The 144,179-nt window shown below is 43.3% G+C and overlaps 3 protein-coding genes and 1 long non-coding RNA gene across 6 annotated transcripts in view; 1 reads left to right on the top strand and 3 right to left on the bottom strand.

Moving 5' to 3' along the window:
• Positions 1-6,151: 6,151 nt before the first annotated feature.
• On the bottom strand, positions 6,152-26,499 carry STRIP1 (striatin interacting protein 1). Of its 2 annotated transcripts, XM_066625468.1 has the most exons (21): positions 26,310-26,498; positions 25,135-25,204; positions 23,529-23,603; positions 22,469-22,603; positions 21,537-21,657; positions 19,162-19,230; positions 18,317-18,423; positions 17,678-17,805; positions 15,847-16,029; positions 15,515-15,732; positions 15,097-15,162; positions 14,676-14,739; positions 14,450-14,521; positions 14,021-14,095; positions 13,415-13,512; positions 11,828-11,954; positions 11,616-11,716; positions 10,916-10,982; positions 10,663-10,767; positions 10,307-10,511; positions 6,152-7,950 (listed from the first exon to the last, which is right to left on the bottom strand). In XM_066625468.1, exons 1-21 carry the CDS (start codon positions 26,442-26,444, stop codon positions 7,703-7,705), a joined length of 2,469 nt encoding a protein of 822 aa, XP_066481565.1. In that variant the 5' UTR covers positions 26,445-26,498; the 3' UTR covers positions 6,152-7,702. The 2 variants fall into 2 exon arrangements, with proteins under 2 accessions (XP_066481565.1, XP_066481566.1); XM_066625469.1 differs by lacking the exon at positions 6,152-7,950 and having other exon boundaries at positions 10,466-10,551; positions 26,310-26,499.
• Positions 26,500-29,967: 3,468 nt separating this feature from the next.
• AHCYL1 (adenosylhomocysteinase like 1) lies at positions 29,968-113,179 on the bottom strand. Of its 2 annotated transcripts, XM_066625051.1 has the most exons (17): positions 112,932-113,179; positions 63,190-63,301; positions 61,446-61,589; positions 60,805-60,905; positions 58,253-58,355; positions 55,056-55,150; positions 47,568-47,674; positions 44,004-44,120; positions 43,712-43,775; positions 41,074-41,162; positions 39,552-39,622; positions 38,880-38,974; positions 38,694-38,792; positions 38,088-38,156; positions 35,049-35,127; positions 33,772-33,892; positions 29,968-33,375 (listed from the first exon to the last, which is right to left on the bottom strand). In XM_066625051.1, exons 1-17 carry the CDS (start codon positions 113,040-113,042, stop codon positions 33,369-33,371), a joined length of 1,584 nt encoding a protein of 527 aa, XP_066481148.1. In that variant the 5' UTR covers positions 113,043-113,179; the 3' UTR covers positions 29,968-33,368. The 2 variants fall into 2 exon arrangements, with proteins under 2 accessions (XP_066481148.1, XP_066481149.1); XM_066625052.1 differs by lacking the exon at positions 29,968-33,375 and having other exon boundaries at positions 33,768-33,892.
• Positions 113,180-113,277: 98 nt separating this feature from the next.
• LOC136649587 (uncharacterized) lies at positions 113,278-117,264 on the top strand. The gene is made up of 3 exons (XR_010794409.1): positions 113,278-113,542; positions 115,111-115,293; positions 117,031-117,264. It is a non-coding gene; the product is annotated as an uncharacterized lncRNA (long non-coding RNA).
• Positions 117,265-138,282: 21,018 nt separating this feature from the next.
• The window catches only part of CSF1 (colony stimulating factor 1), a 26,882-nt gene continuing 20,985 nt past the window's right edge, over positions 138,283-144,179 (bottom strand). The window contains exons 8-9 of the mRNA XM_066625169.1: positions 142,654-142,709; positions 138,283-140,942 (exon numbers count right to left, since the gene is read on the bottom strand). Of these exons, the coding sequence (XP_066481266.1) occupies positions 142,655-142,709 (55 nt within the window). The 3' untranslated portion in view covers positions 138,283-140,942; position 142,654. The remainder of the gene's footprint in view (positions 140,943-142,653; positions 142,710-144,179) is intronic.

A 144,179-nucleotide genomic window follows, 5' to 3' on the forward strand; every position in this document is an offset into this window, starting at 1 on the left:
GCAAAATATAGGCCATAATATTACATTAGAATAATGGGAAAGATTTGGAAATATAATACAAAATTTACTAGAGCAACAAATTTTAAAGAAAATGTATATAAAATATTTTATAGATGGTATATGACACCAGTAAAACTGGTAAAAATGAATCAGAACATATCAAAAAATTGTTGGAAGTGTAAATGTGAAAAAGGGACGATTTATCATATGTGGTGGACATGTAAAAAAATGCAAGTATACTGCAAAATGGTAAGGAATCTAATTCAAGAGATTGTTGGAATTACGATACCGCTGAAACCAGAGTTATTTCTGCTTAATATCACCTTAGATATTATAAAGAAAATGATGTGTATTTAGTTATTATGATATTAACTGCTGCAAGGATTTTATATGCTAGATACTGGAAAGATATTAAAATTCAAATGAAAGATGAATTAATAGAGAAAATAATGAATGTGGCAGAAATGGATAGGCTTACAGAGATTTTGGATCAATAGCGTAAACCGACACAGATGGAGCAATGGAGACCATTTTATGCTTAGTTGAAAATGAAGTTGTAGATGAATAAAATAGGGCATTTAGATGACTATATTGTATACATGATATATTATGCAGGATATGATATGATAGATAAATGATATTAAGAGGTTAAACTAGAAGAGGAACAAGATTAGAAGATATGTATTGATTGACTGGATCATATGTATATGATTGCCTGAACCCTTCAACGGGGTGTGTGTGTGTGTGTGTGTGTGTGTGTGTGTGGTGTATTGGGTTTGTTTCTAATGTGTTTGTTTATATTTGTTGTTTGTTTTTATTCTGGAAAATAATTAAAAAATTAATTTTTTTAAAAAGGGTTAAGGCCTGAGCATTCAGCAGCGGGTGTGTTGCACAGCTGCAGCCATTTGAGGGTAATAGGGCCCTCAGGCATAAAAGCACCTTATGAAGGGAGCTTTGGGTGTGGGTAGTAGGAAAGACTGGATTAATGGAACTGCTAATGGGCTGGTGTGTGAATGGACTTTGGAGACTGCTGGAACAGACTACTGGAGACACTGAGATTGGTGTTTGGCTGCCATGCCCAAGGCCTGCTAAGGACTAAAGTGTGGGAGGAGCTGCTGGCAGGAGAGGGAGGAAGGAGGACCTATTCAGGTTAAACAGACAAGCTACCCTGGTGGCGGGGTCCAGCAGTACTACAAGGCAGAACTAGGGTCATTTTGGGGGAAAGAAGGGGAGCTAATTAGCTGAAAGTGGGCATAATTCTCTAGGCAGAGCTTAGCCTTGGAATCTGGCAATACAAGGACTCCACAAGTTGAGGCAGCCAAAGCTTAGGAGCTACATGGCTGTTTGCACTTAATTTGGAAGAGATAACAGGGATACCAGAAACACACCTTAAGTAGTTCTGGCTTCATCTCTGCATTTTGGAAGCTAGAATGTTCAGGCTGTTTGAGGAGCAATATCAGCATAGTATGATGGTGCACCTGTTTTAGTACATTTCACAACCATAGCTGTGAAGAAGAGGGTCCTGTCTTGGAATTTATGTTAAGTGTGGCCAAAGAAGCCAGTGGTGTAAAACAGCATTTTACAAAAAGTTTACTACACAATTGTTCCTCTCAATTACAGTAAGTATAAGCAAGCACAATTATAGAATCAAGGCATGTAATCGCACAGTGATTGCTGTAATTAGGAACTCAAATAGCTTGCTGAAATCTGCCTTCTTGAAACCTGAGTTTATGGAGGACGAAAAGGAATAAGGCCTGCAAGGGGAAATAAGGGGAACCCCTTCCTTAGGTATTTTAGTAGATACGCCATAGGACATAAAACATAGTCAAAGTGTGCCTGGAGTAAAATGGAATGTATTTTAAAAGGGCTATTTGTGCCTTGCTTCAAAAGACATGTGGCACAGTAAAATGATGGACTACTTATGAAGTATGTTGATTTCATGTATAACTCTACTGTGCAAATATATGCAAGAAAAATATATGGGAAGGACAGAGATGGAAGGCAAGATGAAATATAGAAGTGGAAAAAATGGTTTTAAAAAGGTGTTTTTGCTCCATCTGAATTAAAGCAGCTTTGGCATATACTGGCACGTATGCAGGGAGGGGACACCTAGCCACCTCAAGCTGTTAATTTCAGAGGACTGAATGTGTATTGAAGGAAGCTGCTAAGCTTTTCCTAAGCTATCAAAGCACATCTCAACTGCATATTGCAGATTAGGCAATATTCTGGCACGTCCTTCTTGAGCATCTATAGCAGGGGTGCTCACACTTTTTTGGCTCGAGAGCTACTTTGAAATCCAGCAAGGCCCAGAGATCTACCAGAGTTTTTTTTTACAATGTTCGCACCATCATAACATATAACATTTATGTGTACAATGTATGTTGGTGTACCTTGAGCCCCACTGAGTATAACAGGACTTACTCCTGAGTAGACATGCCTAGGATTAGGCTGTGAGGCTGCAATCCTAGCCACATCTATCTGGGAGTAAGCCCCATTGAGTACAATGGGCCTTACTCCCGGCGTTTCCTCCCAGAGGCACCTGAAGGGGGGGGTCGGCACTCCGTGATCTACTCATTTTGCCTCGCGATCTACCAGTAGATCGCGATCCACCTATTGAGCACCCCTGATCTATAGTAATCCCAGCAGTGATGGGGATGGGCGGGAAAAATCATGTTGCAGTTCCCCACTGGACCCTGGAGAAGCCTTTTATTTTCACCAAAAGAGAGGACGCGAGTGTCACTTAGTGTCACTAAATCCTTTAGATTTTAGTGGATTTGACTGAGTAAAGGTGAAATTCAAGGGTTTCCCTCGAGACAGTGATTTCTCTCAGAGTGTGGTCCCCACTCCACAGGAGTGCAGGGACTGTATGCTCCTTCTCCCATGTACCAGAATGCACACTGAACCAGCTGAACTCGCACATGAGTTATTTCAAGGTAACAGCAATAGGAGCAGTGTTTCATGCACAACTCCTCTCATTATTTGTTAGTTCACATCAGAAGTATAACTAGCATGCATTTTTGAAAGCCCTGTATCATCACACACCCCCTTCCCGAAGTTACCATTCCACCCCCTAGGACAGGTTCTCTGGTGATGAATCTGGTTTCTAAGTAGGATATAACAATTGATCTTCTTTGTGAGCAAAGAATTAGAAGCACTATCAGGGAAAACTTCCTACATTTGGAATGGGTAATTTGTATTGAATATAAATTATGCAAGTGTTTTGTGTGACAGGTGACACACAAGAGAAGCAGCATGAAAGATGCTTCTATATGAGAGTTTGCTGCTGAAAGGCATCCGATGCCTGTTCTTTGCAGATGAGAGTGCAGCAAAAACAATGACATTCTCCTATGGCACTCTTGTTTTTCAATCCACTTCCACAACATGGATAGAGTTACTTGCTTCTAATTACTCACCAGCAACATCTTCCAGCCCATAACTGCAAAAATGGGAAGCAAGACAGTGTTCTATCCTCAGATCTAAAGCAGGACAACCAATAAACCCTTGGTTTTGATTAAAAGGAAAAACAAGGATGTACTCAACATAGCTAGATAACTTTGAGTACAGGTCTGTTTCATCTGATGATGGCAGAATTGCACCCGGGCCAATTGTGCAGCTTGAGTGCACTTTGTCTGCACTCCAAGTATTATTAGATGAATCAATTCTGGTACCTCAAAAACTGCTGATAAATTCCACTAATCAATAGGTACACTTTCTTTGCCTATGCAGAAAAACAGCAACTGTGGTCAGGAGCCATTCACTGTCTCATTTTGAGAAAGGGCAACTTTTGCTTCTTGTCCAGTTACAAATGTATTAGATTGATCTCTCTTTCCAGTGGAAAAATCTTACTGAAATTAAGCTTAATATAGCCTGTTGAAAACCATAAGCAGTCCAAAATACTATATTCAGTGGAAGATTCTTCATATATATGCTATCAGGGATCTGAAATGGTGGTTAGTGTCCAAATAACCACATAGGAGATCACAGAGAAATGAGTTTTAAGTCATTTCTGATGATCAGGTCTGCAGGCCCCCCACTGTGTGCACCCCTCACCTCTGGAGGGTACTCTGAGCCCAGCAGAGGCTGTGGGTGTCCATCTGCAGCCTCTCCCAGGCTCAGACTGAACCTTAAAGGTAAAAAAGTGACTTCCAGTCTCCATGAAACCAGAAGTGACATTCTTAATACCTTATAAAGCATAAGGAGGCCCGGGGAAGCCCTCAGGGCTCAGAGGATGAAGGGGAGGGGATGCGTTCACCCATATCTGCAGTTTCACTTAACCGTGGAGAGTTCCAGAATGGAACTCCCACAGATACAGGGGAATGCCTGTAGTTTTAAAAAATGTAATCTTCGAATGCAGCCATTTTCAACCTTTATCAGCGCTCGGCACACTGCCAGTTATTTACTTATATTATTACACTGCAATTAATTTTTAATTAATAGAATTAATAGAATGAAACCATTACATGACAATTAAAGAAATTCAAAAGAAGCCTGGAGAGGGAAGTACATGGTATTTTTGGAAAGGAGGAAAAGTGTTTTTAAGTAGGATGTTCAAATTGTTATCAGAAGTGCCAGAAAGTGTTGGCAAAGAGAGGTCAGACTGAGCACATACTGGAAAAATGTGGCGAGGGGGCATGAGGAGACATGATTGAATGAAGTGCAGGATTCGAATGGTGTGGGGGGGGGGAAAGAAAGAATGCAAGGCAACTGATTCTGGACTTTGTAAGGTGGGGACTAGTGAGGGAAAGGACAGGAGGAGAGGTGTTAACTGATTATGAGATTTGGGGGGATGTGTGTGGGGGAAGGGGTGGGGTAGGGGAGGAGAGGGAGGTGTCAATTACCTGCTCATATTTGAGGGAGTGCATCCAAGAGCTCAATCCTGTGCATGTCTACTCAAAAGTAAGCCCCATTCTAGTCAATGAGGCTTACTCCCAGGTCAGTGTGGATAGGACTGTGGCCCAACGCCCTTACTGGCAATGCAGGGAGGGTCACTTTGGAGAGTTGCAGACACACTGTAGCAAGGAAAGGAGTCTCTCAAGGACCCTTTTTAGCCAACCAATCCTTTGGTTGGTGGCCTCTACAGACTCCTGCTTGCCTGCCTGATGCCTTCGGGCTTCCTTGCACTCATTTCACAGCTCCCACCCGCCCACAGCTCTTTTCAGGCTTCTCTGGCTGCCCAGTCAGTGTGAGCAAGTCAGGCAACGGCCATTCAGCAGCAGGAGTGAGCAGGAAGTGGGTGCTTTTGGCTGCTTCTTAAAGCATGTGATGCACAGCAGCTGTGATGAGCCCCTTTGCTGGCTGCTCCTTTTACGTGTGCTGCCACGCGAGGCTCAAAGCAGCTGCTTCTCCTGCGCAGCTGTTGTCTATCTCTGCAGCACACCTGAGGCAGCATCCCGGCTGGTTGAAAACTACTGTTCTAATGCCTCACAAGGAAGAGCTCACAAGTCAGGTCAATATCAGAAACAAAAATATCTGTATGGATAAACTGTGCAAACCCAGAAGTATACCAATTTGCTAATTCCCACAATAGAAAAATAAATGCAGTTCAGCACTACTAACACTATGTTCATCCTCCCACTCTCCCACCCACCCCCAAAATACTATCAGTCAACACTGGAAAGATCACCTGCCTCTCTCGATTCCCTGACCCCAGGGAAAGAGGTGCCTAATGGAAAAATTAGAGTTGAGCTAGAAAAATTAGAAGCCCAGAGGTGAGCTAAGAAAGCGGCAGGGTGGACTTGACTCAGTGGGGCAGAATGCAGCACCTAGAACTAATCTGTGACCTGAGATGGGAGAGGGGCTATGATATGAGAGAGAGAGAGAGAGATAGAACACCTTCCAGACTTAGTCCCTCTGGACAGTCTGTCTGAGACAAGCATTGGAGAGATCTCACCTACTCCATCAACATAAACTACACCAGGAGAGGTCTCTATCCCAAGAAGCAAAAACAACTTGTCCTACTGTGATTCAGCTCAGAGATTTTCCCATTTTGTAAAGCCTCCAGTCCCATGGTAAATAAAAACAGCACTTGTACCTCTACCCTATCCATATGAGCCCCACGCTAGGGAGGAAGAGGTCCTGCACCTTCCTTCCAAAGTCTTGGATGTCTTTTGTGGAGGAACTCTGAATTTCAGGATTCATATACACAAGAAAGTAAGATGAAATATTTGATTTTTTAATGCTTGTTTGATGTCCTTTTATGCAGTCATTCTGTAGCTGTAAAATTATGTCGCATTCACGTTGTTCACAGTGCAGAGACAGTGAACTCCACCTTCTCTGGATGTTACACCTTGAAAAAGCTTGGAATTTCTATTCATGATTGCATCATAATTGTTGGATTGGCTGCCTTGGTGGCACTTGCTCAAGCTTGCTGCATTTGCTTTATTGATTTTTATTCTAAACAGTAAAAAATATGCTTTGGTCCCTTCTGCTCACTGCTTCAGGCACACTCTGCAATTCCAGTGATATGAGTTAATCTTATATTAAGTGGGCAAAGGAAATCGAGGCCCAGTCCCTTCCAAGCATATGATTTTTTTCAGTGGCATTTTAGTGATATCTAAACATGTTGAGTCAGAAGTCTCATTCATTTTAATGGGAACTTACTTTCAAGGATGTAGTGTCAAGATTGCAGCTTAAGTGTGCAATCAAACTGCAAAGCAGAAATCAGGGGAAAAAGTCATATTGCAGTATTTGGTGTTAACTTCCCAGATAATTTTCTTGCTTCTATATGTTTATAACACAGTAAAGGAGCCTGGACTGAAGTCAGATTAAGGGAGCAACACTGGCAAGTGCACCTGTACTGAAAAACTGTTTGGAAACAGAAAGGGAGAAGATGCACAGAGGGGAAAAAAAGTCAGAACTTGTCAGGAGCAGCTTCCAGAAAGGAGGATTACTTAAATGAAACGAAATAGATAATATTCAGTTACATTGGGGTACAATTTACAGTTGTTTGTTTACCCAGCTTCCCCAAGCAGGGACAAATCATTTATATTGCTTCCATCACCTACCAACAAAAGATGCACATTGAAGAGGAAAAAAAATCCCAATGTGCATCAGAAGAGTACTACTAGCACTGTTGTAACACATCCTGTTCCCAATTCCTGCTCCTCCCAATTATATTGAGTGCATTAGATGGAACTACAGAGACCACTCCTCCTTGCATCTACATAGACAACAGCAGGCACCATTTATATTTTCTCCTCCTGCTCACTACACCATGAAGTTGTTCTTCCATAGAAAATAACAGGAAAGATTTACCATTCTGTCCTTTGGGGATGGAGTCAGTGGCACAGCAGAGAAAGCTGCCATTCTAGTTTTGAAACAAAGTAGCCAGCCAAGTCCAGTGAACAGAAGCCAGACAAGGAGAAATGAATGACAACTTGAGGCCAACACCAATATTTTGCTGAAGACTGTTCAACTGGTCCCACTCTCCAACTGAACTACACCAAGAACCCACTTAGCAGCACCTTCCAAACCAGCCAGTAATGGAAGCAGCCTCCCAAAACTTAAAAAAGCCATATTGCCAGGTCCTTCAGCACTGTATGAATCCATGCTGCCACCTGGAGGAAAGGGGAAGAACCACAGCTCATAAGCAGCATGAGAAAACAGTTATCTCCTCTTTATGTCTGCCTGACTAAGAAGAGGAATCAGCTTCTTGGGCACATGTACTACCTCTGAATCTTGAAGATTTTCCTTTTATCAAATGTCACTGCAGCAACTCTTCCCAGCAGATGGGTCTAGAAAAAACTTCTCTTTCCAGCCACAAGTCATAATTCATTTGGAAATCTTCAGGCAGTTCCACTCGCTGGCCCAGTACACTCTGCAAACAGTTGTCCACAGGCAGAAAATCAGGGTTGCTATGTGCCCGATCATAGCGTCGAGAGTTGAAACGCTCTATGCTGGCACGCAGAGCACACTCTTCAGCCTGGAAGTCCCATGGACGTGCATCCAGATCTGTAGAAGTCATGAAGCAAATGATAAAACTTGACCAGCAAGATAGCAAAGAGACTGTAGTAACATCCCTCATAAGTCTAGTATCCACTGGATGTACAAATACCTCTCTCTTATAGATCAACAGAAAACTATTCAGAAGACTGAACATCAAAACCCATTTTCCTATGGATAGTTGCCAGGCTCCCAGAAATGGATGGCTTAAGATTTGTGGCTTCTGAATCACAGGATGGGTCCAACAAGCACATAGGTGGGGGTCACCATTTGTGATCCACTTAATGGAACTTGACAGATAAATAGCTATTTAGAAGATTTCTATACCACCTTTCCCCAGGCTATGAGACTGGTACTCAATGTGGTTTACATCCAGTTTAAAACATACATAAAATCAATACTTAAAATCACAGTGGCCTAGAAACAGTGGATTAAAATTTTAAAAATACTATTATAAGTAACGTTTCTCATATGCAACCTCTTTAAGTACCCATCAGGTGAATGTATTTTTATCAGACTGGCAACTACAGAGGTGCTGTATGTTCTTACTGCCTAACTTTTACCTAACAGCTGCCTATATAAGGAGAAGAAACCTTCAAGAACTACATTTGAAGTTTCCCCTTTTCCTAGTTACTCCTTTCCCACTCCCTTTTAGAGAGGAGTGAAAAACTAAATTAAATATCATGTTTAATATCAAAGATGGCACAACTGAAAAGGACTTGACGTAACATAAGACTACAGGTTTCAGCAAAAGGGGCCCAAACAGAAAAATTGGCTTACAGAAAGCCATTAGTTATTTGATTTTTCTCTGTAAACAGCTTTGTGAACTTTTAGTTGAAAAGTGATACATAAATACTATTAATAATAATGTTTCCCAAAGCTGAAACTTTTCAGCTAATATTGTGTCATGATGAATATGTAAAACTCAATCATGAACTGCACATTTGATTCTAGGCTCCTGCACAAATCATGGTTTCCCTGTAATTGACACCACCCTCGAGGGAGGAAGCACATTTATCTGAATATGTGTCTGAATAGAAAGAAATGCTTATGAGGCCATACCTCTTGCTGACACGCTAAACAGAGCAGAAATGTATGAACGATCAATAGCGCTCTGCCGGGATACAGATATGTTCAGTTTAAAAGTGGAATTTTGCATCTTAGTTTCTTTTTACTAAGAATGTCATTCTGCTAACAAACCTTGGTCATTCTGGATCAAACATCAATGTCTGATGTTTACTTGTTTGTTTCCATAAAGACTGAACCTTGTTTGAGATAAGGAGCCTCTAACTGGAAGGCAAGTCAATTCTACATTCCAGTGTTCACAACAGGACTCTACAGCCTAATTAGGAAATGATTAGGGACTTATTCTGTGTTTGAAGCCCAGTGCTCATCCCAGTCACATGCTATTGGCGAATGGGCTACATACATGCTGCCACTTTGGCACCCAGTCATTAGAACATTTTGCACTGAGTGGATCTTTAATGAACTGTAACTTCAGAAGGATGAAATGCACACACACAACAGTAGGACTTCCTAGCAGATATGTCCTCATCTGAAATATCTATCACATTTACATCCCACTCTTCTTTAAAGAGGCCCAGTGTAACATATTTAGCAGTGTTTCTCAAACAGTGGATTGGGACCTACTAGGTGGGTTGCAAGCCAATTACAGGTGGGTCCCCATTCATTTCAATATTTTATTTTTAATATATTAGATGTGATGCTGCCATTGTATGTGACTGCATTTGGTGAAATGTTACAGACCTGTATTTTTAACAAGTTACTATGTATATTCTTTTAACAAAGATAGTAAATGGGACTTACTCCTGGGTAAGTGTGGGTAGGATTGCAGCCTAGGATTGGCAAAAATTTTCCTGCTTGATGATGTCACTTCTGGTGGGTCCTGACAGATTCTCATTCTAAAAAGTGGGTCCTGGTGCTAAATGTGTGAGAACCACTGATATTTAGGATTATCTAACTTCTCAACTCACAGTCACCATACTTGTGAAACAGGGTTAGTCAAAGAGATAATGACTTGCCCTAGACTAGGCAGGAAGGTTCATAGCCAGCTAAGTATTTGAACTTGGGTTTCCATAATCCAGGTCCAGCTGGCACTTTAGCTGCTGCACCACACTAACAAAGTGTGTTCAAGAGGACAATATACAAACACTGGAGGAGAATATTATCTTCCTCAGCTTGCTACATTCAGAACAAGTAAAATGGCCTTATGGACTCCTAACAATTGCTAAAAGGAAGATAAGTCTTCAAATGATATACAACATCTGAATGTTGACACAGTATCTTATCATTCAGTATCAACCAAAGCAAATTCAAAGATATTTTGGATAGGATCAAGACATACCATTGCCATAAGCCCAGTCATCATTGAGTCTATGCCTCACTTTTTGGTAGATTGCTGACATAGTCTTCATGTTGCTCTTCCTCCACTGTCGCCCCAGATACTTTGTCTGCACTTTGAGAAGCTTCAGAACATAGAGCTGCATCATGGCTTGCTTCACTTTGAGGGCACGTTTCAGAATGGGAGCAGACTTGAATACCACCAGCATCTGGGAAGGGATGTTAATATAGGAAGTTTTACACCTGCACCTGCCCAAGGCAAAGGTTTTGGTAAATGCTTCAGAAAGCCTTAATATGGCTTCTGTATACACACCACAGATGCATTCCCAGATGTAGGCCTACAGAAGAATTTCTACTCACCATGGTCCTTGAGTGTTTCCACTTTGTTAATTTATTAAGTATCCTAAGAAGGTTAATGCAGGAAAACAGGTTCCGCCAGCAAAACTGGTTGTTGTCCCCAGCTTCCTAAAAGAAAAGGCAAAATAAAGGAAGTTACAGTGTGACAAAGGAAGAAAAGCCAGCATGAGGCAGTGAGTCTTACTGACAAGGCTATCTTGATCCCCTAACTTTGCATATTTGTTGTCTATGTAAAGGGTATAACAACTTAGCTTACCAAACTCTCAGCTGTCAGCTCAGGTAGCTCATGGACCACACAATAAGGATAATCCAAAACAGAAATACTGAAACATAAGAGAAAAAAAAAAGAGCAGAATGATGATCTATGTAATCAGACATACTACTGACACTGTCTGGTTAAACATATGAGAAACATGATGATTGTAACACGCTCTCTCCATTCTCTGCTATCTGGACTGCAATGCTTGGAGGCTTAGTAGTCAACACACCTACCTACACTGAACATTTGGTTAGCAGTAAGCTAACAGTAAGCAGATCGAACAATCACTTAGGCTGCAATCCTACATACTTCCCTGGGAATAAGCCCCACTGAATTCAATGGGGTTCACTTCTAGTAGACACTATATGATTGGTTAGTAATGTTTCAACACCCTCAGCTTCCTGCCCAGGGTGACAGTATCTGTGGAGTCTGAAGTCACTCATATACTTGTGAAGGGTATCTCAGTGCATGTTCAAACAATATTATTATAAGTTATCTTGACTCCTTATAATAGTATTCTAAGCAGTCGAGAAAGGGCATTGATGGAGATGGATGCTTAGCTGGCCCTTCTCAGTGGCATGGTGGATGACCAAGCATTCTTGAAACCCACATCTGGGAACCATCCAGATGTCTCCCTGCAAAGATGCCACAACATTCCAAGATTCAGGTTGTTGGGGATATCTCCAACTCTACCTACCTGTTCTTGGCAGTAATGTATGACATGATGTTTTGATTGAAGAATTTCAATATAAGTGGGATACAGTTGGCAAACACGAGGTGCTGGGCCATGTATTCAAACTGACATATATATGTAAAAGAAGCAAGAGGGTGCATTAAGTAAGAAAATAAAAGATTTAACTTCAAGCCCTCCTTCCAATGCTGCCTTCTTACACTTGAGTTTATGCTTACCTGATATACATGATTTAATTTGAAGTGTTTGAGAAGGAGCAACAGAACTGCAGAAATAGCCTTTACAATTATCTCTTTGTGCCTATTCACATCAACTCCAAGCTTCATGCTTTGCAACACAGTTGTTCTGAAAGCCAAAGCAGCAGTATTAACATCTGGGTCCTAGGAAGGTGATGGGGTGGGGAACATTTCTCTGCACTAAAGCTAATATTTATATGCTAGAGTCATTTGTTTAGCTAAGTACAGTGGTGCCTCGCATAACGAAATTAACCCGTTCCGCGAGTCCTTTCGTTATGCGAGTTTTTCATTTTGCGAAGCGCGTTTTCCCATAGGAATGCATTGAAATTTAATTAATGCGTTCCCATGGGCAAGAAAAGTCAGAACAAAGTCAAATTTGGTTTACAAAGTGTTTATTAAGTGCTCTTTAAAGGCATACATACTGTACAGAGGATTTCAAAAATGGGGGGGGGATGCTGAGTGGGGAGCTTGAAGGCTGTAATCCTGTGCACACTTTCCTGGGAGTAAGCACAATGGGACTTACTTCTGAGGAGACACGCACAGGATTGTGCTCTAAGCTGGGGAGGACAAAGCAGCTGCACTCAATTGCTTGCTTTTGCCATGATCATGGGGGGAAACGTGAAGGAAATGGGGCAGTGAGGGTGAACGCGCGATGGGGGGATGCTGAGTGGGGAGTTTGAAGAGACATGAAGATCCGCCCCTTACTAGGGTGGATGGGATCATAAAGGGACATGAAGATCCACCCCCTTAAGACAAACCAGGACAATTAAAAAAAAAATTCATTATGCGAAGCATAAGTCATAAAAATTTGTTATGCGAGTTACCAAACTTCGCATACCGCTTTTGTTCTGCGGGTTTTTCGCTGCGCGGGGCATTCGTTATGTGAGGTACCACTGTATACTGTGAGCTACTCCTTGTTGGAAAAGTGGTATATAAATATCTTCAATTGCATGTGGTGGCATCTGTCAAAAAAGCAGCCTGAGGCGTACTATGCAGAAAGTTTAAAAAGGAAGAACCAATTACGACATGACACCCGAATTCAAGAAAACAAACTTCCTCCTGAAACATAAGCACTACCACTTATAACACCCTGGAGTTTCTGTGGGAGTTTGGGGGAGGGTCATTTATTAATAGGGCCATTGGGAGATGTGAGCCCCCTAGCAGCAGTGTGCTGTGCCTTTTAAATTGACAGAAAAATTGATGGTGTGCCTTCACAATTTTAGCGCTTCGTCAGTGTACCATGAGATTAAAAGAAGGGTGAACATCACTGCCCTAGAAGACCGCAGAGTACTGGCCTTAATCTACCCTTCATACTTAAGAAAGCTGCAAATTCGAATAGCTTTCCAGGTTCAGTACAAAGGGTTTTTTGGACTATGCCTCCTCTTGCTGCCTGACCTCTTAATTTCAAGCTGCACACATCCATTTTTACATGGTTTACGGAAAGTATGTGCATCATCATCATCATCAACTCAACACCCAATTAGAGAAAGTCACGTAAATATCAATTCACCATCTTCTTGCTTAATTCACTATATACACCATTTCTTGTGCCTCAAGAATGGCACTTACGGCATCTCTTCTGGCAAAACATCTGCAAGGATGTTAATGGAATCAGTTTTGGCTTTGGAGGTCGGTGCTGCAGCAAGCAGGATCTTCAGCAAGGCAATCTGTGAAGAAAGGTGTGTGAGGTAAAGAAGACTTTCGTAGCTCAAGTATAGAAAAGAAAAGGAGACACTCAGGCCCAGAAAACAAAGGTCTGAGTCAAGGTTTGAAACATCAACAGACATAAGGCCCAATCCTATCCAATTTTCCAGTGTCAGTGCACTTGCGTACAGTTGCGCCAGTGGGGTGTGTGCTGCATCCTTTAGTGGTGGGGCAGTCTCTAGGGCCTTCTTAAGGCATGGGAACATGTGTTCCCTTACCACAGGGCTTCATTGTGGTTACACCGGAGCTGGAAAGTTGGATAGGATTGGGCCCATAATTGACTACATATAGCAAGAAAGAAATGACATATTAGAATAGGATTCTGCCATGAAATACAAATTTGAGACTGGATATTACTCCCACCTTGAAGGAGGTAGGAAGGACAGCAGACAATGTAATCAAGAAGATGGAAATGAAGAAATAGAATGGGGCCTTGGAAATGATTACATGTTAGAAAAGACTACAGCTCACCATGTACTGAGGCAGGCTAGGAAGCAGACCCTGGTATAAGATTTCTGCAGGAACTTGCTCAACTTCTTCTTCCCCCTAGTTAACACAAGGAGATAAATACAGCATCATCTTTGAGTGCATGCCAAGTTGGCTTGATATTATGAGTGCAATTTGTTCTTCCTGAACACAGAGGAGTTCTAGAAGCAAACTGAATCAGTATAATGCCACACAAACAATTTGATTTGCAGAAAAATTAAACTCTTCTTCATCTGACAAAACTTCAAGTGAGTGATGTACTCCCCATAAAGGGTGAATCTGGCGCAATGGGATGTATGCATAGGGTGAAGTCAGTCGAATCTCAAATAGATATTTAGATGCCCTCCCTTCTTCACAAAGACGCTTTTCACCACTAGTTTCTTTTCCACTGTATATTCTTTCTATGATACTTACCCCTGACAAAGGAGAACGCAAATACTCATCTTCCATTTGTACTTGGATTTCTGCAATCGATGTATACTTGTGCTAAAAAGTGAGAAAGTAAAGGAAGTCAACTTTACCATAGCAGATTCAAACAGCATCCCTGGCTAGGATTATATTTGTTAGCCCGGGACATCAGCAACAGACTGGATGAGATGTCCACTAAACAAGTTAAGGAGTCTCCAAAATGGGCACTCACCAGCTTCAGTGTTTTGATACTCTCATGAATTGGTCTGGGAAGTCCCACTACGGTGTTGGTGTCACTTGAAGGTGAGGGAAAAAAAGACAGCAAATGTCATAAAGTAAGAAGATAAAAATGTGCTGTATTCTGTTTGGTAGAATTGTGTACTAGAGACTAGTCAACCTGATTCATTTTTACCTTTACTGCAACATTTTTTCAAGCACCACTTTGTTATAACCTGTTAGATATGGCCAAATAAATTCCTTAAGAAAGCATTCCTCCTCGTGTTAACCAACTATGTACTCAAAAAGCAACTTGATAGCTTAAATGTGGAAGAAAAATGACATGCTGCTGCTAGCAACCCAACACATACAGGATAAAGAGTAAGAGATCACATCAATTAGCTTAGTCCAAGATATTTGAGGCTGGTTTAACTTACCTCCCCAAAGTATAGCCAATGAATTTGCTCCGACTAGATTCTAGAAACATCTCAATGTCCTTCTCTCTGTAGAAAAGTGATAAATTTGGCTTCTCATTATTCTTTCCATATTTTATTTACCACATCACCCCAAAGAGACAAGATTCCTCAATACAAAAGTGACAAGGGATCTTTAGATCTGAAACACCCCAAAATCTCCACACTTCAGGCAGAAGGATTAAGGAGAGGAACCCCACAGCCTGCCCTGTATCAAGGCTCCCAAACATCATAGCAATTGTGCCAATGTCAAAGGAATATCTTTCACTATAGCTATGCCTGCAGGTGTCTATTAGACAGTCTAGCCAAGTATTCCAGCATTCTCTGAAGCTAAAGTCTAAAAAAAAATAAAAAAATTTTAAAACCTGTGTCAGACACTCACCTGACCTTGGGTGCCCAAGGCAAACCTTTGGGGCAAGTCAGTCGGTCCATTGGAGGATGCTGGACAGGAGGAGGCATCACCTCATCTCTTTCAAGAGGAAATGTCTCTCCTTCAAGACTGTTATCATCATCATTCTCCTCTTCTTCTTCACGAGAGTCATCAGCTTTGTAGGGATCCCGCTCATTGAAAGCATCTAGATTATCTTGCTTAATAAGAGCCTGGAAGAATAACCACAGTGAAGGGCAAACAAGTTAGCCCACCTCTGCTTTGTGAACACTGTTCTACTCAAAGCAAGGTTACCGTCTCCTGGTTTTACCTGTTTCCAACCTCACCTTGTGCTCCCGTCGACCTCGTTTCTGCTGCTGCTCAATCAGATCAGAAGCTGATGCTGGAGGAGAGGCAGCCCTCATGTTGCGGATCACTTTGATGCTATCCTCAGGAAGTGGGGGGAGTCCCAGCATCTCCCGCTTCTCTGCTTTCATATCCTGAAGCTCCTCAAATCCTCCGAGGGTGCACTACATAAGAGGGCCAACACAGATCTCTGGTTTATGTTTCTCTTTGGTCATTCATTAACAAGCCTACTTTCACTGAACCAAGAGACTGCAGAAGGGAGGGGGTTACTGAAGATAAAGAGCTTATGGTTTGTGGACACAGGACAGTATTGCATAGATCTAGAAATCCTGGCATTTTGAGCTTGGCTCTATGCTCGTGCTACATTATTTTAAAAAACAATTTTCTAAAGAGTGAAGTCAAGAACATACACAAAGTTTGAAAATTAGCACCCTACATTTCTAGCTCTTGAGGGGAGAGGCAGGGTACAAATATTTTAAATAAAATAACTTGCTCTTCCCTGAAGAAGTTCAAAAGGATTTCTACAGGGCTCCAGTGAAAGTACAGTAACATTACGTTGCCCTCAGGCCTGGGCCACTTATAGTACTGTACTTTTTATTTCTCAGCTGCCAAATGGAGAGGAACACTAAGATCTCTGTGAAAGTCAAGTAGGGAGGTCTACTAGCTTGTCTGGGTTTTTGTCTGGGTTTTTTGTGTGTGGCAGCAACTAGGCCACATTGTTCTGCATACTGAACAAGTTCCTTCAAATCCAGTCAGCATATTGCATTGATTTCATGACCATTCAATTTTTAGTCACTGAGAAGACAGTTGTCATTCTGGATGGGCAGCTACTGACTTCACAGCGTACCGGTTTCAGCACTATCTGGAGATTGCACATTCTGGCAGGATGGCAATCATGGGAAGAATCTCGCCCTGCATTTGGTGTTTGTCTTACCATCCGGGTATGAAAGGGAAGGTGGGAATTGGAGGATGTTTCCATCTCCTCCAGCTGATGTGAGCCAGGGATTAATTAGAGGAACTGGATAAGAGGATGTTTACAGAGCTATGGCACTTTTCACCACAGTGCTCTTGTACTTAGTTCACTTTGTTTACTGTCCACAGTGAGGTTACATTTCTGGTTTAGAAACCTCAAAACAGGTATTTTAATATGAATATACTAAAACATTTCAAAGTGGACTAATTTTCATAATTTAATTATGGATTGACTATCTGAAAGGCTAGTTCTCAAAATAGCAAGATTGCATGCTACTCATAAACTGGATCATCTCTGAAACCGAAAATCTTTATAAGACACCTTATCTCACCAAGAGAAAGACATCATCTATTATATCCTCAGAGTAAGATGAAATTGCAAATTATCTTTAGGTTTGTACATTTTAAATATAATTAGCTGGCAGTTCCTTTCCACATTAATTCCAATTTCATCTACACAGGACCCATTAGACATGTATGTTGTTTGTACTTGATTCTCTCAGGCTTGGCTCCAAGAGACCACCTGCTGTTTTCAAGCAGCCAGGATCCCAAAGAGATTTGGATGGCTAGACTTGGCTAGCAGACAGCCTCAGAAAGAAACAGCAGTTCTGCTACGGAGAACTGCCAAATTGCATTAGCAGAAATATAGTCGCAGATGTAACACAGGATAGGTGTGAAAATACTGCAAGGAACAGAATAAGCAAAGCAGATCATACAGCTGCTGCAGCAGAGCAGCACTCTCTCTCTCTTTTTCCCACAACAGAGGGCAGTGGCAAAGTGTTATGGCAGTAGGAGCAATCTCTTAAAACTTTATTTCATTCATAAACAGGAGCCTCTTACCAGGACAGTCTTCCAAAGCAGCAGCAGCACCTTCTTCATAGGGAAATGTGGGGCATGACCACTGCAGAATTTGGTCACCATCCCAAAGAGCATAACAGAAAATGGTTCATTGTTATAGAGTGGTGCTCCTGAAAGAGAACATATTGATGCAAGTCAGGCTTCACAAAAATGCTTCAGGGCCCAATCCTATCCAACTTTCCAGCACCAGTGCAGCCGTAATGCAGCTCTGGGGTAAGGGAACAAGTGTTTCCATACCTTGACAAGGCCTCTGTGACTGCCCCACCACCACAGGATGCAGCACACATCTCATTGGCACAGCTGCACCAGCACTGGAAAATTGGATAGGATTGGGCCCTCAGTTCTTGTTTCATGTATTCCAATCACATTCTTTGCAGTTAAATCCTCCAGCGATCCCAAGCTATCTGCTAATATACTGCCTGTTAACAACACCTCTTTTTCACCACATCTTGCTGTCTTCATCTTGATGAAAGCAAGCTTCCTTCCCATACTTGAATTACCTTACCTTACAACAAAATCATTGCATCTTCTTGCCCCACTGGCATTTTACATAATTATTTTAAATCAGGAGAGCTGTCAGGTAATCTTAGCAGTGTAAGTGAGCCAGAACAAAACTCATACCAAGTTCTGCTCTGAAGGTCTGTCTAATGGTTTTCCACTCAGGCTTGTCTCCTTCACACTCCAGGCGAACCGTCTCTACAATAAGGTACATAATATTCAGGAGCACTCTGAAAATTATAACAACAGCAGGTTAGGGGGGGGAAACTATGACAAGACAAGTCAGTTCCCTCAAAGCTACTTTACAAAGGTGTAAATGAAACGATGTAGCCATCAGAGCTTCAGGGGTGAAGGGTGAAAAGAGGAAAAGAACAGCAAAAGCCCTAGAAGCTCAACAATCCTAAGGTTCCTGGCAGGGCTAATCAGAATGATGATTTGGATGCTATGCCCAGAATTGCTTGCTACAATAAAATGTTGGGTGTGTGCCAGTGTACAATAAAATACAGTGTACAATAAAATGTTGGGTGTGTGCCAGTAAGACTTCAGACATTTTTGTAACTATATTTCCAAAATAACTGCATTGCTCAGCCACCTGTATTTCTCCAAAAAAATTACACTCACTCCCAAGGGCATCTTTACTTCGAGTTTTGCCACAAGCATCTCCTTGAAGTGCGCTCTCTCTCTCTCTCTCTCTGCCCTGAGGGGGCAACTTAAGGTACAATTGCACACTGTACCAAATCTAAAGATTTGAATTTTGCATAAATGGGAAACACAGCATGTCTACAAAAGGTTATACAAATACAGTAGTGGCTGTTAGGAAAGGTAGGCAAAGCACCTTTGAGTATTGTTGACAGGCGAAATAAAAATGCTGAATATAAATAAATGAGTAGCAAGCATCACTGACAATTCAAGAGACCTAAACAGGGCAATCTTACCTCGTCAACACCCCATATGCCAACATTTCTCACCTCAAATCTGTGCTGTCAGCAAGGGAGATGGCAGGCTTCCTCACTGCACTGCTGCAAGCAGCACTGTTACTAGAGAAAGAAGAAGCAAAAACTTAGCTCTTTCTAGGGTAGGTCACATGTTTTGAGATTAGGGCAAAATGGGAATGTCTCCACTGTTAGGACAATGATCTGCAGGTACACTCACTCTGCGTTAATTAGTTCTCATATCTATTCTAAACCGCATGCAGCTTCTCAACACAGCTAGGCCTTGCAAACTAGATAGGATTAATTTATACCAGAAGCTTCTCCTCCACAATACCGAATGAATACAAGCCATGGAAAGGGTCATAGCTCAGAGACAGAGTGTATGTTTTGTATGCAGAGAAAATCAGATTAAATCCTTGGCAGATTCAAGCAAGGCTGGGAAAGACCTGTCTGAAATTCTGGAGAGTTGCTATCGGTCAGTGTAGAAGACACTGCTCTAGATAAACTAACAATCTGATTAGGTATAAGGCAGTTTCATACACTCATAAACTCTACAGTAATTTTACACTAACTTTTTAGATGACCAAGTAAGAAAATGTTTAAGCCTGCAGAAGTGAAAGTAGATCCATGAGCAGCTATTGTTATACTTGGTTATGGCTGGGAACAGATCACAGCCCCATCTCCTTTCCTACATCAGGCCAGGAGTAGATTGTGGCCCCCCCTTCTGTTCCTTTCCCTTCCTGTAGAAACTGCTACTGTTGGCTCAGGTGCAGCCATGTTGTGGCAGAAGAGGCAGATGTTCTCTTTTGCACTCTCAGACTTCATATCAGCAGTATTCATCCTTGATGGTCCCATTCTGACACAATAATGCAGAACAAATATGGGGGGGGGGGTGTTGTTCAGCAGGGTTGTTGCAGCAGAATTATACAAAATACTAATTGTACATTTTCCCATGAACTACAAAAACTCTGTAGGTGCAGAGTCTTTTAGCATACTAGACTCAGCCCATCTCTCTCTTCCTTACACAAGAAAGGGAAATAAAAGAACAAGTTGGGTGATTCACACAGGTCTCTAAGTAGAGCTGAGCTAAAACAGTTTGTTTAGTTTCATTTTGTTGAGATCTCTTCTCATCTAACATTTACATTTTGATATGAACATGTAAAATCTGAAAAGTTAAGCTCAATCAACTCTTAAGTGTCAAGCTGGAAGCAGATTACTATAGCTGTTACAAGAAATATGGTTCGAGTATACTGGTGTCCAAAATAATAGACACCAAATTTACAAGCATAACCAGGACTCTTTCCTTTCTGCTGCAGTCCATGATGCAAGTACTGGACTACTGCCCTACTCTAAATGGGGTTGCACACCCCCTGAAAGAGCAGGTCCACAACTCAGGGATTCTCCTGGATGCACAGGTATCAGCTGTGGCTGGGGTGCCTTTGCCCAGCTTCTGCTGCTTGCCAGCTGCTCCCATACCTGCTTCAGTAGGATCTGATCATGGTGGTCTATGCCATGGTGACATCAAGATTATTGGAATGCTGGTTCAGCAGTTTCACTTGCTACTTGTTTGGTTCCAGATCCAATTCAAGGTGCTGGTTTTAACCTTTAAAGCCCTTTACATAGCTTGGGACCAGCGTATTTGAGAGACTGCCTCCTTCTGTATAATCTGGCCCATCTTCTTTGGTCATCTGAGAGGGCCCTTCTGGATGTGCCACCACTGAGAGAGGTTAGGGGGAGGATGGCCAAAAATAGGGTCTTCTTATTAGTGGAGCCTATCCTATGGAATTCTCTCCTCTTTTGATTGAGAACTGAAGACCTTCCTCCTTCAACAAGTCTTCTGAACCCAGCACAGTATTTTTAGGGGTACATATGCTGGTTGCATACCAGTGTCTAGTGGCTTTTTATTAATTACTTTATATTTTAAGTCTGATGGTTTTTATCCTCGCTACTGGATGGTTTTTTAATATTGTGTTATATAAGTATTTTATATTGTTTGTGTTTTATAGTTCGTATATGTATTTTACTTTTGCTGTAGGCTGCCTTGGGTGCCTTTTGGGGAGAAAGGCAGAATATAAATTAAATTTAAAAAAATACTGGAATGGTAATACTTCTAGGTCAGACACTGCAAAGGTGGGTGAAAGCAATCTGCAGCATTACCTGTTACCTATAATGTAGTGTCACCTGCTGCCTAGAGTCCTGATCTTGAAGGCCTGATCTTTGCCTAATAAAGTCAACATAAAGCTTTCCAAGGACTTGGATGAAAACTGGACAGGTACCAGAATAATTCTGGCATCAGATCCTCTTTCACAAGCTGTAAAAATATATATCCTGGTGGGGCAGATAATAATCAAGTTATCTAAACAGACTGCATTCCTCTCAGAGGCCCAACTTTGCAGCAATACAGAACGCACTCAATTTCCATGTTCAACAGCTCCACCAAAGCATTGAACGTGCCAACTTCCATCAGAAGGAAAATGTTATATCGCATCCAAGACTGAACTTCAGCTTCAGAGCTGCACTCATCAAATGTTCCTGCAACCACAAAAACAATTTATTTCAGCTTATATGATCCATACTAGATTACATCTTACAAAACCATGCTAACCCCCATTTTAAAGATAAAAACAAGCATAGAGAATGTGTTTCTGGTCCACACTCTCAGATATTTTGCTCCATTCTTATGCCCTAAGGACAAGAAGTGTCACAAAATCCAAAGAAAAAAGAATCAAAACACAGTCTTATGAAAACAATTTGTAAAAGTCAGTTTTCCTAAGCATCTGGAATCTCAAACCATGCTAAAATACTACAAACAGAGAAACTATTATAGCAATTATAGAACAAACACAGGCCCTAGTGGGTAGCCCTTGATTACATCAACAGCTCAAGAGTTAATTTCCCAAGAACAGGTACTGCATAGGATCAGCCTCTGTTACCTGATATTTTCCTTGTTCTATTTACAAGATATTGATTGCAAAACTGCATAGGCTGGTTGGCAACAATATTGCTAGGCACTTCAGCTCTTGGTTCAGGTATTTTCTCAGCAAAAAAAGATTATGATCACTGCATTTCTAGCTAGCCCCCCTCCCTCAACAAAAATGAAACAGACTCATCCATGTTATTTGCCATGTTAAATTGATATAAAATGGAATAAAAAACCATTAAATTGAGCTCTATTATCTCTTAACAGGAGCTTCATGTCACAAGGAGGCGGGTTTTAAAAAGAGGTGTTTTTGGTTTTTTTTAAACTCAGTACCATACTAAGAAATATTCCATGAAGATATTACACAACAATTGTCAGACATTTCATAACTGAAGAGTTTCTGCAATAAAAATAAAGGTGTACCTTGAGCAACATAGAGGATGGCTCGGGCTACCCTGAGTCTTTTCTCCCGAGCAGTGACCTCAAGGCCATCAAGGAGCCTCATGGCGTGGGTACGATGCTGATTGGTGTCCAATTCTGTCCATTTCTTATCCTGCACTGTAATGCCAAACAGCTTGATATGATGCTAGTTCCTGAACCAGGAGGGTACACAAAACTGCCCACCTCTTACAGCATCAATTCATTCAAAAAAGATAAACATTGAATCACTCGGATCAACAAAATCACTAAATATATGATTGGATGTGACATTAAATAGTATTATGAACATAGCCATACTTGAGAGAGCATTCAGCTATAATTTTATACAGGAGCCGTGTGTGCTTGTGTCTGACTAGGGCCACCCTGAAGAAATAAGCCCAAGCTCTTAAAGCTGTTTAAAGCTGGGTCAGCAAATTTAGACCAGCACTGAGGCAAAGTTAGCATTCTCTAAAGGCTGATGAAATTAGCCAGTCACATTATTTCCAAGTTTCCATAGCAAATCACAAGTGCCATGTAGATAAACTAATCACTAATCCCAATAAAAACAACCCCACATCAGTATTTCAAGACTTTCCTAAATATGGTCCATAGAGAACTGTTGTTGACCCTCCAAATTCAGAGGTCCAACTGCTACTTTAACAACATGGAACAAACCCACAACCATTTAATGCTAGGAGATCTGGCCCCTATTATCTACCTAAAATAGTAAGCAAGTAACCCAAAATGACTGAAGTAACGACTGATTTCAAAGACAAATATTAAACCATTTCTGCCCAACATTGCACATATGCAATAGGGCCCAAATGTGTACACTGGTAGGCCAAGCAGAAATGGGTTAAAATATCAGATTAAGATTAAATAAAAATATAATTAATGTCTTGTGCAATTAGGTTAAAAACATACTAAGAGCTCAGTTGTTTTAATGCCATCCTAAGTAGAAAGATCTAACAACACTTTTGAAGGGTACAGAGACCCTGGCTTTGGCAAGCCTACAAAAGGAAAAAAACATTTTCCAAGTCGAAAGGTAACACAATACTCTTACCATGCAGTCTAAAATCTTCCTCAAAGCATTTTCTGTTGAGTTGGAACTCAGGACCTTCTGTATAACTGTAGAGTTCTGTCAAGAGATAACGCACACACATGCACAATATCTTATGAGGTTGCACTTGTGACATATGGTTTAAAGAACACGAGCACCTTGCTCTAAACTTGAATAACATGATCTGAGACCATTATTTACCATAACAACAGAATTCATAACTCTGAGCCTACAGATGATGACGTCTCATCAGAAAATTCCTGTCGCTGTTCAACTTGCCAAGCTACATTAAGTCCTGCTCCCAGAGGTGGTGTGTAGAGGCACACTAATGAGACCTACTCATCACCTTGCAAGCAGAGAGGTGAGAAAAGTGATACGCAGTGCAGTCTTGAACAAGCTTACAGAGATTTTTCCCACTTATTCAAATGGGATATACCCCCAAATAAATGTGCTTCAGATTGCAGCCTTAACCATGGTTTGCTGTGCACAGACTATTTAACATAGTCTGCAAACCCATTTCAAACTATAGCTTCACGTCCTGATTTGTATCCCATTAGACCAGGGGCGTCCAAAGTTTTTGGCAGGAGGGCCACATCATCTCTCTGACACTGTCGGGGGCCAGGGGGGAAAAAGAATTAATTTACATTTAAAATCTGAATAAATGTACATTAATTTACATAAATGAATATAATAATAATAATAATAGTAATAATACAGGCATTTTTTTATTATTATTTTTATAAGGCCTTTCTTGGTCGTCAGATTTCTCCTCAGACTTTAATTCAAGGCAGTTTACATGAACCACTTAAGATGAACTTATATGAATGAATGAAGGTCTTTAAACCACCTTTAATTCAAGGCGGTTTACATGAACCACATAAGATGAACTTATATGAATGAATGAAAGTCTTGCAATAACTCAAGGCCTATAAAAGTCCTTGCACAAAGCAAGGCTGGCCTTTCCTTTTCTGCCACTATTGCATCACAGATGTGAAACAGCAAGCAGTGGAGGGAGCCCTCATCCCACAGCTCTTGCGAGAGGTCAAACAGTTGCCTTCACGCTGAGAGCAGTTGCGTCAGGCCAGTGCGGGCTCTAACAAATCTCTGGAGGGCCAGAGGCTCACTGGAGACTGGGGGCTCCCTGAGGGCCGGATTGAGAAGCCTTGAGGGCTGCAAGTGGCCCCAGGGCCGGGGTTTGGGCATCCCTGCATTAGACATTTATACATGATGTTTAACCATAGATATAGAAAGTTTTGTTCTCCCAAATATTCTATTTTTTTTTTAAATCAGAAATATCTATGACAGTGGTTACCAAACTTTTTTGACTAGTGGTTCCCTTGACATACTGGGCTACTGGCTATAGCTACAGGGTCATTGGCTGTGGCTCCCCTTTATACACTGTATACAGTGTATAGCGTAGTGGTTATTTTACGTGGATTCCATGGCTCCCCAACAGGTTTCTGTGGCTCCCCTGGGAGCCTCAGCTCACAGTTTGGGAACCACTGAGCTAAAATTAAAGGCATACAAAGTGAATTTTTTGTTAAAGGCTTATGAGGTGATTTTTTTTTAAACGCAAAGCATAAGACTACCAAATTGATCCATAACTTACCTGACAGCTCAGCTGCCCATTTGTCTGTGTCTGCATATTCAAACTCAAAGTCTGGAGATTCTGAATAGCCCTGGGAAAAGGAGAGACAAGGTTAAATAAAACTTGTTTTCCAGATAGAAGGACCCAAAGAGAGGAACAAACATGACCAGTACTAACTCATTTCTGCCCAGCCCACAGGTGTCTACACATTTGATCCTTGTAGAGTATATGCAACATTGGACAGAAACGGAATAAGGGCTCCGCTTGCTCCATACACGCTTCTCTGTTACCATGGTAACATTACCACGTCCGTAATTGATTGCAGCAGCACCAGCCCTGCTCTTCTAAAACTTTTGGCCACATTTGCACCAGGAAGGCTGCCCGAGTCCAACCACTCCCAGGACCTCCACAGGTCCTCCCTGAACTTCTTCAAGGAACACCAAGACAAAGGGATCCTTCATTCATCCCCCACTGCTGAGGCAGTTTCTCAGGGCTAGTCCAGGAGCAGCCCCAACTAGCCCGCCAGGAGTGCTCTGAGGCAGTAATCTTAGGCATTACACAAACGTAAGTCCTATTGTGTTCAAAGGGGCTTACTCCCAGGAAAGTGTGCAGCCCAAGGCAGCAATCCTCTCTATACTTTCTTTGGGGGTAAGCCCCACTGATTATAATGGGACTTACTTCTGAGGACAGGTGCCTAAGACTGGGCTCCGAAGGGGCTTCTGTAGCTCAGTCTGAACCCAGGCAAGCCAGATGGGGAGCGCAAAGGCTCGTGGGGGGCACTCCTGCTCAGTCAGTCTGAGGGGCGGGCAGTGGGAAGGAGCCCTGAGGGGCTTGTTCAGAGGGGTGTTCCTTCCACCCTCCACTGCACTGGCTGTCTTTTTTTAGCCACTGTCGACATCCGAGGCTGACAGCTGAGGAGAAGCAGCGCTGTCCAGGGAGGGCCCCTCCAACCCATCCTGTGCCCCTCTACTCAGAAGGAAGTCCCATTCTAATCAATGGGGCTTCCTCCCAGGAAAGTGTGGATAAGATTGCCGCCTCAAAGCCTGAGTCTGTTCCATGTCTACTCAGAAGTAAGTCCCATTCAAGTCAATGGGGCTTCCTCCCAGGAAAGTGCGGACAGGACTGCAGCCTTAAAAGGAAAGCAGCGAAGGGGCGAGGACGCCTCTGCCGCCCCGCCCCGCCCCGCCCCGCCTGACCTCCGAGTCCTTGCGCTGGTTGCGGTTCGGCTCCCGACCTTTCCCCCCCGCAGGCGGCGTCAGCCCGAGCCCCGCACTCCGCTGTTTGTTGTTGACAATGAGCAAGCCGGGACCTCCGCCACCGCCCGGCTCCATCGCGACGCACCGGCAGCGGCGGCGACAGCACTAGCTATCGCGTGAACTCAGACCCCCGCAGCGCTAATTCTCGCAGGAAACGCCGCCATCTTGAGCGCGGCGGGTAGAAACGGTCGCTTCCTGTAACACCCCACGTCCTCGATGACCATCAAGACCAAGGCGCCCGGACGGGGCGTGACGCATCGCGCGGCGGCCATCTTGAGTGTGGCGCGTCTTCCTTCAGGGGCGGAGCCACCAGAGCGATGGGCCTTGCTGGAGCGGGCCCAGGTCTCTGAAACGGTCGCCATGGCAACAGAGGCTCCTTTGCTGCACGACTCGGTCGTCCGTGGCTGCCACTTGGACACCCACACACAGTGCAAGTGGAACAGACGCACTAGGCTGTTTTCACTGTTAAATGTGCACGTGCACTGAGCACTCCTGCAACCCGTTCAGTGAATTGCGAGGCAATTGCCTGGTACAGACTTAAAACACAATGGCTCAGCCCACACTGTCGGGCCCTGTTGTGTATATGCAACGTTGGACAGACATGGCTTAACGGATGCGCGGTGGGTGGGGAGGCAGGTGAGGCAGAGCCTCCCCACCACAGTCTTTTGAAAAGCACTGCCGCTGTGTGAGGCACCCGAGCACCCACAACCCAAGTGCAGAGCGATTGTGATGGGGAGGCTCTGCCTCACCTGCCTCCCCGCCCACCATGCATCCCTGCTTAATGTATTTCAGCATGGTTTTCTGTAGCTTACAGGCCACAGCAGCAGATACCACACGAAAGCCTGCACTGAAACGCATTTGCTAGTCATCAGGGTGCCACAGGATTGCTTTTGCCTCTAGCTCAGTGTTTCTCAACCCGTGGTACTTGAGCTGGTGGCTGGAGGTACTTCTGTAACTCTCACCCCCTGGCAGCAAAACCAGCAACGCAACGTGACAGTATGTAAGTCAGAGCCAATCAATGGTTTTGCCCACTTATTGCCCACCTCCCACATCCACATGCCTGTTGACCTTTTCAAAGAATTCTAATAGGTTTGTTAGGCAAGAATTACCCTTACAGAAGCCATCCTCAGCAAGGCTTGTTCATCTATGTGTTTTGAGATTCTATCTTTGATGAGGCATTCCACCATCTTACCTGGAACAGATGTTAGGCTGACTGGCCTAGAATTACCTCTGGCCCTCTCCTTCCCTTTCTAAAGCTCGGTGTGACATTTGCAATCCTCCAATCTTCTGGCACTGTGGCCTTTTAAGAGACAAGTTGCATATTTTAGTCAAGAGATCAGCAACTTCATTCTTCAGTTCTTTAACTCTTGGGTGGATGCCATCAGGGCCCAGTGACTTATTGATCTTTAATTTGTTAATTAGGTCTGAAACACCTTCTCTTTTCACCTCTATCCAACTTAATTCCTTAGTCAGGAGGGGCCATCCAGGCAATGGTATCTGCCCAATGTCTTCTGCCATGAAGACAGATGCAAAGAACTCATTTAATTTCTCTGCCATCTCTAAGTTTCCTTTTCTCCTCTTTCCCTCCCTCACCATCCAGAGGGCCAACAGCTTCTTTGGTGGGTTTCCTGCTTCTAACATATTTGAAGCTTTTGTTATTCCCCTTAATGTTGCTGGCCATGTGTTCCTCATAGTCTCTCTTGGCCTCCTGTATCACCTTCTTACATTTCTTTTGCCACAGTTTATGTTCCTTTTTATTCTCCTCATTAGGGCAAGACTTCCACTTATGGAAGAAAGCTTCCTTGCCTTTATAGCCTCTCTAACTTGACTCATTAGCCATGCGGGCACCCTCCTGGACTTAGTGGAACCCTTCTTCCTTTGCGGTGTACACTTCTGGGCTTCTATTACTGTTGTTTTAAACAGCTTCCATGCACTCTGGAGAGATTGGACCCTCTTTACCTTCCCTTTCAACCTCTTCCTAACTAGCCTCCTCATTTGAGGGAAGACCACCCTTCAGAAGGGTTTTTGTGTTAGATTTCTTTGCCACTTTTCCCCCAACATGCATGGTGAAACTAATTGCAGCATGGTCACTGTTCCGCAATGGCTCAGCAACATTTACCTCTCTAACCAGGTCCTGAGTGCCACACAATATTAAATCCAGAGTTGCCTGTCCTCTGGTGGGCTCCATGACTAGCTGCTCTAAGGCACAGTCATTTCGCATGTCAAGAAATCTAGTCTCTTTCCTGACTAGAGCACATATTGACCCAATCAATGTGAGGTTAATTAAAAGTCCCCCATGATTACTACCTTGTCCCTCCTCAACACCTCCCTGATCTGTTTTCTCATTTCCTTGTCTTGTTGCTTTAGTGTACATCCTTCATCTAGTCAGTGGAATGGAACCATGTATGAATTTATTTACTCATAAATTTATACCCTGCTTTATCTTCTTAACAGGCATTCAAAATTGTTACCCAACTATCAAGAAGCTATTCAGTGTTAGCCTTAGAAAGAGTATGATGTACAGGTGTATGTTCTGAGCAATTACCGTACTTGCAAGATATTTTAATATTTAGGGTCCAATGGTATCCAGCTTTCCAGCATCAATGCAGGCCAATGTAAACGGGGAGTGCACTGCATCCGGGGGGGGGGGTTGCTGTCATGTAGGCCTCCTCAAGGTTATGGAAGGCTTGTTCCTTTACTTCAGGGCTGCAATATAGCTGCATTGATGCTTGGAAGTTGGATAGGATTTAGCCCTTAGTCTCTCTTTAATGCAAATTTACAACAAACTGGATGTTAGCTATTCCAGTTCATTCATAGGTTTCATGCTTTCTTGGTTTCATAAAGCTACTGCTGAACTTTCTGTATCCAAAATTGAAGGTAGCTTATTACAGGAACCAGTCTCTAGTAATAAGCTCCTACAGCAAGATAGATGCAGGGAAGGAATAGTAAGCGTACTATGCAACCTTCCTTGCTGCAAATATAAGCAAAGAAAAGACCAATGCCTTAGCAAAGGCTTGAAATGGCACAGCTTTGGATAGTACTGCTGGCTTATCTGTGACCAGTTTTTAAATAGTTGATACCCTACCTTGTTACTTCAGTGGCTGCTAGTTCCTAGGTTTTAACCTTCTTAGGAAGGAACACTGTGTGTTCATAACAGTGGGTATGTCCAAAGCAGCAGCAAAAAAATTCTGGGATATCCACATACCCCTTTACATGTGTATAGTGTGGTGTGTATAAACTATTTTGTACACCTCTATTTATCGTACATGACTGGTACAGAAAAGCTTCTTATAAGCTCCTACTGAAGTATGTAATGCAGTTCTGTTCATGTGAAATCTGTCATAAGTAAGCACAGAGATAATAAAAATGTGTTATAGCTCCATCACCCTTTTCAGGATGGAGTCTTTAAGACTTTGCATCAAAACAGAATGCTAAATGCCACCCGAACCCACTCCTGCTTACACACAGGCTGTTAGTGTAGTTGGCAGAACCAGCTCTGGTTTCCTAGAACAAAGCCAGACATAAGCTATGGCTACCAGGCAGTCATTAAAATTTCCAGGGACCTCTTAGTTATTATAATGAATATTTAAATACCAGTTTTCAACAAAAAAAGTTCACAAAGTTTACATATCAAATAAATGAGAAGCAGGTTCTCTGTCCACAAAGGACTCATAATTTTACAAAAGTCATACCAGCAACTACAACTAGAAGATATGTTATGCTGGGGTAAATAGGGATATTTGTTCTCCCCCTGCTAAATAAAAGAACGAACCAGCTTTTAAAAAGGTGCCTCTTAGCCCAGTTAGTAGTACTCATTTCTCTTCACATCTCTGGCAGTGTTGACTGTACCATTCTCCCTGGCAACTCAAAGAGGTCAACAGTCTCAAACAGCTGGCTCTTCCCTTTCTCCAATTGCTCTGTATCTCCTTTGTACAGACTCTTCCTATTCACCTAACACAGCAATTTTCAACCAGTGTGCCATGAGAGTTTGGGAAAGGATCATTTATTAGTAGGGCCATTGGGGGATGAGAGACCCCCATGAGCAGCATGGTGTGACTTGACAATTGTGAAAAAAATGATTGTGTCACTTGACAATTTTAGCGCCTTGTCCGTGTGCTGTGAGATGAAAATGGTTGAAAATTGCTTATCGAATTACTCTTCTCTGTAGTCCCTAACAAAGTGCACTCCTTGAGTTTCTTATTTCTTCAGTCTATACATGCAGTTTTAGTGATCTCTTGTTCTTAGGAAATGACACCTTGATGGTGACAGTTCACAATCTATCCTCCTATTCCTTCCCGACCTTCTCTTCAGTCCTGCATCTCAACCTCATGATGCCTCCCCACTTAAATCTCATTAGTGTCTCGTGAACATAGACAAAGACACTCCTGAGCTATCAAATGGGAAACAATGACTTGAGTATCTTTTAGAGATTATCTAAATTATTTTCGTTTGCTGTAGGTTATTGTGATTATGGCTAAGCATGAATCTGTACCTTTTCATATTTAACTTCATCTTACTCTGACTGGACCAAGATAAATGATCTGCCAAGAGGACTGGATGAAAATTGAAATCAAAACTGAGTAGGCAGCTTGCTTACTCCCTTGGACAGCATGCATGTCTGCATCTCACAGGTGATCCAAAACAGCCTCATATTCAATTTTGCAAGGAAGCTCTTAAGGAGAGGTAGTTTTTCCGATATTTTATTTAGATTCTGCGTAATGATTTATTGCTCATCTGCAAGGATTAATATTGCATTCATTAAAAATCATTCATATACAAAATAAACCTATCCCCACCTGGGTTGATGCTATAACATGCTCCCTCTGACCGAACTGAGGTGTTGCCAAGCATGAGAAGTTATTCCATGGCTTATACAGAGATGGAGCCCTTAGCTAAGATATCTATTGACACTGCAACACAGAGGCAGACAAAGGAATGAAGGGGCCTTCCTCAGCTTCATGGAGGATTTTAGGAACACACACTGCTTGGATTAGTGGATTCAAGTCAATCTTAGGATCAGAGCTTGTGGTACTAGAGCTGTGCAATTAAGAAAGAAGATGACTGCCAGCCATCTTGCTGAATGGTATGCAGAAATTGAAAGAACTGAAGAGGAAGCACGTATACTCAGGCTAGAGTTCACTTTGCCAACAAGAAAAGAGAGGCCATTTGGCCTGGTCAAACTGAAGTCATAAAATCAGGTTCTGGAAAAAGATGTGGAGAGGAAGAGTTGTGGGTGAGGGGCAGCTCATATATTCAAGTCAGTCATTGGCCTGCACCATTCTGCAAAGCCTAGTTGCCAACATGCAACTGCCAAAGAGGAAACAGGCAGTTATCTGGGAAGAAGGTACATAAAGGTCATTGGAGGACTGGAGAATTATAGCATAGGAATTATGAATGTGCAACAGTTTGGAGGCTTCTCATCAAATTGCAGATTATTTATGCTCCTCAGTAAAGGACTATGTGGGAGGACCATAGGTCCACAGCCAACCTAACCCAGCATGTATCATACAACAGTGGGGTAGTTATTGTGAAAGTGGAGTTAGGAATGTCTTCATCTGTATTTACATCAAGTTTTCTGCAAATGTTACATTAAAAGGCAGAACGTTCAAGATTGGTCATATGTTCACTATGTTTCACAGTAATGTCTGGCTTGCCATCACTGCCCCTTGAGACTTCAGCACAAGTTTGAAGTGATCAGACCCAGACAACAATTGCCTGAACTACCTTCTTAAACCGAATGTGCGCTTCTCTAAAAAGGTGCTTGAAGCTCCTCATCTTTTTTTCATGGCACTAAAATATGAAATCTGGGCTGCAATATGGTCTCACAGAAGAGGTCCCAATGCATCATGTTACAGAATATGCTAGCCTACTGAAATAAGGTCATTAAAGCAGCAGAGCACTTCAAAACAGAAGTGCCGATAGGAAAGGATTCCACCTTCAACATTCATTTGCTACAAATGGAGCCCGAAGATGGAGAGAAGTGCTGTACACAATGGATCATTCTTTATAAAGTCTGAGAAGCTAAGCTGACACATCAACTGAGCATTTCCTGTGCTGTGCAGATGAAGGGCTGGAGCATAGGAAAGACCATCTCAGTTCAAAAAGGGTGGTCTGGTCCTTAGTGGCCCCTAACAATTCTACAGTGAGTTAACTGAAATATTCTACCTTAAAAATTCTCCGAACCTGGAGAAAAAGAAATTCTCATCCATTGCTTTTTAAAAATATGGTATTTGAACATCTTGGCTTAAAGGAAAAAAACCTAAAACCTAATATCTGCAGAGAGGCAAAGACATTGGATAAGATTACAATTCATAATAGCCCCCTAGCGACTTAAGAAGATGTTAAAATCTACCATAGACTTAGTGTAACCAGGCATGCAGCTACACAGTTTGTTGATCAAAAATAGCCTATGATCATAGTATCTAAAATCCAGTTCCACTGATACTAACAGTATCTTTCTCCATATAACAAGATCCATATCAGGGAGTAGGCATTTCTAGAGCATACGCCTGTCTGACCACAAGGTGTCAACTCTGTTCCAGTGCAGGAGATGGAGCATTAATCTAGCAGCTGACAATTGGGGCTCATTTAAGGCAATTTAGAATTTGCAGAGAACTCCACACAGGAAAAAATAGTACTCTTAATATTTTGTGGATAATATCAACTACAACTAAGGTGCACTGGAAAGTTTTAAATTAAAAAATAAAATCACCACAGGAAAGGAATGCCCTTCATCACCAAAAGAAATTCCCCTCACCCTGTAAGAGGTGAGGAGCTGAAACCACGTTATTTCAGCGGTGATACAACAGGGAAATTCCAAGTTGTCTGAGATCAGACCCAGACAAGGACATAATATTAAATGGAATGAGAGGGGACAATAAAATCACATGAACTGATGAAAAGGTTTTTTAAAATTAACACAAAAATATGTTCTTTAAAAATATTCTTGCTAAAGCTCTTGTGGTAGATTGTGTGTTCTGGTCCTTCAGCACTGGTCCATCAGTATCTAGAGCAAAAGAGAACAAAAGTCAAGCAGCAAGTATCCCACCAAATCACAGTATCAGTTACAGGTTCTCTTGCCTTAAGTATCTCTATGTTTGCCTGTACCCAGTCCTCCCTTGTTCAATCTATAAAAAACATCCTCCATTGCCACTAGCTCTTAGTATTTTCATTCAAGACAGTGAAGCTACACTTGATCTTCCCTTCACGGTACTAAGGACAACCTCCTAATCTCTTTGCCAACTCTTCAGCCTAATGCTCCAAAATTAGCCCCTGTAAATTTTATAGCTGAGCAACGTTTTGAACCTGAATTTTTCACATAACTCAAGCTCACGACAGATATTTCTATACATGATGGGGTGTGCATATGTTATTTCCAATTTCCCATCATGGAGATTGTTACCTGTAATAGTTTGGTTTGAAGGGCCCATTTTTATTAAGTCCCAGATATTTTGCTTGATCATCTGTTAGTTCGGTCAGATGGGCATCAAATGAAGGCAGGTGCAAGCTAGCAACATATTCATCTAGAAAGAACAAAGGCAGAGTTAGCTGCTTTAGATTATAAAAGCCTCTAAGTGCCTACATGTCTGAGAAGAAGCTGTTCACACCAATACTAGATGCAATAGAAGGTCAGGTTGTCTAGATCATTTTGCTAAAGTTTTTCTCTGTTATTGACCAATAATGGATTATGTGATCAATTTTGAAGCATATTCCTGGCTTTGAGCTGTCCCATAGCATTCAGTCCTGGAACTTTAGAAAAGTAAAATTTTACCCTGACATCATTGATGAGACAAGTTAACACCAGAGCGAGAGAGATCAACCATTGGAATCTCCCATTCTAGACTATGAATATTTAACAGATATGAATATTTAACAGATGTTTTGATTTTTTGGTTGGCCAGCCAAGTAGCCCTCCCTCCCTTGGATCCCTAGGAGGTATGTGCTGCTGGATGGGCTAAGGCTCACATGGGATCTCTCTCTCTCTCCTGGTCTCTCCCGGCTCAGGTTGCGGGAGGGGAGCCTAGCCCAGCCCATGGGCAAGGCAGGGAGAGACCAGCACGCACGTGCGCAGGGTCCTTTATAGTAGGCAGTAACACAAGACCTGCAAGTCTCATGTTACCTTCCCACTATAAAAGACCCTGCACACCCGCTGGGCTTGTCTTTCCTTCGCTGCCACTGAGCTCAGTGACAGTGAGGGAAAGCAAAGTGCGGAGCTCACACGGCGGACCAGCGTGGGCTGGGGTGAGGACCAAATGCCCACTGGAGATGGGGGACCCCCTGGGGGCCAGATGGGGACCCGCAGAGGGCTGCAAGTGGCCCGCGGGCCAGAGTTTGGGCACCCGTTTTAGATTAATGACCCACTTTCTAATAAAATCATTTCCTTAGTAGAATATCCATAGATTGTTTACAAACAATTTCAACAGATAAATTACAATCAATACAACAGACAAAAATCAATCATATGCTAGCTTCTGGTTCAGGAAGCTGATGTGAAACAGCAATGCATACAAAGTTCTTAGGCACAAGTATATTAAACATTTACAAAGTGTGGCTGCCCAGCACAAACATTATGAATAAGAAACTAGATGTATTACAAACATACATGATGGGACTTAACAGCCATTGAAACGCAAGACAACCCTCAAACTACAGCAAATGATACTACCATTTTTTTCTTACCCATCTTTTTAGGCAGGAGATACACATCTTGTTTGTATCGTCCCTCAGGAGCATTGTAAAGCTCAATCAAAGCCAGAGCCTGTGAATATTAGAGACACACTGGAAGTTAATTCCAACTGCAGACTTTGTCCAGTCTTTCTGGCATGCAAGGAAAAGTTATCAATACAATTTTGGTATGCCTCGTGGTTAGCCTATTAAGCTACAGTATCACACACTTGGAGGATCAATTTTACGGAAATTATCACAATTTATCAAATTAAGTTAGGGTTGTTGCTACAGAATGCAGGAAATTAATGAAAAAGGAAACCAACAGATATATCTTAGTTGGAAGATAAGGGATAGAAGACTGCTAAGGAGTTATTGCTTTAACAAAAACCACCAAAAACTAATACCTGAAACAGATGCATAGGGGTATTTTATTGGAAAGAGGGGCTAATCTCCATACATGGGTCAATGCTAAGGGAAGGAACATCACCTATAACTCCTAGGAGGAAGGGCAGTATAAAAATGTTAAAAACAAACAAACACAACATGTGCATGTGGAATACTAATCCAGACAGGATGGAAGTATTCTTGGTCAGTAAGAAAGCTTATCCCTGGAATAGAGAAATACCCTCTTTTGAATAGGTTAGAATTCCCCCCTGAATTATCAGGTTTGCAGCTTGCAGCTGCTCCTGGATCCACTTATCAGGTTTTATTTATTTATTTATTTAGCATACAGCATATAATAACATGGACTTATATAACAATTAAACTAGATCAATGTCCAGTTCATCCAGCCATTCAAGGACAGAGTTACCTTCATTGCAAAAGTCAGACCATGGGCCAGTATATGCCCTCAGTTTGCAGTCAGACACAATATGGTCTGGCGGGAAAACCCATAATCACCCTGTGGGGTAGATACTAGCCCCCATTTAAACACTGAGTCCTGGCAAACACCATGTAGGGTATGGATCCTGTTCAAAGTTTTCCAGTGTTGGCAAGGTAAGTTGAAACCTGGCACCTTAAGTGTAGGATTGGCTATATATCTACCTGTTTCTGGGCATTCGACTGCCCATTTAACTTTCCATTGTGCGTTGATGTTGAAATTATTGTGCAGATGTTGTGCAAGTGCCAGAGAAGGCTTCCTGGATTTAAGCCTACCAATTGATAGATGAGGAAGATCGGCATGCACTGGTAAAAGTGGGTTGTTGGTGAATTTTCTATATTCTTTCACTAAAGCCTCTTGTCTCCATAGGGCTGGTGGTGCTATGCGGCTCAAAACAGGGAGCCAACAGACAGGAGTTGGTCTTATACTTATGCCACTTATCAGGTGGCATCCATAGATAGTTGCAAACATTCCTGAAGGTAGCAGAACTGGCCACGATCACATTCCATGTATACTACTGTGTTTTGCACTATGTGAGGCTGCGCTTCAAGAACATTTAGAAAATGAAAAATGCTGTTGCTAGGTTGCAGATGGACAGCCCATTTGGAAATGATAGGTAGAACTTTTTAGGCCCTAAACAGCTGGGGTTCAAGGTACCTGAAAGACCACATGTTCCTATGCAATCCCACCCACTTGATCCATGCTGAAGACTCTGATCCAAGTTCCCCCTCTATCAGGTGATTATTAATGATTAACCCATAATCATTAATGATTATTCAGAGCCAGGGCCCTACTGGCTGCAACAGCCAGATTTTGCAATGTCCAAAAGTCCATCTCACACCTTCCCTCTTTTGCAAACTTCTTTTGAGATGGACCTTCCATCTGAATTGCTCTGACCTCCTGATTTAATGTTTTCCCTGGTAATTTTGTTGCCTATTTTATTATTCTTTAAAAAATAGTGTTAACTGAATTTAGGATACTTTCATGATAGGCTGTTGTAAACTATTTAGAGGTCTAAATGCCTCCCCCCCCCCCGATTTAAAAATAGTACGAAATAATACAATACATATGCTCTGAAATTAGGAGAGAATTGGGAAGGGCATCCAATAGTTAGGTGATGAGAGTTCAGCAAGCTGCAACAAGTTGTTTTCCATCTTCCATGGTTACCTATAAAGCCTTAAAATGTAAGGAACTTGGCTACTTAGGTCTGTTATCTTCCACATTAACCTGTCTGAACTCTGTATCCATCGTCAGAGGTTCTCCTCTGGACATCCCCCCACCCAACTGAAGTTATGCAGGTAGTGACTTGAGGGAGCACCCCAGATATGGAATAGTCCTCCTCAGAGAAGCTCACTGGGCATGAACTTGAATGTCTTTTCAGTATCTGATAAATACTCTATTTGGCTGGATATTTTGGCATGTTTTATAGTTGATTTAACAATGCTTTATGTCTTGCTCTAGATATTAATCACTTTGATCATTTGCTAGTTTAGCTTTATTCCATATGCCTTCATTGTATCCATTTTCAACTACACACTGTCCTGCAAACCTTGTTACTGAAAAACAGCTTACAGACCAATCCTAAACAATTTTCCAGTGCTGATACAGCTGCAAAGCAGCCCCGAGGTAAGGGAACAATGTTCCCTGACCTTGAGGAGGCCTCCATGACTGTCCCTCCCACAGCAGAATGCAACGTGTGCCCCACTGGCACAGTTTTATTGGTGCTGGAAAGTTGGTTAGGATTCGGCTGTTATATATTTGTAATAATTTACTGCCTTAATTAACAATTGGCTATCTGATTCAGTTCTCCATTTTTCCTCCCCACCCCATTTTTCTAGCTAAGCCATGCCCACCGCTAAATCCACATTTTATAAAGTTAAAACTTCACTGTATGCTACAGAATAAAATAATGCAAGTTTACATTCTTTGTATTATGTGTTTTGGTACCAGAGTTATGATTATTTATATAGTATGCTAGTACTCTGGGTGCAATAAAATCTAATACTATTCATCTGTTTAAACAGTAATCATGACAGCCAAAGCATAGTTCAAAGAAATCCACTAATTATACTTTTGCACACAAATAATTGCAGAATTATTATGGTCTCTATGAACACAGAACCATTGCAAATATGAGATAAGACAGGCAAAAGATTGTTATAGTCATCTACCTGAGTGGTAGCTGTGATGGACAAAACGAAGGTAGGAACGGTTGAACAGCTCAGATTGAGAAGTCGCCCCTAGAATGACCAGGCAGGAGGAAAATTTTTTTTGAGAAATCACTATGCAGTAGTTACAATTCATGTAAGCTATGCATAATATTTCAGATTTACTTTTCTAAACCTGCTAATCAACAGATTTGGTTTATCATAAGTTATATGTTTGTAGCTAAACCATTTTAGATTGTACAGGCTTCCAACATGTCACAATGAAGGAAAAATAAAGATGTGTGCTGAACTCAAAAGAACAGGAATGGGTTAAGTGGCAAGGGAGATCAGGTCTGCTTAAACCTCAGCCTCCCCATATCTACACACCCGTTTGTCTAATACTGAATCTCTTCTGTAAAGCAGAAGCCAGATGATGTAGAACGTAATCAGATGCCCCCCTTCCCTCCTCCTTTTCAGCAGAATAGCTTCTTCAGGCTTGCATTATACCTAGCTTAAACTGGTGTCTACCCTATCATCTTTCAGTACTCTGGAATCTGAGAAGCAGAAAGAGGGCTTCTTTACAGTGTCCTTTACCAAAGCTTCCATTCATTCAGGTCTTCCCAAGCATACCTCAGCTAGTAGGACAACTCGCTTGCCATCAGGCCAGATTACATGATCCACCTGAGAACGGACACGTTCCCAAGTCAGCTCTGGGGTACGAAGACTAGCCTGGAAGATGAAGAGATGAAGCCAAAGTTCAACCACCATGTTTTGTTGGACAATCTGGAAGAACAGTTAAACTTAATAGATGCTCACCACATCAATTTCCGTATTTGAATGACCCATATTACATACAATGCAACTATTCTTCATTCGATCCAAGTGTTCTCGGGTCACCACATTCTTATTTCCTAAAAAGAGAAAGTGAAGGGAGACTTGAATTGCTAAATTTTCACTAAAGCTTTAAATTCTGAAGCTGCACATGGAAAAGATCAGCCAGTGGTACAGCATAAATTCCCATGTATTCCTAGAAAGATCGTAATGCTAATCATGGAAGTGATTCCTGATCAAGTATAAGTACTAACTAGCAAAACGAATCAATTGAAAGAATATATGCTCATGCGTGAAGAGAGGAAGCGTACAAATACAATTTCCCCGTGTCTCAGACAAGTTGACTTGGCTAATTCAACTTCACGCAATTGACAAAAAGAAAAAAAAGTAGCTTAAATATTGCATGTGATTCTGCCACCATTCCACTTATTAAATACATGCCCAAAAAGTGAACATGAGATCCGAGAATGAGGCTGCTGTTCCTTCAGTCAGTTTTAGCTCCCACCTGTCTCTCGTAACTCTTGAAGAGACAATGTGTATTTCAAGGTAATTTGGGGTACATGTGATTTTAGTTTTACACTCTGGAAGGTAACCCTTGCATAAGACGAGAAGCGACTGTATACACATTCACACACTCTTATTGCTAGACTGCTTTACCTGTGCAAGTTATGACCACATCCACTTGGCGAATGACTTCATTGAGTTTCACTACCCGAAAACCATCCATACTGTCAAAGAGAAGGGGAGACAGTAAACCATCTCACCAATGAGAAACAAAACAAGTATGTTCAGATTTCAGATGACCATGTAAAACCGCACACATGCTTTATCCCCCCCCCCCACATAAGCCAAAAGCTTTCACTGGCAATATCACAGTGGGTTTGTGAATGAGCTTTCCCACAGAGCATTTGGATAAAGTGTTCTTTAACAGCCTAGTTTCATGAAGAACTTTACAGTTGCCATTTACTCCAAAGTGTCTTTCAGAAATGATGGTAGCTGTACTGTGAAGAGATATTGGGTCCTTGTTTTTCTTCAGCTGAAAGTTAAATTAGTTCATATATTACTGGTATTAAAAGCACTGTAAGAACCATCTCCCTGCTTTTGTAGAATGAAGACCTTGTAAAAATGTAGACCAGCACCTGGTTGTTTCCAATGGGGAGGAGAGGTGATCAGGAAGAAATAACTTATGAATGATTTGACATTCATGCATTGAAACATTTCCTATGGATGTCTCCCTGTAGCTTCACTTCCTTCTTAAACTCTGCTACTCTGCACATTAATTTCATACATGTTCTTGAAAATAATGAAATTGCAGGGAATGGTAGCAGCAACAGAAGTCATGGAGAAGTAAGATACTAGCCCAGGTTAAGTCACAGAAACCTGCCCTATAGTATACTGAAGCTCTTCTTATGTCTTGCAGACATGGGATAGAGAAAGAATGTCCACTTTTTTCTGGTATCTGTAGCACCCCTGAAAAATGAATTGTGATAGTCGGAAAAGAAGTCACACAGATGTTCTGAAAGATCTGTTAAAAACAGCATGCTCCAAACGCTCTTCAGAGTTTAACAACCAGAGAAATAAACATATTTTAAAAAATTAATCTTGTAATGGGGATTCCAGTTAGATGTCACTGCTTCTATAAACAGTACTGGATTCTGCCTTCAGTATAAAAAAATCAGGATCATTCAAGATGACCGATTGGTGTAGGACCTCCTTGCACTCGACATCTACCATACTCTGTAGAAGGAGATTCCCTTGAGGTTCCTTGCCTCTTCAGGACTAATAGTCTTCGTATGGTGACAAATGTCTAAGTAACAACTAAGTGACAAGTAATTAGCCACAACAGTTAAGCTGCACATGGTTCCACAGACAAATCTTCTCAGACCCATGAGATAAATGATCTTAGAAATGGAATTAGAAAGGTGTAACTTAGTGATGCATACTGAAGAAGCCCTCAAAGGAGAGCCTAATGTTTGAGCACAGGAGATGGAAGATCCCCTGAAGATTTATACCTTCTTATGAGGATAGCCTTTGACTGTGAGGTTCTGGGTAGAGGAAGGCTCTTCTTAGCAGACTGACTTCATTTCAAACTTCTGAAGTGTCCCAAAGAGAACAGCAAACAGTAAGAGAAGAGGCTAGTGCTCTCAGAAAGCAGCATTTGCAATACCTCATCTCTTACCAGGCTTGAAGAGCACAGATGGGGTCAATCTCTGTGATGTAAACTATGGCTCCTAGGGCTTTCAGAGCTGCACAGCATCCCTTTCCAACCTGTAATACACAAACATAGCAGCCACAAAAATCAAAGCGAAAGTAAGTGTGTTGTGGTAACTTAAACTCACAGATTTATTGTTGCCTAGGCTATTGTGGATTAGAGCCTACTCCAGATGCATACTTATCTTCAGTTGGCACATCCATGCACAAATGAAGTGGTGAGACCTAAGATCTATAAAATGCAAGAGGTACAGCAGAGCAGTAACATTTCTACATAAAGCTCAAGTTTACATAGATAGAGCATTAATGGACAGGCAGAGTATTAATGAACACAGATGCCCAGCTTACCATGTGAGAAATATGGGGAAGTTTACATATTTCTTAAAAATGAACTTGACTGCAGCAATACAGATAACAGTAGTCAATTTGTAGCAGTCCATGGGTAATTTTGTTCTATACCTAATTACTGATTTGCTGTAAAGACATTAGTTCTACCTATCCCTTCATGCATTGCTGTATTATTTTATCATTACTTCCTGGTTCTCTCTTTATGGAAGTAGATAGTTTATTCTGTTCCCTGTCACAAAAAGCTGACCCACACATGACAACTGCACTGGTTTCCAAATATGTATGCACTTAAAAATATTTTCCTGTTCATTTTTAAAATGGATTGTGTTTTGTGCATATATGCACAGCCTAGTGAATGGGAAAAAACTGCTCCCATCCCCAACTCCTTTACAGATTAAAATAAAATTCTGTCTCATACACACATGTGCAAGCATACAAGGTTTATAGTTGGGGTTACTGGATACAAAAGGGGACAGCATGCCTATACCTTTAACCTTTGCATAGAAGAGGGAATTTTGTCAGGTGCAGCTTTTTAAACCCTTCCATGTAGAACTGCACCTGCCAAAATTCCCTCTTCTATGCAATGGTTAAAGGTATAGACACGCTGTCCCCCTTTGTAACCCTATTTACAGGATCTCTCAATATTTTTTCACAGTAAAGAAGATTTCTCAGACACTAAAAGAAATACATTTAAAAATAAGATCTCTCGCAAAAATTTCAGGTATTTAAATCTTTCAAAATGCATAAACAATACTTGATAGAACTGTGAATTTTAAAGAATAAGAAAAAGCAGGAAATACAAGGTTTTCCGTAAAAGACACTTCTAACTAAACAGACATCTACATTTCAGGGGAACACTTTCACCATTCATCATCACCAATCATGGACTGCAAATACAGAAAGCCACATGAGAAATGTGAGGAAGCCATGTCATTACGTAGAGACCTTCACTACAACATAGCATAGCATAAAAAAAAATTATACTAAATGTGTAGAATACCAAGTGGTAAACTCTCTGTTCTGACTATCATTCTGTCCACTGAGGAACATTATGAAGCAAACTCTAACCTAATTTTTGAAGACAAGATAGCTCCACTAAGCCTATAGTGTCTATAAAATGTTGGAGATGGACAGTCAGAGACTAGCAAGTGGAGGTCAGAACCTAACATCCCATTAGGTGTTAGTAAAAGCCATGCTGAAACAATGCAATCCATGCAAGTGCTCATATTATGTGAAATGGATGCTATAATCATGTCTAAAGTATTTTCCAGATTTATTGCAGAAATACAGGTGTCCCCCTATGTACACAGATCTGATATCTGCAGATTCAGTTATCCATGGATCCAGAGGGGCACCCCTCCCTGTGTACTCATTAATGTTGTTTAAAGGCTTACTGTCAAGTTAATGTTCAATCTAGTCTCTTTAAGCATTCAGGCTGCCTGCAACCTGCCCGCACATGCTATAACCTTGCAAGCTTATAGCATTCTGTAAAAAGGAGAAACACTTCACTGGTAAGCCTCTAAACCAGTGGTTCCCAAACATTTAGCACCAGGACCCACTTTTTAGAATGAGAATCTGTCAGGACCCATGTCATGCTGTCATGACCAGAAGTGACATTATGAAGCAGGAAAATTTTTAACAATCCTAGGCTGCAACTCTAGGATTGCAATCCATACTTACCCAGGAATAAATCCCATTTATTATCATTGTTAAAGCATATACATAGTAGCCTGTTAAAAGTACAGATCTGTGACATTTCCCCAAATGCAGTCACATACCATGGTGGCATCAAGTCTAATATATTTAAAATAAAATTTTGAAAATGAATGGGAACCCACCTGAAATTGGCTTGTGACCCACAGTTTGAGAAACACTGCTCTAAACAATAATGGGTGTAGACAGGGTTTCCCCATCTCTGCATTTTCCAAATCTGTAGGGGACCTGGAATGGATTCCCCACAGATGGGGGAGGGGTGTGCCTGTACAACTGAGAACACTCTAATGATGGAAAAATACTTGCTAGTATCAGCAACCAGCAATTACAATGCAGCAAGATACAAAATCTTCATTTACAACACAATTTCTTCCTAATGCTTCTTTTATGAATCAAGATAAGAAGCCATTTACTAGTAAGATGTTAGATAATTACCATAGTTGATAATGTAAAGCAAAAGCAAAGGTGAAGTAAAGTAAATAAAGTAAAGCAAAGGTAACTTTTCACAATACACTGAAGAACTGCTGAATCAGCCAGGAACTCACCTCACCATAGCCACACACCACCACTTGCTTTCCTCCAAACATCACATCAGTTGTTCGCTTTAAACTGTGGAGAAGAAACAGATCCTTAGTGAGAAATTGCCTACATGCAATATACATGCTTGAATCAACCTAAATGCTTTGGAATTCCACAACATGGCTACACACTTCAGTTGAACCTCCCAGCAAAGTTTTGATTTAAGCTCCAAAGCAGGACAGAATACATTTGCACAAGACTAAAGCTAGAGGCTCCCTTCAGATTTTTTTCCTGGCTAAAGCTTTGTGCCAGACTCACCCATCCAAGATGGACTCTCTACAACAGTACAAGTTATCAAATTTTTGTTTGGTGACAGAGTCATTGACATTCATGGCTGGAACACAGAGCTTCCCAGCCTTTGACAATTGGTATAACCTAAAAGGGAGAGAAAAACATTTCAGAATGAAATATTTTACAAAACCCATAATTTACAGGGAAGGGGCATGTATTTTTCCTGGGCTAACATCAACACTCTACATCTTGCCTTCTTCAGAAAAGCAACAGGCAACAGTACTGCTGTAAAAGGCACAAGGCGCCCCAACCGTTTCTGCTTCTAGTATATAGTTTTTTTTTCTTTTTTGAAATAAGACAATTTTGAAGCTGAGGCATCTAAAGACTGATGAACCTAGTTACTTGGGGGTATTTATATAAATCAAAAGCAGCAGTTAAGGTTCATACATGGTTATTCAATACCATAGGTTCAAGTGGTTAAATATGCTACAAATAAACTCCCAGTTCTTGTGTTTTTTTTCCTTACTTATGGCTATGTTTCAATAGGATACATTCCTGACAAATTTACTGTACAGAAGCAAATGCAGCTCTGTAGCTTAAAATAGTTTGTCTTAAACTAGACTTAAGTAACAGTCCTCTTGACTGCACAGTATAGAGCTTTAAAAAAATGCAGCTTAATGATTTTCTCCAGGCATCACCTTCCCAAGTATTGACATCAAGGTGACCAGTCAGTAGCTGCCCAGATCTTTTTTCCCCATACTTGAAAATGAAGCATATTCACTTGCCTCTAGTCTCCAGGCACTTCCCGAAGCCCCAAGGCAACATCTGCCAGTTCTTTCAGCACCCTGGGTTTTGTTTTTTTTAAAGGCACCTGCCCCTTTTCTACCTGATCATAATAATTTGAGATGCACTTTTCAATACCCATCCATCTTACCCAGAAATTCCCATCCATCTTGAGTAGTATTCCCCCAAGCTGCATGACTTAAAGCCGAGCTCCTTGCAGCACAGAGCTCAGCAACCTGAAGTTTGGCAATGGTATATGATGTCATCACTGAGCATCTAAAGACAGCACTGCAATGCAGTTCTATGCAGCTCAAGAGGAGAAGGAATCTGCTCAGTGGCATGGACCCCTGACAGGGAATACAGATCTTGAGCCCTTTACTTCTTGAGAGTTTCTATTCACAGAATCTCTCCCCTCACCTTAGAGAGATTATGGCAAGTTCCTGCTTCAGTCAGGTGTTAAAGTTTAACAGGATACTGTATGCAGAAGAATCAACAGGAATTCTGTCATACAAGGACAAGTGTCCTAGAACGCATTCTCCCTCCCCTTCACCCTCACAATGTGAGAGGTTGTTTGCTAGTGTTCACGGCAAAGCACGTTTATTGAGCTATCCCACAAAGGTCTTCTGAAGTATAGTTGCCCCTCATCTTATGCAAGTGTTATGTTCCTGAGTCAGTGCATAAAGCTAAACTCGAATATACTAAAAGTTGCCTTGAAAAGTCCTTACATCCAGAAAACATATACTGTGTCTTTAAAAATTACAACACACAGGCAGGAACTGAGACTGAGGGAACAGCAGCTTCATTCTCCAATCTCATGCTCACTCTCAGGCATGTATTTAGTACAGGGATGTCAAACACATACAGAGGGTCTAAGTTAACATTCATGGTGCCTGCTGGGGGCTGGAAGTGACATCACTAAACAGAATTTGAATCATTAAGCAGAAAGTGACATCATTAAGCAGATGGCCAGAAATAAGCACTTTGTTCTCATATAGAAACTCATTAGCTGCAAATGGCAGAAGAAAAAATGTGTAAATCTTGTTCATATTATCAAGATATGAGAGAGCCCAATTATCAAGCTGGGAGAGCACAATTATAATAGGAGCCAGAGAAACTGCTCCTATGGGCCGCATATGGCCCATGGGCCTTATGTTTAACACCCCTGATTTAGCAAGTGGAATGGCAGGCAGAATCACCGGACTGTTTTTCACTATGTTTTTAGTTTGCTGAGTGCGTGTGGTTGAACTCGCACAAGTAAAGTGCTCCTAAGATGAGGGGTGACTGTACTTTAAAAGAAGCGGTCTCCAAACTGGAGGCTACTGCACGCTAGGAATACCTTTCCCAGTGCAACTGGCACTTATTCTGGCGCGCCATGGCACTTCATGTCCATAGATCGAGATGCGATGTGCTGCTCTGGCCAGTTGCATCTATGGTGCAATGCATCAGAGGTCATTGCACCCGGATTTCAAGGCAGATGCAACTGCCCAGAACATTGCGTCATCCCAACCTGGAGACGTGAAGACCTGCAGCATGTCGCAACAGTAAGCACTGGTCATGGGGGGAAGGATTTGCCCAAACCCCAGATCCATCCCATTGGCTGGGGTTTGGAGTGAGCTGCTTTAAAGAAACTTAGCTTTCACTTATTTTGGCATTTTCACATAATTTTGATGTTTATTTTATCCTTTTTCACTGAGTTTGTAAAGAATTAGTACATTTTAGTGTTTGTTGTAATGGTTTTTCAACTATGATTTACTTATGTTGTAAGTATGTTTCTTATAATATCTAGTGTTATTTGTATTGGTCATTGATTTTATTTTATTTTTTACATTTTGCTTGCTCTTGCAGATATTCCCATGATACAGATTTTATCCAAATACATTGGAGACATCAATCCTAGAAGCCATCTCCCGTTATGTCCAATAAACCTACAACCCTTATGGAACATATATTGCTTCCTGAAGCCACACTGCATATATAATTATTTTATTGGCTGTTTTACTGCCTATTGGTTGTTCACTGCCCAACTGTTGTATCTTAATTTTAAATGTTATTTCTAATTATATTGAAAGCTGCCTTGTGCAGTTTTTAACTGGAAAGGCAGGGTATATGTTCTTAAAGCAAATGAATAAATCGGCAAGAATTTGAGATAAATACTTTATCTCAGATAACCAGGCCAAGTTTATTAACTATTTGTCTCCCAGATTATTGTGGGGAGACAGCAGCAGCATTCACTAAATGGATAACAAAAGAAATGTGGTGCCCCCAAGTTTTACATAACCATTTAGCAAGTCATTTCCACTGGAAACTTTCTGTACTGATCTGTAAGGAAAAAGGACTTGCTGTTGAAAAACTGCTGGGTTGCAAAAATCTAGAAAAATAAGAGAGCAGTAGGATAGGCAGCTTCAAAAAATGCAGCAAAGTGTAGTGGAGAGAAGGCAGGCTGAGGTGGATGGAACATTAAAAACAATTTTTTTCCTTTTATTAAGCATGAGATGTTTGTTAAACCACGGGACTCCAACTTTTTTTGATTGAGAGGGAATTAAACTGGTACATTCCTACCAGCAGTTTCAATCTTAGCTGAACTGTACATTTTATGGGCCTAGTATGGCCTTCAACTATCCCATTACCCCTCCTAAAATAAGACTTTATTATCCCACAGGCACTGCATGAGAAAAAAAGTGAGTTCTAGTTATTTTTAGGTTTCTACTTTTCAATATAGAGAAAACCATAAAGGTAATCAGAGATGCATATTTAAGGAGATAGTCAAAGTCGCTGTTAAATTTGCAAGTTTATTTTTTTGTTTGTTACCTGTGCACGCCTGTTACACTTTCTTCCACAATGCCTCTGATCTTCTTAAATACATTTGGATATTTCTTATAAACCCAATGGGTCAAGTCTCCACCATCATCCAAAATCTAGAAGTATGGGAAGTATAATCAGTTCAAATCTTCCACTTATTACAGCTGACACTGCTCTAAGGCATACATGAGGAATTCTTCCAACATGGAGTTGTGCCATTATTATTATTATTATTATTATTATTATTATTATTATTATTATTAACAGTATTTATATACTGCTTTTCAACTAAAAGTTCACAAAGCGGTTTACAAAGAAAAATCAAATAACTAAATGGCTCCCTGTCCCAAAAGGGCTCACAATCTAAAAAAATGCAAAAGAATACCAGCAGACAGCCACCAGAACAGACACTGCTGGGGTGAGATGGGCCAGTTACTCTCCCCCTGCTAAAAAAGGAGCACCCACGACACATTATATTAGTCACATATAAGTTAGGGGATCAGAACGCTGATTCTCTTCACCCACCACTAATGTGCTCAGGATGTTGCCCAACTGTACTTGCCTAATATCAATATGAATAAATAGACTTCAGACTGTGCATTCTCTAAACCAGGGGTGCCCAAACCCTGGCCCTGGGGCCACTTGCAGCCCTCAAGGACTCTTGATCCAGCCCTCAGGGAAACCCCAGTCTCCAATGAGCCTCTGGCCCTCCAGAGACTTGCTGGAGCCCACTCTGGCCTGATGCAACTGCTCTCAGCATGACAGCCAACTGTTCGACCTCTTGTGTGAGTTGTGAGAATAGGGCTCCCTCCACTGCTTGCTGTTTCACATCTGTGATGTGACAGCAAAGGAAAGGCTGGCCTTGCTTTGTGCAAGGCCTTTTATAGGCCTTGAGCTATTGCAAGACCTTCATTCATTCATATAAGTTCGATCTCTAATATATTCATTTATGTAAATTTATTTAAATTTGAAATGTAAATTAATTTTTTTTCCTGGCCCCCAACATGGTGTCAGAGAGATGATGCGGCCATCCTGCCAAAAAGTTTGGACACCCCTGCTCTAAACCAAAGAGCTACTTCAGAGAGCATGTGACTCTGTGCTTCTGAGTGCAAGTCAAGACATACAGAGCAGAGTGGTCTGAGCAAATTTGCTACTTGAATTGGAACAGGTATTGCCCCTGCTGGTATGCATTCCCTCAAACACATATACACAGTATGCCTCACCTCTGCTGATGCTGCCACCATCACCTTCTCACCCACCTAGCTGCTTAGGAAAGCAGCTAGGCAGGGCAAGGAACATGGGAGGTGAGTTAATTGGGAGACCACCCTGTGACACCTTATCTTCAGCTCTGGAGGTGCCCCTTCCCCTGCATGGTTGTGTTTGAAATAAACAGCATGAGTGACAAACTGAGTTGCATGAAGGAAGGTGGTGAAGCTGACGGAAAAGGGGCAGAGCGTGTTCCAAATAGCCACACTCTGCATCCCCTTGCTCAACCTGCTTCTTCCTAAGCAAGCAGATGGGCAAGGAGGAGGGTGAGGAGGTGGTGGCAGCTTGCTGGAGTAAGAGGTGGGCTGCTACTGCCCTTATTCTCTTGCCACGCACTATCAGTGAGCAGAAAGAGGATCAGAAAGTCGACTGAAGTGACTCAGTGGGTAGGAGGGGAGCAGTGGCACATGCAAGGTGAGGACAACCCTCATCGGTTTGCCTCTTCCCCCCAAATCATTACTCAAAGTGAGAGCTTCAGCCAGCCTCATGGCTAGGTTGTCCTTACAGAGCAGGGAAAAGATCACCTCGCCCCTTTGGGTAACTGAACTTATGAAAAGCAGAAGCACCTTCTAACTATCTGTCACTTCTTTTCTTACAAAATTGGAACAATAACCAAGTTGCAACTATGCTTCTATATTAGTAACTACAGTATTCATTAACAAGAACTTTTCCTGGTGTGGTTTTGATGAATCAATGTGGATGTATGAATCAGAGTTATTGTTGCCTGTATTGTCAAATGTTCAAGCAGATGCTAGCTTGAATAATGAATCAGCATTACTACAACAAGCATTATAACTGCAATAGCTAATGGCATTGAGCACACCAAGCCAAAAGCTCAGGAGACCAATTCTTCTGTTGCTGCTTAACAGCTCTCTAGAAGACATGTGATTAATCTACTGGGGAAAGGATTCTTCCAGCAATTCTTTAACCCATGCTAACTGGGCAAAGAACAGTGGTGTTCCTCTCACATTTAGTGGGGATGAACAACTATCCCTACTCAACCCAGCATAGTATTATCTTATTGAGGCTGTTTGCTGCTGTTTCTTCTGCATCTTTTTAGATTGCCAGTCCTTTAGGAACAAGCAACCATTTATTTAGCTATGCAAAACATGGTGTAAACTTTCTTATTGAAAAGTGTGATACAAATATTCATTATGACATGCTACCAGTTGTCAAATGTACCTGGGCTTTTTCCAGTCTCTTAAGTATAGCTCTTCTAAAACAGCAGACCAGCAATCAGTTATTTTTTCATGAAGTGAGCAATCCTTAACAGATTGTACACTATTGATCCATTCACATTTAAAAACATTCAATTGCTTTCAAGTGACTCAGTAGATCTGTTCTTTAGCTTTCTGATAAAAACTAGAGAATCTTTATAAAGGGGAACAACTGAAGCCTGATATGAAACTCAAGCTTCTATAATTACCTCTGTAAGGTGAAAGGATTTGTTTCTATACTTCATCTGAATAGGAGGTTGAAAGGTGCAGCAAAGGATAGCCTCTCCTTGCCTTTGCATCAGCCTGTATCTATATCAGAGCTGCCTTGCCCTAGAGACAGTTATCACATTTGTATTCTGCCCTTCTTCCAACATAAGTTGTTTTTTTCTTCACAACAACTCTGAGGCAGGTTAGGCTGAAGGGAAGCAACCTGCCCAAAGTTACCCAATGAGTGAATAAGGGGATTTGGATCCAGGTCCTACTGCTCCAAGAGCAATACTGTCTCTGCTAAATTGACTTTCTTTTGAGACAGGTATCAAATAGTTAAGGATCAAATTAATACGCCCATTCTTTCAACAACAAGTTCCTTTGAATGGGGAAGAGAGGATGAAAGGGCAGAACACACAGGAGAGAAAAAGTAGGAATTTCTTACCTGAGAATTCCAATTCTGGGAAAGGAAGGCTGGCATTCCTACTGCTGGGATGCCCCTCCTCCTGGAAGGTAGGATCGGAACCTCAATGAACGAATACTCCTCCCACATTGGGGGTGTCCCATGGTATTCCCCAGTTCGGACTCATCAAGCAGGAAAAGACCTGATGCCCCCTTGCTCCTCAGCAGTGGCCTGGCCCTTGATTTGTGGCGTGTCCACTGCGAGGGTTGACTATGGCAATACCTAGCCAACTGTAGGAGTAACTACAAACAAACAACCACCACCAACCCCAACAACCGTGCAAAGAAATCCCACTAAGGTTTTCTGCCCCCCGTGGGGAAGCCTGAGGTAGCAGTGCAACCCCCAAGCTGGAGAAGCGGCAGGCAGAACTTCCTGCCTTCCATCCTTCCTTTCCCAGAACTGGAATTCCCAGGTAAGAAATTCCTACTTTCTCTGGGAAGGAAGGGCTGGCATTCCTACTGCTGGGATATACCAGAGCCAACCTGAAGGGTGGGCCAGTGAGGGGTCGCTCACGGCCTCACCACCTGTTGCAACACCTTACGTCCCATAGCAGTGTCCGATGAAGCGGCTGTGGTTATCCGGTAGTGCTTGGTGAAGGTGTGGACCAAAGACCACGTCACTGGCCTACAGATTTCAATGAGGGATGCATACCCGTCAAACGCCGCCAAGGTGGCAGCGCTCCTGAGAGATTGGGCCGTGATCCCTTCTGGGGGAACTGCCTGGTAGGCCAGCCATATGCATGCCTATAACCAGCGCACTAGCGAGCTGGCTGAGGCCTTGGTTGGAGCCCTTGTAGGTTACAAACAGGGACTCTGACTTCCTAAAGTCTCTAGTACATCTGGTGTAATAACGTAAGGCCCTACGCACGTCCAGAGTGTGCCATGCCTTCTCCCTGGGGTGCACCGGCTTGGGGCAGAAGGATGGGAGAATCAGTTCCTGGGCCCTGTGAAATAGAGAGTTGACCTTTAGGACAAAGGTCGGGTCCTTATGGAAAATGCACAGCTTGGGGTTGATGGACAAGGACCCAAGCTCCGAGATCCTCCTGGCTGAGGTAATCGCCACCAGGAAGTGAACCTTGAACACAAGTTCCCTAATGGCAACTGAGGCCAGAGGCTAGAAGGGTGCCTGACTGAGGGCCTCAAGAACCTTGTTCAGGTCCCAGCTAGGGAACCTGTGTACCGTCGGAGGGTTCAGCAGTGCCACCCCCCTCAGGAACCTGCCGATGTGAGGGTGGGATGATAGGGATTCCCCTGAGCCCACTCCCAGGATGCTGCTGAGGGCCGCCACCTGCCTCTTGAGTGTGTTGGTGGACAGACCCTTGTCCAGGCCCTCCTACAGGAAGGCCAAGACATGCTTTACCCTAGCCATGACCCCCCAGCCTCCGCCCACCTAATAAAGGTGCGCCAGGTGGACTGGTACACCTTCCTAGTGGAGGATTTACGTGAGGCCAGCAAGGTGGCCGTGACCCTGTCAGAATACCCCAGCCTGACTAGCATGCTCTGCTCAACCTCCATGCTGTCAGATTGAAGAGGTGTGGCTGATGATGTGCCTTTGGGCCCTGGAGCAGGAGGTCCTGCTGTAGTGGAAAGGTTCAATGGTTCTGTGTTGACAGGCGTAGGAGCTCAGGGAACCACGGATGTCTGGGCCACTTGGGAGAGATCAGAATGACTTTGGCCCGGAGCTGTTTGATTCTGTTGAGGAGATGCTGGAGCAGCAGAACTGGTGGAAAGGCGTACAGAAGACCCTGAGGCCAGGGGCTGCTTAGAGCATCTATGGCCTCTGCCCTGTCTTGTGGGACCCTTGCGAAGAATCTTTGGATTTGCGCGTTCTCTCTTGTGGCAAAGAGGTCCACGAGTGGGGTTCCGAATCTCTCTCACCAGGCTGAAGACCCACGGGTTTAGCTGCCACTCTGTCTCCAGGATCCGCCGCCTGCTCAGCCAATCTAGCCCGTATGGCTACGAGATGGGCTTTGGCCCAAGTGATGATGGCTGCCGCCTCTTTGTGGAGGACCATGGATCGTAGGCCTCCTTGTTTATTCACATAAGCCTTGGTGGTTATGTTGTTCGTCCTCACTAGAACTTGCTGGCCTAGGATCAGGTGGGCGAATTTGCCCAGCGCCAAACGGATGGCTCTGAGTTCCAGCAGGTTGATGTGTATGCAGGACTCCTCCCTGGGCAACCGCTCCCTTTGTGTGGGCTCCCCACCCCAGAAGGCTGGCGTCCGTGGTGATCACTGTCCACTCCGGGTTGCAGAGTGGGGAGCCCTCCGCCAGTTTGGAGTGGCTCCACCACCACACCAGCTCCTTCCTGACCTTGGGAGAGATGGAGGTCTTGTAGTGGATTTTGTTCTCTATCTCTTGCTGAAAATGCAGGAAGAATCTCTGAAGCACCCTGGCATGGAAGCGTGCCCATGGTATAACGTCCAGGCAAGACACCATCATGCCCAACAGCCTGGCTAGCATCAACACGTCCTGTTGCTGTGTCGTGAGCAGCGTCTCCAGAAGTTGCCACATCTCAGACTCCCAGGGGTCTGAGGCGGCTGCCCTGCTGGATTCCTTGGTCCGCTTGTGGCGGTTGGGCTTGTCTGACTCGCCCTTTTCACCTTTGGCCTTATGCCGCTTGCATGGGGGGGGGGACTCCCTCTCGGGGCTGGTGGAATTGGAGCTGGATGAGGATTGGGGGGGCGTTTACGCCTCCTCTTGCCCCCTGTGGGCCTGGGGCGGCTGGCTTCCCCCAGGGTCCGTCACACCATGTCCCCAATTTGGGCCTGGGACAGCGCAAACATCCCCCCCTGCACTGGCCCATACTGGCTTATGGTAGGGCCATGTCCCCCTGGGGTAACTGCGGTGGCCAGGTGGGTCCTGGTACTCCTCCTGTCCTCCTTGGGGCTGTGGCTTCAGGCGCTGCAGGTTCCTGTCCTCCATGGGGGGGGCCTTGCAAAGCTATAAGACTGGAAAAGGTGGGGGGGGGTCAGCCTGCCTGGATGCTCACCCTTCCCCCCGTCGTGCTTCCTGCCCCTCTGCCTAGCGGGCCTATCCTGCAGGGTAGGGCAGGTAGCCCGCGTGGGAGGTGCTGCCCAGGGGGGGCCTTCGCCCATGGTGACCCTGCTGTGAGGGGTGCAGTGGCACCACCCACTGGGTGCGCTGTCCGATGGCGCTCCTGCTCTCCCCCCCGCACTCACCCACCGCTGCTGAGAAGGGGTGGCTGCGCTGTCTGGGGGCTTACTGGGTCCGCTGCTGCTGCTGCCGCCACTGGAGGTCTGCAGGGGGCCATGCCAGATGAGGGGGGACCTCACCACCTGCCGCCTCCTCGCTGCCACTTGGGGGGGAAGCAGCGACTGACAGGCGCTTCCCCGCCCCGGTGAGCAATCTGAGCCTCCTGCGGGGCTTAGTGTCGCTGGGGCCTGCGGAGCGCTCAGCCGCTGGGCTGCCTGAGGCTGAGTCCCTCCCGTGGGGAAGGGGGGGAGGGCCCAAGATAGCACCCGCCACGTGGCTCCAGCACTCCTGCTGACTGCCCTGCTGGGAAGGCGCTGCTGTTACCACCACCGCCACCACAGTTCCACTGCTGGCTCTGCGTGGGGGAGGGGGGCGGAAGCCTCCCACACAGCCCCAACCAGCCATTCCTGCCCGCTTGCAGTGAGGGGGGAGGCAGTGCTGAGTCCCACCAGCAGGCAAACTCTGGGCTGTTCAGAGCCTGGGAAGCAGGGGGGGGGGAAGTTCTACGCCCCTGCTCCAGGGAAGGAAAAATAAAAAGGAAAAGGAAAAGAAAGGAAAAATACTGATGTCGTGCCAGAGCTTGACAGAGTTCAGTCCTTGTTCCTAGGAGGTAGGACCGGAACTGGGGAATACCATGGGAAGCCCCCAACATGGGAGGAGTATTCATTTATTGAGGTTCCGATTCAGGAGTATTCATTTATTGAGGTTCCGATTCAACCTTCCAGGAGGAGGGGCATCCCAGCAGTAGGAATGCCAGCCCTTCCTTCCCAGAGAACAAAGAATTGAAGCAGTTAGTCACTGAACACTACAGCACAAGCCAGTGGCCTGGATCCAGAGAAACGCACAGCCAGTTCTACGCACACCCAAGGGACTTGTGTTTCTTATATACTACTTTCCTACAGTGTATAGCAAGCCTCTTTTGAAAGACAAACTTCAAAGCAGTTGTGACACTGGGGGGGGGGGGGTTACCACTGGAAGAGATATGGTTTGACATGCTACCAGACATGTCAAAGCCTTTTGGCACACCTAAATGCACAAAATGCATTTGCCTCTTGGATTTCAGTCAATATTCCAAAGAAGAAGGTTAAGAAAAGGAGTCAAATGGAAAATTTAGATGAGTGTTCCATTACCATGTTTGCCTGCCAGCCATCCACATTAACACAGCGATCAATACACCACCAGAAGTCATCCTCGGACTCCCCCTTCCAGGCAAACACAGCAACATCTGGCGAGAAGAAATACATTTGTTGCATTCTGTTCAAGCAGGGCTGCTGGAAGACCACCCCAAACATAGCCAAGAACTGAAACCAAGCAGATGTGGCAAGATTCTTTCACTCCCACCAGCTATATCTACACTATGCTGATAGCTAAAGCTATCTGTGCACTGTATATTTAGAAGAAGCTGAGCTGTTGAGATACCAGACAGAGAATCCAAGAATTGGCTAGAGTAAATGCTTTGATGCTTAGCAAATAAACTTACTGTTTTCTGTTTGCTGCATTTCTTGCCCTCTGGTTTGCCCATTTAAACAAATGTTATTTGATGACTATCTCAAAACCACACCCAAATAATAGGACCCTGATCTCTAGTGGCAGTCTCTAGCCACTCAAGTGTAATCAAGGATAACGTCTGGTTAAAGCCCAACTCTGGTTCAGCATCACGACTTCTCCCACGACAAAGGAGCTACATTAATGTAATCATTCAATACAATTTACTGACATTTGGGATTTCTTAAAACACACTACACAAGTAATAGCAGATGTTTCTAACTTGTTTAACATTCTGCCAGAGTGGATATTTGAATGGAATAGACAGAGAAGAGCGAAAAATAAACTCTTGTGGCACCTTACGGACTAACAGATTTATTGTGGCACCAGCTTTCAAAAATAGAGGAAGGAACCTAAAGGTAAACAAACTCTCTCTAACAAAATCTGTTGTTTTCCAGCAAGTTCAAGGGAGCTCACACGGCTGTGGAATGCTCCTCTGCAGAGGGCTGGCAGAATACCCAACAGCCTGGGCATGTATGGAATTTACAAAAAAATTAGGACAACATTCATGAAGTATGAGACTCATTTTTCCTGAAGGTTAGCAAATTGTGCCTCCCTAACCTTCTAGAGTTCTTTGACAGTGTCAACAGGGATGTAGATAGAGGCAATGCAGTTGACATGGTATACCTGGACTTTCAGAAAGTTTTTGACAAAGTCCCTCACCAAAACCTTTTTGAACAAAAGGAACAGGAAGTGGAAAGTAGGAATAAATGGGCAATTTTCATAGTGGAGGAAGAAGTGTGGTCCCCCAAGAAAATGTTTTGAGCCTAGCACTTTTTTGGTTGTTCATAAATGATCTAGAGTTAGGAGCAAAGTGGCCAAGTTTTCAGATGACAATCTATTCAGGATGATGAAAACCAAAGAGAGGATTGTGCCTCAAAGGGAAAACTTAGTGAATGGGCAACCAAATGGCATATATGGTTCAATGTAAATAAAAGTAAAGTGATGAACTCTGGGGCAAAAAGTCCAAATTTCATATATACAGTACACGGGGGGGGGGGGGGGTGTCTGAGCTGCTGGTGATGAACCAGGAAAAAACATGGGGGTTTTAGTGGGTAGCTCAGTAAAGACACTGATCAGCTGTGAAGCAGCTGTGAAGGTAAAGCAGCTGTGAAGGTAAATTCCATACTGGGGTCACTAGGAAAGGAATGAAAACTGCTAATTTTATTTTAGATATTTATAGGTGATTTACATACGGTCACTTTATGCCAATAAAGGTCTCAATCAATCATAAAGTCACATTTGGATTACTGTGTACAGTTCTGGTCATCACATAGTATCAAAAAGGATATGGTAAAATTGGGAAAGGAACAAAAGAATGTAACCAAAATAATTCAGAGAACTGAACACCTTCCTTACAAGAGAAGGGGACAATGCTTGAAACTTTTTATCTTGGAAAAAAGGTAATGGGGCATGTTTGAGACATATTAAAATGCATAATGTGGATAAAAAGAACATTTCTCCTGCTCTCACAATAATAGAACCAGGGGTCATTCAATGAAACTGATTGGCAGGAGCTTTAGAATGGACAAAAGGAGTCTAGAAAACCACAAGATGTGATGACAGCCAAGTGCTTAGATGACTTTAAAAGAGGATTAGACAAATTCATGGAAGACAGGTTTATCAATGGCAATGAAGGTTATCTGCTACCTTTAGGTTCAGTAATAGTATACCTCTGAATACCAGTTGCCATTGCCTCCCTATGGCAAAGCCATAAGCCTTTCTCTCCTGCTTATGAGCCTCCCAGAAGCAGGTTAGGCCACTGTGGAAAACAGGATGCTGAACTAGAAGAGTCTTTGGCCTGATACAGCACAACTTTCCTCAAGCTCTTAAATTTTACAAATTGACAAATTATATGCTGGCATATTTCTAACATTCTAGATCAGGGGTGTCAAAGATAAGAGAGCCATAGAGCCGTTTTGGACAGGCCCCCCCGGGCTTTGGGAGAGTTTGGGACTGCCCCACCCGCACTCGCTCCAACAGCGAGCAGAGCTCTGCGGCCGGAGAGGGCTGGAGCAGCCGCTTGTGGCGTCTCCGGCCCTCCCTCCGGCCCACAAGCGGGTCTCGCCCACGGCTAGAATGGGCAACTGAGGGCCAGAGCAACCGCACGCGGTGTCCCCGGCCCTTGGTCCTCCCCTCCAGGTGCAAGCAGGGCTTGCCTGCAGCCAGAGAGAGTTCCGAGGGCTGGAGCAGCCGTGCACGGTGTCCGCAGCCTTTGGTTCTCCCTCCAGCCACGGCCAGAGCCCTCCCGGGCTTCGGTGACTGGGAGGCTTGGCTGGCTGGCAGGCAGGGGATGCTTTGTGGTAGGATGGGGGCTGGGGGTGACTGGGAGGCTTGGCTGGCTGGCAGGCAGGGGATGCTTTGTGGTAGGACGGGGGGCTGGGTGACTGGGAGGCTTGTGGGCAGGGGATGCTTTGTGGTAGAACGGGGGATGGGGTGGGGTGAAGTAGCAGAGCAAGGGGGAAGCCTCAGCTTTTTAAAAAACAGGATGTCACAAGTGACATCACTTCCTGTGTTCAGGTTACTTCCGGGTGCCACATTTGGAGTTTGGCCCTCAGCCGGTGCCCTGAATCCAATGTGGTCCCCAGGATGAAATGAGTTTGACACCCCAGTTCTAGATAATAACTTTTCTGGGAAAAATAGTAAATTTATCTTAATTTTCTGGTATGCATTACAATGGCAAGTTTTACTTCTTATGATTCCATACTTTAACCACTCTGCCAACTGCTAACAAGAATAACCTTGACTATTGCAACAAGCATCACACTAGTTCCATACTCACTAGCTTCAGCCAAGGCAGCAGCCACCTCATTCTGGGTAGAATAAATGTTACAAGCAGACCAACGGCACTGAGCTCCCAGTGCACACAGTGTCTCAATCAAGACCTGCAGGGCAAAGAAAATGCAGATCAACTTGTAAAGCAGATGTAATAGCTGGCTGGATTTGCCAATACCAGCCCAGAGCTAAAAAGTGATTTACCTGGCTTCATTTACCTAGCTACCCCAAGGGCTCAAATTAGGTTAAAATATCAATCGGTGAGATTAACCTTAGTTACTGCAGGACACAAAAACAATTCCCATACCCCCTCAATCATTTCACAGCTACCTCAATCTAGCTAGCAGTTTTCCTCATTCTCAATCCAAGGAGCTATAGCTGTCAGCCCACATATACCATCAACTACTTGGATCCTGAAGCTACTGTAATGGCAAATATCTTAGAGCACTTATTAAATAATTAAGTTCCTTAGTAACTAGATCGTGTCAGATCATTCTTGTGTTTACACACTGTAAACCTCTCCATTGCTTTAGACCAGTGGTTCCCAACCTTTAGGAGCTCAGGGACCACTAAGCCAAAATTTGGAGACAGCAGGGACCACATGCAACCCCCCCCCCCACCCTCGCACACAAAAAATACAATTAAATTTGTAATACATAAGAAGATTATTTAATAATTAATGTGATGGTTGTGCTTGCATTTGCTTCACTAGCTGTGAAAGTCTTGGGTTTACATGGAATACATGGGACACAAAATAATTTCCCCCCAACCCAGAGGTTTTCACACCCACCCAAATCAATCCAGTCTCTTTTCTCCCTCACCAGACCACATTATGCACAGCCCTTGCCTCTTTTAAGTGTGGAAAAACACCTCAAAAAGGGAGAGGGTAAGCACAAGGGGATTACAGACAAGTCATGCAAGGTAGTTAAATGAGCCAACAGAAAGCACACACATCCCTCCACAGTTCCTTTCGTTACACAACCCTGGCCCTGCTCCCCCCTGCTTGTGAGTCCAGAGTCCTTAAGAAAGTGTTCAATACAATTTAGGCAGGTTGGTTCTGAAGGAGAAGCACCAGCTCAGAGCGACATCTCAGAATGGTTGCTGCTTGTCTCAGGAAGTCCTTTTGGTGTGCACTGCAAAGTCTTTAGGGGGAAAAAGCCTCTCTTCACTTCCTGTTCTAATTGCTGTCATGCTCTAGCTGTGCACTGCTTTGGTTGGAGCTCAGAGAGTGTGAGCAAGCCTTTAGGTAGGCAGCAGCCACAAAACAACAGCTGCCTACTCTGCCATTAGTCTGTGAAACTCCTTGCCCCAAGATGTGATGATGGTGCCTAGACTAGATGCCTTTAAAAGGGGAATTTCTGGAGAAGTTCATCACAGCCACAGTGTGACTAACAGCCCCATTCTAGGCATGTCTACTCAGAAGTAAGTCCCATTATAGTCAATGGGGCTTGCTCCAAGGTAAGCATGCATAGGATTGCAAACTGAGGAGATAGGGAAACTGGCCAAGTGTGGGGTGGGGAAGGGCTCCCCATGGACAAAGCTGCTGCTGCTCTCTGAGGAGGAAAAGTCAGGGGTCACACCTGCTGTACTTGGCTATGGTGGTGGCTGTTCTGCAACTTCTGGAATTGCCTCTCCCCAGGTGGGCAGCTTGCAGTAAGACAGCAGAGATGCTGCCTGTTTCCCTCTCCAAAAGGGGTGCAAAAACCTGGTTGCCTGGATCCCTTGCTCCACCCCTGGGCGTTAGAAGAGCACATCCAGGGGGCCCAATCCTGCCAACTGGGGAGGGGGTACCAGGGATGGGGGTTGAGCATATTGTTTCTGCCCTCTCCTGCTGCTGCACTGCCTCCAACTCCCTTCCTCTGTGTTCCCTGGCCAGCTGGAGTCTGCACTCCCAGGGAAATCACATCCAGAGAAACCCACTCCCAGGGAAACCCCCCCAGCCAGCCAGCCAGCCAGGCCTTTGGGAGCCTGCTCCTTCTCCTCCTCATTACTCCCATTCCTCCCCCTTCTCAGGCCCCTCTCCTCCCCTCAGGCCCCCCCCCCCGCCCACAAAAGGGACTTCCCAGGCTGGCTGCAGTCCTGATCTGACTCCTGAGAAACCAGGCTGCCAGGGCTCACCTGAAGGCACAGGGTCAAGGAATGGAGGCAGTAGGCTGGAGGCAGTGGGTGGCAGGGCACCTCTCCTCTGCATGCAGCTGAGCCACGAGGCTGCACAAATGCGCACGTACCTTACAAGGTGCCTGCACTTCACTTTTTTGCTTGTCTGGACACTCAGACAAAGAGGGAAGGGAGGGGAAGGGAGAGGCAGGAGACGGAGAGGCTAGGCTCTGATCGGCTCTGATTGGCTGCTGGCGCTGCAGAGGCTTTTTTTCTTCCTGGAAGGGCATTTTTTTTTCTTTTTTCACCAGAGACGTCATGGACCACCTAGGGGGGCGCTGCGGACCACCAGTGGTCCGTGGACCACAGGTTGGGAACCCTAACTTTAGACTGACTAGAACTGAGAAGACCAACAGGTAGCATTGAAGAATAGTGTACAAATTAGCAAACAAGAGCACTCACCGCAGTCTGTGCTGTAATGTGTGTACATCCCACTATTTTAGCTCCAGCCAAAGGTTTCTCCCCCTGAGCTCGTTTTCTTAGTGAGATCAGTGCAGACATATCTATGAAAGCAAAATAAAAGCTCTTAATGAAACTGGTACCATCTAAGCACATAGATCTTCTGGTGTTCCTAGAATAGTCTAGTCAAGAAAATGTATGCTTGTGAAGATCTATTAGAAAATAGGGACTACATAGAGACATACACCAATGAGAGCAACTAACTTGAATGGGATGTTTTTGAAAGATGCTGACAAGATCATACTGCAGCTAGAAAAACAAATATGCAAGAAGAGTGAAACCTGAAGGTTCCCTGCATTAGGCTGTGACAAAAGGAGATCGGGTTTTATTAATTTGCCTCTAGCTAGCACACAGTGAAAAGCATTCTCGCGTATTGACAGTCATCTGCCATTCACAAGGCTAGATGAGTAGAACACTGCAAGCAGTATCATTACAACACCTGTTGAAAGAATCCTGCATGGGGGAAAGTGATTGTTTAAGTATTTTTCTAACACTTCAAAAAAGCTATGTTATGGCTGAGGTATTTGCTGACTAACTGGATGTAAAATACCCCAAAGTAGGAAGTTTAACAGCTCGCTCTTTACCTTGCTCAGCAATCTCTATCTCTCGACGCCCAAACTCTGCTTGCTTGATATTCTTAACACAGAAATTGCTACTGCCCTTGGAATTAGTTTGCTGTTTTTCTCGTGGGGAAACTTCATCATCAGAGCTGTCTGTGTAGGATGCCGCTAGAAGGAAAAAATCAAAACATGCTTGGTGAGAACAGAGCATGCATGAAGGAGGACTAGGACAACCATTATGTCTTACCCAGTGCTGACATTTTACCATCTGTTCTGTTTTAGCTTCATTCTGATCATTCATCCTAAACCGTGAAAGTGCCCTGTCAATCTGGCCTCCTGTTTCAAATTTTTCACTTCTTGGCTCAAATATAGTAGCATAAGGTGGCACTCTGTGGGTTTCAGATACTGAATGATATCAGCATCCTTAAAAGATTAATGGCAGCGGGCCCCATCTTATTAAAATTCTAGGCTACCCTTCAAACAAACCAAGCCCTTACAACACCTTACAAGAACCTCAGGTGGTTTACAATTAAAGTAAAATACTTGGAAAATGGTTCAACAGACAGCATAGTAGTGATTGTTCCGGCTTGTATATGTGCACATAGGAAGCAACAGATAAAAACAATAAGCTACCTTGGGTGCCCTTTGGGGAGAAAGGCAGAACACAAATCTAATAAATAAATAAACAAACAAACAAACAAACAAAACAATAGGGCTCTTGCAGGCCAACTATATATAATTGGAGTGTGTGTGTTAATTTTGTAACAACAAAAGTCACAGGACTTCCAGACTAGTCAAAATGCTGAAAAAGCAGAAGAAATGTTGCTTTCTACAGCCTATACATTTTAGTTACAGCATGCCAACATCTTAAGGGAACAGGGCGTGTGGCTGGGACTGGCCTCCAATTTCAAGGGAAGCATTGTCAACTGTCATGCATTCCAACAGTCTATAAGGCTTTTGGAAGTTCTATGTAAGGTGGCAAAAAAACCAACCATTTTTTCTGGCATGAAGCCTCTAGGCCAGGGATGTCAAAACCGTTCCATATGGAGGGGCCAAAGTTAACACTCATGGTGCCTGCTGAGGACTAGAAGTGACATCATTAAGCAGATGATGGCCAGAAATAAGCACTTTGTTCTCACACAGAAATACTTTAGCTGCAAATGACAGAATAGAAAATGTGCAAATCTTCTTCAAATTTTCAAGATATGAGAGCCCAATTATCAAGATGATAAAGCCCAATTGTAATTGGGGTTGGATAAATTGCTTCTGGGGGCTTTTGCGGGCCTTATGTTTGACACCCCTGCTCTAGGCTGTATGGCTGCTGAGAAAACACTGATATTTATGAGAAGTGCATGGAGAGCTAAACTAGGAGTTTTCAAACACAGAAAGAAAGCTGTATTTCTCAATTTTAAAAGCATGATTTCTGATGTTTTCGTGTCTGCAGCTCTGTTTGTGATGTGGATGTTTATTAGGCTGCTTTCTTCTAGACAGTCATACTTAATTTCAGAGGCAAAAGAAATTTACTCAAGAACCAACTGCCCATTGTACACTCTCTGAAACTGTCTGAAGAAGTTAGGCTACCAACAAGACTACTATCCTCTACGTAGAACTCTCATTGTTAGCAAATCACTTGTTCAATCCCAGAATTACTTTTACTGTGATGTTGGATAGAATACTCCCACTGCTAGGAAACAGGATGGATCGATGTTCATACTGGTACATAAACAAAAGGGAAATAAATATCAGGAAGAAACAGCCAGTCACCTACCAGAACTGTAGCTGTCAGTAGATGACTGGGAAATGGAACGAGAGAGGGATCTGCGACCAGTCTTTGTAGGGAATTTGCTGAACTCTTGCATATCATCAGCAAACTGTATTTGCTAAGTACAAAAGGATAAAATGACAAAAATACTTACAACACGTTAACATTTTTGTTGCTTCTCCACCAAAAACATACAAAAACACAAGCAAGTGAGAATATAGAGCTATATTCTACTTATTAAAAGTCAAGCCCAATAAGAAATGAATTGTTTTAGCACAGTTTTTCTGCACAAAAGGGGCTTGTTTTCCACACACACCTAAGTTAACAAAATGTGCACACAGATGCAATACCAAGATTCATACCACTCCCTCTGTGGACCTCAAGGTATCCTATTCAAGAGTTCCAAGATCCCATCATAAATTTAAGAACAGTTAAAAGTATTTTAATACAGATAACTATGAAATGCAATCTGTACAGCTAAGTCAGATGGTAACAAAGGTATCACTAAAGTCAAATACACATGCTGGTAATATGAACATGACAACATGTGTGCTAGGCTGCCACCTCCACAGCAGCAACTGTAAATGTTGCAACATCACCTACTCCACACTTAACCAATGATCACATTTTTTAAAGTCCCACACTTTATATCTGGCTGATTAACAGATGACAAAATTGTTTAACCACAATAAAATATGAAGTTGATTTGATAACATATTTATATAAAAAGTTACACAATACATTAAAATTAATATCAATCATCAATGTGTGTTTGAGACACTTTGTTAGAATGTATAATTTATTCCATGGTTTCTATTTAAGAAAGTTTAGCAACAAGAAACTAGAGTGTTTAAAGAATGCATGTCCACTTTTAATGTCCGATTTCCATAACGAAACCTAATATAGATATTCAACATCCAAAATGCCAAGATTAAGGCAAACTAGGATACACCTGTAGACTTCAGACAAAGATGGGCACTGTATGTCACAGCTATGAGTATGGACGGTGTCTCAGGAAACATCAGGCACCTACTCCTTTAGGACTTGTTTGCTGTTGAGAGAAAGCAATTCATGTGGATTACACCATCTGCAATTGTTCCTTCAGATGCATCTAGCACACACAGCTTCTGACTGATTTGGGGAAGAAGAGGCTAGAGAAATCTGAAGCACTGCAGTGCCCTTGGAGGAAGAATGGAAACTCTAATGTAAAAATAGTGATACTGTTCCTAACAGTTCTTTGTTATGAATGCAGTCTAGAAACAGAATACTCTCATTTTGGAAAGAGAGAGACTGTTATTCAGCAAGAAACATGTAAGCAACTTCCATATTATTTGCCTGCACCACTCCCAGGCACATTTTACACTGCTTAGAACAGTTATTCAACTATAAAGGAAAGTTACCAAAGTATTAAGACTTAATCCTACTCTGAGGAAAGGCTCAGGACAGAATAAAAAAAATTCCAAGTGATTCAAAGAGTCAACTAATTCTACAAAACAAAAAGCCCATAATTTAAGCATCATAAGAACTGCCACAATACAGGCCGATTATTTTAACTGACAAACTATGTGCAGCTTGTGTGGCCTTAAAAACAGCATTAGTACAACAGAACTGCTAAGAACAGAGTTGGAAAAACAGCATCCTAGATATAAAAGAAAATGCGCTCGTCTTATATTTGCATTACTCAATTGTATATGCTTTGTATAAGCCAGTTTGTCACCATATCATCAAGCAGTCTCCTTAGAGAGACATAAGAGACATCAGCAAAAGAAACTGCTTGTTTATCAACTTATTAGTACCTTGTCTATCATTGCTTTAGTTCAGTCTAACTCTTGTTTAATAAATGCCTAGTATAGATTTTTGTAGCTTCCACTGATAAGTCCAACCAATAAGAATTGGGTTCAAAAGTATTACTCAGCTTAAATATCAATTTGTCATACTTAATTGGAGAGTTACTAGAGACTGCACCACATTCACGCCTTATCAATAAATTACATTTAAACAAGTGAAACCCTAGATGAGAAACCTTAGAAGGGTGAACCATTCCATCTCGAACAAAGATTAAAGTTTTGGCCAGCTGGACTGTTATTTAGAGATATACAGAGTAACAGTCACAGTGATCTTCCACAGTCAGATTGAGGGGACTCTCTTTCACACTGCTGGTCCTTCACAGCATAAAGAAAAATCAGATGAATATTTAAAGTACTTTGATTTAATTTAAGCTACGTATTTCTGTTTTTTTTGTGTAGATTTCTTGTTTTATGTTTTTAAACTTGAGTCACTTTGCAAAGATTAGTTTTATAAAAACATTAAATATACTGAATTATATTAAAATAACTGTGGGACTTTTAAAGCGTATCTTTTAAAAAATAACCTGATTTAAAAGGAAATAGATGACACAAACCAGTCTCTTAAAACTGAATCTATGACTTTCTATTGAAATACTGAGTTAAAGTTAAAGTATTCTTCTATGAAAAAGAAAGAGTGCTAGGGGAAATATCTGACATTCGTGGTCAAGCGTTATAAATATGACACACCAGGTCTTATATTATTATGGTATATTATGAACATGTCAACCAAACAGCACAAAGAATGCAAATTACCAGACTGTAAAGAGATTTAGCCCCACGCTTTGCTCTCCCATTCAAGTCAGTGAAAGTCACACAAGATAACTTAAATGTGCCCTTACTTTGCATCTCATAAGGATGCTGTCCCACTTCTGATATTACTAACATTTAGCCATTAATTGAGTGATCTTAGTATTCTTGCATATATACAGATTGATGAACAGAAATGCACTTCCATGACTACTCACTTTATCTCTATACAAATAATTCTGCACTGCAAAAGGGATGAGGACTAATGGTTTTGAATGGCACTCCCAGACTGTACAAAAGAGCTATTTAGTTAAAAGTCAGTATGCTACAGCAATCAAGTAGTTTAGACAACGGGACCCGTCATTTAAATCAGGAATTGAAAATACAGTATGGACATTTTTCCTGGTGATTTAATCTTATTTCACACACCAATTTAAGTTGCTTTGATTGAAATCAATCCTCCCTGCTTCTTCCTCATACCCTACCTCCGCAATTGTTTGTCCTCTGGGCCTATAAAACTTCGGTATGGCTGATGCATGGTGTCCTTTTTCCCTAGAACACTAGTATGATGAGCAGGCTTAATTAGCTCCTCAGAGGCCTTTGAGGTGCTGTGACATTAAACAGTTTAGTACATACATTTGCATGTGTGAGAAAACATTACAGTACTATCTGTATTAGGACATCCTGCACATCACAGGAAAGCTACCATTGCTATCAGCATAAGGACTGCACCACAGGGAGCAAAAGGGTTCATTCTCACAAAGATTGCATTCCAGTGGCCTCTGACATTTTAAGTACTGCACTGTCAAGTTCCATTAATTGCAGGCCAATTTGGCAGCATTAAGCATATTAGTGGAAAACAGCAACCTGCTTAAAAAGAGTTTAAGCAGTCACAAAGGTGAAGACTTTTATCCAAAAAATGGATATGGGGGGAGTTAAAACAATTGTGTGTTTTTTTCTTACTGCATGAAAGTAAAACTTCAAGTGTTGGCTGTACTTCAAACACATGACTATTCTAGATTAAGGATCAACAACTGGAGGCTCCAGGGCCAAACTGAAGACTCCAAGGAGAATGGACATTCCCCTTGTAAACCCCGAGGCAAGAAAGGAATGTGAAGGAAATGGCAGGTATGTCAATTGGATTTGTTGGCAGTCTCCTGCGGGGGTGTGGCCTGGCTTGCCAAGTTCCACCGAAAAACCAGTAGTTGATCAAGATGATGGCTGTTATCCCATGGTCAGTTCAAAACCACCTGTATCACATCTTACAATGATTCTGCTGTTACTGACATAGATTTGTAGCGGGATAGACAATGGAACAGCTTTAGAGAACCCAATTGCATCAACTGGCAGCATATAATGGTCATGACATTTACGCATGAACATGGAGGTAACTTCAGATGATTCTAGAAAGGTACAATCCTGAGAAGCAGACTTTCCCCAAGGTGTTCTTCAGTTTTAATACAATGCTGTGTAGATGTAGTAAGTATAGCAACATGTGAATTAGGAAGTCTCTACTCCACATTCAGCTATGAATTCATGTAGAGACCTAAGGCAAACCATTACCTCTGGGACTCAGTTCTGTGCATTTGCAAGATAAGAGACAAGTCAAAGGTTTCCCAAGTTCCTCTTTTGCAAACAGAAGACAATTCTGTCTGCACAGGATTGAACGTAGTGGATTTTCACTGGTCTCCCCTGAACTTAGTTTGCAACCCATACAGTCCTGTTCAGAGAAGGGGCAGAGTTTCACCAGTCAAAGAGGGCTGCTGCACTGAGATGGCAGCAAAGAAATTTGCTTCCATAAGCTTCCTTCAAAATATAGTTTTGAGGATACAGCCACTCTGCAAGATTCTTTAAGGATTAGTAAGAGTATTCAAAATGTTTTGAACACTCTATAATGTTACATGAATATTAACAAATTATTTTTCTTACATCACTTTCATCTCCAAAAATAATCACTTTAGGCTACCTAAAAGCTCTTGAAAATTTAGTTGTTAAAGGGTACATCCAGTATAGACCAAGTCAGTGGTTCTCAAACTCTCTGAGTTTGGGAGTCACTAAGTTCTTGCGTGGGCGGGAGGGGGGAAGCAGCAGGAGAGGGGAAAGGCAGTGGTGCGATCCCCAGGATTGCGCTGTTCATGGGTTTGCAGGGGCTTGGGTACACTTACCCAAGCCCCTGCAGCCTCCCAGGGGTGCAGGGAGCCCTGCGCGACCTGCAGCAGGGCTCCCCACAGCAGTTAAAGTAGATGCGGAGCGATCGCGTTCCACTTCCGCAGAGGCAGGGGATCGCGCCACTGCCTCCTCCCTGCCTCCAGGTTGCCCCCGCCCCTTAAGGGGGCAGGGGCCAGGGCCTGCAGGCTGGGGCGTCACGACGCCCCAGTTTGAAAAGCCCTGGGCTAAGTGAACAGACCCTTACCTGCATGCTAGACTTCACAGAGTATGTCAACTGTAGCGGATTTCTGGAAGTTTACATAAACAGACACTTGTGTTGTGTGAACATTGCAGAAACAGTAAACTTTGAAGATTTAAAGGGAATTATGATCTGCTATTAATCCTAGAGAGTTGATTTTCCTTCCCCTTTAATACGATCCACAAGGTCTCCTTCCCCCAATCATATGACCAGACAAAAGATGCTCAAATATGTAAAGTGGAAAGCAGAATAATGGGCAGGGAAGGGTGTTCACATTTAGCTAGGTAACAAAAGCCTTTGGTAGGAATAAAAGCATTTAAACCTATTCCCAATCACTAGTAGTTACCGGGAGACTTGCTGCCTGGGCCACATGTTACTTCCTAACATTTATTCATAAGGACCCCAAGATCTCTCTCCTGATCTGACTCAGACAGCTCAGAACCCATTAGCCCAGTTGTTTTCAACCGCTGTGTGGTGGTACATTAGTGTCCTGTGAGGCAGCCTCATGTGTGTCGTGGGGCCAGAGGACGTAGGCAGCAGCTGTGAAAAAAGGAGCCTCAACTGCTTTGCATTTCCTGTAAGTAAATGTAAGTAAGTAAGGAAGTAAGGAAGTATGCCCTGTTGACTATTATGGGGCTTACTTCTGAGCAGACATGCCTAGGATTGGGTATCCAGTCCCTTGTCCACCCTACATGCTGATTGGGCAACCAGAAAAGCCTGAAGGAGGTCTGGGCAGAGTGAGATGAGGAAGCCATGGGCAGACAAGCAGGTAGGAAGCAAGCAAGCCTGATGAGGCCACTAGCCTAAGAATGGGCTGGCTGAGGGTCCTTCTAAGTCCCTTTTCCTTGCCACAGTTGCCTACAGCTCCCCAAAGCAACCCTCCCTGCCTTGCCTTTGCCTTTCAGCCGAGGGGCATTGGGCCACAATCCTAGCCCCATTTTCCTGGGAGTAAGCCCCACTGACTATAATGGGACTTCCTTCTGAGTAGACATGCCTGAGCTGGGCTGGGCTCTCAGGTTCCTCTCCTAGCCCCACTTTCCTGGGAGTAAGCCCCATTGACTAAAATGGGTTCTGAGTAGACATGCCTAGGATTGACTTTTGGTCACACTTTTTTTTGAAAAACAGGAGCAGGCAATTGGGGGGAATGTGAGGCAAGTGATTCTGGACCTTTGGAAGGTGAGGGGAGGGACAGTAGGAGAGGTGCTAACTGCAGTTATGAGATGAGGGGGGAATGTGCCAGTGGGAGGGGGTGGGGTGGGAGAGAGGAGGAGAGAGAAGTGCCAATTGCCTGCTCCTGTATTTGAGAAAAAAGAGTGCAACCAAAAAGCCCAATCCTAACCAGGTCTACTCAGAAGTAAATCCCACAGGCCCATTCCCCCATCCCCCCCCCCAGTCTTTGGCTGCAATCCTAACCACACTTTCCTGAGAGTAAGCCCCACTGAACAAAATAGGACTTACTTCTGATTAGACCTGGTTAGGATTGTGCCCTTTGTCATGTAATGATTTAATTGAATTATATTAATTAAAAATTAATTGTAATGTAGTAATTTAATGTAAGTAAAAAACTGGGAGTGTGCCTTGACAATTTTAGTGCCTTGACAGTGTGCCGTGAGCTGAAAAAGGTTGAAAATGGCTGCATTAGCCTATATGTAAAGTTTTGATTCTTTGTCCCACAGGATGCAGTGCACACCCCATTGGCTTGGCTGCACCAGCACTGGAAAATTTGATAGGATTGGGCCCTAAATAACCAATAAATGTTTAAAACAGGTTTTAATAGAGTATTCCTGCTTTATGGTGACAACTTTGGATTTCCAACTTCTCAAGTTTGTTCAAAGTCAGGATTAGCAGGAAATGTCAAACAAATGAAGGCATACACTCATATTAAACTGAATCAAATTTATTACTTCCCAAAGTTGAGATTCATTTGGAGCACTGATTGCCCAGAGAAAAAGTAATGGGGAAGGGTAAATAGGTAGTTTTCTTGTTCATACAAAACTCCAGCAAGAATGCATTTTGTGTATGTAAAAACCCTGCCAAGCAAGCTTAGAGTGTTAAACTGTTCAAGCTGTACAGAACAAAAGAATTATGAAAACAAAAATCAAGCACAACCTAATATCAGGTAAGAACATTCAAGATTCAGATTCACGTTGCAAATCTCCACAACAAAAATCATAGGGACATCAGTAAGCCAGGATACAGTTTATGTCTTTGCTATCCAAGTAATTTTTATGCTGGCAAGGTTGTAGAAACCAGTTGAGACAAAGTAATTTTGATACATTTTTGCAATTTAAGTATTGTAACCTTAAGCAGATCTTTTCCCAGCACTCCAGACTAACAGGGGAGTCTCCCCCCCCCCCCAAGAAAAGCTTCTACTGTATATACCTAGAGATTCTCTTGCTACATACTGGTCAGTGCTTTATTTCTTCACAAGTATTTGCCCAAAAATACAACAGAGAAGAAAATCAGGTTGCATTTGAATCTGACTTTTAAGCTTTAAAAAGGACAATTTAGATCTAGAAAACTGCTTGCTAATGAAATGAACTGCTGATTTTACCACTATAATCCCTGCACCAGCTTTAAGGGAGCTCATCTGAACCCTGCAGCTTAGTAAAATCTGCTCTGTCTAAAAATATTATCAAACATGCAAGCAGCTTACTAATGAAGTGAATTACTTCAGAATAAAACTGATTTTGAACTTAGCATGCAACCCAAAGGGTGTCTGATAGGGGGCTGGGGAACACCCCTGGGAAAAAGACAGGACCAACTGCAACCTCAGCAGTTGACCTTCCCATAATACAATCCTTCTTACTTATGGGTTGGGATCACTAGCTAGTATTTGAGGGCAAATCGTTTCTCAGACACCAATATTGATTGCTGTAGAGTGTCTCCAGAACACACTGCTATGGAATGTAGACTTCCATTTGCTTGTTTTGAGAAGAGCCTGGAAAGCTTGCTTTATTCAGGGCCAGCTGATTTGACTTCACCACCCAGGAAAGCAGAGAACTGTTCCTTTTCACTATGAATAAGCGCTCCATATTTTCAAAGTCAAAAGCAACCTTTGCAATGTCATCTTTTTATTGGAACTCACGCTTGTTTCACTGCTGGAAGTGACTTTCCCAACCGGGTGGAGCACAGTACTTAGAAGCAAAGAAAATATTTTTAGTCCCAGGACTGCAATACAAAAGTAAATAGTTGAGTTCTTGCCTAGAGCTTTTATCCTCTGCACACAAAAGTACCCAACAGTCAGTACTGTCTTCAGTTTGCACAGAGTCATACCTCAAAAAGCTTATCAACAAAGCATACCATCCCTGATTTTAACTGATGTCTGTAAAGGTGACCAAATGAATCAATTTTACTATGCTTGAATATATGTTTGACAGTGTCCAAAAAAGCAATGGGTCTCAAGTGTGATTCAATTAAAAGAGCAGACACTTCAATTGTGTTACACAATATCAACACCTCATCAATATGGCTGTCTACACGGTTAAGCCCAAGTAAAACTATGTGCACCAGAAAGGTGCAGCGGCATCCTGTTCTGACCACCAAGCTGCATATCTAATACAAAAAATAAATGACCTGACACAGACATTTTACAAAATTAAGGCTGTGATCTGTAGTCACTATGAACATACACAATTCTTAGCTTGATTCATTTCGAGACTGACCAAGCTTAACTAGCACGTGGATCACATCAAGAAACACATTTCATCTAAAAGCTTAAAATAAAAGCAAGGAGGAATGAAATGGGTACAGAAGACAATACAGTATTGTCATACAGAACTCATTTTCAAACATCAGGGCCATACATCACATATGGACACTGTAGAAGTAAGAAATTCGGTGCAGGATAAGGTGCCCTGAGAACCCTAGATCCCATTTTTAAAAGTCAATTTCTACTCTGAATGATTGCAAGGAATAGCCCCAAAATCGTACTATACATTGTCTGATAAAAGTTCAAAAGCAAAAAAGCACTGGACAAAGCTGCCATTGGGAAGCTGATGGTGAAGTTCAAAGCCCCTTCCTTCAGTTACTAGTCCCCCAGCCTTATATACTCAACCTCACACTCTGTCATAAAGGCCTTCATAAAAACATCTTAAGAGTTTGAAGGTCTGAATTCTAAAGGTAGGATTATGAACAATACATTCCTCTAACATTCTCAAAGTTGACAAAAAGAAAGATTGTAACCTCCAATATAATGTTCTCCCTTTAAAACTGAAAAAGGCAATACCTCCTACTGTCTTGGATCTCAGGTATTCAGTGTTCTAAAGAACTTCTCCTGGGGCAACTACCTTGTTAAATAGTTAACTACTTTATAGGTCTCCTTTCTAGTGGAAAAAACCCAGAATGAAACTTACTGTAGGACAAAATGCTACAAGGAGATACATTTTGCTATAAGTATTTTAATTACTATATTGCACTGCTTAATGCTTGCTATAGTACACTCTAACTGCTTTGGGAGTAGAAGAGTAGTCAATTCATAGTGATTAATAAAGAGCATAACAGCAGCTGTTGGAACTGCCATCTTTGACCTAAAAGTGCACGGCCACTGAATCTACTTCAAAAGAGTCAAGATACATAACACGAGATGAAGAGTCACACACTACCGCCTTCCTGGAAAACTAATGTCTTGGTTTTCTACAGGCAGGAACTTTTCTGCATAAGTGGCATTAACAGATGTGAATACCATCTACATTCTGAACTGTACATTTCTAATTCATCCTAGCACAAGAGAGAAAACACAAGTTGCTCTTTTAAGGTTAGATGGGGACCTGAATTCAAAGATCCTTACCAAGTGCTGTTCAAACCAAAAGGAAGAGGACAGTTCACCAGTATCCATTTGCAAAGAAAGTTGGCATCTATACTGTTTTAGCAGTAACTATTTAATATTTAGGACCATAAATGTGTTCAGTTGACAAAACATTTGTGAAGCTTTAGCATTAAGACTACAGGCAAGAGAACTCAACAACAGTAGCCATGGACATTTCTCACAGGAAGAAATGGACACTTTATTTTGCCACTTTATTTTATGTTGTCTGTTCTAAGATGGACACTTTATTTGCTTTAGTACTGCTGAAGCTCTTACATAGCTGCAACCCACAATTAAGCATTATACAGAGACTTAAATGTTTGATCCCATTACCGTAAAACAGAACTGTGGTCCACTTATGTGAAAATAAGCTCCCTTAAGTGGCTTAGAGAACTACAGCCAAAATTTCCAAATTATTTTAATTCACTTGTCTAAGTACTACACCAAATTTGCTTGAACCAATCATGCATTCCTTTTTCTAACCCTCATGCATCAGTTTAAAATTCAACATCATTTCAGTTCAATGTACACTTGATTTTTACATACATATGCACAATACCAAGGCTAATAACTGTGCACAGTGATGATAGGCAAGAAAAATTCTGTTCATGTAGAAAACCACTCTGCATTTGCAGTTTTGAAAAAACACGCAAATTACATGGTGGGGAAAGTTTCACTATAGAGCTGGTAACTTTCACATCCTGGCCTAGATTACCACACATAAGTGACATTTTCCACAACCCATCTCTAGGCTACATAAATATTATGCTCCTGGTACCTGGATAATGCAAGTGTCACGCTTGCACAGGTTCATGCATTCTACTTTTCTGTACTACTTGCCTTGGGGAGAGGCAAACTACCAAAACTGAGAGAATCTATTTTTAAATTGTGAATTTTTCTGACTGTAGGATGTTAAATATTCTGAATATTCATGAACTTCCCAATTTAATCATTCACTTAGAGTGAGGGGCAGGGAAAGGCACATGCAAGCCCAAGATCCAACTCCCAATCTCTTGTCTGAGGGAGTGAGGGGAAACCAAAAAGCCCTCCAAACAGGCCTTTGGGATGCAAAGTGATACTGCTCTCAACATAGGATTGATTGTCTACACACCTGACATTATTGAACTCATTTGAACTCACTGAATTGTTCTTCAAAGAACAAATGGCACACTTCTGAATTCTGCTGGTAATTGTGACTAATTTGTTCAGTACATATGGTTCTTATCAAATAAGTTGGAGCAATCAACCCCTTTATTCCAGTCCCCTATTCTGAGCAAACCAGATTTTGAAGGAAAACCAAAAATCCATAAAAAGACAGCAAATTAGAACTTTTTAATCATCCTGGTTTCTGAGCAACCTTATGAAGGAATGAAAAAGGTGACTGGCTTTAATGAAAAGAAAGCTATATCTGGAAAAAAAAACAGACAAACCCAAGAGGGGACAGAACTATGAGTGGGAAGGAATTCACTCAACATTTTTCTGCTCGATCACCCCCTTGCAAATGTTAAAAAAAATTCTGACCATGCAATGCAACAGAAGCCATAATGTGTTACTGTTTTTCCTCAGCAGGGCAACAGGCATGTGCCACACCAGGCAAATTGCTTCTACTCAAACTGGGGGCAGGTTACTCCATTTCTAGCTTCCTTCCATGTCAGGAGTAAGGGATGAACCTGTAAGATCAGTTTAAAAGGCAGTCTAAGTAAATAAAGCAGCAGGCTGCTGAATTCTCCTTCCTAGGGTGTTGTAGGAATCTCAACGTCCATAAGTAGCAATAGGGTAGTTGGGAATCCAACAGTAGGTTGGTAAAACCTGAATGACAAAGCTTGCAGGTATGATAACTCTCGAGACCTAGAGGGTCTGTGTCCAGTTTTCCAGATACAACCCATAGCAGACTTCCCTCTATGTTACTGAACTTAAAACTAGGACTCACCACCTTCTCATCCTCCCTCAAAAAGTCAACGCTAGAAGCAATATTAGAGGTGCCCAAAAGTTAAACTTCTTTACATATCCCAACTATTTTTCTACTCAGTCATTCTGAAGAATCTGTACAGGTAAATATTTATATATACACAGCTTTTAAATAAAATTAGTATTTGCAGGAACAAAACAAGTACCTGCCCCCATGAACAGTACATCCTACCTGCAGGCAAAATATGACAACCACCACATGTATTTCTCAAGTTTGCTGAGAGCACTGAGCTGAACTTGACCCTCAGAACAACATGATGATGTCTTTAAAGGAACCAGGCACTGTACTAATAACTTAGATGAAATGCCAACCTTACACCATCTTTTAAAAAACTACATGGCAGGTTTAAGGTAAATAAATTGCTGCTAAGTAAAAGATCTAAACACCCATAGCACTTTACCACTGAAAGTGGCAGAAATTCCATGAAAACAAGACCAAATAACCTCTCTTCCAATCAAAAGCCTGAGCCAGCACCCAAGATTGATCCAGTCACAATGAGTAGACAACTCCTTTCTCCTCTTCTCTAAACAGCGCTAGGGAAAGCAATCAGTCGAGAGTCCTTTGTGTCACAGCATGTCAAGTGCAGTGCAGCTCTAAAGTACGCAGCAAGGAAGACACCTTCTGCCTTTGCCCAGGGTCCAGACTGGGATCCAGACCTATCAGTAATAGTAGCTCATTTGTATTAAGGGGATACTGATTTGCACATTGCTCTTTTGCTTCCATGGAAATTAAACACCATAGCATGTCCTAATATGACCTGATCTTTTCACTCACAACACTGTATTTGTACTAATCCTAACACAAAGCTTCTACATTTTATCAGAACAGGATTGACAAATTCCCCAAGAACAGTCAGTTTAGGGCACAACACAATAGCCAGTTTAAACTACGTTTACACACCAAATATTTGTCTATTGTCTGACAAGGTCCTTGAACATGAAATGGTTAAAATGGACACTAAGGCACTTTTAATCTAAAGGTGGACGTACACTGACTTGATTAGTTAGATTAAAAACCACCACTTCTAAATCTATTAATTTTCCCTTCTTAAAAATTACATTTTTATTTAACAGGAAATGGGAAGCAATAACAATACAGAAAATGCCAAACAATGTTGTTGTTTTTAAAAAGACTCCAGTACCTGCAAATACCAGTATTAGGAGTGAGGAACCAGCCACCCCCCCCCCCCAAAGGTACTGAGGGACTACTGTATATCACTAATCTCATACAGGAATTTCCCCTGGGGGCTGGGGATAAGAATAGGCCCTCAGTTTGGCTGTACTTGTCCTAAGAGGCGACTAAACAGCCACCGGGTAGATGGGGCTCGTCAGCCTGGGAAGGCAGCTCATCTGAGAGAAGGAAAACTCTGATCCCAAACCTCCACTGCCTTGTGGCTACATCCAGTTAAGAAAAAGGCTTCAGGAGTCAACCTCGAGGCAAAATCCGGAGCTGGAGTCCCTGAGGCAGTTCATGGCTGAACACAGTCACGTTCTGGCAACACCTGCGACGCCGCTGGAACCAACCGTATTGGCCTCTGCCTTTCCATTGGACCATTTCAGCGACGTGGAGAGGGGGGATTTGCTGCATGGGTAACAGCCTATCCTCCATACCTACTTTACCCAGGCTTCGCGCACTGGAGAGGACACTCTGTTCCAGAACCACCATTCAGAGCGTGACACCATAGTCTTCTGAGACTGAAGGATGCCAACAACAATCATCTAGGAATTTAAAATGTCTTAAACTGGGGAAAACCAAGGGTTGTTCTCCCCCAAAAAAAGTTGCCTTAATCACTCAGTGGGACTCAAATCAGTCACAAATAACTTGTCTCATTATTTCAATTGTTTTTAGTTACAACTAACTTCAGATACAACCCCAAGTTTTTCTGGAGTCATGGAAGCTGTTATTTGATGGGGAAGAGAAGAGAGCAATTCCTGAGTAATCTGTGCACCATAAAACTATTTGAATCTTTTGTGCACCCTTTTCAACCAGAGTTAAATAAATCACATTCTCTACTAAAACTAATGTACTAATGGTACAGATTAAAAGGCCCAAGCCACCTACTCAGAATGACTAAAGGCACCACTAATGATTAATCACTCTATGGAAAAGATCATTTCCCCAGCACGACTTCCTCCCAGGAGGTTAGACCTGTTTTCTTGTAAGTAGCCAGTTTTATAGCATTTGTATAAGTTCAGAGTCTTTGGAGTAGCAATTGTTTTAATTCATTTATTTTTGGAAACAAGTTGTCATGTTTCATAAAATATAAGTACAAAGAATAAAACCAGTGTCCCATCAGTTTTGCTAGTGTCAATCATGCAAGGCCAGGATGCTCCTCGGGCTAGAACTTCACAGTGCTTATTCCCTCAGGGCTAAACTGGACGTGACTGGTAAATTAGCTTGAGAATATTTCCCTTTAAAACTAGGGTACATACATATTAACAGTCATTTTAGAATGCATACTGATAATTTCTGCAGCAATAAGTGCAAGCTTCCTGCTATTGCTACTATGGCATTAGCTCTTATCCAGTAATGATAAGTTGATAGGTCAAATGTAATAATGGGGCTGGGAGAGGGGAAGAGTACATGGTCCACAAGACAAAAGCCTTCCTCACCACCCACAAAATAAATACAGAACTAGCGGAGGCTGCTGCACTTATCAATGAAATAGGCAAACGGACTAGATATAATCAAAAGAAGCTTTCAGTCAAAAAAAATTATTCCCAATGGAGTAAACTGTAAGAAAATATCCTTAAAATTTGGTTAAAAGAAATTTATTTTTTTAGTTTTTAGAATAGTAGAACATTGCTATCTAAAAGCAGGTAGCCTTGTGATTTTCCTTTTTTAAGAAAACTACATGCATTGCAGGTATGGTGATGGAGGCTGGGCTGGCTATCCTAGGAGAAAGGGGATTAAATCACAGACTATCCCCTCTTTCTGCTCCTCTCCCCAGCCTTCAGACAACCAGTGTCCCTAGCAGAGACCCGTATAGCTGCTGCTACCAACCCCTAGGTCAGTAAATAATAAGATTAGCCTGAGGACTTGGGTCCTCAATGAGAGCATTTACCTGGCATGTATAAAACAGACACATGGTTGGACAAAGCAGGCAGGGTTGGTCTCTCCCAGTTCTGTCCTCCAGGTTTCTGGGCAATGCAGCAGTCAAGGCTGCAAGGGTAGAAAAGTGGGGTCATGACAGACTATTGTGATTTGATCCACCTTTCCAGGTGCCCCGTCTAGTCATTTACTGAGTATGAGTACAGCCAGCTAATGCAGAACAGGTGAGATAAGTTAAGATTACTGTTGGTATACTGCCTGCCCTATCAGAGCTGGCAAGGGTGGTCTCTGGTACAGAACTGGAATATTCCCAGTTACTGGTTCCGGGGGCCTTGAATGTCTACACCAAATCCCCTGGTTTAGGACTCCACAGCAATACTGGACCTGTTAATTTTGCTCTGATTCATGTAGCAGGACACACACTGGACCTAGCGTTTGCTGCTGGGCAGATGGATGGTGATCTGGGTATGGAGAATAAAATCACTGTCACTGTCAGATCACTTCCTGGTGGGGTTTAGGCTGATTGCAGCCCCTTACCTTCTGCAGGGAGCAGAAGACAGATTCATATGGTACACCCTCAGAAGGTTATAGATCCTGATTGGATTCCTGATGGCTGGGGGGAATTTTCCAGCTGCTAGTAGTGATAATTCAACTGAAGCTCTGGTTGACCTCTGAAATGGGGAAACTGCCAAGGACATGGATATGGTAACTCCTGAGCAACCTCTGTTTTGTTGTAGAACAAAGCTGGTTCCCTGGTTTTCTGGGGAGCTATGTACAATAAAAATATGGCAGAACCTATGAAACCTTGGCCTATAAAAACCCAGTGGAGGGAAATTCATGACTAGTCAAACCAAACTCAACTTGAAGCTCATCTTGGGGTCTACTCTGCAGTGGAGATAGTAGCAAACAAAGCTCTTTTCCCCCCTGCATCACAACTGCATCTATGTAGTCATCCAGATGAGTTGTTCTGAGCTATTTGGGGCTTGCTTCATCCAGCCCACCATGGAGAGGATGACAACAGCTTGGGTGTCTCACTGTGATCAATTTGCTAGGCACTTTTGAGTGTAAGAATTGCTCACATATGATACAATTTGGACTAACAGTTCTAATTTATGTTCCCTCTACATCTGTTGGTCCTAAGGTTATGGATTCTTTTTGACTCGTAGAGTTAAAGGATGTGGACAGGATGCAATGGAGTGTGAGGTCACCTGTTTGACCACTTGGCCCTTGCTCAGCACAACTTATATCTGGGGGGGGGGGGAATGGAAAGAAGTCAGACAGGGTCATCAACTCATCCTTGGGGTGTTGCCAACTTTTGCGGTTGGCAGTGGCTCAACTGTTCCTGACAAAAACCGTCCCTACATGCCACCATGCTGGAGAATCACTGGCCAGTTTCAAATCTCCCGTTTCTGGGCAAGGTAACTGAATGGGTAGTGGCATCTCTGCTACAAAATTTCCTGAATGAAACAGATTATTTCGACCCCTTTCAATCCAGCTTCAGCACCGAAACTGCCTTGGTCAACCTGAACAGTGGGAGTATGTCCCTGTTGATTCTGCTGGACCTCTCAGCAACATAAAACATAACACTAATACAACATAAAACACTAATACAAACAAAATATTTCCCCTACCCATCCTAACTAGGTGAACTATAATCTGGGCGGTAAGAGGCACCAAGCAGCATGGGTGCAAATGATCTTGCACATTTTAAAAGAAACATGACTATGAGAAGTCAAGGATTAGGGTTTCCCAAATCATGGATTGGGGCCCTATGAGGATTTTTGAAAGAGAGTGTGCAACGAACCCTGGGCGGATCCCTTACAAGAAGTAGTACTAGAAGAAAGAATAGATGAGGTAGGGCAGAGGGGACAGGATTGGAGAAAAGGGGTGAAGGTGAAAATATGCTCAGAATATGATGTACTTGGGAAACTCTACTAGAGAAGCAGCTCTGTAAAAGTATGTAACAAACACTTGATGGGATAGAAACTGTTCACTTTTGTCTGTTATTCCTACTACAAGAAGCTGGTTAAGGCACAAACAAAGCATGATACTAAAAACAACTGATATTTGCAGCACAATCTTGATCTACTAAGCAGCACAAGAATGAGAACAAGATCAATCTGTGCAAAAGCCACTTTGCACTGGTGTGCCATGGCCAGTCTATGCTGCACTTGTGCATTAAAACCAAGATCTTCCCTGTGATGACCGAAGACATTTACACTTCATAGCTCAGCACCCAACTTTACTCAGTCATTCCTCAAAGATTAGGACCCCTTGTCCTTACGTCCTTCAATCCTAATATAACCAAAGTAGCTACTATAATGTGGGTGTCCTGCTGCTGCTTCCTTTCCCTGTAATCTTGAATGCCTAGAAAGAAGAAACAAGCTATACTAGCAGCAATGCAGTTACAATGCTGCTGCATGGCAATTTGTACTTTTTATACAGTTGCTAGGGGAGGAGCCAGAGGATTTAGTGACTGATGGAGGGGTTGGATAGTTGCTATAAGAGAACACATTTTTGTAGCTACATTTATTCTTTGAGACCTGCTACTTAGTTAATACATCAGCAATACATTACGATAGAATACCAACAAGTGCATGTTTGTCATTTTGAAAGAGCTATATAGGACTGAATTTGCCTGTATGTACCAGCTGGTCAATAATCAAAGGGGTAAGCAACCTATGGCCTGCAGGATGGATCCCGCCCACCACTTAAAGTTATCCAGTATGCAGACTCCAGCTGATAGGAGTGTGACGGGTGGCGCTTTTCCTAGCAGCACTGGGACTCTGTGGCTGCACAGACGGCTCTATCACGTCACTACCCATGCCCCACTGTTCATACCCATGAAGGAGTGCAATGTGAGTGCTGTGCTGGGCAATTAGGTGGTGGTGACGTGTGTGCACGCACACGTGCTGGGGTAGGTGGCAGCCTTTGGGGCTTTTTGGTGCAGTACTGCTGTCTTACTCTGGAGGCTGGGCTGCTGCATGCAGCTCAGCCTTGACCTACTTATCACTGTTCCCTCTAATGTGAAAAGAAACTTTTCAGAGCTCAGGAACCTGGCAGTTCAGTGATGACATCATCACTGAACACCCAGAAGTGGCATCTTGAGACAGTGGCCTGCCATCCACTCACAGACATGACATCTGGCCCCATGCCAAAGACTGCCGACCACTGAACAGTAGCAAATATTGCTGGCCGAAGGTGAATCATTGCTGCAACTCATTAACTTGGGGGAAAAGCCAAGACTATAAATGAAAGGGAAGGGCTGGAATCCCCTTAAAGAAGTCAGAGATGTACATTTCTTTAGATGTCTTTAATTGCCTTTGAAAATTCATCTGGATTCTGCATTGCACGAATTCACAATGGTTCAGGACTGTCAGTTCACAGAGAAACGTTTGTTAATCCCACATCCAAAGTGTGTTCGCGCAAACACATCCCTGGCTCACATGTTTATGTAGCACAAGTAGTTTTAGTGAGATCAATTGTCCAACTAGTTCAAGTCATATTTAATTTACAACTTTCAGAGTTTCAATATTTAAGCATCTCCTAATTTCAATTTTGCCAAAAAGATGGAGTGCACACAGTATAGTGCAGTGGTTCTCACACATTTAGCACCAGGACCCACTTTTTAGAATGAGAATCTGTCAGGACCCACCAGAAGTGATGTCATGACAGGAAGTGACATTATCAAGCAGGAAATCCTAGGCTGCAATCCTACCCACACTTACCCAGGAGTAAGTTCCATTGACTATCATTGTTAAAAGAATATACAAGGTATATTGTTGAAAGTACAGGTCTGTAACATTTCCCCAAATTCAATCACATACCATGGCAGCATCAAGTCTAATATATTAAAAATAAAATATTGAAATGAATGGGGACCCAGTTGAAATTGGCTCACGACCCACAGTTTGAGAAACACTGGTATAGTGTGCTATTAGTTTTTAGAATAACTATTAAAGATTATCACCAGATCAAGGATTTTGTTCTACCCACTACTTCTTTCATAAGAACATAAGAACATAAGAACAGCCCCACTGGATCAGGCCATAGGCCCATCTAGTCCAGCTTCCTGTATCTCACAGCGGCCCACCAAATGCCCCAGGGAGCACACCAGATTTCCTGTCTCACCACTACTTCAAGTAGATAAATAATGACTGGCCAGAAAAACAGAAGTAACAAAGGAGATAAGAGAATGATACACAAGGAATTGATGCTGCTTGATGTAGCTTAGATAGGTAGATGGGGGGGGGGGAGGATTAATGATGCATCTATCTCATTTTGTGCCAAACACTATACATATTTGTGTTTGGCACAAGATGAGATATATGTATATTAATGATGCATCTATTTGGACAAAATAAAGGCTTGATGACTCAGGAAAGTGCTACTTGGAAGAGTCAAGAGGTGATCCAGGCTATACTCCTGTCCCACCCAGTACTCAGGCTCTAAAATAAATTACCCCATGAATTTAAGTGTACTGATGCATGAACAGCAATATCTTCTAGAACTTAAAATAAGAACCCACCAACTGCTTTTTAAAACAGGAGAAAGGGTATATTAATGTGTGTTCTAAGAAACTAGAGCCTCAACTAGAGGTTGTAGAGCAGGTGGTAAAGTCTAAAAAAATCAGTAAGAAATTAAAAAAGTGAACAGAAAGCAAACACATGCTTAAACTGTTAAAAGATCATAAAACACTCACTGCTTGGGCTCTCCCGCTTCCATAAATACTGGAAATATCTGAATAACTCCATACATTTACCACATGAATAACTCCTGTCTACCATTCTTAACATAGGTAGGGGCAAGTGCGCCTGCACACACACACACACCTTGTGTGACCAGTTTTGTACCTTTTACAAAAGGGATAAAAAAATAACCACAAAGCAGGAAGAAACCTTGCTTGCCCCCTTTCAGTTCACTGCTGTGAGCTCCCCTCACCTCCAGAAGGGGAGCAGCTCCCCAGGATTGCAGGGACAGGCATTTGCCATATCTGCAGTTTCAGCTACCCATGGGGGTTCCGGAATGGAACCCCCACAGATAAGGAGGCACGCCTGTACAGACAATTCTCAGGTATTTTGACCATCTGGGTGTCTGCCAACCATACAACACAATGTAAGCAAGAACTTCCTATACCATAGCCTCTCTTCAGACTCCCACTTCAGGGTCTAATGACACATTCCATGCTATTTAACTGGAAAAAATGATGTATTTGATGTAAAGTTCAGCTCCGCTCTCAGATTCCACTATTGAGAATAAATTATTTTTATACATGACATCTGCAGCACAATATTGGAAAACAGAAATACAGGTTCGGCCTATTTATACACGGAATTGTATACATTGAGAATGGGGCTTACTCCCAGGTAAGTGCAAATAGGATTGTAGCCTAGAGTAGAGGTGTACAGGTCCAGCTGTTTAAACACGGATTTTTTATACACGGATTTGACTCAACATGAATGGCCACTGTAAATGAGAAGGAATGTTCTGATCCCTGGAGAAGAGGAAAAATGCATTCCTTTAAAATCAGTTTAAAAAATTGAACAGTCCTTTAACAATAGCCTCCTTAATGAGGGAGGGGCAGCTGGCTGATAATTCATCAAACCTTCTCTCTCCAGCAGAGCCCTCCCTTCCCCCCCCCCAGCAGTGAAAGAAATGTGATCACTCTGCATTGGTGAAAGGAGGGGCTGAGTGAAGCGCCTTTGTAAGCTCTTGGAGGAAGACTGATGGGTGGATTGTCTTCTTAATGACTCTTATCTTACATCATAAAGGTCAGCAAGGCTGTTTTTAAATCACGAGAGCAAAGAAACTGTTTTTCAAATTGATTTGCTATAGTGCGTTTTTTTTTGCCATCCACATAATTAGTCTCAACCTCTAACATCAGTTGAAGAACGATAGATGAAGATTATGGACTTTGCAGAAATGGACAAATTAACAATTTAACTTAATGAGAAGTGGTTACATCTGTGAACAACAGGAAACCACTCATTGACTTTCTGCATACTAGAGAAAAAATTATATAATGATTTCTGGATTTGATTAGAGAGAAATGTAATAAGTTGAGAAGAGTCTAAATAACTAGAAGATAAAGAATATAATTATATAAGAAGTGAAGATGCATATTATAGTTCTTGATATTTGGATTAGATAGTTGGGAGTTTATAGAGAATTAGGATACTATCCATATCAGCATGACATTTATAGGGTTTTATATAAATATAAACATTTTTTGTTTGTCTTTTCTATGTGTAAGTAAATCTGGGTGTTTAGTTGTGTTATTGTTTTTGTATTGTACAGTGATTCTGTTTGTTATAAATGATTATGAAAAAAATCAATATAAAATTATGTGTGGGATGGATAGAGGGAGGTTCTTTTCCTTCTCACAAAACACCAGAACCAGGGGATATCCACTAAAATTGAGCTGACAATTGAGTGAGTTAGGAAAAACAAGTTTATAGAAAATATTTCTATATTTCTTTAGTAATTAAACTGTGGAACTCCTTGCTACAGGATATGGTGATGGCACCTGGCCTACATGCCTGTAAAAGGTGATTGGACAGATTTATGGAAGAAGAAGCCCATCACAGATTACAAGCCATGATGACCGTATGTAAGCTCTGGATCTTAGAGGTAGCCCACCTCTGAATGCCAGATGTGAGTGGCAATAGGATACAGATATCTTGTCTTCAGTGCTTTCTGATGTACCGTGGGGGGGGGCACTATGAGATATTGGAAATTGGACTAGATAGGCCTTTGGCCTGATCCAGTTGGGTTTTTATGTTCCAATTTAAATCAATATGAAAGTTTTCAAACATTCAAGGAACAAACGAACATGTGAAAGAGTTGAAAGACTTCTTCAGTTCATTCAAACCTAATTTTCTCAAGTTCACAGAAAGCTCTTCAAAAATTTGAAGCCCAGAATCTTTCAAAAATTAATTCCAATTAAAGTAATGTTATGATGTTCTTGACATTTACTGAGATAGAGAGGAATACGAATCAAAGCTATCAGAATAATAATTTATTTTATCTACAATTTCTATGACACTTGGCACCAGATCCTGCAAACTGGGCAGAAGCTACTCATTATCTCAACAGGGTTTGCTCTGAGGTAAATGTGCACAAGTTTGCAACCTTATTTAGATACAATGATGTACTACACAAATTTACTCACATTATAAAAAGGTATACTGTATTTTCTGTTTCTGCATAATGTTGACATCTACATACTATAAGACAAAGTAACAGAGTGTTCCTTTTGTTTACTACAATGTTGTCAGTATCTTCAGTTTTTACTTTATACCAATTTTGAAAATATACTTGGATACTTAGGGTGGAGCAGTTTCACCCCTAATACTAGCATATTTGTAATGTGCTTACAATTACAATTCTGTCACCGAGGGGGGGGGGAATTTTAACAAAACAAAAAGACAATCAAAGGTTCCTTTTCAATGTGGAAAGGTTCAAGCACAGTGGTCCCAAACTGTGGGTTGGGACCCAATTTTTGGTGGGTCGTGAAACTGGAAAACTGATAGCTAATAGCTGACAAGGTAAATGCATTGAGCCCTATGGAAACTGAAATGTAGCAGCTTGTGCGTGCTTACTCATAAGCACACAACCATGCCTGTCCACTTCAAAGGGCTGGCCAAGAGAAACGTAAAGCCACCAGAATGATCCTGACCCAATGAAAGTGGAGCTCAAAAAACACTCTAGAAGGCAATTCCCCCACCACCAGAGTAAAAAGGATAAAAACAGAGGCTTGAGCACCTGGTAAAGTGAAACTTCTTTTAATCTCATAAAGTTAGGTGGGTCCCAATAGTGTCATTTTAAAAAGTGAGTTGGTGCTAAAAGGTTTGAGAATACTGCTCTAATACTTACATAAGGACCATTTTAGACTGCATGCAAGGGGCATTCAAGACACAAACCACAGAAAACCTGAACTCCTTGTACTCCTGCATGGAATACTTGCAACAAACCACCGTATATACTTGTCTATCGGTCAAAAAATCTATGCCTAAAAATAGAGCCCGATATAGTCGACTTATACCCGGGACAATGCAGTGAATGAGGCAGAGTCCTCTAGGAGCTGCTGGGAAGCTTATGGAGGTTCAGCAGCTGTCTGGTGAAGGGGGGAGGCCTGGAAATGGGCTGAGAAGCAGGAAGCAGGTGGAGAAAAAGAAGAATTTTTACCAGTAATTTACAGTATTCAGAGGCAGCCATTTTAGCCTCTTCTCCAGACAGGAAGAGAAGTGAAGGCGCTTCTGGGGATTGTAGTCTGTATGGGGCTGCTGCTATGGAAGTTCAGCACATACTCCCACAAAGCCTCCCCACAATTCCCAGAAGCCCCTTTGTCTCCCTTCCAGTTTGCAGAAGAAGGGAAGTGCCTCCTTTTCTTCTTTTGCTGCTGCTCAGAACATTCCTGGCAAGTCATATGCAAAGAATCCCTTCCCCCCCAAGTTTAGGGGTCTGGTTTTTAAAACCCCAAGATGTGATCCTCATTTCCCTCTGAAACAAAGTCCCAGGCTACAATGCACATTACTTAAGAATAACACCCATGGAAAGCAGTGGGTCTGCTTCTGGGTAAAGAGGGTTGCAATTTTGTGTAGCTGCGCTTGCTCATGCCCAGTTTTGTTGCTTGTCTCCTTGCTGTGAACTGAACTGCACACTCCCAATTACATGTTTTATGTTGCATGTTATATGTAGAGCCTCCAGCTTAACACAGCAGGCACCTTAAAAAAGGATTTGATTAATGGTTCTACTGGTATGTTGTTTACAGGCACTTACTCTGACAGTGTTTACACAAATGTTGTGAAGACCAGGATTTTAAAAGTTAATGAACAAAAATGCATCTTATGATCTTTTACTGTATTTTTAATAAATTAGAAACTGTACAGTTTTTAGGTAACAATTACTGGAAAGTTATTTTTCAAGATCTGGTTTCAGGTAAAATCCGACAAAATTATAGTCAGACCCCCTCCCCCCCCCAAGTTTAACCCCTGACTTATCCGAGGGTCATGGAAAATTCCATGATTTGGGGCTCAAAACCTGCCTTCGACTTATCTGTGAAATCGACTTATAGGCAGGTGTCTGTGGTAATTGCCTTCTTGACCTTACCATTGTTATGACATCAGCAGGACTTTTAACTTTTCATACATCTTTTTCTCTATAAGGACCGCAGCAGCTTACCAGTGCTTGAAGCATCAATAGTGTCCCCAAGGTCAAACGCCTACCTATTGCTTCCCCAGTTGCTCCCGGAAAAAACCTGCACCACACAAGTCATACCTCATGCATTTTAGCAAAAAAAATCCTGGAACTGAAGAAGTCAGTTGCTGGGGACAGCAGCAACTCTTTAAACCGCCTTCAGATACATGATAATGGAAAGGGTTTTGAAAATGTTTCCTCCATTTCTCACACAACACTGCTAGTGGTAAAACTCCTACTGTGGGTGTAACCTTGGATTCAACCTTATAACACAGTACATTTTTATGTGGCAAGTTAAACATGTTAGTTTCCTAACTAACAATCCTGCACATTTATTCTTTCAAAAAAATATGTTCCACAGCTTCAAAGCTTCTGGAAATCGTACCTCTCTAGGCCATGAACATAACATTTGTGTTCAAGCTCAAGATCTTCTAGCCTTGTCCCTCATACTTGTGTGTAACATTTTTAAATTGAAGATATTGCAGACTGCAGAACATTGATAGCATTTAGAACACTGCTACAGATGGTGTACCTAGGCAGCAATATTCCCACAGTAAAGCCTCATTTTCTTCATTTTTGATCACACAGAGAGCTAAGTGCATACAATTCAGGGACAGAGCGTTAACATTTAACTCCAGATATGCACATTTGGCTGTAAAATGCTATTGTAAAAAAAAATTCAACCTTGTTTAATATGATACCAAGTGATCTTCTGCAAGATAACACTATGCCAAGTTTTTACACAGGGTTTGCTGAAATTCCTTAACAGCAAAATATGGCAAGCAGTATGATATTAAATATATTGACTACTATAGCCACTGCTCATGTAGTCTGACTATCATGTTCGCATGTGACAAGAATGTAACTGGACAACATTAGTGTATTACAGTGCTCACTGCTTAGCATTTATACAGGGATTTTTGTATATGAAGTAGTATGAATACTAAGCACAATGCTAGGCATGTCTTCTCTGAAGTAAACCACATTGAGCTGATGGGACTTAGTCCAAAGTAAATATGCATAAGAGTGCAGCATCAAGTGTTTCAATGCAGTGGGCTATTGGTCTTAACAAGTATCTGCTAGCAATGTTAAAATCCAATCCCTCTAACTACATATTAACCAATGAGAAAGAGAAAAAAGTCAAAGAAGTGACTTTTGTGAATAGAAATAAGTTGTTCTACAATTTCTTCTGTCAGTTCAGATCGTGGAGTTTGATTTAGGCTTTTCCTTCTTGTAGAGCAACAACACTGTACCGTAACAAATCTAAATATTTTTGGCAGATTAAGGATGCAATCCTAACCCAATTTCCGGTACTGGCAGAGCTGTGCCAGTGGGGCATATGCTGCATACTGCAGTTGGGGAGCAGGCACAGAGGCCTCCTCAAGGTATGGCAATATTTGTTCCCTTACCTTGAAGTTGCATTACCCTTATGTTGGTGCTGTAAAGTGGGTTAGGACTGCGCCCTAAGTCTTACAGGCCTCCATCATTCTTCAGGCATATGGTTGCTTCAATCTGCATAATGTAAAATTCAAGGTAATGCAGGCAATAGCATGAGTCCTACAAACAAACCTGATATTCCATTTTTACCACCTCAACCATTTTAACTAAAATTAAAACTATGGTACTGAAAGGTAAATGCGCTTACCTTTCACCCCAACGAGTGGCAACATCAAATTCACCAGGTTAGAATAACTGTTCAAATGAGATCTGCAACTATTGAGCACAGATATAGAACAAGAGTGGGGGCTGAGCAGGTTGGTCCTTCAGGAATTCAAGTGTGTTTTGATTTGCCTTCAGGTTTGTCTATACATGATCCATCTAGGAAGCATCCTGTGCCTTGGCCTTGCATCCTTAGACAAGCTCTTACAAAACATGCAAGTAACTTGGAATCTTCAGATCCTTGGAAAGGTCACAGTACTTAGGAATAAAATTACACCAGTTGTGTTCTCAACCCAGAGTCCAGCTATGAAGCCACCTGACAGTAAACCGTACCAATCAGGCTTTTAGCTGTTCAACTTTTGGTATTACTGCTGCTTTTAACCAAGTATCAGGTATTCGTAACTTACTGTCACAGCGTTTTTAGATTTGTATGATAGTTTTGCTTTGCAAACTGCCTTGGATGCTTGCTGAGAAGTACAGAAAATGGTACATACTCTATGCTTCTCTAGACAGTGAATAGCAAGTTTACCACATTAGCAAATTTTGCTTTTCAGCTCCCGGATTTCCATACAGGTCAGTTGAATATTCTCATTTTTGAAAAAGTTATCTGAATCTGCAATCAAGATTGAAGATCCACATTTGTGTGCTTGCATACATACATGCAGTTTCATAATTAGACAGCTTAAGTATTTGATGTTGGAACATAGCCAAGTTGATGCAAATTAAAAACATTCTTAATTTGCATGATTTGTTCTAGTTGAAGAATCAGATTGCTATGCAATATGGAACCATGTGGAGACAGCTGCTGTTTATGGCTTTGATCAGATTGCTCTTGTGCAACAAGAAGAGAGATCTCTGGAAGAAGTGGGAGTGCACATAAATCAGAGACTCAAGCAACTGAAAGGGACCTGAAGGTCATATAACCTACTCCCCAAGTGAAGTAGCAGAATCTATACCATAACATAATATTTTATTATAGGGTGCCAGAAAGGACTAAGAACTCAGCCAAAAGAGATCAAGAACAATATTGGGTTGGGATGACTTCCTTAAATCTATAACAACCGTCTCCAAACTGGAGATTGCTGTGCGCCGAAATCCCTTCCCCAGTATGAATGGAGCTTACCATTTCACAGGGTGCCTGCTAACTTTGCCACCAATCTCCCCTAAAGTTTGTGCAGGTTAGCCACGTCTGCCAGGAAATTTGAATGCACAGCATGCTGGAGCAACGGAATGCAGAAGCAGCTGACCAGCACAAACTTTAGAGGAGATCAGAGATGAAGATAGCAGACTCCCCCCATGGAACAGTAAGCTCTGTATTCGTCGCAACTTGGATGCCACATTGACAATGTCTGACGATGTCCCCTTGGCAACTGCTTGTCCAGTGTTGTGGGATTCTTTTCAGCTTGTACAGCCTGAGGATGTGGACAGACTCCTTTGGAGTGTGAGGCCATCTGCCTGCCTGTTTGACCCTTGCCCAGCTTGGCTGATAAGAGCTGCCAGGGGTGGACTGGCTGAGTGGACGGGGAGGGTGGTTAACTCTTCCTTGATGGAGGGGACGTTGCCACTTGCTTTGAAACGGGCAGTGGTTCGCCCCTCCTGAAGAAGCCCTCCCTGGATTCCACTGTGTTGGATATCTACCGGCCAGTCTCCAACATCCCGTCTCTGGGCAACGTAATTGAGCAGGTGGTGGCGGCCCAACTCCAGAGGGTCTTGGATGAAGCGGATTATCTGGATCCTTTTCAATCTGGTTTCAGGCCGGGCTTTGGGACAGAAACTGCCTTGGTCACCTTGGTGGATGACCTACGCCGGGGATTGGACAGGGGGAGTGCATCCCTGTTAGTCCTGCTGGACCTCTCAGCGGCTTTCGATACCATCGGCCATGGTATCCTTCTGGGCTGATTGGCCGAGTTGGGAGTTGGAGGCATTGTTTTGCAGTGGTTCCGCTCCTACTTGGAGGGTCGGTCCCAGATGGTGGTGCTGGGGGATGCCTGTTCGACACCCTGGCCTTTGACCTATCTCTCCTTTCCTCCAGACTCCAGGGTGGCAGTTGAGGGCCTGGAGCGCTGTCTGGAAGCAGTGAGGATCTGGATGGGGCCTAATAAGCTAAAATTAAATCCGGATAAGACAGAGGCTCTCCTGGTTCAGAAATCCTCGATGCAAGTACTGGACTATCGGCTTGCTCTGAATGGGGTTGCACTCCCTCTGAAGGAGCAGGTTTGCAGCTTGGGGGTCCACCAGGATTCGCAGCTGCTCCTGGATTCCCAGGTGGCGGTTGTGGCTAGGGGAGCCTTCGCTCAGCTTCGGCTGGTGCGCCAGCTGCGGCCATACTTGGATCGGGCAGACCTGGCCACGGTGATCCATGCCACGGTGACATCGAGGTTAGATTATTGTAACGCGCGTTATGTGGGGCTGCCTCTGAGGACAGTTCGGAAACTGCAATTAGTGTAGAATGCGGCGGACCGTGTGGTCACTGGAGCTAGGCGGTTTGACTCTGTCAGCCCGCTTCTCCAGGGGCTGCATTGGCTGCCTATTCGTTTCCGGGCCCAATTCAAGGTGCTGGTTTTGACCTTTAAAGCCCTATACTGCTCTGGGCCAGGATATCTTAGAGACCGCCTACTTCCGTACAATCCGGCTCGTCCTCTTAGGTCATCAGAGAAGGCCTTTTTACAAGTGCCACCGCCTAAGGAGGTACGTGGGGCGGCGGCAAGAAATAGGGGCTTCTCAGTAGTGGCACCAACGTTGTGGAACTCCCTTCCCCTTACTTTGAGAATGGCTCCCTCTCTTGAGGCTTTTCGGCAAGACCTGAAGACCTTTTTGTTTAAACAAGCCTTCTGAGTTCATGGTCTTTTTAAACATCTTTTCTATATCTTTTAGTATTTTTACAGGCCTGATTCCTCTATGATTTGCTGCTTTGCTCTTTTTATCTGACTTTTATCTGACTACTGTTTTTATGGGTATCTGTTAATGTGTTTTAGTATGTTTTTATTTGCGGTTAAATAATGTTTTTAATATGTTGTAAGCCGCCCTGGGTCCCTTCAGGGAGAAGGGCGGGATATAAATAAAGTTTATTATTAAAGTTTATTATTCATGGGGAGAGATTTTCATGGGCACCAAATCTAGCCCATGGGCCGGCATTTGGCACCCACTGATCTAGATCAGGGGTGTCCAAAGTTTTTGGCAGGAGGGCCACATCGTCTCTCTGACACTGTGTCGGGGGCCGGGGGGGAAAAAAGAATTAATTTACATTTAAAATTTGAATAAATTTACATAAGTTTACATAAATGAATTTATTAAAGATCAACTTATATGAATGAATGAAGGTCTTGCAATAGCTCAAGGCCTATAAAAGGCCTTGCACAAAGCAAGGCTTGCCTTTCCTTTGCTGCCACTGCTGCATTACAGATGTGAAACAGCAAGCAATAAAGGGAGCCCTCATACCACAGCTCATGCGAAAGGTCGAACAGTTGGCCGTCATGCTGAGAGCAGTTGCATTGGGCCAGTGTGGGCTCCAACAAATCTCAGGAGGGCCAGAGGCTCATTGGAAACTGGGGGCTCCCTGAGGGCCGCATTGAGAGGCCTCGAGGGCCGCAAGTGGCCCCCGGGCCGGGGTTTGGGCACCCCTGATCTAGATAATCAGAAGAGCAGTCAATTTCACACACAGCAGCTATTATCCACTCTTCTTGCCAGAAGGTTGAGCAAACACAAGAAGGAACAGGTACCTCCTGTAAGGTTGCAAACAGGTCGGACGTCGCTAACTATTCTAGCTCAGAACCTGCAAAGGAAAAAGGATGATGTTGCTGTTGGCAGTTTTAAGTGGTTACTTGATTCCCATCCTACTTCTAGTGCCAGTCTTCAGTTTATCATTATCAAAGATAAGTACCTTCAACAAGGGACAAATGGTGACTGGGTGAGTGTGTGCACTACATGCACATGGGGAAATCTGAGGGTTGGTAAAAGCAGCAGCATAATGTCACGTATGCTTTCAAATGGAATGAGATGAAGTGTACTGTAGTTCATGAAAGCTTCTGCTGAAATAGAAGTGGGCTCTTTAAGATGCCATACCGCTGTTTTAACAAGCCCAAGGCCACCACTCACTCCATTTACACAAAAGGCAATCATAACTCTACACATACCCATACACATACAACTTGGGACATGTATGTTCTTAAAAACCAGTGCTCTGGAACACAATTACTGTAAAGATAGTTCCATAAAGTTTGCAGGGGGTTTTTTTGTGTTTTTTTTTTAAATCATGTTTAGCTTACTGTTAGAATGCAATTCTAAATCCACACTATTGCAACAAGGAGAACGTAGGAGAATTCACTTGAATGAGGCAGGGGAAGGTCATGCTTTGCATGTATATAGTAATTCAATCCAACTTTAATAAGAATTGGCAATACACTTATCTAGAGCATGCCCAAATCCAAATTAATCCTCTCCCTGTGGGGCCAGGAAAGAATGTGCACAATTCAGACCAGGATTTTTGCAAGTGTGGGAAGAACAGCTGAAGGTGAACGCTTCCACAGGTCCAAGTTTGCAAGAAGGAGAAGAAAGAATTCTCATTGACTTGTGTTTTTTTTTTTTTTTTACCCCAAGACACCCACATTTGCCCACATTCAAATCTCACAGCAAACCACTACTTTCTAGTTTTAATATCCATGAACCAATCCCTTCCCTCTGCTAGTGCCAGGAGAGAAACAGCACCAGATGCCAAGTTCAAGATGATTCACCTGGATCCTCAAAACATTCTGCACAAAGTTTCTCAGCCTACATCACCATCTTACCAAATTGATTTATTAGAACACCATGTTCCTTGCAGGTTAAATCCTTTTTCTGTTGTAGGCCTGCAGTACCAGATTCTGCTGCTGTAGTAAGCCTGTTACCACAGACATAGTATTGATCAGAGCACACATTAGAGTTCAACTGATTCAATGCGATAGGCTAAGGCAGTCCCTGAACCCCAGAACTATGAGGTGGCCAAAAGGAAACCTCTTTAAAAAGAAGAATGCCTGAAGAGGATTATACAGCACTTTAAACAGGACAATAAGCTAACCTTGTGTTGTCATTCCTTCAAAATCACTTTCTCATTCCCTTCAGCAGGGCCAGTTTCATAGAATGCTGAACTGTACACACCTTAAGGAAAGGCATTTAAATTGATGTATACATGAACATTTAAAGCAGCATGACTTCTTCCAACTGAGGGAAGTGAACAAAAGAACAGCTCAACTTCACAAAGGAAAGGGCAGCCAAAGATAGCAAGTTCAATGCCGGTAAGCCCTGAAGGCTGTTATGTCCCTAAGAACTACTGGATCCAAAATATAAACTAGTGTTTTTGCCACGTGACATTCCAGACCTTAAAAGATACTGCATTGTGAGACATCTGCAGACATACAATTGATCAAGGAATGCAAGCACAACCTCTCAAGAGTCATTCAATGAAGCCAACTGTGGAAAAAAGCCTCTTAAGATATACTACGTAGCCTACAAGAAATCTGTATCTGTCATTTGCTGCATACTCACCACCTAAAAAACGACATACTTACAGTTGACAAATATTTTCCTACTTGGAGAATATGAATATTCCATTGCTTCCTTTGACAAATCTCTGTGGTGGGGCTCCAGTCTGGGTTCACTTCTTTCTCCCCCCCCCCCAATTCCTCAATCTTGCTGTGAAAACTGCCTCACAGAACATAAATTTGTGTTTTTGATGAATACCTGAACGTAGAATAATGTGTGGAAATGATACTGTGCGGTATGCCTACAGAGAACTTTTTTAATAAAATGGCTCAAAAACTAAATGGTCACGTGACAGTAGGTGGCATGACTGTTTATTTCTGGGGATCCTGGGGTTTAAATTAGTAGTGTGTAATTTGGAGGCCTTTAGCACTGGTTTTGCTATACTGTAGTACATTCATACTCTCCAAGTAGGAAAATATTTGTTAACTGTAAGTATGTCTGTTGTTTCTTAGATGGTAAGTATGCAGCAAATTTATTTATTTTTCACATTTTTATAACACCCTTCCTCCAAGGAGCTGCGGGCAGTGTACACAGCTGATCCCCTCCTTTTGTCCTCACAACAACCCTGTGAGGTAGGTGAGGCTAAGAGAAAGTGACTGGCCCAAGATCACCCAGGAAGCTTCATGGCTGAGGGGGGATTTGAACCTGGATCTTCCAGGTCTACCTCCCAAACCACTACACCACCCTGGCTCTCGGGCACCTGGCACCTTAGGCAACAGATTGGCAGGAAGCGGATTCCATTCTCCCACATTCAGCTCCACTGCATCTCCTCCTCTGGCTTTCTGGTTTGGAAAAGGGGGGGGGGTCTTACATCGCAAAGGTCAGCAAAGCTGTTTTTAAATCACCTGAGCAAAGAGTAGGTCTGAAACATCTTCTCTTTTCACCTCTATCTGACTTTATTCCTTAGTCAGGAGGGGCTGTTCAGGCAGCGGTATCTGCCCGAGGTCTTCTGTCATGAAGACAGATGCAAAGAAATCATTTAATTTCTCTGCCATCTCCAAGTCTCTTTATTTCCCCTTTCCCTCCCTCACCATTGAGGGGGCCAACTGCTTCTCTGGCAGGTTTCCTGCTTCTAACGTATTCGAAGCAGCTTTTAGTATTCCCCTTAATGTTGCTGGCCATGTGTTCCTCATAGTCTCTCTTGGCCTCCCGTATCACCTTCTTACATTTCTTTTGCCACAGTTTATGTTCCTTTTTATTCTCCTCATTAGGTAAGACTTCCATTTACGGAAGGAAGATTCCTTGCCCTTTACGGCCTCCCTAACTTGGCTTGTTAGCCAGGTGTGCACCCTCCTGGACTTAGTTGAGCCCTTCTTCCTTTGCGGTATGCACTTCTTCTGGGCCTCTGTTACAGTTGCTTTAAGCAGCCTCCATGCACTCTGGAGAGATTGGACTCTTTTTACCTTCCCTTTCAACTTCCTTCTAACCAGCCTCCTCATTTGAGGGAAGTCCGCTCATCAGAAGTCAAGAGTTTTTGTCACAGATTTGCCTAGTATTCTTCCCCCAATGTGCATGTTGAAACGGATCGCAGCATGGTCGCTGTTCCCTAAGGGCTCAGTAACATTTACATCTCTAACCAGGTCCTGAGTACCGCACAATATTAAATCCAGAGTCACCTGTCCTCTGGTGGGCTCCATGACTAGCTGCTCTAAGGCACAGTCATTTAGCATGTCAAGAAATTCAGTCTCTTGTGACCAGAACACACAAATTGACCCAGTCGATATGAGGATAATTGAATTCCCCCATACTACAATCCTATCCCTCCTTGACACCGTCCTGATCTGTTTCCTCATTTCAAAGTCCCCTTCAGGTTTCTGATCTGGAGGACGATAATAAGCGACCAGTATTATATCGCTCCTCAGGCCTGGTAATTTAACCCACAGAGATTCTATGGTGGAGTCGGACCCACCTTCAATCTCTACTTTGCTGGATTATATCCCTTCCTTAACATAAATTTGTGTTCTGGTCACGATAAGGAAACCGGATTTCTTGATGTGCTAAATGACTGTGGCTGTGATCTGGAGGACGATAATAAGCGACCAGTATTATATCGCTCCTCAGGCCTGGTAATTTAACCTACAGAGATTCTATGGTGGAATCGGACCCACCTTCAATCTCTACTTTGCTGGATTATATCCCTTCCTTAACATAAATTTGTGTTCTGGTCACGATAAGGAAACCGGATTTCTTGATGTGCTAAATGACTGTGGCTTAGATCAGCTAGTCACGGAGCCCACCAGAGGACAGGTGACTCTGGATTTAATTTTGTGCGGTACTCAGGACCTGGTTAGAGATGTAAACGTTACTGAGCCATTGGGGAACAGTGATCATGCTGCGATCCGTTTTGACGTGCATGTTGGGGGAAGAATACCAGGCAGATCTCTCACAAAAACCCTTGACTTCTGACGGGCGGACTTCCCTCAAATGAGGAGGCTGGTTAGAAGGAGGTTGAAAGGGAGGGTAAAAAGAGTCCAATCTCTCCAGAGTGCATGGAGGCTGCTTAAAACAACAGTAATAGAGGCCCAGCAGAGGTGTATACCGCAAAGAAAGAAGGGTTCCACTAAATCCAGGAGGGTGCCCGCATGGCTAACCAGCCAAGTTAGAGAGGCTGTGATGGGCAAGGAAGCTTCCTTCCGTAAATGGAAGTCTTGCCCTAATGAGGAGAATAAAAAGGAACATAAACTGTGGCAAAAGAAATGTAAGAAGGTGATATGGGAGGCCAAACGAGACTATGAGGAACGCATGGCCAGCAACATTAAGGGGAACAATAAAAGCTTCTTCAAATACGTTAGAAGCAGGAAACCCGCCAGAGAAGCGGTTGGCCCTCTGGATGGTGAGGGAGGGAAAGGGGAGATAAAAGGAGATTTAGAGATGGCAGAGAAATTAAATCAGTTCTTTGCATCTGTCTTCACGGCAGAAGACCTCGGGCAGATACCGCTGCCCGAACGGCCCCTCCTGACCGAGGAGTTAAGTCAGATAGAGGTTAAAAGAGAAGATGTTTCAGACCTCATTGATAAATTAAAGATCAATAAGTCACCGGGCCCTGATGGCATCCACCCAAGGGTTATTAAGGAATTAAAGAATGAAGTTGCAGATCTCTTGACTAAGGTATGCAACTTGTCCCTCAAAACGGCAACGGTGCCAGAAGATTGGAGGATAGCAAATGTCACACCTATTTTTAAAAAGGGAAAGAGGGGGGACCCGGGAAACTATAGGCCGGTCAGCCTAACATCCATACCGGGTAAGATGGTGGAATGCCTCATCAAAGATAGGATCTCAAAACACATAGACGAACAGGCCTTGCTGAGGGAGAGTCAGCATGGCTTCTGTAAGGGTAAGTCTTGCCTCACCAACCTTATAGAATTCTTTGAAAAGGTCAACAGGCATGTGGATGCGGGAGAACCCGTGGACATTATATATCTGGACTTTCAGAAGGCGTTTGACACGGTCCCTCACCAAAGGCTACTGAAAAAACTCCACAGTCAGGGAATTAGAGGACAGGTCCTCTCATGGATTGAGAACTGGTTGGAGGCCAAGAAGCAGAGAGTGGGTGTCAATGGGCAATTTTCACAGTGGAGAGAGGTGAAAAGCGGTGTGCCCCAAGGATCTGTCCTGGGACCGGTGCTTTTCAACCTCTTCATAAATGACTTGGAGACAGGGTTGAGCAGTGAAGTGGCTAAGTTTGCAGACGACACCAAACTTTTCCGAGTGGTAAAGACCAGAAGTGATTGTGAGGAGCTCCAGAAGGATCTCTCCAGACTGGCAGAATGGGCAGCAAAATGGCAGATGCGCTTCAATGTCAGTAATTGTAAAGTCATGCACATTGGGGCAAAAAATCAAAACTTTAGATATAGGCTGATGGGTTCTGAGCTGTCTGTGACAGATCAGGAGAGAGATCTTGGGGTGGTGGTGGACAGGTCGATGAAAGTGTCGACCCAATGTGCGGCGGCAGTGAAGAAGGCCAATTCTATGCTTGGGATCATTAGGAAGGGTATTGAGAACAAAATGGCTAGTATTATAATGCCGTTGTACAAATCTATGGTAAGGCCACACCTGGAGTATTGTGTCCAGTTCTGGTCGCCGCATCTCAAAAAAGACATAGTGGAAATGGAAAAGGTGCAAAAGAGAGCGACTAAGATGATTACGGGGCTGGGGCACCTTCCGTATGAGGAAAAGCTACAGCATTTGGGCCTCTTCAGCCTAGAAAAGAGACGCTTGAGGGGGGACATGATTGAGACATACAAAATTATGCAGGGGATGGACAGAGTGGATAGGGAGATGCTCTTTACACTCTCACATAATACCAGAACCAGGGGACATCCGCTAAAATTGAGTGTTGGGCGGGTTAGGACAGACAAAAGAAAATATTTCTTTACTCAGCGCGTGGTCGGTCTGTGGAACTCCTTGCCACAGGATGTGGTGCTGGCATCTAGCCTAGACGCCTTTAAAAGGGGATTGGACGAGTTTCTGGAGGAAAAATCCATTATGGGGTACAAGCCATGATGAGTATGCGCAACCTCCTGATTTTAGGAATGGGTTAAGTCAGAATGCCAGATGCAAGGGAGGGCACCAGGATGAGGTCTCTTGTTATCTGGTGTGCTCCCTGGGGCATTTGGTGGGCCGCTGTGTGATACAGGAAGCTGGACTAGATGGGCCTATGGCCTGATCCAGTGGGGCTGTTCTTATGTAAATGGCCACCCCACCTCCAGCACGCCCCTCCCTCCCTGTCCTGTATAGTTTATAGCCCGGGATTGCAGTATCCCACTGATTTTTTGCATTCCACCAGGTTTCTGTTATGCCCACTATATCAAAGTTTTCTCTAGACACCAAACATTCCAGTTCTCCCATCTTTGGGACTTTGGGTATTTGCATAAAAGCATTTGTACATGGAATCCCCCAGGATGGGCTGCTTATTAGCTCCTTTATCCCTGAATCCTCTCATTGTGCCAAACATTTTATCGCATCCCATCATGCTTCCATTCCCAATTTCTTCTGCTACTCTGTCTTTATCTTGTTCTCTAACCTCCCCATCCTCATCCCATAGGGATAAAGAGTCCCGAACCGGATGCCCCTGTCTGCTTTCCCCCAGGGATCAGTTTAAAAGCTGCTCTGCCACCTTTTTAATGTTATGCACCAGCAGTCTGGTTCCATTCTGGTTCAAGTGAAGCCCGTTTCTCTTGTACAGGACCCGCTTGCCCCAAAATGTTCCCCAGTGCCTAACAAATCTAAATCCCTCCTCCCTACACCACCGTCTCATCCACACATTGAGACTCCTGATCTCTGCCTGCCTAGCTAGCCCTGGTGTGGCCAGGCGTGGCGTGGCCAGGGCCCTGGGGTGGTTAAATTTTATAACAATAAAAATTGGTCAATTCCACCACGTTAAAAAGAGATAATTAATGCTATAGACAGAGCTGACTAAGTAATGGCAAAAAAGATGAACAAGGAGAAGAGTTAAGAATCATGTATAAAAATATAATATGAGGTTTGCTGGTACCATGAATGTACTTACCAGGGATTCAACAACACACCTTAAGGAAGGTTTTAAAAATGTGATGTTAAGACCTCAGCTGAGTTTTAACAGTACGTTGACGACTAAGTCACTGCTTGAAATATTCCAACAGACTAAATGGAAATGCTAGAACATGAGAGGAAACCAAAGGGAAATAATCCTTTATCTGTTCCAAATTTGCCTAAGCTTTCCATGATCAGATGTAGGAAAGGGGTAAAGCAGCTATGATATCATCTGTTCTGCAGAAGAAGTAAGCATGAAGAGGCTTTGTGGCCTCCATAGCAACTCAAGAGCACAATTTTAAGGGAAAAGGTCATTCTACATGCACCGCAAAGAGTTTTGCTCCACCCGGTTCTGTGTCTTTCAAAAAAGTAGCCCTGACTGAATTAAGATCATTCAGCTAGAACAGGGGTGCCCAAACCCCGGCCCTGGGGCCACTTGCGGCCCTTGAGGACTCTCAATGTGGCCCTCAGGGAGCCCCCAGTCTCCAATGAGCTTCTGGCCCTCCAGAGATTTGTTGGAGCCCGCACTGGCCTGACGCAACTGCCCTCAGCATGAGGGTGACTGTTTGACCTCTCACGTGAGCTGTGGGATGAGGGCTCCCTCCACTGCTTGTTGTTTCAGGTCTGTGATACAGCAGAAGCAGCAAAGGAAAGGCCAGCCTTGCTTTGTGCAAGGCCTTTTATATGCCTTGAGCTATTGCAAGAGCTTCATTCATTCATATAAGTTGATCTTTAATATATTTATTTATGTAAACTTCTCTAAATTTATTCAAATTTTAAACGTAAATTAATTCTTTTTTTCCCTGGCCCCTGACACAGTGTCAGAGATGATGTGGCCTGCCTGCCAAAAACTTTGGAGACCCCTGAGCTAGGAGAAAAACCACCAGAGCAGCTTTTGCAAGTGACCTGCAAGAAATGCATTTGGGAGATTTCAAGTGGATTTAATTCATCCATCTTGTGGCTACATCCAGTTATGGAAAAGGCTTCAGGAGTCAACCTGGAGGCAAAATCCAGAACTGGAGGCCCTGAGGCAGTTCATGGCTGAACACAATCACGTTCTGGCAACTCCTGCGACGCCGCTGGAACCAACCGTATTGGCCTCTGCCTTTCCATTGGACCATTTCAGCGATGTGGAGAGGGGGGATTTGCTGCATGGGTAACAGCCTATCCTCCATACCTACTTTACCCAGGCTTCGCACACTGGAGAGGACACTCTGTTCCAGAACCACCATTCAGAGCATGACACCATAGTCTTCTGAGACTGAAGGATGCCAACAATAATTCATCCATGCAGTTGGACCCTATGTCTTGACTAATCGCCAAAACTGGTTTCCTGGTGCTCTATTTATCTTAAGTTTTCCCCAATCTACCCTTCCCTCTCAGCTTGCAAACAATTCAGAATGTTCAACAGCAAAGCAGCAGCAATATATTAACATTAACATCTCAAATACAGGTCCAGCCTATTTATACATGGATTTTTTATACATGGATTTGACTCAACGCGAATAGCCCCTGCAAATGTGAAAGAATGTGCTGATCCCTGGAGTAGGGGAAAAATGCATCCCTTTAAAACCAGTTTTAAAAACTGAACAGTCCTTTAACAACAGCCTCCTTAATGAGAGAGAGAGATGGCAACAGGCTAACAATCCATCAATCCTTCTCTCTCCTCCAAACCCCTCCCTTCCCCCAGCACTGGGGTGTCCAAAGTTTTTGGCCAGAGGGCTACATCATCTCTCTGACACTGTGTCAGGGGCTGGGGAAATAAAAGAATTAATTTACATTTAAAATTTGAATAAATTTGCATAAGTTTACATAAATGAATATATTAAAGATCAACTTATATTAATGAATGAAGCTCTTGCAAAAGCTCAAGTCATATAAAAGGCCTTGCACAAAGCAAGGCTGGCCTTTCTTTTGCTGCCTCTGCTGCATCACAGATGTAAAACAACAAGCAGTGGAGGGAGCCCTCATCCCACAGCTCATGCCAGAGGTCAAACAGTTGCCCTCACGCTGAGAGCAGTTGTGTCAGGCCAGTGCAGGCTCCAAGAAATCTCCAGAGGGCCAGAGGCTCATTGGAGACTGGGGGCTCCCTGAGGGCAACATTGAGAGTCCTCGAGGGCCGCATGTGGCCCCAGGGCAGGGGTTTGGGCACCCCTGCCCTAGCACATGAAAAAAGCGTTATCATTTTGATTTGGTGAAGAGGGGCTGAGTGAAGTGCTGCTGGATTGTCTTGTTAATGACTCTTAGAGTCAAAAGGTCAGCAAGGCTGTTTTTCAGTCACTGGAGCAAAGAAACTTTGTTTTTTAAATTGCTTTACTACAGTTCGGTTTTTTTTAATCCATGTGAGTGCTTGGAATGGAACCCAGGCGAATAATTAGTCTCAAACTGTACACTGTTTCAGCAGGATTTCACTGATGCTACTGGACATGTTAAAAGAAAAGCACAGTAAAACAAAAAAAACTAATTTAATGGGAATGAGAAGAGAAATGCCACATGCCTCACTGTCTAGCAAGTTAAAGGAAATCCTGACAAAATGCAAAGTCCTAAAATCAGTACACTATATTTTGGACTTCTTTCACATTGCTTTGCCATGAGAATCAGCACAATAGACTAGATTTGGCAAGTAAAGAGCCACTTTCGCACATGCAGTCAGAACAGAGTAAAAATCAGCAAAACAAGCAAGTAAAGCAAGACAAGCTTTACACCAAGAGGGTACTGCAAAGCCCAAAGCTATGCAACTGTATAAACAGAGGACAGGAAGCATGTGGACTCTGGACACATTCACAAGTGAAAAAACCATGATTTGGTATTCTAAATCTACCCATTATTTTTAGGAAAACTCTTATCATATGGGTACACATTATATGAAGTCAAGCCAATTAGGAGTTGCCTACACCAAGGAGCCATGACAAAACCAGGTTTTAAAAGATGCCTTAAACATACACGTTAAATTTTTAGTTCATGCAAAAAAGTATAGGCTAGAATCAGAAGAAGCTAAGAATGCCATTGTTCATACTCAGGAGAAAAAGTATAATTTTTCAATCCTCTGACAATCTATAAACCAAAACACTGAGAATGTGCTTGCTAGGTGTCAGGGAGCCAGCAGGTGCATGAGGTATCTGACATTAGGCAAGAGGACACTCTGTAGGAGACATTTTCTGATCTGACAGAAACAAATGGAGTGGAAGAGAATAGGTATTTCCATTTTTTTAAACAAGATGCCTGATCTGCATACTCACAAGTCACTGATGGTTAATAGCAACAAAACAGGTTTAGAGATTTTTCAACAATGTCTCAAAGTTAGGCTTCCATTAACAGAGAGCCTGGTCACCAAAGAGGACAAAAAATTGTCCCCAGGCAACATCAGAGTTCCTTATTTGTAGCACATTCCCCTGCAACATGAGCATTTTATAAATAAACTGCAATCACTTAATATGGTCAGTTCAGCACTGACTGAACTTACAGTTACAAGCAAGTACTTTGGTGCCAGAAGGCAAAGAACTTTGCAAAGAGTTCTGCTGTATCATTTTTGTGCCTAATTAAGACCCAGTAAATTGAGACTGGACCTAAGCCAGCATATTGTGCTCAGTGAGTTGAGCTTTTGTTTACCTTTTCTTTACCCTTAGGCCAAGACAAAGACATAAAATGAACTCTAATTAGGCGCATGCATTTCCAAAGTTACAGCATAAGTCTTTAGTTGCCTTAAGAGGAACCTGCTTTTGGATCAAGTTTGATTGCTTATGGTTACTGAGAAGGGCCTTTTACTAAAAATTACAGACTATCAATGACTTCACATGTTTTGGGGTTAAGTCCTAGCAAGTTTGGGCCTGAACAGTAACAAACTCAAGCTCAAATGAACGGGGCAAAGAGAGAAGAGATATGAAGTTCACCTCACAGTTTTACTGAAAATAGGTGCAGTTGGGGGGGGGGGGTATCAGAATCTGTAAGGAGATCCAGAAACTGAACATAATTCTTCCAGGTTCCTCCAAGCTATAAACAGATCAAACATATTTTCCTCTTTTTTAAAATCCAACAACGTTGTAACTTTGAACCATCTTGTATTTATAAAGAGAAATGGGGCAAACACTTAACCCATAACTGAGGGTAACTTTTCATGTAGTTACCAACAGTACCTTCAGGCTGATTTCAGTCAATTTCAAAAAAGGCATTTTTAAAAGCTTTTTACTGATGGACTTTTATTCCATGCAGGCTGCATAAAATCTATTCTAATAAAAGTCCACGTTATTACTTGTGCAAAAACAAAGGGTTTGAATTTCATGCTTTTTCCCCTCACACACAGCCTTTTTGCACTGATCTCAAAACAGCTTTCTGGTGAGTGCAAGACTCTTTTCCATAAGCAAAAGGGCACTTTGGGATCCAACCCATGATGTACTAACTTCAGAGAAGCCATGTTGCTTTAAGAAGGCTACTGTAGACTACAGCGAGGATCCAAGCTAGTTCTTACAAGATTGTCTTGTTTGGATTTGCACTTAAAGCTGATCACACTCTGAACTGCTGGTTTTACAACACTTGCTTCGCTTTTCAACCTTTACTATTAAACAGGGAAAAATGTTAAAATGATCCATCTTTTTTATTTCCAGAAATGTGTAAACCCAAGTCAAACAACTTAGACAAAAATCCTAAAGGAATACATGCTAGGCAATCAACTCAAACTGGTTTGCACCAATTTGAAATCCAAATTAATTCACCTAAAATTCAGAGAACTTACTTTCACACAGCAAAATGATCTGGGGGCAGTGGTTCTGAGAGCCATGGCTCCCTGGGGAGCCATGGAAGCCAGCTAGGGGAGCTATGGAATTCTTTCAAAAAAACCCACCACCTTATATAATGTATAGAATTGTAGCCCTAATGGGTCAGTAGGTCAAAGGAATCACCAGTCAAAACAGTTTGGGAACCACTGGTCTAGTGGTGAAAACAAATCATTACAATCAGTAAAGAATCTCCGTCCAGTTCTATGGCCTTCCTCCAGTGAGACACAATCACAAGGGGAAAAATGCATCCCTTTAAAATTAGGTTAAAAAACTGAACAGTCCTTTAACAATAGCCTCCTTAATGAGAGAGGGAGAGAGGGCAGCTGGCTGACAATCCATCTCTCTCCAGCGGACCTCTCCCTTTCCCCTGAGCACCTGAAAGAAAGGTGATCACTTTGCATTGGTGCAGGGAAAGCCTGAGTGAAGTGCCTTTGTAAGCTCTTGGAGGACAACTGATTGATGGATTGTCTTCTTAATGACTGTTATCTTACATCACAAAGGTCAGCAGGCTGTTTTTAAATCACTGGAGCAAAGAAATTTTGTTTTTTAAATTGGTTTGCTATAGTGCTATAGATTTGCTATAGTTTTTTGCCATCCATGTGAGTGCTTGGAAGGGAACCCACAGGAATAATGAGGCTCAACCTGTGCTTAATTGACTTGTTTAGGTCAGCTGACAAAGGTGTGTCTAAAAATACAACTGTTAGAAGGTATATTTCTGTACAGTAGTGGTCTCCAAACCACAGGACCACTGCATTCCAAAAAGCCTTCCCAGCACAGCAATGGTGCTTACCATCCCACACCACAGCCGCTTATTGTTCCATCTGATCTCCTCACAAAGTTGCACTGGGCAGCTGCTTTTGTCCTGAAATCTGGGAGCAGAGCCTGCTGGGGCAACAGGTGTGGAAGCTATTGCCCTGCATAACTTTGTGAGATCAGATGGAAAGAGGCTGTGGTGCAGAATGGTAAGCTCCTTTAAAAATCCATTTAAAGGATTTTTCCTGATGAGGATCCAGCCTGAGGGCTAGTGTTTCACTGCTGCTGTATACTGAACATGCCTGGAATGTTTCTTATAATGTGTGACACTTGTGTTAACAGGAAGCACCATGGGCAAATGGTACGAGGGTCGCCCAGAAAGTAATGCACCACATTTTTTTTCTCAGCCTACAGTAATGGTACGAATGCGAAACTTTAGATATACATTATCTGAATTTTCAAGAGCGCGCACACAAATTTTTGGTTTCTTCAGACAGATAGCGTAGCTGCAGCAGTGTTTCGAAATGGCATCTGTAAGTGATGTACATTACAAGCAGCGTGTCATCATTGAATTTCTCACTGTGGAGAAAGAAACTGTTGGGAACATTCACAAACGTTTGTGTACAGTTTATGGAGAATCTGCAGTCGACTGAAGTACGGTTAGTCGCTGGGCACAGAGGGTGAGGCCATTAGAAGGCGGTTCGGCAGAGCTCCAAGATTTGCAGCATTCGGGGCGGCCATCCATGGCTGTCACACCTGACAAGACGCAGCTTGCTGATGTGCTCATTCGCGAGGACCGACGCTTAACGACTAGGCAGTTGGCGCTGAAGCTGTCAATCAGCAAAGGAAGTGTGGATGCAATCATCCGTGCTCTTGATTACTCAAAAGTGTGTGCACGATGGGTTCTGCGCTATCTTACAGTGGACCACAAATCTCTCAGAAAAAACATTTCTTCTGAGTTGCTGAAACGTTTTGAAGATGAGGGGGAAGCGTTCTTGTCCAGGATTGTGACAGGTGATGAAACCTGGGTTCACCATTTTGAGCCCGAAACAAAACGACAGTCGATGGAATGGCGTCATCCTCAATCTCCACAGAAGAAAAAATTCAAAGCAACTGCTTCCGCCGGTAAGGTCGTGATCACTGTGTTTTGGGACTGTGAGGGCGTCATACTCATTGATGTGATGCCAAGAGGCAGCACCATTAATTCTGAAGCTTATGTGAAGACATTAACCAAACTCAAGAAGCGCTTCCAGTGACTTCGGCGCCATAACAACCCAGGTGAATGTTTGATTCAACATGATAACGCTCGGCCTCACACAAGTTTGAGGAACACTTCGGAACACATCACTAAACAGGGTTGGACTGTGTTACCCCATCCACCCTACAGCCCTGACCTAGCTCCCTCAGACTTCCACTTGTTTGGGCCATTAAAGGATGTCATTCGCGGAAGACATTTTGAGGATGATGAAGAGGTGATTCGCACAGTGCAGAAATGGCTTTGTGACCAGAACAAGGAGTGGTACCGACAGCGCATACATGCCCTTGTGTCTCGCTGGAGGAAGGCCATAGAACTGGATGGAGATTACGTGGAAAAATAGGGAGTGTAGAAGAAACACCATTCTTTCTTGTGTGTAAGTTTCACTGTGTTCAATAAATAATTGTTGAAGAAAAAAATGTGGTGCATTACTTTCTGGGCGACCCTCGTATATTCTTTACTGATCTCAACAATGTTGAGTCAAATTCATGTATAAAAAACCCGTGTTTAAATAGCTGGACCTGTACACCTTTACTCTAGGCTACAATGCTATATGCACTTACCTGGGGTAAGCCCCATTCACAATGGGCCTGAGTAAACATGCATCAGATTGTGCTATAAGTGATCATCCATTTTAAATATATATTTTATGAAAAATGTAATACATGCTGAACATTAGTTTACCTAGATCATATAAGCCAGTGTTTCTCAAACTCTGGATCAGGACCCACTAGGTGGGTTGCAAATAAGAACATAAGAACAGTCCCACTAGATCAGACCATAGGCCCATCTAGTCCAGCTTCCTGTATCTCACAGCAGCCCACCAAATGCCCCAGGGAGTACACCAGATAACAAGAGACCTGCATCCTGGTGCCCTCCCATGCATTGGCATTCTGACATAGCCCATTTCTAAAATCAGGAGGTTGCACATACACATCATGGCTTGTAACCTGTAATGGATTTTTCCTCCAGAAACTTGTCCAATCCACTTTTAAAGGCATCCAGGCCAGATGCCATCAACACATCCTGTGGCAAGGAGTTCCAAAGACCGACCACATGCTGAGTAAAGAAATATATTCTTTTGTCTGTCCTAACTCTCCCAACATTCAATTTTAGTGGATGTCCCCTGGTTCTGGTGTTATGAGTGTAAAGAGCATCTCTCTGTCCACTTTATCCTTCCCATGCATAATTTTGTATGTCTCAATTATGTTCCCCCTCAGGCGTCTCTTTTCTAGGCTGAAGAGGCCCAAATGCTGTAGCTTTTCCTCATACGGAAGGTGCCCCAGCCCAGTAATCATCTTAGTCGCTCTCTTTTGCACCTTTGCCATTTCCACTGTGTCTTTTTTGAGATGTGGCGACCAGAACTGGACACAATACTCCAGGTGTGGCCTTACCATTGATTTGTACAACGGCATTATAATATTAGCCATTTTGTTCTCAATACCTTTTCTAATGATCCCAAGCATAGAATTGGCCTTCTTTACTGCAGCCGCACACTGAGTCGACACTTTCATCGACCTGTCCACCACCACCCCAAGATCTCTCTCCTGATCTGTCACAGACAGCTCAGAACCCATCAGCCTATATGTGAAGTTTGGATTTTTTGCCCCTGTGTGCATGACTTTACACTTACTGACATTGAAACGCATCTGCCATTTTGCTGCCCATTCTGCCAGTTTGGAGACATCCTTCTGGAGCTCCTCACAATCACTTCTGGTCTTCACCACTTGGAAAAGTTTGGTGTTGTCTACAAACTTAGCCACCTCACTGCTCAAGCCTGTCTCCAGGTCGTTTATGAAGAGGTTGAAAAGCACAGGATAGGTCCCAGGACAGATCCTTGGGGCACACTGCTTTTCACCTCTCTCCATTGTGAAAATTGCCCATTGACACCCACTCTCTGTTTCCTGGTCTTCAACCAGGTCTCAATCCAGGAGAGGATCTGCCCTCTAATTCCCTGACTGTGGAGTTTTTTCAGTCACCTTTGGTGAGGGTGGGTGCCCATTCATTTCAATATTTTATTTTTAATAGATCAGACTTGATGTTACCATGGTATGCTACTGCATTTGAGGAAATGTTATTTTTCACATTTTTATACCGCCCTTCCTCCAAAGTGCTCAGGGCGGTGTACACAGCTGCTCCTGTTGTCCTCACAACAACCCTGTGAGGTAGGTGAGGCTGAAATGTTACATCTGTACTTTTAACGGGCTACTATGTATACGCTTTTAACAATGATAGTAAATGGTACTCCTGGGTAAGTGTGGGTAGGATTGCAGTTTAGGATTGTTAAAGTTTTCCTGCTTGATGACATCATTTCCAGTCATGGCATCATTTTTAATAGGTCCTGACAGATTCTCATTCTATAAAGTGGGTCCTGGCACTAAAAGTTTGAGAACCACTAACATAAGCCAAGTTGGAAAGGATCATGGATGAAAACCTAACTCCCTGACTAAAGTACCCATTCATCACTATTCAGTCAGATCCTAAACATGGGCAAAATCCATCCAGATTAGCCTTTCAAGAAGAAGCACTCCACATGCACATACATCAACATAATGCTGCCACCTGTAGTAGTTCTAGCTGTAGAACTAGCTGTCATAATGCCACTAGCTGTAGCAGTGCTGCAGAGCAAGGAGTGGAAGAGGAGAAGAGAAAACCTTTCCTGAGTCCAAATGATGCAAATGAAGCAACACAACAGCAGCCATAGGATGTCCAATTTTTCGTTGAAGTAGTAAGACTCTTGGGATAAGTGCAAGAAAGGCTGCTCATGAACAACACAGCTCTGATTAAACCATCTACCCACTGGTCTTACCAAAGTGTTTTTAAATGCTTGTCAGAGCATTAACACTATGAACTGAAAAAAATGGTAACTTGAAGTTTTCATTTAAATCTGATAGGACAGACCAACTAAGACTCAAATATCAGATGTTAACTGCACACCCTATGTTACTCTGCTCTGACCAGCCCTAGAGTCAAGTGGTTCATGAGGCCCACAGGAATAGTGAAACTTGATGATCACATCCAAGTGAGAAATGGGTTTAAATTTAAAGGGACTTGAAGGAGCAAGCAAATATTTGTTTTACCCTTGCAGAATTCCGTACATGATACTTCACCCCAATACGATACCATTTCCATTTGTGCGATTAAACACTACCATAGTAATACAGATCAATAGGCAAATGTAATTCATCAATAGCAAACCTACATGTTGGCAAGAGGAGTTTACAAGTTTGATGTGATCTCCTACACAGCTTTCTGAGAAATTGGTGAGCATAAGACTGTATCTCTGGATCTATTCTCCAATATGAGAATCAGGGGAAGGTTGTGACAAGATACTTGCTTCCCTTTGAAGCTTTTATATGTTCAAAATTAAACACAAAAGGTGCAAAGTCACGGAAACATCCTCAGTAGGCACTGTGAAACAACACTAGCATTAGACATCTTTTCCTCTTTCTGCATACAAGGTCTCAAATGTAAAGGGCTTTGCTGAGGTAGCAGTATGGAAGTTTATTTCCTCCTAAGGAGATACAAACCTCAAGAATATAAAACAGGCAGGAATTTGCTCCAGATGCAAATACTGCTAGGAAACAGAAATTCTTAGTACCTGTAATCTTCTGCACCTTGTTGCAAGGCACACCACTAGTTCAGAACTGTCAATGTTTAATTCCCCCCCCCCCAAATCTAAGTACAAGAGTTATATCAGGACCCTTAAGGATTCCCAATGTAACCCCCCCCACACACACACACACACACAGTGCCATGCTACACACATACTCCATGAACTTCATTCGTGGTTAGTGTACACTGGGGTTGGTACTCTTATGTATGCTGATAGCTTTGAGGTTCTGTTGAATGCTACTGTAAACTGCTGAACAACACAAAGCAAATATGTAGAATACATATTATCTCTAACTAGGAATAAAAATGTTAAAAACATTATAACAACTTGCCAAAGCTGAAGGGATAAAAATGCTCATTTTTCAAGTTCTAGTATCCAATATGGAATTGATAGCAAGACACTCAGGTGGAGTTAACACCTTATAGGTGAAGTCCATGGGCATCTGCTGGGTGGACTTTGGATCCTCCAACCACTTGAATTTAGTATCTCTTTACTAGCTGAGTAAGCCAGTTATGCACACACCCAGATCACAGCTCTTCAATCACCAGGATAAAACTGTTTGTACTTTTGAGGGGCTGGGCAAGAGAAAAGCTTTTAAATGTGATTTGAAAGAAAACAAACAGCAAATGCAATTCTGTTTCAGTTCTGATATAAACAGAGAAAAAATGGTCATTCACCCAAAAAAAGCTTTACTGCCCTTGGAGGTTTTGCCCTGTACTTTATTCAGGTTTTCACTTCAAACCATGCAACAAAGTCCTAAGGAGAGCAGTGTTCAGCACAACAGGACTTTTCATAGTAAATCTAAGTTAAGAATTTTGGCTGTAGCCACCCATCTGCAATTCAACAGAATTACTGACGGACAAATCTACTCGTAGTAGGGAGGCCACACAGAGATGGTTTGGGAAAATCCTACAAACAGAAGTAACTGTTACCTACCAGTGCATTCCCATTTAGCAGCATTCAAGAAGTGCATGGGGGCATTTTGTGATCTCCTCTGAAGAGACATGCTCAATGAATGCCTCTTCAGAGGCAATCACAAAAGAGCTAAAATTGACCAACAGCATATTCCAGGACTATACAACATCATCTGAAGGTGTAGTCACACACAGGAGCATGAATCTCCGAGACCATTTATACACTATTCCTGTACTACTATGCCAATACGAATATAGAAGCACACAGATCTATTAAAAGAAAAAGATGGAACCTACAATACTGAGGAATAACCTACAGCCCATTTTCAGTTCCTTTAACATCTACAGAACATGCTCACAATCCCATAGCAAAGTATCAAACGGGAAAGGCAGGCACCTACATTCTGACAAGAGGCAGTTGCCTTTTAGACCCTATATGATCTGCTGGTTCCACATTCAGGGTGACCAGATGTCTTTACCACAGAAGAGAATAAAGCACCCCAAAATGTAAGACAACTAAGAAAAATGTAGGACACGACAAAATAAAAGCTAAAAACACTCATCTATTGATTTCCTGTGGTTAACTTAAACCATGAGTAATATAGTGTTTAAGTTCATCACATGAAATCAATAGATGAGTGTTTTTATCTTTTATTATTAAATTTAAAACTATATATTATACATATTTTATTAATTACAAGAAGGCTATGTGTTGCCTGTAGGGGGCCGCTCAACAGGGAAAAGAGGACATTTAAGTTCTTTTCCCAGGACCTGAGGCTTAAAAAAAGAAAAAGAGGACATGTCCTGGAAAAAGGGACATCTGGTCAACCTGCCCACACTGGTGCTAGCCAGTTAGATGACAGTCTAACACAGGGGTGGCCAACATTTCAATTTTAGGGCTTCTGGACTTTTAACAGTTGTGTAGAAGAGGGTATTTCAGCACCAATGACAAGCTGCACTTGTTGAAATTCCCTTTTCTACACAAGTGTTAAAGGTCCAGGAGCCCAAAAGTTGAAAGGTTGGGTTGGCCACCCCTGTAGTAACACTTTCCACATGCTGCTCAGGCACAAGGTGCAAACATATTCAGGCTCTTCAAGAACCAGTATGAAGAAGTGCGCAGAGAAAAAAAAAACAGATATGAAGATCTCAAGGCAGGCAAGGACTGGGCATTTCCAATCAAGCCTTTTAGCCAGCAAAGCAGCCATTCACAAAGGAGCTGCCTCGGCCTAGGAGGATCCCTGTGTTCCAGGCCCTTCAGCCTCTCCACCTGCCCAGCTCTTGCACAGCCAGCCCCTTTCCCATCTCCAACCCCTTCTACATCGCTCTCCCCCACACCAGGGCTCTCCCTACTTGCTTAATCCACTCCCCACACACGAGATCAGCTCTACATGTCTTCTACGCCCAGAGCTTGCTTACAAAGCCACATCTCTGCCCTGGTCAACATTCAAGACAACAGTCCCCCAGTGCATGGGCAGACGGAGGGGGGCCCCGCTCCCCAAGCCCTGGGCAGAGGGAGGGGGGCCCCCCGCTCCCCAAGCCACGGCCACGGGCACACTTCCTCAGCCGTGAGCTGCCAGCCACGTCAGGGGCGGTGAAGAGAGGAAGGCTGCCAGCTAAAGGACGTGACTTTCAGGGGCTGAGCCCCGGCACCTCTCCTTGCCTGCCCGGCCCCTGCCAGTTCCGCAGAGCGCCCCGGAGCCTGCGCTCGCCCCGGCCCCGGCCCACCTTCTTGGGCGCCTTGGTGAGCGTGGACATGAAGGAGTACTTCTCGGCGTCCTCCATCTCCTTCGCCTGCTTCAGCTCGTCCCCGCCGGCCGCGTCCGGGGCAGAAGACATTTCGAGGGGGGAGGAGGCGGCGCTGGCTGGCTGGCTGGCTGGCTGTGGGGGGGCGTGCGACGCGACGGCTGCTGCTGCTACTGCCGTCCTCACCGGCTCCGCGACCTCCTCTGCAACCGTCAAGGCTGCAGCCGCCGCGCTTCGCTCAGGGGCGGGACGAGGCAGCCACGTGCGTCAACACGCACACTCGGCGTCGCCCCTCCGCGCGCAGAGGTTGGCGCTGACGTCACCGCGCACGGGCAGAACGCGGTGGTTCTGCTGCAACTGGAGCGAGGCCCCTCAGGCTGCATCGCGGCCCTTGTGCTGGGCCTATACCCCCCTTCCTCCCAGGGAGCTCAGGGTGCTGTGCCTGCTTCCTCCCCCCCCTTTTGTCCTCACAACAGCCCTGCGAGGTGGGTGAGGCTGAGAGTGACTGGCCCATGGTCACCCAGGAAGCTTCAGCTCCTGAGCATGGACAGAGTGCCAGGCCACTGTTCCCACTGCACTCGGCCTGGCCCCAGGTATATTTATTACAGTGTTCCCCCCCCCATGTCCCAGGAGCTTAGGGTGGTGCGCGTGGTTCCTCCCCTCTTTTTAGCCTCACAACAACCCTGTGAGGTAGGTGAGGCCGAGAGTGACTGGCCCAAGGTCACCCAGGAAGCTTCAGCTCCTGAGCATGTACAGAGTGCCAAATCACTGTTCACACTACGCTTGGCTTGGCCCCAGGAAGATTGATTTATTTATCATATTTTTATTCCCCCTTTCCTCCAGGGGTGGTGTGCATGGTTCCTTTTTTTGTTCTCGCAACAACTCTGTGAGGTAGGTGAGGCTGAGAGAGAGAGAGAGAGAAAGAGAGAGGGAGTGACTGGCCCAAGGTCACCCAGAAGCTTCAACTCCTGGGCATGTACAGAGGGCCAAGCCACGGTTACCAGGTTACCACCACACTCGCCTCGGCCTCAGGAATATTTATTTTTCACATTCCCCCACCCTTCCAAGTAGCTCAAGGTGGTGTACGTAGGTGAGGCTGAGAGACAGTGTGACTGGGCCAAGGTCACCTAGGAAGCTTCAATTCCTGGTTATGTACAGAGTGCGGAGGCACTGTCGCCACTACACTCAGCTATCAAAGATTATGTAACCTTCCTTGTCAACAGGGTCTGCTGTCCCAGTTGGTTTGAGTCCTGCTGCTTTCCTTTCTTTGGGATCAGACATGAATATGGCTCAGACACTAGAGTTGTCGGGGCTTAAACTTCGCCCTCGAGTATTAAAATCCAGGCAGACGTGGGAGTCGAATATTGGTGCCCGCAAGTTCTTCATAATTGCGTGCTCTACAGTGGGTGTGCCATTTAGATTAGGGAGGATACAGTTCTGCTTCTATCAAACTTGAAAAAGAACTACTAGAACACTAGCCAGAAAAGAATCAGAGAATATGCTCTCAGGATAAATGATACTTCCAGATTTGCTCTATATAGTGTAGCTACAACTAATCATTTTTTCATTTGCATGTATATCCTTACAGGGCCAGCTCATCCATGAGGTTAGCTGATGCTCTTACTGTCATCTCAGGCAGTAGGTTAGCAGAGTGGGGGCACCCACTTGCCTCCACTGCTCCTCCTTCCTGGATTGGAAAAGGCAGAGGGGTTGAAATGGACAAGGAAGTGTGGAGGACAGGAGAGTGGTGAGCTTGTGCAGAGAGCTCTAGAGCAGGGGTCTCCAAACTTTTCGGCCAGAGGGCCACATGAAATATCTGGCAAAGTACTGAGGCCTGGGAAAAAATTTAAATATAAAATTTAAATAAATAAGAGATGGAACTTAGATGAATGGATAAATGAATGAGTGGGCTCATTCACTCAGCCTCTCCTGCCCTCAGAACACCCTCCAGATGCAATCAGAGCATAGCTCTGGTCATGTTCAGCTGAGTGGGCCAGAGGCTTTCAGGGGACAAGAGGCTGGCCATGGGCCGGATAGAGGCTCCCTGCAGGCTGCATCTAGCCCCCGGGCTGGGCTTTGGAGACCCCTGCTCTAGAGCACCACTCTTCACTTTTCCATACTTTCTCTTCTGTTCTATCCTCCTCTTCCTTTTCCAATCCAGGGAGAGGAAAGCAGTATGGTGAAAGCAAGTGGGCAGATGGAGGTGGGTGCCACACTGCCAATCTGCTGCCTCAGCCTCAGTGAGCCTCAAGGATGGACTTGCCCTGGAAGGATGAGGCTGGCACATCACCGGATAAGGAGAGGCAGCATTTAGCATGCCACCTCAGGCATCAGGTGACTTTGGGTAAGCCCTGATTTCTTCCATACTTTATAGCAGGTGTGGCCAGACTGGGCTTGCAAGCCACATGCAGTCCTTTGTCATAAATTGTGCATAAATTGTGCAGAAATAAGTTGACTGAGCTCCTTCTTGCGTCATACGTAATATAAAAGGTAAGTAAAAATTCTTCAAGATTTATAATGACAGTAACTCAGGAGGCAGATTTAAACCTGGAAGATCCAAGTTCAAATCTCCACTCAGTCATGAAGCTTCCTTGGTGACTTTAGGCCAGTCAGTATCTCTCAGCCTTACCTACCCTACAGGGTTGCTGGGAGGACAAAAGGCAGAGAGGAACTACCGTATTTATCGGCGTATAACACGCACTTTTTCCCCCTGAAAATAGGGGGCAAATGATGTATGCGTGTTATACGCCGATGTCCAGGGAACGGAATCCTCTTTAAGGGATCCCGTTCCCAATAGTGCCTAGCGGCGGCGCAGCGTCGTGACGTGATGTCAGCGCTGCGCCCGCCGCATATTATCACAGCCGCTGGCAGCTGATGAATATGGTAAGTGGAGACCCTTTCTTTGGGGAGGGGAGGGGGAGGGATTGAGGTGAGGTGGCATAAGTAATGCTTTGGATGGTGAAGAAGATGAGCTGATTTATGAAGATAGTAGCAGTGAAAGCAGCAGTGTTCATTGCGATTTTGAAGATAGCAGTGAAGATGAAGAGTTTCTTGGTTTCCCAGATAGTGATTTCTGAGTAAACTTTTGTAAAAACAAAATATCCAAGTTTCTTTTGTTAAAACAGTTGCTTTTACTGTCCTTTTACATTATTTACCTTATATGTGGTAATAATATTAATAAAAAAAAGTTCTGAGCTACCCTTATTTTTTTCCTGAAATTTCCCTCTTAAAATGAAGATGCGTGTTATACGCCTGTGCGTGTTATACGCCGATAAATACGGTATTTATGCCACTTTGAGCTCCTTTGAAGAAAGGCTGGTATAAAAATGTGAAAATAAATGAATAATTGCTTACTAGGCATAAACTTAGAGTCCACTGGGTTAAAACACGTGTTTAATGGTCAAGGTGAGTAAAAATATGTAAGAATTTAAATGCTTCTTAACCATTACAGCTCTCAAACATCTCTCTTGGGGTTCTTAAACATGCGAAGTCTATTATTGTCTGTAATTATTATTATTACATTAAACAAGTTTTGCAACCGCTGCTTTATAGCATGTTTAGGGTACACAGTATTAACACTCTTTTATCTCTCCTACTTTTGCTGTGATCTTTTGTATCTGGTCATGGACTTTTCCGACAACATGAAATAGTAATGTTACCAGCAATCCACACATGGGGTCATTGCAATGCCATATCATACTCCTAAAAAAGTCAGATTTTCTGTGTTAATAAATGTTACAAACATGGGGAAAAGACGTGTACAGCAGGTGGATGACTTATAGCACAATTCTATGCATGTCTACTCAGAGATGTCCCGCTGTGTTCAGTGGGTCTTACTTCCAGGAGTGTATAGGATTGTAACCAGAGTCATGGAAATCCCCACCATGCCCAATTGTCCCAACCACTGGGTATGGTCAGGAAAGTACAGGGGTTTTTTAGCTGGCCAATTGATTTTTGATTGCTCCATGATTGTGTTTTCTCTTTTTTTTTTTTTTTATTTACAGTAAGTCCTTTATACAGGATAGCTCCAAAAATGTACACACATTTTAATGAGCTCTAATTCATGCATATTTCTTTGTAGAAAACCTGCAACGCTCAAACATCTTAAGGAAGATATTGGTATGTGGAACACTGCACATACATTGGTAGATGTCTGCAGATCCCTTAATCAACAAAGTCAGCGGTGTGTGTTCACCAATGGAGAATATTTTGACCACTTGGCCTTATTTATTTATTTATTCATTGGATTGAGCAACTGCCTCTGTGCACACCATATGCAGTATATGCTATTTATTACAATAAATTTGACACTATACATTGTGTATACATTTTCTTGAGACACCCTGTATATTAAGATGTTGTTAGGAGTCTTGGTGGTAGGGCAGGGTACAGATAAACAAACACCCCCATCCAGTAAAGAGTGTGACAATCCCAGACTAAGCACCTTGTCCTGATGTGCCTCGGTAGTGCTGAGGTTTTATTTCCCACTCAAAATTCAAGGTAGCAATTTTCTAGGGAAAAACCTAGGTGCAGCACAATCCTAAATCTATGAAGCAAATCTCACTGAGCTGAATGGCATTTAATCATAAGAACATAAGAACATAACAGCCCCACTGGATCAGGCCATAGGCCCATCTGGTCCAGCTTCCTGTATCTCACAGTGGCCCGCCAAATGCCCCAGGGAGCACATCAGATATCAAGAGACCTGCCTCCTGGTACCCTCCCTTAAGAAGCAGGGGTCTCCAATCATCTACAGAAGAAAGTTGTTAAAATGTGTGGTGGTATCTAGAGTAGTGGTTCTCACACTTTTAACACCAGGACCCACTTTTTAGAATGAGAATTTGTCAGGACCCACCAGAAGTGATGTCATGACTGGAAGTGACATCATCAAGCAGGAACATTTTTAACAATCCTAGGCTGCAATCCTACTGCAACATACCCAGGAGTAAGCCCCATTGACTATCATTGTTAAAAGCATATACAAGGTAGCCTGTTAAAAGTACAGATCTGTAACACTTCCACTGATGCAGTTACATGCCATGGTAGCATCAAGTCTAATAAAAAAAAATATTGAAATGAATGTGAACCCACATAGTAGGTCCCAACACACAGTTTGAGAAACACTGATCTAGAGACAAACAATTTTGTGGTGACAAGAGCGTTAGTAGACAACATAAATACATAGAAGTGAAATGAGGTGGTGACAAACATAGGTTAAGCTCCATCAGAGGCTTAATAAACTGAGATAACAAGAAGGGAAGTAGAGAATGGGAACACACAGGGTCGCCCAAAAACTCCTGATTTCTGAGGCAGCATGCCAAATGCTGCCCCCCTTACCCAGTGATGTGCCAGCCTCTGCTCCTCCCACTGTCCTGTCTCAGCACTCTCCTTATTTTCTCTTCCTCTGTGCCTCCCTTCTTCCTTTTCCAGTTCAGGGAGGAGGAGGAGTGGAGGCAAGTTAGAGGACAGAGATGGGTGCTCCCTGTCAGCCTGCTGCCTGAGGCAATCACTTCAGTTGGCCTCATGGATGGGCGGGTCCTGGGAATACAAAACACAACCTTGAACACAATCATGTGAAATTTGTGTAAGGGTGAGTTTCAAATGCGTGTTTAATGCATGAATAAAGCAGTTGTGCAAAAAGGCCCTGCTTTAAGTTGTCAAGACAGGGCAGAGAAAAATGTCAAGAACTGACAAACAAGTACATAGGAAGGAAGGGGCAAAGAAATTTGAAGTCATTGAAGAGCAAAAGGGGTTGTGGTGATTCAAGACAAGGTGCTGTGGTCTCAAAAAACTTAAGAGAAGTGGCATGACAAATAGGACAGGAGGCATTGATTCAGATGTTTGTAGCAGGCAATGGTAGGCCTCCCAGTGAGGTGGCTACTTCAGGTGCCTGATTGTGGGTGACCTTGAATGGTTCCAGCCTAGAGCCGTTTTGCACTTTTGGAACCTTGCTGTTGTGCAAGGAGCTGGGAGCAGAATTGTAACTGGTTCTGCACTCCAGCTAATGTAGCCCTTTATCTCAACTGCAATCTCACAGTATTTCATCAGCATGCCAAGGCAAAAGTGGGTGGGTTAAAAAAAAGGCAATGGTGTGCTCAAGCATGATAGTAAAGAGGCATGGCAATAGGACATCACCTCATGAAACACCACTGCATAAGCCTAGACCGCATCTCTTCAAAAAGAACAAAGAGTAACTGGCTGCAGTCCCCACACACTTTCTTGGAAGTAAGCTTCATTTAACACAATGGAACTTACTTCTGAGTTGACATGCATTGGATTGCAGTGTCTGAGAACTATCTGCATCTGCTGTGTGCTTCTTTGCACATGTGTGCACGCACAAGGCAGATTTTTTAATGACCTCAAAAAAATAATAAAAGCAGTGCAGGGAAACTATAGGATGACAGTTATTTGGTTATGAAGTCTTGCGGATGCTCTTTAAAGGAATGAGTTAAGAAAGCATGAGAGTACCACAGCAAACAGCTTGTGTGGAGGCAACCCTAGCAGAATTGTGGACAAGTGGGTCTGACCCTTGAGGCACAAAACACCAGGTGGTTCTCTTGCACAAGCCGCCTGGAAACAAACAAGAACTGCATGTGATTGTGACAATGTTCTTCCACAGTTCCTGTTTAATTCCATGAATCAACTTGTGCAGAAGAACTTTCTGGTGGATTATGCCCCATGTTAAAGGGCAGAGTTATCATTTGGATGATCTGTCTCAGGCTCCAAAATATCTTGACTCGTTCAGACAGCAGAAGGTACAGGGAGATAGGAGTTCCAGTTGAGCTGTAATAGACCAGGGAGTAGATGTAGCCAAGAGTGAACAGGAATGAACTCAAATCAACACTATTCAAAACTGAAGCTATACTGAAATCAATCAGAAACTTTCAATCTGTGTGGATGTTCCACCTCTGACCTTAAGATGGCAGTCTTGCACCTACTGCACAACTTCTGTCAACTGTCAGGGCTAGAGGAAGTACAGAGTAAATAAAGAGTAAAATTTACAGCTGTATTGCCCTGTTAGGGAAAAATCTAGAAACAGCACAATACTTTGCATAATACTTTGACTAGACCAACTGAGAAGCTACATCGTGTCAATTTTTATTAACACACGGTGGTGCACAACAACTTAAAACAATATCAGACTGCAACTTTAGATGTTATAAGACACTGAGAAGTGCCTGGACTCATACAAGTTCAGTGTGGCAACCATTTATACTCCTGATCCTGTAGTCATTTCTGTTTGTATTAGTTTCAGTTAAGTAGAACCTTCACATTCATCATGAAGTCATAGATTTTGTCTGCATCTTTCTGACAATCATTTAACCTCTTCAGTGATGATAGTTTTGGACCAACCTGACCAGAGTTGGTACCAGGTTCTGGGTAGAGGGTGTTTTGGGGCAAAGCTCTTCAGTGGGTCCAAGGGGTGCATGTATGTCTGGGCCTTCAGTAATCCTCCCGACTCCATGCTCAGAATAGGGAAGAGTTGATAGCTATGGTGTGATACTCCTGCCTAATTGTGAAGTCTGCTGTGTTTTTGTTTCAAAGGTAACCTGAGCTAATGAGGGCAAGGCTCTTCGTGATGTCAGAGGGTTTTTTCCCCCTAGAACAGTGATTTTCAATCTTTTTCGTCTCACAGCACACTGACAAGGCCCTAAAATTGTCAAGGCACAACAACAGGTTTTTGACAATTGACAAGGCATACCATGCTGCCAGTGGAGGGCTCACATCCCCCTTGGCTCTACTGATATATGACCTTCCCCCAAATTCCTGTGGCACACCTGTGGACCACTGATGGCACACCAGTATGCCATGCACAGTAGCTGAAAATGGCTGTCCTAGAAGAATCTCAGTCTGGTACAGAAACTGCCAGAGCAGCTCTTGCTCTTTGGTTGCAAGGTAGCATCATGTTCATGCTCAGGGCATACCCTACCTTGATTTTATTGCAGGGCTGCAGCAGCTCTTGTTTCTGTTTCTCCTCACCATCTTCTGGGGTTTCTTTCTGGTTGGTTTACCACTCTTGGTTAAGAGAAAAGCCTCACTGTGGAAAGAAAGATGAGTCTGGTCTGACTCAGGAGTCTCTATGCAGGGTCTATCAATACCTCACACAAGGAGGAGGAACTAAACGTATCCATTAGTGATCTGAATGCAAGAACTAGCTTTTTGACCTAGACCCGATGACCATGAAGGAGGGTTGCCAGAATGCTGCAGGTTCACACCCTAGGACTGTTCACATATGCAAGGGAATGGAAAAGGTCCTGGCAGGTGTAGCGCCTAGCAGTCAATGTCTAACATCTATCTCCTTGCTTCACCCGTTTAATGGGAGTGAACAGGGAAAAGGTAGTTCACATTGCCACCACCCTAAGCCAGAGAGCCTACATGGACGGAAGCCTCCTTGAGAAAACCTCCCCAAATGAAAAGTAGTCCCCAAATCTGATTCTTAGGGGATTCCCCAATCAGCAGTAGAATGTGTGTGGTAGTTTTTAACTGAAAAATAACATGAATTCAAAAAAAAGACCAGACATCCTGCCTCCCCACTTGTCCTCAGTGTTTTATTATCCTTTTTCTGTTTGTGTAACAGGCTCATGCCCCACAACCAGGTGCTCCACAGAGAAAGAGATATGGACTGGTGAGCAGCCTCTCTTAATTAGAGACTTCATGGGAAATGGGAGATCCTTCTGTTTCTTTGCTTTCTCAAATCATTTCACATGGTCCTTTATCTTATCTATGAAGCATTATTGATCTAGTCTGTCATAAACTACATTGTCATGCTCTGCAAGATATACTGCAGGAAGAAGAAGGCTGCAAGAGGGGAATAAGTGGCAGCCAGTGTCCCCTTTGGCTGCACTCACAGAGAATCACTACCCCATAGTGTCAACTTTAGACTTACTGTTTTCCTTGTAGGTGTGTGGGATATTACCTCATACAAGCATTATGCCTGCCGTGTTTTGATCCCTTCTGTGACTATATCAGCTTCAACATCACTTCCTATATCTGGAGGGATGAGCCCCAATTCACAGGTCATGGCATAGAATTATGGGTTCTTTGGGGAGGAGTGTGTATGCACCTGGAAGAAGCCTCTCTGCAATGCTCAGCTTTGCTTCATTTCCACTCATCAGCCAGTTGGAGTTCTGATACATGGTATATCTGTGTTCATCAGATGCTAATCTCGTTTGTCAAGAACAGCTTTAGATTCACTGTGCTCTTTAAACAGCACTTTGTCTTTGTCAGGTAATGAAATCTCAAGACTATCAAGAAGACTACCATCTCCACCATCTGTAACCCCAATGGAAGATGCAGTTGGACATCTGAGGCACCTTCCCAGAGTCCTGGAGCTGGGCTAATGGCGATTCACTGTGAAGCTATGACCCACCACCTGGTCAAATTCGATTTTAGAAAAAAAACATTCTGAAGGCTTGTGGGCCCTCAGAACCCTGAGCCAGACTCCCAGGAAAAGCATATGTGCCATTTGTCCATCCTCCTTGCACCCTCTGCAAGGCTAACTCCTTACAGATACACCCAAAAAATTACCAACTTCAATTTTCAAAAATATGTCTTGTAGAAAAAATGAAAAGGAAAAAACTTGAAACTGTTAAATTTTAAATTGCATGAATAATATAGGTTGGCCCTCGGTGTGTGTGAGGGATCTGTTTGTGTGCTGTAATATTTTCTTTTGTACTTAAGAAAGATAATAAATATGGTTAAATAGGTTGGTCCTCCTCATTGATTTGACTTAAACGCAGGTCCCAACAAGCATCTGGAGGGCTTCACCGCACCTCCCAGACTCAGCTGGAAGTGTCTTCCAATTGTGTCCAGAAGGTATTATGACACTTCTGAGAGGCACTTCCAATTTGATGAAAAACCAGAAGTGCCTCTCAGAAGCCTCTACAGCAGTGGTTCTCAAATTGGTGGGTCGCGACCCACCAGTTCATGTAACACTTTCCACGTCCCTTTACGGGGCAGGGAAAGAGGCAGGGAAGTGATCCCCAGGATCACGTCCCTAAGGGGGGTTGCTTTCACTTGCATGTACTCAGTGAAAGTGCTGGAAGCTGCAGGAGCTGTGGAGAATCCAGTGCAGCCCTCTGCAGGGCTCCCCAAGGCTTAGAATCTTGAAGTGTAGCTATTGTAACGCACCTCTTGCAAACAGGAAGTGCTTTGCAATTGCTCCGTTTCAAGACTCCAAGCCTCAGGGAGCCCTGAGGAGGGCTGTGCTGGGCTCCTGACACCTCCTGTAGTTTCCAGCAGCCTTCACTGAGTACAAGTGAGTGAAAGCAACCCCCCCTTTGCCCCCATTAGTGACGCGATACTGGGGATTGGTTCCTACCCCTCCCCCACAAAAGACTTAATAAGGGAGTAACAACCCAATCCTGAGCTGCCTGACACATGGGGCTGCAGCAGCACCTAAAATGGCTGCCGCTGCATCCTACAAACTCCAGGCAGCTGCCAGCGGCTCCTCAGGGGAAAGGGACTACTTGATTCTATGGCAACCCAAAGGTTGCTGTAGAATCAAGAGCCTCCATGTCAGGCAGCCAGCCCAACAAGGCGGCTCTGGATCAGGTGGAGCAAAGCTCCACCCGTCCCGCCTCCCTCCCATCCCACTCCCTCCCTGGCTGCAATGCAAGGAAATGCACTCAAGACAGGCTACAGGGTCGGTTGAATTCATACATGTATGGAACCAATGTCAGGTATACTGTACTTCAGCAAAAACGGCCCCTGGACTGTGAATGTCTTTCTTTTGCAGCATCTAGCCCCAAACCAGGTCATGCCACTATGGTTGTTAGCACTTTGTCACTTTAAAAGTTCAGTCTGTTTCATTTATTAAACAAATAACTAAGTGTAAAGCCACAGAAAGTCTCTGGAGGAAGCCACAGAGCTGTATTCTTGGAAACTCCATTACAGCAACAGCTCGAAATCAGCTAAGATTGTTATCTTGAAAGACAAATCTGAAAAAGCTGCAGATCTGTTTGCTCTCTACCAAACATTTGACTCCGTTGCCTGCAAGGCCTTTTGAGTTGTCCAAAGCAATCACATTACGGCAAGAGAAGGCAGTTAAAATTGGTGCTGGTTAAGTAAGTAACTAAGGTTCCAATCCTATCCAGCAGTTGAGACCAATTAACTGTGGTGCTAGGAGAGCCCAATTATCACAGAAGCCAGATAAAAAGCTTCTGCAGGCTGTATCCTTTTTGGCATGTATCACTCCCCCTCCTCCAAATATAATAAAAACACTGCCCAGGAGGGGGGCAGGATCATTGACAGTGTCTACCACCATATCCTAACCTCCTTCCTTGGCCTGATTTTCCAACACATGGCTGTTTGGATCTGTGCCAGCTATTTGCTGGTGCAGGCCCAAGTTGCCTGTAGAGACTGCGGGGCTTTCCCTGGGGCAAAGGAATAAATGTCTCCTTACCTTGGGGAGACCTCCAGTGGCCTGTCTTCCCACCCTGGATACAACTGAGGTGGTTCTAGCACCGCTGCATTGCCGCTCAGAAAGTTAGGATTGGGCTACCTAAGATGTAACCAAACGCTAGCAGGCATTGGAAATAGTTTAGAAATACACATGTTCTGTCGGGCAACTATTCTTACACATAAGCTCAGCCTTCCTCCTACGCTTGGCTTAGTGCTAAGTTCCACTTAATTGAGACTGTTCACTATGTGTTGTGTTGGAGGCCAGTGCGGCCGACACTTTACTAATCTGAGAAAAACAGCTCTTGCCTCAGACAACTGTATTTTCTCCACCACCATGATCTGAGCAGGCCCTAGGGGAAGCTTGTGTACCCTTCTGAAGTCTGCTGAGGGCTGCTTCATCTTTTGACAAATGAAACAATATAAAATATAGCATTCGTATTTATAAATACAGCATTTATAAACATCCTGATTTTAGAAATGGGCTATGTCAGAATGCCAGATGCAAGGGAGGGCATCAGGATGAGGTCTCTTGTTATCTGGTGTGCTCCCTGGGGCATTTGGTGGGCTGCTGTGAGATACAGGAAGCTGGACTAGATGGGCCTATGGCCTGATCCAGTGGGGCTGTTCTTATGTTCTTATACAGTCAAATTTCCCAGGGCCTAGTTTACTGAATGGTTCAGTTTACTTGAGCAAGAGTGGAGCTAGAAAATTTTCTCTCTCCCCAAGCATTAGTATAAATATTCCATCAGCAGAATTCTGAGAGACCGCATCGTAATCAACACTGGGAACCGTTAGAGGCCCAACTTACAAAATTAAATAGTCCTTAAGATTCTTACCAAAAAAAAGTCTATTATAACAGTGCAGAAAGTTTGTTATACCTGACGTGAGGAGTATAAGAGCCCAACAAGATGTCTTGTGGCTTTTTACAATTTCTAGGACTGCAAAGCGAGAAGAAAAACCAACCCGTGGCAGTCACCATCAGTACAGGTGCACATATTTCAGTTAGACAATAGGTAGGCCTAAATGGTGAAGGAGGGAGCACAGAGTGTGAAGGCAACAACTGTGTGGAAGCGACAGCCACAATGGCAGATTAGATGAGCTGTTCCAGAATGTGCTTTGGAAGACAGGAAGCTGGGAAAGATGGGGTAAGCAGATAAAAGACAGAGGAGCCTGTCCTCCATTTTGAAAGGTGGGCCCCACAGGCAGAAGCACTGTGCTGGATAAGACACTGCAGTGTTAAAGGGGGAACATGGGTGGCACAGGGTAGGGAAGAGAAATCTGGGTTGAGCATAGCTTTGGGACAAATTTGCGAACTGGAAGCTGCTGTCTTAAGGCTGACGATCAGCCCTAAGAAAACACAGGTCATGGTTCAGGATATGGACTCAACTCCCTGCATTACAATCTCTGTGCATGAACTGGAGGTTGTCCATGACTTTGTGTACCTTGGCTCAACGATCTCCGACACTCTTTCTCTTGATACCGAGCTAAACAAACGCATTGGTAAAGTAGCTACCACGTTTTCCAGACTCACAAAGAGAGTCTGGTCCAACAAGAAGCTGACAGAACATACCAAGATCCAGGTCTACAGAGCTTGTGTCCTGAGTTCACTTCTGTACTGCAGCGAGTCATGGACTCTTGTATCACAACAGGAGAGGAAACTGAATGCTTTCCACATGCGCTGCCTCCAACGCATCCTCGGCATCACCTGGCAGGACAAAGTTCCAAACAACACAGTCCTGGAACGAGCTACAATCCCTAGCATGTATGCACTGCTGAAACAGAGACGCCTGCATTGGCTCGGCCATGTCATGAGAATGGATGATGGCCGGATCCCAAAGGATCTCCTCTATGGAGGACTCGTGCAAGGAAAGCACCCTACAGGTAGACCACAGCTGCGATACAAGGACATCTGCAAGAGGGATCTGAAGGCCTTAGGAGTGGACCTCAACAGGTGGGAAACCCTGGCCTCTGAGTGGCCCGCTTGGAGACAGGCTGTGCAGCATGGCCTTTCCCAGTTTGAAGAGACACTTGGCCAACAGACTGAGGCAAAGAAGGAAGGCCCATAACCAGGGAGACAGACCAGGGACAGACTGCACTTGCTCCCAGTGTGGAAGGGATTGTCACTCCCGAATAGGCCTTTTCAGCCACACTAGACTCTGTTCTAGAACCACCATTCAGGGTGCGATACCATAGTCTTTCGAGACTGAAGGTTGCCAACAACAAGTCCTATGCGCTTCCTTGGGAGAACTGAAAGGAACCAACTTCTGAGTGAACATACACAGGAGCTTGCCCATGCAGATAGGCTTGGCTGCATTTTTTACAGAGGATATTGTGGTGCATGACATACTTTCTGGAACCACTAATCTACTTTTGCTTCCTGCCTATTGTAGAAAAGCAATGCCTCATGAGCACCAAAGAACCCTAATGCAGAAGCGCCCTGGTTAAATATTCACTAACTCAATCAAAGACTCTCTTTTCTTCCTACAAGTTCTGATCCAAAATAGAATCAAAATAGGTATGCTAAATTTGCAGCATTTCATTGGGTTCGCTTGCCTGAAGGCGAGCAGCACATTCCTCACTACCAGAACATTTCTTTGTTTAAACTTCTTGGAGAGCCCTTGAAGGGGCAGATGGGCTGTGACACAGAAAAGGTTTCATTGGTTATGTCAAATGAAGAATGAGAAAGAGAGCACTGTACCTGCCAAAGACTTAAACTTGGAGGCTGTATCAGTGTGAAGATGCTGCCAAACATAGAAATGTTCAGTGGAGGGTCTGGGCTTACTTGCAGAATCCCCTAGTGAAGGGCTTCTGGAAATAATGGCAATCACCAATGTCCTCTGGTTGGATTTTTGCAATGAGTCTCCTTCTCTGCCCTTTCCCCGATACCATCCTTGAAGGGTAGTGTTTGCCACACTAAGAATCCTGAAACTGATAGGGTGCTTATTGATTTATAACAGCATTTCTCAAAGTGGGCTCCTTTTCAGGGGCTCCACTAGCACACATAAGTAGCTGCCACTTTCCCCTTATCCAGTTTGCACTGGAACCCTTGGACTCCCCAGGACTCCTCACATGCACCACTGGGGCTTTCTGAAACTTCTTTTAGGAGTATAGAGGGTTCTGGAGACAGAAAGGTTTGAGAACCACTGATATATACTCGTAGTAACTAGAATGGTGAACTCACTGTGGAAGGATGCTCACTGTGTCTTGTTTGGATGTACAGTCTTCTCTCCTGGGCTAAACCAAGGGGGAAACAATTTCATGGATTTGCAGCAGAAGTTGGCTGTACCCAGCACTGACTCCCTGGAAACAAAGGTCATTGCCTATCCACTCCTTCCAATTGTAGCTTATCAATATTTTTTAAAAGACTGATTGTGCTTTTAAAGGGGTGGGGAGGAGAGAAGTGGATACATAATATAATTTAGGGCCCAATCCTATCCAACTTTCCAGCTACATGTAGCTACAACGATGTAGCTACAATGCAGCCCTCTGGTAAGGGAACAAAAGTTCCCTTACCTTGAGGAGGTCTCCATGACTGCCTCCCCCCAACTGCAGGAGGGGCATAGCTGCATTGGTGCCAAAAGTCAGATAGGATTAGGTTAATCAAATAAATGTACATGCTGCACTTTTTAAAGTAAAAAAAAGGCAGATTGCCCTTCTGTCTTAGAGAGGCATGACACTCCTGAATCAGCATTCAGTTCATTGGTCAGTATGTTTGCCAAATGCATTGCAAAGATTAGAGGAAGCTGGGCTAAAGCTGCAGGAGAAAAACCCTGCACAGCTAGTCCTGCTTGCATCTTTTCCTTGCATCCTTAACCAGGCTCAAGATCTTCAGATTGAAACTGAGAGGCAGAAGCCCACAAAGAGATCAGAAAGCATAAGACCTGTCCTCTGATCAGTGCTATATCTGTCTTCCTGAGTAACTGAAAGCAAAATCTATGGCAGTCCTCCTAAACTTTAGTGAGCAAAGAAAGAAGGAAATAATCCTAAACCAGGCCCGGGCAGGTCCAGATGTTTGACTGGATCCATGCCGGAACACAGCAGGAAGCATGGCAAGTCCAGATGTTTGACTGGCTCCATGCCACAAGAAGAGTAAGCATAAATACAGACACAGCAGAAGACAAATCCTCCAGACTGTGAAAGGCGATGCATGTGCAAAATGGAAGCAGACAATTAAAACCCCTACACCACTGGTTGTCTCTCTGAACTTTAGATTGCTGAAAATTGACCATACTCCTGTCGCATTCAGAAAAGCTTAACTACTCTGCAGCAAAGGCATTGCAATAGCCATATTTAGAAAGCCATTACCCCATCCCAACTAACATAACTGTGGTCTCTATGGTGATGAAGGTAGATGGTGGTTTACAAGGAATACATGCAGATTACAGCATAACTGTTGTTACAGAGAGTTTCCAATCTCTGTGAAAATGCAAAGCAAACTGAGACAGTTTTTGGCCTAAAGGGACATAACACCCAAACTGAGCCTGGACTAGCATCTATAATGGGCTAATTTATTTTTCTGTTTGAATGGCTGAGGCAGCAAAATGCAGATTTGTGTATCCTATTATTTAGGATGGAATTTTTTCCTATTGTTGTGAATGAATACAGGGATAAACATTCAGTAATATTTCAAAGGTTTGGATAATTTTTCAAAACTTTAAAAGCCAAACACCAGTCATCAGATTATTTCAGAGAAGCACTTTGAATAATAATAAAAAAGAATATACTGCATAATTGGCTGCAGATGACCATGCTTTTGGAAGGTTAGTTCTGTTTTTTCCTTATGTTGGATATGGACTTGCATTCAAGTTTAGAACATAAGAACATAAGAACAGCCCCACTGGATCAGGCCATAGGCCCATCTAGTCCAGCTTCCTGTATCTCACAGCGGCCCACCAAATGCCCCAGGGAGCACACCAGATAACAAGAGACCTCGTCCTGGTGCTCTCCCCTACATCTGGCATTCTGACTTAACCCATTCCTAAAATCAGGAGGTTGCGCATACACATCATGGCTTGTACCCCATAATGGATTTTTCCTCCAGAAACTCGTCCAATCCGCTTTTAAAGGCGTCTAGGCTAGACGCCAGCACCACATCCTGTGGCAAGGAGTTCCACAGACTGACCACGCGCTGAGTAAAGAAATATTTTCTTTTGTCTGTCCTAACCCGCCCAACACTCAATTTTAGTGGATGTCCCCTGGTTCTGGTATTATGTGAGAGTGTAAAGAGCATCTCCCTATCCACTCTGTCCATCCCCTGCATAATTTTGTATGTCTCAATCATGTCCCCCCTCAAGCGTCTCTTTTCTAGGCTGAAGAGGCCCAAACGCCGTAGCCTTTCCTCATAAGGAAGGTGCCCCAGCCCCATAATCATCTTAGTCGCTCTCTTTTGCACCTTTTCCATTTCCACTATGTCTTTTTTGAGATGCGGCGACCAGAACTGGACACAATACTCCAGGTGTGGCCTTACCATCGATTTGTACAACGGCATTATAATATTAGCCGTTTTGTTCTCAATACCCTTCCTAATGATCCCAAGCATAGAATTGGCCTTCTTCACTGCCGCCGCACATTGGGTCGACACTTTCATCGACCTGTCCACCACCACCCCAAGATCTCTCTCCTGATCTGTCACAGACAGCTCAGAACCCATCAGCCTATATCTAAAGTTTTGATTTTTTGCCCCAATGTGCATGACTTTACACTTACTGACATTGAAGCGCATCTGCCATTTTGCTGCCCATTCTGCCAGTCTGGAGAGATCCTTCTGGAGCTCCTCACAATCACTTCTGGTCTTTACCACTCGGAAAAGTTTGGTGTCGTCTGCAAACTTAGCCACTTCACTGCTCAACCCTGTCTCCAGGTCATTTATGAAGAGGTTGAAAAGCACCGGTCCCAGGACAGATCCTTGGGGCACACCGCTTTTCACCTCTCTCCATTGTGAAAATTGCCCATTGACACCCACTCTCTGCTTCCTGGCCTCCAACCAGTTCTCAATCCATGAGAGGACCTGTCCTCTAATTCCCTGACTGTGGAGTTTTTTCAGTAGCCTTTGGTGAGGGACCGTGTCAAATGCCTTCTGAAAGTCCAGATATATAATGTCCACGGGTTCTCCCGCATCCACATGCCTGTTGACCTTTTCAAAGAATTCTATAAGGTTTGTGAGGCAAGACTTACCCTTACAGAAGCCATGCTGACTCTCCCTCAGCAAGGCCTGTTCGTCTATGTGTTTTGAGATCCTATCTTTGATGAGGCATTCCACCATCTTACCCGGTATGGATGTTAGGCTGACCGGCCTATAGTTTCCCGGGTCCCCCCTCTTTCCCTTTTTAAAAATAGGCGTGACATTTGCTATCCTCCAATCTTCTGGTACCGTGGCTGTTTTGAGGGACAAGTTGCATACCTTAGTCAAGAGATCTGCAACTTCATTCTTCAATTCCTTAATAACCCTTGGGTGTATGCCATCAGGGCCCGGTGACTTATTGATCTTTAATTTATCAATGAGGTCTGAAACATCTTCTCTTTTAACCTCTATCTGACTTAACTCCTCGGTTAGGAGGGGCCGTTCGGGCAGCGGTATCTGCCCGAGGTCTTCTGCCGTGAAGACAGATGCAAAGAACTCATTTAATTTCTCTGCCATCTCTAAGTCTCCTTTTATCTCCCCTTTCCCTCCCTCACCATCCAGAGGGCCAACCGCTTCTCTGGCGGGTTTCCTGCTTCTAACATATTTGAAGAAGCTTTTATTATTCCCCTTAATGTTGCTGGCCATGCGTTCCTCATAGTCTCGCTTGGCCTCCCCTATCACCTTCTTACATTTCTTTTGCCACAGTTTATGTTCCTTTTTATTCTCTTCATTAGGGCATTAGTTTCATTAGTTTAACCTCATACATGAGCTTGGCTATTTCCTTGGCTAGGAAAACAGGAATAATTATAGCTAGGGTGGATAATTCCTCTTTGAGAATCCTCAGTAGACACACAGATGATCCTTTAGTCAACTAGTGTCATGTGAAAGCACTGTTAAGCTTAGCAAGTAACGAAGCTGTTTGCCAAATTCCTGTTCAAGCCTCAGCCTAGAGACCTTATGCCCACTTCAAGCTAATTAGCCCCCCCCCCCAACTCAAGCACAGCTAGCTCTAGCAGCATATACACCTACTGCTGAAGCCCAGTGCCAGCAGGAAGGTGACTAGTAGGTGGCTTGCCTGCAAAGCTGCAGGGTACCTTCTCCCAGTTCTCCAAGCAGCCATTCTTTCAGGTAAGAACATAAGAACAGCCCCACTGGATCAGACCATAGGCCCACCCAGTCCAGCTTCCTGTATCTTACAGTGACCCACCAAATGCCCCAGGGAGCGAACCAGATAACAAGAGACCTGAATCCTGGTGCCCTCCCTTGCATCTGGCATAGCCCATTTCTAAAATCAGGAGGTTGCACATACACATCATGTATTGTAACCCATAATGGATTTTTCCTCCAGAAGTTTGTCCAATCCCCTATCCCAGAAATTTGTCCAATCCCCACCATAGGTACAGTAGTACCACCTCAGTTCTCCACCATTCAGCAGTCTTTGTTTGGTTAGTCCAGGGGTGCCCAAACCCCGGCCCTGGGGCCACTTGCGGCCCTCAAGGCCTCTCAATGCGGCCCTCAGGGAGCCCTCAGTCTCCAATGAGCCTCTGGCCCTCCAGAGATTTGTTGGAACCCACACTGGCCCGACACAACTGCTCTCAGTGTGAGGGCGATTGTTTGACCTCTCACATGAGCTGTGGGATGAGGGCTCTCTCCACTGCTTGTTGTTTCACATACATGCAGTAGCAGCAGCAAAGGAAAGGCCAGTCTTGCTTTGTGCAAGGCCTTTTATAGGCCTTGAGCTATTGCAAGACCTTCATTGATTCATAGAAGTTCATCTTTAATATAATCATTTATGTAAATTTATGCAAATTTATTCAAATTTTAAATGTAAATTAATTCTTTTTTCCCTCCGGCCCCCAACACAGTGTCAGAGAAATGATGTGGCCCTCCTGCCAAAAACTTTGGACACCCCTGGGTTAGTCTATCAGTCAGTGTGCCAGTTCATCATCTATCCTCCAGTCAGTGTGCCAGTTTGCTGTTTGTCCACCACCCTTGTGTTAGTATGCCAGAAAGCCAGTCCAATAAGCAGCAAGCCTCCACTCTCTCTCCAAGTATAATCCACAAACTCTTACTGCTCCAGGTGCTACTTTTATCCCTGTAGTGACCTGGCTGCCTCTAGTGGTTGCAGCTGTGCAGCACACGCTCTGCTGAAAGCACAGGCCTTAACCCTGTGTTCCCCAGATTCACCAGAGCAAAGGGCCATTGCTGACACCACATCCTATCTCCTTGCAATATCTTCAGCAATTCCAATACAAAAGCCAACTATTTATATGAGAAAGCCAACTTTCTCCCAGGATGGTTTGGAGTATTCTGGTGCTCTTATACCTTTGAAAATGCTTCCCAAAGCTGCAGGCAAAATGTCAGGAGATAGAGTTTTTATTGGACTGTGGCTATCAATCCAAACAGTGTTAATATTGTTAATCCTGCCAGCCATGAAAGACTTAGAATAAATATGCAAGTTGAAGTTTACATGAGTTGGAGAGTGCCTATAGTGCCTTGCTGGGGCTTGCCTAGAATCTTTGCAAGTTAACATCAACCACTTAGTATTCTCAGATATAGAAGAAAAATACTGCTTTGATGGGAAGTACCCCCCAGTTGACTACTTCTGGCCTATGCTAAGCCACTCCCACAGCAACTTCACTGTACCATCAAATGACTCAACATAACATGAACAAGCTGCTACACTACAAAGCAAATTCTGCCCCTTTTTATTTTAGAGGGAACTGCTGACCTGGCATATGGCCTGGAGGAAAGGAATTTTATAGGCTACTTTCACATTCAGTTTCACTCACATTCAGCTGCAAGCCTATGCACATTTACCTGGAAGTAAGTCCCACTGAATGCAATGAAGCTTACTTCTGAGTAGACATGTATAGGCTGGCAGCCCTAGCATAGTGTAAGAACATGAACATCTGAAATGGAATCCAACAAGCACTCATTTTTCTTTTATTTCCTGCTGGGTGGCTTTTGGTATAGAGACACTCCTAATAACAAAGTCCAATCTCAAGAATGTAAATAATGCCAGGCTTGAACTCTTCCTTATCATCCCCCATATCTTGGCCTTGTTGCCAGATCCAGAAGGTGCTGTGCTTCAGGGAATGAGGGTGCAGCCATAATAATTTCTCCTAGACCTCAGCTCCTCTGAGTTCCAGGAATTCAGCCAGAGAAACCTGATCTACTGGATTTGGGTTTTAAAGCACACAGACCTCTTCTTATATTCATCAAGGCTTAGCCAGGTCCTCAGGCAGCAAGTGTTCTTAAGAACATAAGAACAGCCCCACTGGATCAGGCCATAGGCCCATCTAGTCCAGCTTCCTGTATCTTACAGCAGCCCACCAAATGCCCCAGGGAGCACACAAGACAGCAACAGACCTGCATCCTGGTGCCTCCCTTGCATCTGGCATTCTGACATAGCCCATTTCTAAAATCAGGAGGTTACACATACACATCATGGCTTGTAACCCGTAATGGATTTTTCCTCCAGGAATTTGTCCAATCCACTTTTAAAGGCATCCAGGCCAGATGCCGTCACCACATCCTGTGGCAAGGAGTTCCACAGACCGACCACACGCTGAGTAAAGAAATATTTTCTTTTGTCTGTCCTAACTCTCCCAACATTCAATTTTAGTGGATGTCCCCTGGTTCTGGTGTTATGTGAGAGTGTAAAGAGCATCTCTCTATCCACTTTATCCTTCCCATGCATAATGTTGTATGTCTCAATCATGTCCCCCCTCAGGCATCTCTTTTCTAGGCTGAAGAGGCCCAAATGCTGTAGCCTTTCTTCATAAGGAAGGTGCCCCAGCCCAGTAATCATCTTAGTCGCTCTCTTTTGCACCTTTTCCATTTCCACTATGTCCTTTTTGAGATGTGGTGACCAGAACTAGACACAATACTCCAGGTGTGGCCTTACCATAGATTTGTACAACGGCATTATAATATTAACCGTTTTGTTCTCAATACCTTTTCTAATGATCCCAAGCATAGAATTGGCCTTCTTTACCACTGCCACACATTGGGTCAACACTTTCATCGACCTGTCCACCACCACCCCAAGATCTCTCTCCTGATCTGTCACAGACAGCTCAGAACCCATTAGCCTATATGTGAAGTTTTGATTTTTTGCCACTGTGTGCATGACTTTACACTTACTTACATTGAAACACATCTGCCATTTTGCTAGTTTGGAGAGATCCTTCTGGAGCTTCTGGTCTTCACCATTCAGAAATGTTTGGTGTTGTCTACAAACTTAGCCACCTCACTGCTCAACCCTGTCTCCAGGTCATTTATGAAGAGGTTGAAAAGCACAGGACAGGTCCCAGGACAGATCCTTGGGGCACACTGCTTTTCACCTCTCTCCAATGTGAAAAGTGCCCATTGACACCCACTCTCTATTTCCTGGTCTTCAACCAGGTCTCAATCCATAAGAGGACCTGTCCTCTAATTCCCTGACTGTGGAGTTTTTTCAGTAGCCTTTGGTGAGGGACTGTGTCGAACACCTTCTGAAAGTCCAGATATATAATGTCCATGGGTTCTCCCACATCCACATGCCTGTTGACTTTTTCAAAGAATTCTAAAAGGTTTGTGAGGCAAGACTTACCTTTACAGAAGCCATGCTGATTCTCCCTCCTCAAGGCTTGTTCATCTATGTGATTTGAGATTCTATCTTTGATGAGGCATTCCACCATCTTACCTGGTATAGATGTTAGGCCGACTGGCCTATAGTTTCCTGGGTCCCCCCTCTTTCCCTTTTTAAAGATCGGCGTGACATTTGCTACCCTCTAATCCTCTGGCACCATGGCCATTTTGAGGGAGAAGTTGCATATTTTAGTTAAGAGATCAGCAAATTCATTCTTCAATTCCTTAATAACTCTTGGGTGGATGCCATCGGGGCCTGGTGACATTGATCTTTAATTTATCAATGAGGTCTGAAACATCTTCTCTTTTAACCTCTGACATAATTCCTTGGTCAGGAGGGGCTGTTCGGGCAGCGGTATCTGCCCGAGGTCTTCTGCTGTGAAGACAGATGCAAAGAACTCATTTCTCTGCCATCTCTAAGTCTCCTGTTATCTCCCCTTTCCCTCCCTCCCTCATTCTTCCTAAAATGATAAACAATGTATCTCTTTTCGGTATAACTCTTACGGATTAGTAACACACAAGCGTGTTAAACCTGAGGCTGCTCTCATATTAACACCATCATGCAGACAGCAACATGTGGATTGGATACAGGGGTAACATTAGAGCAGTGCTTCCCAAATATTTTAACACCAGGACCCATTTTTTAAAATAACAAACAACAATCTATCCCAACCCACAAGACAAAAAATTATTAGTAACAAATTATTAATTAATAATAATCAGGGTCCTGTGCTCCTGAAGCTGCTAGAGAACTTACATAGAGATTGAGAGAGAGAGACAATCGATGTTTGCTAGCCTTTCCCTAGAAATGGAGTTCAAAAACTGTTTCCCCCAAATCTTTAGTCATTCCAGGGTACCCAGAAGGTTGAACTGGCATGAAAGATGTGCAGTTAGGGACTTCCAGGTCACAAAAGGCTGAAACTGGGTTCACATGTGATATATGGCACACCAGTTACAAGAGAAAACTGGAAAATGTACCATTTTAATTGGGTGCATAAGGTTACCTCATATCACAGGTTAGCATTCCAGCTAACGATTTTCTTCTGCAAGAAAAACCAGGCAAGAGTACCTTGCAAAGTTTATTTTTTAAATGTTTCAAAAGCTTTTTGCAACTCACCCAAAAATTGGCTCATGATTCACTGGTGGATCCCAACCCACAGTTTGGGAAACACTGTAGAGTGCTTTGTGGTTTTATGTTTTTAGATAGCAGTTTTGCATCAGGAAAAAAGAAACAGCCACACCTAGGCTCCTTCCTAGAAATTCATTTTGTTGTGCAGAAAATTTATAATTGTTACGCAGTTGTCACAGGCAGGACGAAAGACATATGCCTCTTCCTAGTTAGCACCTGGGTTTTTTAAATAGCAAGTATAATCTATATAGACCGTTGTCTTTTTCCAAACATTGCTAGGGAGATAGTATGCAGTCTGTGTTACATTATAGCTATAATCCTACATGCATTTCCCTTGGAGTAAGTCCTTCTGAACATAGCAGATCTTCTTTGAGTAAACAATGAGAGGCTAGCCTTCTCTTATGTTACCTGGGACTTTTTAAATCCCATTTTTCATGTTAAATATATTCTTTTAAAATTATTGCAACACACTTCAAGAATCTGGGATGAAATGAACTACATCCTTAAAATATAGCAAGTTTCAAAGCACAAATAAGTGGCAGGAGTATAAAGAAGAAATGTAAAGTCAATTAAAAAGATTATGCAGTCTTCATGGAAGATAGCTATGGGTGTATGTGTGTCATGATGAGCTCCTGCACATCAAGATTGTTCTATTATATCACTACTCCCAAAGCACTGCTCCCAGACAGTTAGGTGCAATGTCTTTGCCATTTTGTTAAAGAACAAAATCATGACAAAGAAACAGAATCAGTACAAACTGATTGAGTTTGTAATTTTACAAGGGGTGGGAGAAAAAAAAAATTAGACTATATGGCAATTGTTACTGTCCATGTTTCTTTTGCTCTGGACTTCAGCAGCTGACTTGCAATGAAATAAAATAAAATCCTCAGGGGAAAGTTGCACAGGGACTCTTAACATGCAGTTCAGCCAGTACCTGCCCAAGATTCTCTCCTTGTGCTGCTGTTTCCATGCATACACTTTCAACACAGAAGAAACTGGAGTTCAGTCATTAACATGTTCATCTTTCAAGAGTGATAATGATGCCAGATTAATGCAAAGCTGAATGTTTTGCAAATATGTGAATGAAATGCGACTACTGAAGGCAGCAATTTCCTCATTTTCTCCATATAAAGACACCTATATCCTCTATTGATAGTTGCATCCCATAACTATCCCTTCCTTATACTCTGGTCTGTCTCTTCAGTGCATTTTGTCCCTGAAGTCTGTTGTCCCATCTTGTGAAATTTAGCAGCCTTAGCTTTGCCCCCTCCCCAGAAAATGTGAAGATACAGTATACCGTGCTGTTATAGCAAAAAAATGTCTGACGCGATAAACTATCTGGATAGGAGAGTAACTAGGAGATTTCCAAAAGAAATCAACCCCACTTTCCAAGAGATATAGGCTTAGTATAAATGTCATTATAGACTTCGCAAACCCCCACAAGCACCTTTTATTATAATAACATCAGCACACAGGAGTTTAAAAAGTGTTACACATCTGTTTTTATTATTATTAAATACAACCTTTTCTATTCTTAAATAAACATTTTAAACCTTTTAAAGTATTTTATATAAAATAAATTCATTGTTTAAAAATATATATAATATATATAAAAAGAACACAGCTTGAACCAGAATTCCAAATTCCTTTTATAAAGGAACTTCTCTCCTACTGGTTTTCTCCTATATTTAAAAAAAGGGGGGGGACAAGGAGGGGGGTGGCAAATGTAGGTCTTAAAGCCTGGTCCTAAGATTTGCTGTGTCAGCAAATAAGTGCTCAGGATGGTGCATACCTGTGGCTGCATCACCGCAAAAATCACGAAGCTTGCCACAGGCTGCAAAGATGTACAGAGACTGGTCTTCACCCAATGCATGTCAGAGCATGGGATGTGTAGGAGCTATTCCTGTGCTGTGGCTCACTGATCTGTATAAGCTACAGAGGCCTGAACTTCCATGAGCCTCCATTATCCCTGCTGCCAAAAAGGAGAGAGCACTTTCCAGCCTCTGGAGGTGTAGACAAACACTCTACAAGTTACAGCAGTGAGACTGCAAGGGAAATAAAAATAGGAAATGATGTTTCACCAGGGACAGATATGAATTCTTGTAGTATAAACTAGAAGAGAAAACAGGCAAGTTTTGCCACTTTTGCAGGGATTATTGGATTAGCTATATGAATGCCAGAACACACGGTCTTACAGAAATACCCACAGGGCCACATGCCCCAGCAGTTTGTTACACCCATACTATAAAGCAGAATGCATTTTAAAACATAAAACACACTGGCACATTGAAGAGTTATCAAAAATCCTTGGCAAAAATGAGAGGCCTGCTCACATCAACATCACAACACGCACGACACTATTCAGTGTTGGATCCTTGGGAAATCAAGCTAGTTGAATCCACACCTTCCTTCAATAAAACAGTCAGTCAAAACCGATCTGGTACATTAAAGCTCACATGGGAAAGGCAGCATTTTCACCCTGAGACCAGCTTGGGGTCATTAGCTGCCTTGCCGCACACGTTTCCTGAAGCAAGGAAAGAAGGCAAGAAGATCAGAAACCAGGACAGAGGAAAGAAGGGTTGGATTGAGAGGAGGCCCAGCCTTTTGCTATCTTATCTGGATAGCTACACAGCATGACAGTCTAGGTCCTAGAGACCTGAATGTTTTCTGTATGTGGCAGGGAAACAGAAGTATGAACAGTGTAACCACTTTGCCTCACTGCAGAACTGGGATGCGAAACACTAGTTTGCATCCTACAGATCAGTTCTCTACTACAGCACAGAAAAGGGAACATAAGGGAGAAGGGGACAAAGACATTCCTAAAAAATAAAAGTCCCAAGTGTCTGCAAAGACTGTAAAATAAGGGCAGAGCTGCATCTTACAAGGCAAAGCATGGGGTTCTCACCCCCAAGACTTCCTCATTATAGTCAGAGGGGCATGTGGCATTTGCAAGGGAAAATCAGTGGGTTAGAGAGAGGCATCCACTAGTCATTTGCTCTCCCAGCAAATGCCATCTGAAAATCCTTGTAATTATCTATTCCCTCCCTGCTTCTGTCCATCACAGCTAAGTTCTGAAACTGGAAGAAATTCCAGGTAGGGGTTAAGTACTCCTCCCAGTTGATCCCTGAAACCATTCATTCATTCCCCCCTATGTTGGCAAATGCAGGCTTGGGGGCACACACTTGTCAAAAGGACATATAGCTCTGCCCTTGACCTCCAAGTGTAGGGAACCTGAGAGAGAAGAGTGGGAGTCAGGGACTCTACAGGATGATCTCTTGTTCCAACAGAATAATTTAAAAAGCTCTGCCCTGGCTCAGAACTTTCCTGTGGTCTCTGCTCTCTAATCAATAGAAAAAAATCAAAAGAACAGCTCAAAAGCTGCTACAGAGCAAAAGAGAGAGAGATCAAGAGATCAGTAGATGCAGTTTTTTAAAAGGTAAAATGTAAGAGCCCTGCTGGATCAGACCAAAGTCAGTACAGCACAATCTTATGCATGTCTACTCAGAAGTAAGTCCATTGTGTTCAGCAGGCTTATTCCTAGGAAGAGTACAGGATTGCTGCCCTAGTCCAGCATCCTATTTCCCACAGTGGCTAACCAAGTACATCTGCAAAGCCCACCAGCAGACTATGAAGGTAATAAACACCCCTGCTTCCCCCCTCCCCGCAGCAACTGGTATTCAGCAGCACACCGAATTGGAACTTAAGTTCCTTACAGCAATCCTAACCAATAACCACGGACAGACCTGTCTTCCTTATTTTATCTAATACTCTCTCAAAGCAGTCTAAGCTAGCAACCATTACCACATTTTGCAACAGTGAGTCCTCATCGGTTTTAAAATCTTGACTCCCCCCTCAAGTTCTAGTAAATAAAATGTTGAGATTAAAAGGTGGATTCTAGGAGAAGACATAGACTGCCACTGGGATGGCCAACAGCAATTTCCTTCAAACAATGCATTGGGGGGGGGGTTAAAGCAAAGGAGGTTTTGAAGGGCACGATGAGGGTGGAATAAAGGCTAGCCCTCTTTCCTAGGCAACATTGCATACATACTTGCACCCCTTTTAAGTACAGGGAAAAAGACAGGCAAAGTTCCTCCTCTCTCAGTTGTCATGATTCATATCATATGAGAGAGTCTGGTTAGAAAAAATAAATTAGAAAAGGTATGATCCTAACATCTTCTGCAGTTTCTCAAGGAAGGGGCCAAAAGCTCTGGAACAGCTGACTGAACAGAGGTTTCCTTCTTCCTCAGACACGTTAGCTGCAGGCTCCAGTCCCTAAAGGCAGCCTGGTGTCGACTTTACCCTTTCTACTGCAGAAAGCAGTAGGCAGAGTAATTTCTAGAAACCTTCCATCAGAAGAGAGGTTTGTGAAGTTCGTTTCCAGATGTTTGACATCTGCAGGGTTTCCTTCTGCTCATTGACCTACTCCAGCCTATTGGAAGGCTGGTTGCAAGGATGGCACCTTGCAGTAAAATATGGAAGCCAACCTTGGATGCCAAAAATAAATAGTGTCCATTTCCTGATGCACCCCTTTCCATCTCTTCACAGCATCCAAGAGAAGAGTCTTCAAGGGAAATGACTGCAATGGCTTCAAGGCTTCAATTTCCACAGTCTAGTTTGTGTATCTTCTCCCAATCGTGTTAAGAGGACCATACAAAAAAAAGAGCCCAGCTCCTTGCAGTTTCTCAGCCCAGAGGCCAGAGCTCAGCTAGAGAGAAGATGACAATGGTTACCATAATAAAGTAAATGCCTGACTATGAAGATGAGATGACTAAGTCACAGGCATGCCAGACAATAGATAGAATTTGCTTAAGTTATGATTATGGGTCCATTACCCCCCCCCCCAAATGAACCACCCTGAAGGTTTTGCCATGCCATATGGGAGGGCATAAGTTTCAAAACTAACAAACTTCCAACCACAGAGAAAATTCTGACTGTCATACAATATCTCTTAGGCCCAAGTGGGATTAGGAAATTCTTACAGCAAGGCATGCAGGCCACTGTTGGTCAGTGCTCATCCCTTCTTTGAAATAAAGGGTCAGTGTGCAGTATTTATTCACATCCATGTTTCATGTTCCCATTGGCCATCACCGGCTCACAGAGAGCATGTGAACAGGTTTGTAATTCATCCATTTTCCAAGCCCAGCTAAAATCAGCAGGACTGCCATGTGCAGAATACTGTTCCAATCCTCCAAGGAATCTGCCTTTTTTAAGTAGCCATCCATGCAAAAAGCAGTCATATGAACAGACTCTGAGTTTAGCTTTCAGGGCAGCTGTACAACTGTGGCACAGTAAACCCATGTTATCTTGATGGATGTATTCAGGGCAGTGAAAAACCAAAGTTCCTCCATTAGGTGGCTCTCCAACAATTCCCCATATCACACACACCCCACTTCTTTTTCATGCAAACTATGGTTCAAATTGAGCTAAGGACTTGGAGGAGGGGCGAGAAAGCTGTTTAGCTCTCTCACCTCCCCAGTCATCTGTCTATTCAGAATTGTACATATACCAGCTGCTTTCCTAAAGGAGGGCATAGTTTTTCCTCTCTGGACAATCCTCCACTCTACTCAACCCCATCCACCAGTGATTTTTCTCTTTAAGAAGTCCTGAACGAGTAAAACACTAAATCAAAGAATGACCAGGAAAGTGTAATTTAGCCTTTCTAAAGCTGAGTGGGCTTCAATAAGAACTACCAGTTTTGGCTCAAACATAATGCTGAAGATTGGGCTTCTGCTGCCACATAAAGACCCCTGAACTCACAAGCACAGGAGTCATACAAGAAAGTAAAGGTTCTGTAGAGAACCCAGAATAGGAATGCACTGCAAGTCCTATAGATCCCCATCTACCACTGCCCCCAAGGACAAAGACACATTTCATGTCATCATCTACACCTGTAGCAAATATGCGCTTACACATTAAGGAGGCAGCAGGTTGCACATGCCCAACAGCATTCAGCTGGTTGGTAAGGCCAGCTACTCTAGCTGTTGGAGTCTCTAGGCAAGCCAAATGAGAGCCCTGCTGAATTGGATCACTGGGGGCACAATCCTAACCAAGTCTACTCAGACCTGGTCCTATTTTGTTCTATTTTGTTCAGACCTAAGTCCTATTTTGTTCAATGGGGCTTACTCTCAGGAAAGTGTGGTTAGGATTGCAGCCTGGGTCATCTAGGTCAACATCCCATTTCCAATAGTAGCCAAGCAGTTCAGGAAGCCTACATGCAGGGTAGGAAGGCCTTCACCTGTTCCTAGCACCTAGTAGTCAGAGGAATGCTTCCACTGGGCTTGGAGATTCCATCTCCAAACACCTTTATGTGTCAACCCCAGCCCCATTTTCACCTCAGGGACATTTCCACCTGAAAGTAGGAAGGGCACCACACTTCCAATTATACCCTCCCCTCCCATACAAAGAGGGAAGTTTACCTCATAGTTCATCCTGAATCTGCAACTCCACATGCTCCTCTCCTCTATTCAGTGGTCTATATAAAAAAACCAAATCAAGAGTTGAGATAAAGTCAGGAACAGTAATGCATCACTGTATATCACTGTATATCAGTGATTCCCAAATTGTAGAGAACCAAACTGTAAGGAACCTCCAAACAGCAGGTTGCACATGCCCAACAGCATTCAGTTGGTTGGTAAGGCCAGCTTACTCTACTGTGATTTTTGTCAAGTCACAGAACTGACAAGGAAGATGTACTGAACCTTATGGAAAGTGAGACTGAGCCATACATGTATGTTTACTCATAAGTAGGCAACCTTGCCTAAATCTATAGCAGGGGTCTCCAAAGTTTTTGGCAGGAGGGCCACATCATCTCTCTAACACTGTGTCGGGGGCGGGGAAAAACAAGAGCCAATTCACATTTCAAATTTGAATAAATTTACATAAATGAATACATTAGAGATGGAACTTATATGAATGAAGGTCTTGCAATAGCTCATGGCCTATAAAAGGCCTTGCACAAAGCAGGGCCGGCCTTTCCTTTGCTGCCACTGCTGCATCACAGAGGTGAAACAGCAAGCAGTGGAGGAAGCCCTCAACCCACAGCTCACACGAGAGGTCGAACAGTTGGCCATCATGCTGAGAGCAGATGCATTGGGCCAGCACGGGCTCCAGCAAGTCTCCAGAGAGCCAGAGCTCATTGGAGACTGGGGGCTCCCCGCGGGCCAGATTGGGAGTCCTCAAGGGTTGCAAGTGGCCCCAGGGCTGGGCTTTGGGCACCGCTGATCTATAGCAAAAGGGAATGCAAGGGCACTAGAATGCTCCGAATCCAAAGAATGCAGAGTTCAGCCAATGCTCCCCTCCAACATAGTAAAAAGGATAAAAACAGAGGCTTTAGGGCTGTGATTTTCAACCTGTTTTGTCTCAGGACACACTGACACCATCAGTTTTTTTACAATTGACATGGCACACCATGCTGCCAGTAGGGGACTCACATCCCCCAATGGCCCTACTAATAAATGACCCTCTTCCAAACTCCTGAGGCAGACCATCTGCAGCACTGTGCCATGGCACAGTGGTTGACAATGGCTGCTTTAGGGGCTGGTAAAGTGAACCTTTTTTTTTTAGTCTCATAAAGCTAAGTGGGTCCTGATGGAGTGTCATTTTGAAAAGTGGGTCCCAGGCTAAATGTTTGGGAGCCCCGCAGTATATCATCTCCCTCAGGGCTGTAAGAGGGCAAGTAGCCATCAAATATATACATTTTCCACTGGCAGCCTTCGGGTTCCTTAGGGTTCAATCCTATCCAACTTTCTAGCACCAGTGCAGCTAAGATGCAGCCTCGAGGTAAGGGAACAAATGTTCCCATACCTAGAGGAAGCCCCTGCAACTGCCTCCCCACCACAGGATGCAATGCACGCTCTATTGGCATGGCTGCACCAGCACTAGAAAATAGGATAGGATTGGGCCCTTAGTCTCACAGCAATGTACCCAATGGATGGTGATGGGA

Source organism: Tiliqua scincoides, chromosome 4 (genome assembly GCF_035046505.1).
Source record: "Tiliqua scincoides isolate rTilSci1 chromosome 4, rTilSci1.hap2, whole genome shotgun sequence".
In the NCBI taxonomy this organism is placed as follows: domain Eukaryota; kingdom Metazoa; phylum Chordata; class Lepidosauria; order Squamata; family Scincidae; genus Tiliqua; species Tiliqua scincoides.

Coding starts and splice junctions, on each gene's coding strand:
- STRIP1 (XM_066625468.1), bottom strand. CDS start 26,444: ATGGAGCCGGGCGGTGGCGGAGGTCCCGGCTTGCTCATTGTCAACAAC. Junction 17,806..18,316: donor GACCTTCAGAGCAGAACTTG/GTATGAGTTTTG, acceptor GTTCTCTTTCAG/GAGCACCACTCTATAACAAT. Junction 14,522..14,675: donor GTATCAAAACACTGAAGCTG/GTGAGTGCCCAT, acceptor CTCACTTTTTAG/CACAAGTATACATCGATTGC.
- AHCYL1 (XM_066625051.1), bottom strand. CDS start 113,042: ATGTCTTCTGCCCCGGACGCGGCCGGCGGGGACGAGCTGAAGCAGGCG. Junction 38,975..39,551: donor TGTGGTCATAACTTGCACAG/GTAAAGCAGTCT, acceptor TTCTCTTTTTAG/GAAATAAGAATGTGGTGACC. Junction 33,893..35,048: donor TCTCCTGCCTAAAAAGATGG/GTAAGAAAAAAA, acceptor TGTTCTTTCTAG/ATGAATATGTTGCTAGCTTG.